Here is a 136531-nt window from a genome sequence, read left to right on the forward strand (position 1 = left end):
TCTAAAGATGACCATGATGACCTTTACGTTCCTTCTTACTAGAACTGTGAGGCACGCACATCTCCATGGAGACAGCACTGACACAGTGTAGAGATGCATTTTGTATTTTTTTTCTTCTTCAGGTAACTCAACTAAAAACAGGTAACTCATCTTGAGTTTTGTTTAGGGGTCACAGAGACCATGATTCACAAGAGAGAGAGAGAGCGAGAGAGAGAGAGAGAGAGAGAGAGAGAGAGAGAGAGAGGAAGAGAAGACAAATTACTAAGATAGAGGAAAGCAGAGAGGTAAGGCAAGGTCATGTTCTGTCACTGATTCTCCCCAACACATGACATACAGCCCACTCAGTGTGCAAAGAGCAGAACTGTAGGGCGGATGTAACAGTCACATGACTTCCTGACGACAAACCAACAGACAGGAAGTGGGTGAAAGGCCTCTTGCAAATCATAGCTTGTCTTTGGGTGACAATTGGGGTATAATTGCTTTTATTCTGAAGTTTGTAATGAAAAAACCTTTGGACGACAAGCACTGAGATCATAAAATACTTTCACTTCCTTAAAATGTGCAATAGAAAAGGCAGACAGACACTAAAGTAAAAACGGAACTGTGTCTATTGCATCCGAAGTTCCATTTATGGTTAAATCCTCAGTTCATTGAAGTGCTCACAATACCATAGTGATGAGGAGAGGATGGAAATCAGCCAGACAATATTCAGAGAGATGGGTCATATTGTAATCAAATGATAGGCACATACCGTTAACGACCCCAAAAAGTGACTGAATGGGTAAGCCTGCTTTGTCAGGTCTAGTCCTTATCACTCTGGATTAAAACGATCAAATGGACTCACAGGTTAGCCACACCTAATACACACACAAGGCTGGGAATGTAGCAAAGGGTTTTGTCTACAGTAAACTCTGTCTTCCTCCTCTGTTACTATTTGTGTTTTTACTCATAACACACAAAGAAGAAACATCAGAACGGGAAGGGGTGTCAGTGATCTCTCGACCCCATTACACAGTCTCCATCACACAATCTACTTCCATTCAGTTCACTCCCCAGCAGGTCTTAAGGTCTTATAAAAAGACGGTCTGGATGTTTCTGTAGCATTCTTGTCTAGTTTGCATTGCCGGAAGCTCTTGACCCAGTCAAGATAATCCCCTGTAAACAGTTGAGGTTGTTTTCAGGAGAGTGTCTAAATGAATTAATAAGTAAACTTTGCCTTTGTGAACATACTACAACAGTCTTACTGTTGTGTTCCCTTTACATAATGATTCTACCATCATACATTTCTTATTTGTTGGATGGTGTGATCTCATGTTCAACCACTCCCAGAGTAAAAAAAGGCACAGTCAGGTGGAGTTAGTTCTGGACGCACTACTATTGTCTCTCTCTACTGTCCCACCTAGTAACCAGTGCGCTATGCTATCATGTTTCCCCAACAGAAAGAAGATCCCTCATTGACCAACGAAATGGGCACGCTGGCAAAGTCTTGCCCCCCTTATACCCAGGATGCAACCCTTCCCTCTCTCCACTTGTAACAAGAGCCGTACAAACAAACTTGACTGTGAGACGTCAAATAGAGACTACTGGCCAGTGAGGTTAGGAAACATGAACAAGCCGTTCAAACAAACGTCCTGGTTGTTCACCGTCCCAAAATAAGATGCATAAACAAACGTGGTGAGGAGCCAATGTGAACACACAGGGGACCCAAAAAATACTGGGAAATAACCATGTCTCCGAATTGATTTTTCACAGGGATTTAATGGTGACTCAATTTATAAGATAAACCCCTCATTTGATGATGTTTGTTTCTGTGTTTTAAAATTCAAACCAATCAAGTTTATTATGTTTGGGAACAGAATCCATGCTTTTCCCCTCTGGGGGTGAAAGCTGTGTTTGGCCCGGCTCCACTGGGTTTAGCTCTGTGGAGAGCCGTGGCCTCTCTGATGTACATCATCCAGTTGGTGAGCATCACTAGGGGGCAGCAGCCGTAAGAGAACCGTTAGACTGAAGTGCAGTGCACGATACCTCACAGAGAAAGGATGCACTATAACTGAGGGATTAACTGAACCATGATTAGAAAAAAACAATACATTTTGTTTGATTAAAGTGGTGGCGTGTGTTTGCATATAGGGATTTTCTTTTTCCCCACTTGAATCTACATGACTGGTTTCGTAATATAAGCCACCTACTTTGAGAGAAACGCTCAGGACATTTAAACACCATACAGCTTTGTTTATGTTTTGCTTCCTGCTCCTAATCATAAAAAGACAAATAGTTTGATCTTTGTGTGCACAAAATTAATAATGGTACACATATTAAAGCATGTACAGTAGAATGTTTTACTTCGCTTTGGGGGGCCTTGGTTTAGTCCTCCCATGAAAATTACTATGTTTACAATTGCTGAGTGTTTATGCAACCCATGAAACATTATGTGACCCAATCTCGCCAAATATAAATCTTCACGTCAAGCGGGAACACGACGAAAGATCCGTTTCCTTTGATCGCTTGGCTGTGTCCCCAAACCTTTTAGTCTATTTCAAAGCCGAGGGAGTAAAGTTGGAGACACTTTAAGCACGGTCTGTGCCGCATTTACCGGCTGCACAGAGAACCTACTCAAGTGCACTAATTGCCAAGTAAAGCCAGTGCATGATTGAGAGATCAAAACCGGCGCACAGCCTCTGTCCATGCCAACTCGCTGTTATGTAAATGGGTCAGTATCAGTGATTGACCTGCTTCAGCCTCTCATTTTTCCAGTGAGTATGTACAGAACTTGGAGATAATTACAGAGAATGATCTCACGATCATCTCCAGCTTTATTACAAGAGAAAGACTCTCTTGTACTCCTGCACAGAGCGGACAGGTTGGCCAGGAATTACATGGATGATGTGGACAAAAGAAACATGACCGTACAACATGAGTTGGTTTACTGGTAAGTGGCCTCTCCTTGAAAGAAGGCAAGTAAAAGATTAGAGGTGGGATTCTTTCATTTGTGACCAGTCTGGATTAGTCTGCTTTTACCTGCTACCTGTGTGATACGACACTGTCAGGTGATTAGCCATGGAGCAGTTATAAAGCTTCAACAGTGGGACACTCCCACTTTCCAAAAAAAGGCAGAAAAACATGCAATCAATGCAGGCTGTTACATCAGAATGAACTTTCCAGATTAAGAGGTGGAAAACCCATTTTGATACAAATTCAAACAAGGCAAAGTCCATGGCAGAGCTAAATTCCCTTTGCAACTGTCCATATATCCCATAGGATCAAAATATTGTAAGACACTTGCATGGATGACCAACAGTCACATCTTAAACAGGGAAGACACTCCTCAACCTGTTTAGCATGTCAGTTTTCTGAGGAATCCGTTTTGAATAAGTCATATGTGTTTCGTGTAGATCAAATGAGATGTGTGCAGCCGGGCCTAATTCATTAAACATAATAAACAAGGATAGAGTTTCTGCATAAAGTGAGCTCGCAGACTAAACAAAACCGCCCACGTACACTCCTAAGAAGGGACTTAAGTGGCATGTGTTGTATCTGAATCATCCACAGTTATACAGGTCTATGCAAGTACAATACCTATAATAGAGTTGTTTTAACAAGCATCCCACACCCTAAACATAAAGAAGGATACATTGTGCTTTCATAAAAAAGTTAAACATTTACAGTTCAAATTCCTCAAGTTTATGAGGACAGAAATAATCTATATAATACATAATTGAACTCACACAAGACTTAACAACTAGCTAAATAGCTTTGTAACGCATTTCCTTATACTTGGAAATCTATCATAATATTTAGACAAATGACGAAGAGAACATGTCACATTGTTCCATTTAACAAGATGTTGCATAAGGTACAGTACATGAGGCGGTATGGGTGTGCCCAGCCAAAATTGGTGGGGATCTTAGAAAATCTGTATCTTTTCTTATCTCCTGGGCTCAGACACCCTCAAGTCACAGTGAACGATAAGAGACGGGTTGGAGAGTGGCTGGAAGACATGAAGTGCTTTTTGAAAAGCATTTTTGTTTGCACTCTAGTTAGAGGAGGGTTAGTGAGTTCAAAAACCACAGGAGCAACAACTGAATACATTTCAAAGATGTACTAGATCAGGGACAGGTATAGCTCAGTGGTGAAGTATTTGACTGCAGACAAGGGGTTGCAGGTTCAGATCCCCTGTTGCTCTGAAATGCATTATTAGAAGGAGTAACAATGAATAATTGTTATTGAGTAAGAACAACTATTTGAGTGAATGAATGAATGATGCAGGCAGAAGACTGGAAATGGCAGATGAATCCTGCAGACTACACTGAGCTTCCCTGAAGTTGGCAGACCCCTGGATAGAGTGAGGGGGTCGGGGTGGGGGTTGCACGAAAATAAATAAGTGAGTGATGAGCAGACCATGGATGTATTTCTGATCACCTGTTGGCTGGTCTCAAGTGTTTGTTGTGATTAGCTGATGAGCATAAAGTCATGTGATGTTTAATGGGAGCTGGTGTTGTCTTCTCCTCCTGAACCTCAATTACTATATATCCAAGTAGGCTACTACCCAGACGATTTGGGGTTGAGTTTAAAGTAAATAAGCTGATGCAAAGCAATCAGTCAATTATGTTTAGAACACTGTCACTTTAATCAATGCCAACAGTAACAGGCATTTTACTATTTTCCTGTGACAAACCTATTAACGCAGGATAGCTACCTGTATAGTCAGGGGTGTGTCATTGATGCTTCTGAAATTGCCCCGCCCACAAGATATTTAACGTACAAATGTCATCTCGCGCACAGCTTCAGAGTTCAGACTGAGAACTAGATCTTAACCAACACGTTTAGAGCCGTGGGAAAATATTCAAATAACATTCAGAAACTCGATTACAATTCTTCGTACAGGTAAGAATTAAGCTACCATATTGTAGGCAATGTACTTTGTATGATTTTGAGTTGTCTAAGGAGGAATGCCACTGTAATGATATGAATATTAATAATAGCCTATCATGTGTTAGCAAAAGTTGGAAATTAAAGTGGATTTTTAAGAGCAGTGTCTTTTCTGGGTGTTTTATTATCGTTATTATAAATAACACATCATTTAAACTTTAAATATAATTTACTCTAAAATGTGAAAGAGTGACTGAATGAGTGAAAAACTAATTAGACTCAGAACTTTTTGCAGAGGAACACGATTTTTTTTCTGAACTTTATTAATGACAACATTTTCTTTTGTCGCTTTCAGGTCTTGCAAATTTTTCTTGGACATAAGTGTCTGCGAAAAGTTCTGAAATATTCTTTCTCTTGGGATTTGAACTTCGTCCAGGTGGTTTGCTTGTCCCCTCCTTCCAAAGGGGTGTGAGAACTGGCCCCGCGATGCGGTCGCTTCTCCCGCTCACTGTGTATTGCATCAGCCTGCTCTCGTTCCAGCTCCTCGCTCTCCCTGTGGACCATCTACAGAGAAACAGGTAAGAGAAACAAATTGCATGTCTCATAATGTTTCAATAATGAATGATGCAGGCATTATTTGGATCTAGTTCACAAACAGAAATTGACAGGTTATAAATGGTCTACCAGAATGGTACATCCATGGTGCTATATATAGCCGATGTAGAATGATTGATTTTGCATATAACCATGCAGTCTGTCTGGCGACAAACTAGTTGAACTCATGATTATATCCGGTCGAGGATTGTGCGTAAACGTAGGTGTTTTCGTTCAGTCAGAGTGTTGTGTCGGGGAGATAGTCGGCGAGGTCAAAATCAAACAGACGTGACACAATGAACGTAAACTATTCTGACAGTGAACTTTATGCCAGTGTGAATTGCAAAAAGCAGGTGCGCATGGCGCAATCCCTGATCCAATAAAAAAAAAAAATGAATATATATGAATGCACAATGAGCGGTCTCCAAATTCCATTCTAAATAATAATCTGTTCTTGTTTCAAAACTGTTTCAATAACTGTTTTGGAGTTATGCCAGTTAGTGTGGTTTACCACGAATAACATTTCCACAAATTACTGCATTTGAGTGCAACACGCTTTCGCTTTCAATCTTATGAGTTTGATAAGAAGTAGAATTTAAACCCATGATATCAATGAATGAGACTAAAGAAAATTAATCGTGTAATCTTTTTGAATAAAATGGGCGATAGGGCATGTACTGTCTGAGGTTAGCTGAGGCCGCCCTGGCAGGTAAGCAAAACGCATTTGTTTAAGGTGTTTGTAAATCACCTCGTCAAATGTAATAAGGTGGCGTCATTGGATATTTCTCATACAGTTTGTTACAATAGATGATGTGAAAGCGCTTGCGTCCGAGTGCAATATCAAGGCTAACCAAGACAAGCCAAGAACACTCGCATTCATGGCTGAAATTGAACTAGACTTCAAATGGGGAAAAACATGTTATTATTGAAAACGTATACATTCCAGAATTAGCTTTTTTTGCTGTATTAAGTGTAAATTGTAATTTCCACCCTATTAATATCTATTAATGTTTACATCTTGGAATGATAGATAGACACACACACACACACACAAGCAAACATTTAACCATTTACCTTTGTGGCTCACATACCAGCACAGCTTGAATCAACAGTAAAGTGTTTTCCCCCTCAGCCCTAAGAGGTTAGCAGGGATGAGAGTGAAGGTGTGCTAGTGTGTGCATGCCCCCTTTTGGTGCTTGGCAGATTACAGCCTTTAGTCACGTACAGATGGACATCGAATCAATTTCCTCTGTTTACATGGAAGTTGGAATGGAAAAAAATTGTACAGACAGTTATGGTGAGAACCTAGTCCAGATTCATACAGGGGTATGCTTTATGTTGACACCCAAAGTGGTTTATATAGTTAATGAAAGAGGTGATTTAGTGAAAGAACGAAGTGGAGCCGTTGTCTGTGGTTTTCATTAGTGGTGTTGACAGGGTCAAGTTGTGCCAGCCAGCCATATCCATCTGAGGTGCCTCTGGTCTCAAAGAAGAGGTCGTTACAATAGCAATGGGGGCCCTCGCACAGCCACTGTCAAATGTGTCTGTGTGTGTGTCTGTGTGTGTGTGTGTCTGTGTGTGTGTGTGTGTGTGTGTGTGAAGGGGGGATGTCATTACATGTACTGTATGTGAGTTTGGAGGCTTGTTGTATGTCTGTATGCCTACTGTCCACTTGTGAATGTGTGTTCTTTCAGCTTTTGCTACTGAAAACAAGATAATCTGTGTCTGGCCTCTCAACACTGATATCTTATTTCTGCCTCCAAATTGCGGTCAACAAGTTTTTCTTCCTTATTTATCTCCTATTGAAAACAGCAAAGGGAGAATTCAGAGAACTACGTTTTATGGTCATGGTTTTGAAGGCAGAACTTTCTGTCTGTATGTTTAAGTCAATTCTGTGGTTATTAAGAGTCAGTCCCTAAAGATACAAACAGTTCCAAAAGAGGAAGACTAGTTGTCCTGTTCAGGCTGTGTGAAGGGTTATCACTCCTTGACATCTCGCCAAGATGTTCCCTCAGTGTTGAGCGGGGCATTCATAGCATCACTCCTTCAGCTCCATCCTCTTCTTCTGCTCTCCCTCACTCCACATTCCTCCTTTATCCTTGCCACTTCACCACAGCCTCTTTTTCCATTTTCTTTCTTTTCTCATTCCCTTCCTTTCTGGCTTTAAAATAATCTATTTTATCTTTCACGTTTGAACAATTCTTTATTCACTGCACCTTTGCTTTTCATCGGTACCGAACATCCTGTTCTTACCGTCCCACCGTGACAGCCTGATAAAAACACGGGTCACATCGCTACTCTTCAGACAGACGCTTACTGCAGGTTGCCCTCCCTCTTCTGATCTTTAGCCATGCTGTACCTCCACGTCCTGACACAGCCAAGGGAATATCCCAACACACGACCACAGAAGCTGGCTAGATCACTCGTAAAAAATGGAGACAAAATCCCAAGCAACACACACTTAAAAAGAGAACGTTTGGGGGGCAAAGCCAAACAAGTGAAACAAAGCTGTGTGGGATAGACTCCTGCAGTGAGAGGCAGGATGCTCTGTGCAAGGCATGCTAGCTGATTAGTGGCTAAAGAGGTTTCTGCTCTGACCCGTCCTCCTCACTGTTCGGACAGGGTTCAACGACACAGCATGACTGATGACACTGACACAATAGTCTGTATGCTCCGTTTGTGTGCATGTGTTTGTCTGTGAACATGTGTTGTGTACTAGGAGAGGGAATTTTCGGAGGATCTTACTAGAACAAAACAAATCCATGTTTTTACCATCCATCCCCCTAAATCGTTAACTCCCGCTGTCCGCATCATAGGGGGCAGTCCCATCAGCCATAGAGGTCAAACACAATATTTATTCTGGAGTACAAACTCATGCTGTCTGCTGAGAAACGTATCAGATGTTGTTGACATGTGATACAGCTAACACAGACTTCCTATCACAGCAGGCATCTCATTGCTTACACCCTAATGAAGAATATCACAAACATAACTTTCAGTCCATAAAATACCTTTCATAATGACCAAACTAACTATAGAAAATTGAAACAAGGTTTTTTTTTTTTTTTTACTTTGAGTCTGATACAACCCAGGTGTTCTCTGTAAATCACCTTCAGAGAGGCCATCTGTTTTGGGGTTAGCTGTCTAGAGGTGTTTGCCTTCTCTGGTGTGAGGCCAGCACCGTACAAACAGATCTGGGCTCTACTGGACTGGCCAGATATCCACGTACTACATAAACACTGCCATCACCCTTGCCGTGGTGGTGGTGACCAGACCTGTAGCAGGAGTTGGAGACCCAACTCCCCAGGAACAGAATTCCTCTGTGGATTAGAGGCTAAGACCTGAATTCCATCTTCCACATCCATAAAGAATATGTCTCCACACCGCACAGCAAACCTAGCCAAAGACAAGGCTGTGGAACATGTCTGAACCTACAGACTACAGTGGGAGCAGCGTATAGAGAAGGCACAGGAGCACAGGTTTTCAAAACACAGGAGGAGTGGTAAGGAAAATATAACGTTTTTAATGTTGTGCATCTGATTTAGTACTTTTGTAGGCAGAGTAAGTAATCTGCCCTGCTTGAGCTTGTATTGTCACAGGATGTTATTATGAGTGTACTCTTTCGCTCAGTCCTCGGAGGAAAGGGCCTAGTCGCACCACTTAATCTGCGCAAAAGTATTCCTTATTGTCAACAAACCAAAGGGGGCTGTGAAAACGCAACACCTTGAAAGCAGGTACCAAAAATGTTTCCTTCTGAAATAAACTGCCGACAATCTGACAACAATCTTCCCACTGTTAACTGATGAGGATTATAGACGAATGTGCCATGTTTTCTGCTGATTAGGGCAGTTTGTGGTAAGCTCCAGCGCTCTGTGTAATCATGTATCCAGGCTACTGCTGTGGATGCTTAACCCTCTCAGACGAAGCCTTCTTGGGGCAGAGATGGGCCTGGGGAGCACTCTGGTTCTCATGGAGAGTCTCATATCCGTAACCAAAACCAGAGATCTGTAATTACTGTCAATAACAGCAAACTGTTGCCCAAACGAGCTTACCCTGTTATCAACCTCTAAACCCCCCCACAACCTTTCCCAAGTCTAAGTGACTTATAGCCTAATACCCTCGGATGAAAATTAGACTCCCACTAAAGAAGTGGAGTGACTTAGTTATCAAGGAGAAAAAAATAGATAATCTTCCATGGATCAGGCAGGGCATTAAAAACAAACAGAGCTGAAGGGAGCAATTTAAGAAAAGAAGCCGTACCATCTTTGATCCTCTGCCAATCACAAAGCTCTCAATTACTGTCAATTCGGGGGAGGATTAGTTCCTGCATCGCCAAGTGAGTCTGTGGGACTGGACCAGACATACCTGGTGCCTGTCCTGGGCCCCTGGTGTTGCAGTGAGGCCAGTCATCTGGCTCTGAGCTCCAGGGTGGACCAGCAGACAGCTCTGGGCGGCTACAGGGGTGACTCACACTTCCACCTTCCACTTCAGAACTCGGCCTCTTTGCTGCAAATTAGCCCTGAGCAGTGGAAAATAAAACTGACCTGTTAATATTTGCCTGTAAAACCTCAACAAATAAGTTATATAAAGGTCCAAGGACATTTGGAGTGGAGGAATATGTAGGTCAGATATGTAGTGAAGTGGAAAGGGGGATAAAGGAGGTTTGAAGTGCACATTATGGGATAAAACACACAAAAAAAAGAATAAAAAACCTTTCCCCTCCACCTCCAGTCACTGATTCTCCAAGTATGCTCTTTTGTAATGTTGTCACAGGGTTTTTGTGGCAAGTCGCCAGCCCAGACGACCAGCGACCTGACTAGTGAAGCATCCAGCTAGCATCTGAGGTTCAGGAGAACGTACAGCTGAATACCCAAAGTCCAGACTAACTTCCGAGAGGTTGGGTTGGGTGAGGGTTGTAAGGTTCATGTTCACGTTAGCCACCCTCCAAATCCCCCCTCTGCACGCTCCAAACTCTCAATCCCATCACATGGGCATCGTGTGTCGTTTCCCAGACCATGTTGTCCCTGTTTTTGTCCTGAGAAAAAAGGAGCCCCAACTCAGCGAGCACTGTAGCTAATCAAACCTTTTTGTGTTCATTTAATTTACTTTATTCACTCTATTCACTCTTCTGCCAACTGATGGAATTTCCACATTCTTGTGTGAGAATCAGGTTTCTTTTCGGCTTTAATCACAGAGGAAAAGATGTAGTGCAGCAGATTACATTTCAGTCTATGTGACCAGGACAAACTAACGTGTAAACAGATGAACTGGGAAGCTTATTATTTTAAAATAAACAAGTTTACTGTTCATGCGCGAGCCACATTTTTTTGCCTTACACAAATTCAACCGAACTTTATCTTCTACAATCACAGTTAGCCAAGCCTTGAATTTATAAAATTTTCCACACAGTCAAACTAAGTCTCTGCCTGGCACAGCAGGCAGGCGCGACTTGGCTGTGCTACTGGTCAGAGACGTATGACTGGCATAATGAGGTGGTGCTGGAAATGGCTCTGCCTGTGCCCAAGCATTATCCTGCCTCCCCTGGTGGGCAAAACCAGGGTTCACCCAGTGCGTAACAAAAGGGTAGGGAGAGTGGCAAGGGGCATGAGAGTTAAGGCTGGGAAATCTTTGGTCCACATTGTGTTGGGAGCTTTGTTCGTTGAAATGGCAATTTCTCACCCTTACTGTAAGAGGATAGCTTTGTTTTCCTAGAGCCCTGTTGTTTCTCTCGTTCCATTCTCTGGGTTTCAGTACAAACTTGGGCGTTTGTGATGAAATGACAAGTCAGCGTTTCACAAGGGAAAAGCTTTTTGTAATTATGCTTAGCTATGATTACTACTTGTCCTCAAGAGCATACGGAAACCTGATGCTGTGGAAAAAGGGTTTTCTTAGAAAATAGCAATCTGTCAATCTTTTTTTCTTTCTCACTGTTCGTAGGCCTTCCTTATTTACAATGACCTTTTCGGGTCATTTTGTTTACAAGCCTAGAGTCTCCGCCATTTTATACGTTTGAATTCTACCTGCTTCAAATGGCAAATCGGGCGTGTGAGTCAGTCCCTTTATACATTAACCTTCAGAGAACCGACCCGAGTCAGAGCTCTCTCAGCAAACAAGCCTGTGACAGCTCAGAGATGAACACCATGGTCAGGTTTAAGATGTGGGTGCCGTGGTCAAACAGTGAACAGATGGCCAGGCCTTTTTCTCGTCGGCACTCAAGCCTCAGTCTATGTGAGCAGTGTTTGCTGAACGACCTGTCCCAGAAACATCTTCTTCTCTGGGGAAGGTGAACCCTAGGAGTCCATCTGGCCCTCTCTGGAGTGTGACATGGGACTCTCGACAGTGTTTGCTCAGGACCAAGTGGACATATAGAGTAGACAGATAAAGTGATGTTGAGGGAGAGGATTATAAAATGTAATAAATTGCTAGCCGCTAATATTTATACGAGGGCGGGTAAAGAACTATAAAAGCCCATTAACCTTTTCAGTGTATTAAGACCAAAACCCCAAATGTGGACATTGTTATCATGTTGGGTATGGCTTACTGTCGTCAATGCTGCTAATGACTTTCAGTCATGTACAATGAGACCAAGTTGAATCTAAGTTCACTGACTCAACTGCCAGTATTGAGTTGAGTTAACATAGCTACATGTGGCTTTTTACTAGATGTGACATGTATTTCTTTATGTTCTCCTCAGGTTGGACCTTCTCAAAAAGCTCCATGCCCTGAGAGAGGAGGACCAGATCTTCACCCCGGAGTTAGATACCGACCCGGCCAGCCCTTCAGACTCCAGCCCTCCACCAGCCATCCATGACTCCACAAGATGGCTGCCAGGTTTCCTCAGAGACACACCATCCTCCAGTGACATGAGAGAGGCCGTGCAAGTTCGGGCGTTGGCGTGGGCGCGTGGCGCCACAGGCTCGGAGACCCAGCGGAGGCCGTCAAGAGGTCGTCGTCACGCCCACCAGGGGTCAAAAGGGGGTCACCACCACCCCCACCACGCTCAGCTGATGCGGGTGGGGTGTGTCCTGGGAACCTGCCAGGTACAGAACCTTAGCCACCGGCTCTACCAGCTGATTGGCCAGAGCGGGCGAGAAGACTCCTCCCCCATTAACCCCCGGAGTCCGCATAGTTACGGATGAGTTGCAGACAAAGTCTCTCCAAACACCCCAGCAAGTTCATCTGTCTAGATATTTATCTATTCCTTTCAGTAGTATTTGCATCACAGTTTGTTGTAGTCCATACTTTGTCACCAACGAACTTGTTGCAGCTTCTTCTTTTTTTCAAACAACATTTTCCATGTCTTACTGCTCCTGTACTAAGACATCACTATGCCATCTAACAAGGAGGATTACAACTCATTGACAAGACTGAAACCCAACACAAACCGGACTCCTCTCACCAGCTTGGGAAACCATGCCAAGTCTCCAGAACCTTTGAAGGACACTATGGGCTCATAAAAGCCTGTCCCTCTCTCTCTCCCTCCTGACTCGTCAATAAGACTAATCCTGTTCATGGAAGGATAAAGACCTGTCCACTCAGGGCCGGCCTCTCGCTTCAACACCAGCAGACACTTGGCCCTGCACCTACCCAGCAGCAGTTAGCCTCCTGCCCATTGATCAAACACTTAAGCCCCTAATTTGGATTTGAACCTGTGTCGGGATCTGATCCTCGTCAGAAGACCCAAAGATCTGACGAAACAACCAAATGAACCCTTTTACCTCTTACCCTTCTGACACCCCCCCCCCCCCCCCCCCCGCCCCCCATATTAGGGACCTTGTTTGACACTGGCCTGGCCACTGATATCCAGACCACCAGCTACCATTATAGACCACACAGCTATAATCCTTCCCCTCACCCTCACCTGAACACACACGGTTCAAGGGGTCTTTGTGTGATTATGAATGAGTCATTATGGTGTCATTACAATGCTGCAATGCATAGGGGTGCTGGTCCAAACATCATGTAGCAGAGGTAGGTAGATTAGTACTGGTCCCCCCCAACCACACTCCAGCAGTCCCTAAAATATTATCCCCTTCACGTGATTCATAAGTTCTCCCTGTAAGCCATGACTTTAGTTAGAGGGCATTTGAATAAACAACACCCAGTCCCTTCTGTTGTACTGTCACACACCCTCACTCAGGGTCTTGTTTGATGTGATTTATAAACACACTCTGCCTTGACCACTCAATAGGGGACCAAAGGCCATCGTAAATCTGGCGGCCAACCCCAACCTAACCCTGCCACCGACAGCATTCTGACTTTGGTGTAAGATAATTCTGGAAAGATTGGATACTCCAAGTCCATTGAAAGACAACTGTCTTACCAACATTGTTAGTGTTGGTATGCCCATTGTTAGTGATGTTTAGCGAGGTTCATAATGAGAGACTATGGAGACCAAAATGTAGGGGCAGGAGTGCCAGATTTTAAATTTGTTCGCTAAATACCATACATGCCGTAAAATATGCCCCGAGAGAGCTGAAATGGTGGGTGGACACCATCTCTAAGAATAACAAAAACAAGCTACATTCAGTCAACGTCCCACAATTTGACCAGTCAAAAACACGTTATTTGACAGTCTCGAAATATAACTTGCAAAATGGCCATGGCTGGATCAACCCCCTTTATGATTTCAACGTTGTGTGGTCCAACAAAGACTCAAGTTGAAAGGATTTCAATAATCCTTTACACTTCAAGTTTTTATGAGCTTTCCAAACATATAATCCTGATTTACTGAATGTGATCTTTCATATTACAGTTAGAATACAGGTCAATACATAAAGTAACTTTTATATTCCTCATTGAATGATCACATGTATGCATTTCTTTAAATCGTTTTGACAACAACAATTTGACAACAATCCCACAATTAACTTAGTGTGGCATTGCACACATGCCAAGTGGTTTATACCAAAAACCTGACATTGCTTGCCAAAATCGAATTCAATTTGAGTGATAGACATCATGCTATCAGGTTTTTCCGACTTTTAGTTAGTCTTGTCTGGTTTTGTGTCTTTTGACTGAATTATTTTATTCAATACTGGTTAATTTTACGACCATTTCTTTATATATAGATTGATTTCAACATAGTCTCGTTTAATCTCTTTCTCTCCCTCTCTCTCTCTCTCTCTAATGATGATGACAGGAGGTCGCAGGTCATAATTCAGTTGTTTCTTGATCTGAAGGCTAATCTGTTCAAAGGCTTGCTGAGGCACACATGCCATTCTCTCTGCTGTAATAGAGCTAATCAATGTCTCGTGACGGATCATTAAAAGCTTTTCAAATGCTGAGAACTTTGGGTGAATCTCTCTACTTTCTACTCCAGTATTGTCACACACATCACGTGTGCGAGGCTGCGCACACGTGTGTTCCTGCTCAGCCCGACATCAACAGTGTCTATCAGGACCCGATCCCCTGGGTTTGACCTTTGTTGTAGACGTTTCAATGTGCTCAGAAACACTGTTTGCCTTTGTGTGCTTTTGTGACGTGGTTAGATGTAAAGTTGCGTCAACGGGCAGATCAGGAGCACTTTTATGCAGCTTAGCGCTGTGTTTGTCTGGGTAAACTACGTAGGATCTGCTGAGTGGTGGCACTCTGGCCACTTCTACCTCCCCATGTGTGTCCTGAAAACCCATTCACACAGAAGTGTGTTCACGTGTGTGTGCATGTGAGTGTGTTTGTTCGTAGGTATTTGTGAGGTAGTCGTCCTTTTCAGGATCATCCAGTTTGCTGTCACTCACTCTTCATTTGTGTCCCTATTAAACATTTTGATATATAGGTTAGGGTCACAGCAGAGCACTTTACATGTTGTCCTCGCGACTTGAATTTTCAATCTTTGTCATAAAATGTGTGCACGGAAGATAAGAATTGTGATGTATGTATTGCATTTGATAAGGATCTGTACAAATGTATTTGAAGATGTAGTGGCCCACTCCTTGGGGGTGAAAGCATGACAGTGACTATTATGAACACTTGTGTATGTATATATATATATATGTCTTAGTCATACTATTTAAGAAATGTTATGTATTTAAGTTATCTTTGTATGTTCATATCTGTGTGTCACCAAAGACTCTATTTATCTCATATTTTCCACACTTTTGCAAGGTGGCCTTAATGGTGGAAAAGGTTAGTTAAATGTTACTGTCAGATTATGTCCATCATTCTGTGAAAAATAAAGAATTCCACTGTAGTGAGATGATGCATAGTGTGGGATTCATATTTGTGTGCACATATCAGGGTGTGTACTTGTTTGTGTGTATGTGAGTATGCATGTGTGTTTTATATAATAGCTTTTTCAAATTGGCTACTTGAAAATATGATAGTTGCCAAACATCAAATACTATAGAACGCTACACAGCACATAACAATTCCGAGCAGATTCCACTATAAAAAATACCAGAACTATACACTCAAACTGTATTACCCACCGTTTACACTTACAAACCGAAAAATTCATGGCCAAGCTCGGCAGTGGTGCAATCACGGTGGAAATGCCCGCATTTCAATGGCCTTGACCAAAATGCACTGATCCAATACTCTTGGCTCTCTGCTGGTAAATCATTGAAAGTCTTACATCAATGATGTGTGAACTGAGTATAACGAAGAGAAGGTAGGGAAACTTTTGAATGGCACATGATCTGAACTCCACATCATGATGGAAAGTAGCACTCGGGTTAATGATTGGCTGGGGGGGGGGCACCTACCGAACCCTCCCCTACCACGCCAGTGAGAGCTGGTTGGTGGATAGAACAGGTGGAACAAGAGTGGAAGGGAAGAGGAGGAAGAGGAGGATGGTCTGGCGGAGAGGTGGAGGGAACGCCAGGACGTGATTGGGCAGATCGCATGACTGTGCTGCAGGTGTAGCACTAAAGCAAACATCCCTGGGTTTTATCATTCATCTGATCTGTCCTCGGTCGTCCTGAACCAGAGTGCCGACCCCCTGCAGTAGGGTGTGAGGTCAGCCGATTGTGTGTGTGTGACATCTGAGACATTTCCAAGAGCCCAGAGTGCCAGCTATGTCACCAGTTTACCAGACATAGATGACCTATGTCTACTTAAACTGAGCTGTGTATCAGGCATCACGGGAGCCTGAATGCATGGGAACACATTACAAGACTGGTGGAACCTTCCAGACTGGCTTAATTACTATTTGCAAATACAGCTGAATACTCGGGGTGTGCTTGAATTGGTTGAAGTTTTAAATAACTCTGTAACTGAGACAGATCAGGCATCTGATTTGAGGAGTGTGTGCGGGGTGCATGTTCTGCAACCATGTAGAAGGGTTACATCATTTTTAATTACACATTGACTGATATTGTATTACTCACCAGACGTTTGCAGAACTGGTAGATCCACCTCTGTGCAGTGACCTGAACCTAACCACTTCAAACCGAAAAACGGACCATTGATTAACAGGGACGTGGTGTCCGATTTGAGCTTCATCCTCTTGCAATGCCAGATAATCGTCTGAGAAATTGTCCAATGACAAAATGGCAATGGAACTTCAAACATTTGCAAAACTACCTGTACACTGCATTGACGATGCGGGAAATGTTGGTCAAATTCCTGGAGACAAACGTAGTTTTGAATACTGAACGGGATCTCACACTACTGAGGGACCAGATCTGATGAGCATCAGGGGCTGTAACCCCCATTAAAGGGATTCCTCTCCTGAACATGGGACAGTGTGTACTCTGTGCAGACCAGCTACACCTCAACCCCAACCAGAGACGGGGAGACGGACAATACGAGGGTCGAAAAGAAAAAGAGAGAGATAAATAAAAGAGAGAGAGACCTGGAGAAAGAGAAGTGGGGCAAGGGAAGTAACGTGAGCGAGATGGGAAGAGAGAGACGTTCATGGACAGACCAGGACCTGAGTGTGAGAGAGAAGAGTGGAGAGAGATTAACGATGGAGGAAGGAGAGACCGCCAGGAATGTGGAGGGCGGGTGGTAACGATTGAGATGAGATATGTTTGATCCATCGGGAAGGAGGTGAAAGTGTGTGTGTGTGTGACAGAAGACAGACACCTCACGTCACGTACCTGACCAGGCACTTCTGTCTCAACATTGACCCCCGCCCACTGTCATAACATTTACATTCCAACACACCATGCGTGCCATCCTTAGAGGCTAATGACATCTTCTTCTTTTCGTTTCACTGAAGTGTGATAGTTATACGGTGTGTTTAAATGGTAGGTTTTCAGTGGGGGGTATTCCCATGCCAGTGGGAGGCGGGTCATTCTCAAGCTTTGCCATCCAGAGTTGGATTCTAATGACATGAACAACACACACCAACACACTGACACACACAGACCCGGCACAGCACCGTCCATACACATCATGTCCAGCACACACACACACACACACACTATGCCACAGAGACACAACCGGATAACTTCTTTTCGATACCAAAACTGGGTGTGATGACCATATGAGCTGCAGCTGGAGCTCAATCCTGAAACCTTCCCCATGCTACCAAGGATTAATCACATGACTGTCACCAGGCCACTCAGTATCACTTTAGTCTCTTCCGTGAAATCACCCATTCAAAGTGACAAAGTGGCTTGTTTGGGGTCGAGGGGCTTCAGTCGTCGATGACGTCACTGTTGTTATTAATGACAATCTCTGTCTGTACTGGGTAACAGTGACTTGTAAGAGAGAGTACCACACATAGGCACCATTGTTATCAGTCATCATCCTAGAGGAGCCTGGTTTCCATACTCAGAGCTTGATTCAGAGCTTCTTCTGGGAAGAAGCTCTGAATGTGCATGACACGGCCGATAACCAGGGAACGAGAGATAGGTCTCAAGGGCACAGATAGGGGTTCGTTTCTCAGTGCAACACTGTAGTTCCTCTGAAGCTTTGTTAGTGTTTCTGCCCCGTGACTGGTGGTTGGTCTGGGGTCCAGAAGGATGGAGTACCTGTTTGGAATCACGTCCACCACTCTGGCGCACTCTCCCTGACTGGGTGGATCGGCAAGGCAACTTTGAGCTGGGAGAATCTGTGACTCACTTCGAGAGAACGTGTGAGAGTGAAAGAGAAAGGGAGTGAGAGAGAGCAAATGAAAACAAGTGATTTCCAAGCACAATATCATTTCACTCACACAGCTGTCCGGTGGTACTCAGTTTGTATACATTAGAGATATACACACAGGCTCTTTCAGTGGTTAAAGGAGAGGAGGAACAAGAAACACCACACACACCAAGATCCATGTTGTCACACAAATGTTGACAGAATAATAAAGAGATGCTGTGAAGCTATGACTGTTATAGTAAGCAATCACCGGTGGCAGATGGATTCCGCCCGCTGTAAGCCCTTAGTATAACATTACTTGGCTCCTGTAATCACACCTAAATCCTGGGATTTAAGAGTGGAAACAATTGTGAGAGACTAGAAGTCAGGGGGACTCTGGAAAATCAGATGACATTTTGTTTTAACTGGCAGTTTAGAGGATGCATTTGGGTGGTGGGAGTTTGAGTATGATAGTACAGACCAGGCCTGGGTCCTTCATACGTTGGTCTGCTGTTTCAAAGCCTTGCATGACCAAAAAAGGAGAAGGGTTGGGAAACAAGCTTTTGTGTAACCATGGAGTTTTCTGATCATGAGTCTTAATAGCCCAATCAATGACACTGAAGTCGTGTTACTGTAAAAGTAACCACTGGAATCAAATATTGTCAGTTGTCATCATCTCTGTGTAATGTATCATGGGTACATGGGGAGTTTTGAAGCGTGTCTTACTTCTACGTTCTCTGTAACACACATGTACACTCAGGATGGCCATACTCTGTTTAGCCTGAGGACAACTCTCTCTGTATCACCAGCTCCTGTAACAGATTCCACACCATGATTGACGGTAATCGCTTGGTGTCAATGGAAATGAATGGGGCAGCTCTGGAGTGTCGTATTTGAAACGTTGCAGGGCTAATATTACCTAACACATAATAGCAGTCGGGAAAGAAAGCAGGTGAAAACCCAAAGAGAGCGAGTCAGCTGCCTCAGGAGAAGAATTCTTGAACTTTTGGGGGGGGGGGGGGGGGGGGGGGGTTCCTTCAAAGACAGCAGTGACTGGCAGTTCAATTTGGGGTTTTAGATATCTTGAATGATAAATATACATATCTTATGGCTCATATTAACTTCAAATGGAACTAAAGTGTAATTCCCACCACAGTTCTATTTTGAAGTATGTGTGGACGAGAGTGTGTCCGTCATGATCTATTACCGTCTGCAGGATACATGTATTTTAGCCCGAGGAATGAAAAGGAAAAGGAAGAGGTATGGGGAAGCACTTAACTGGTCGGTAGAGACATCCTCACACTTGCTCAAAAGAGGCTCAGCAACCACAGCAGACTGGGACGTGACATCGCACACACACACACACACATTTTACACGTTGCAAAATGGATTCTGTATCTTTACCCAGGCGATACAGCCTGTTGCCATGTTTCATACTGTACACGTTGACACAACTTTACGACACGACACATTCTCTCTCTCTCGTCTGCCAAGTCCTCCCCCCCTAACCCTTCTCTCCAGAGCAGAGGTTAGTATACGTGCAGTCTCACACATAGACTCCCCCCCCCCCCTCCCCCAATATATTATCTCACTCTGAATGAAAATCCAGACGGATTGGCATGGTTATTTGGCAATTCAAGGCAAGATCTTAACACATCATCATCCTGATTAAACACTATGTATTTCACTGTGTATTTGAATTTATCATCACAATAGAGCATGCACAAATGACACAGTAGATCCGTATTCTGTCCCACTATACTGTTTGACATGAAGACAAGGAGAAACATCATTTTTGTCCATGCAGGATTTACAGTGCTGGGTTTACATGATGGCATATTTCTTTAAAAACAATTAAATCACAAATGGTTTACCCTAACCATGACACAATGAGTCAGCTTGATTGAAAAAAAAAACAATTTATCCAATAAAAGAAAGTGGTGCAAGAGCCATGCACAGTACACACACACAAACACACACACACACACACACAGCCAAGAACACATGACCTTAACTCGAGATTACCCCACATGGTGATCCAAACCGGCTAAAACAGAAACACACTTCACGTCACAGCAAATGGAACGTACAGTAGGCTGTTGCTCAAGAAACCCTTTCATTCAGATCCTCTGAGACTCTACCCACTTCACCTTGTCTCACAGGTGCTCAGGGTGCCCTCTTCTGGCCAACATAAAAACTACAAGAATCAAGTGATAATTCTAATTGTAGATTGTGATCCACTGAATTTCATAGAACAAGCTAGTCATTAATACATAAAAATATGAATTTAATAAGAATTGTTATGTATACACATCACTATGTCAATAAATATTCAACAACTAAACTTCCCTCCTAAAACTTTTGATCTGTTCTCTTCCGTGACCCGCAGAGGGGCAGGGCCAGAATCTGTCTTCTGAGCATTGGGGCATATCTGAGCCTCAATACTGGAGGACCAATCTGTGTGCTGAGAGCAGTCACCATCTGGTCCTCCAGTAGGTACCGCCCTGGCAGGTGGCACCAGCCTGCCCGCTGCGGAACCCTGGTTCTGTCAGCAGAACGTGAGCTCGAACTTGGCGCAGTTTTGGGCCTGGGTGTTAGGTTACTGATGTCACTCTTTGGGCCAAATACAGTGGTCTGAACAGCTGACCAGGGGGCCATCTGGCTCAACCCTGCTCTCTGATTGGGGTTCTTTACTGATTCTGGGTCTAGGTTTGATTGAGTGACACTCCAGCCTGACTGGGGCCTTGTCCTGGAGGGGGCAAGAGGGGTGTGTGATGGGCCCCTGTGGGACACTGTGCTGGCTGTGCAGGGTCGGCCTCCACTCAGCCTCCTGTGTGACGGAGGTCTGGACATGGGGTCACAGGACGCCACAGTCTGCCTGAACGCTCGGGTCAAAATCCTAGGAGGACGTTTGAGGCATGAACTGATGAAAGATTCACACAAACAATTCCGGAAAGCCTGGAAATGCCAAGACACAGTTAGGTGTGTTCTTGCTTACTGTTGTATGTCTTTGGTGAGCGTGTGTTCAGGGCCCAGAGAGCGGAGGCTCAGATCCAGGGCTGTCTGGAACAGCTCCTCGGCCTCCCTCCTCTCTGTCTTACTGGAGCTCTGCCCAAGCATCCTGCCTGTAACAGGACACACACACACACACGCCCATTAACACACACACACATCAGTAAACACGACTACCTTGAGTGGGAAAGTTTGAGGCGCCTGTAGCTTGAACGCGCCAGTTACCAAGTTTGATCAGGGTGAGGGCCAGACTGCGTCCCTTAGCCTGACCGAGGGGTGCGTCGAGGGGGCGAGGGGGCCTCATTTCCTGGCCTCTCACACGCACTGCGTGTCGATACAACTCCACCGCCTCGGCCCGCTTCAATCTAAATATTTCCACAGTGTTTGCACAGTTTGCAGAGGGGGTGGAGAGAATCAATTCACAGCAGGTAAACTAGTGAGCACGATCAACAGAGAGAAGCAATAGACAGTGCGAGACTGGTCTTCTGACCCTGTGTTGTAGCTTACTGCCCAGACGTCTGCCAGGCGTTCCTCCACCTCCGCCACTAGAGGGTGCTCTCCACCATACCAGCTCCTCCTGATCTCCAGGGCTGCTTGGAGAAGGCTCTCTGCCTCACATGCATTTCGATGATCCAGGCTTATCCTGTTGGGTGATTCGCCACCATTGCATGGCACGACCTTCATTTAGTACACCGAATAACATCAAACAAACATCCACACACATAAATCTCTCGAGTTCATCCGAACATTTCCAGTTCATGGTGGCGTCGTCAATGGTAGGTGGCTAATTAGTGCAGTCTACACACCTGTGCGACGCCTGGAGCATAGAAACCGTAGCCTCAGCGCACGGGTGAACCAGGCGATGACCTAGGCTGATGATGTCACTCAGAATCCGGGAGGCCTCATCCACACAACCCTCAGCAGACATCAGCTGGCAGAGCGTACAGAGCAGCTGACCTGTGGGGAGAGTCAATCAAACACATTCAGGCACGGTTTACACCCGTGTCCTGCAATGGATATCTGGTCAGTGTGATGCAGAAGTGAACTGGAGAGGAACAACTATCCCCAGAGCGTCGTGCTTGTATTTTGGGACGGACGCGAGCGTAGCTTGCCGTGTCCGGGTCTAGACAATGACCTATCCTGACGAGCTTGCCCTCGGGTTCCTGAGAGCAGGAGGTGGCGAGTGTCTGGACGGTCCTCAGAGCCGAGGTGAAGTGAGTCACGGCCTGTCCGGCCCGGCCCATGGCCACATACAGCTCAGCCAAGGTGTGCTGCACGCCCAACAGCAGCCCCGCTCTCTCTGTGTCCTCCTCTCCAGCCTGGGAGAGCACGGCAGAGGAAGAGCCCAGCGTGAAGGATCAAACTGGCTTCAGAAGAAAAGATGGCCGATCCCCCAAACGGTGCTCCACAATACTTTTACGTTTGAAAGCAATGGGATTACCCAACCAAAACACATGGGTTCATTTCATTCAACACGGTAGGGTATGTCAAGGGTCAAATCCGGTCCAATCCCATCGTGTTGGTTAGCAGCGAGATGGTCTGACCTGTGTGAGAGTGTCCAGGGCCTGCAGCAGGAGACGTTCTGCTTGCTGCTCCCTGCTCAGGCAGAGCAGCAGCTCAGACACAAACACCGCCGCTCTCGCCCTCACTGGTGACTCACACACCCAGACTGCGTCTGCTGGGAGAACACGGATTAAAGATCACCTGTCACTTCTTTGTAATGAGATTTCGTTTATCGATATTGACCTTTGTCTAGGTTTTGTGTCTCGGTGACAAAGGCATTGGTGCTCGCTGTTTCTCTCGGTACTGAATCGGCATCTACAGGGGACAAACAAAACTTCACATATCTTAGAAGTTAACAATAAAAGGAAGTGGAACTTCATACATTGTGGTGAAGCTACCTGTGCGCCTCCCAGGTGAGGGCCCCCATAGATCTATTAAACCAGAGGGAGGACCGTGGACTTCATTTCCCAACAGCCTCTGATATGAAGTGTAGGGGTCGTAACCTTTGAGGATCAAGATAGTCCAGGACCTGGCTATGTCTATCCTCAGCTGAGGACACTGGTTCCAGCTTGAGGACAGTTGTTCTACAGTCCTGGAGAAAGCAAATACATGCTGTTAGTACTGGACAGAGTCACCTACAGTTCTGTATCCGGATCAAGCGTGAGTCTAGGTTGCGTGTGTCTTGTGTGTTCTGTGTCTTTTAGTGTGTGTCCATGTTCCTACTCGGGGTCTGTGAGGAAGGCATGCAGCTGTCCCCAGGCCCCACGTTGCTCCAGGAGCCAGGGCACCTCTTCTAACACCTTTCCCCAGCTGCCCGGCTCCCTGCTCTGCCCCTGGAAGTACTGGGCCAGGGTGAGCTGGTAGGCCCTCCTGGGGCCTCTCCTGGGGGGGATCTCTGCATAACAAAACACAGAGATAAGCTGAAGGGGAACAAATCAAAAAGGTTAACTATTGAGGCAGACTATTTCAGCTTTAACTGAGGTAATGCCACCTAAATCGCCGAATCGTCCAAATATCAACCACAGGCTTCTAGCTGTTTACTCACTCATCAGCAGGAGGTCCATGGCCTGGGTCAGTGACTGGTGTGTGAAGCTCAGCGCCCCGCTGGGTTTTTCCTGAATCCACAGCATGGTAGCTGAACGAAAGCGGGCCCACTCCAGAGGCTGTGGCACCTTTTGACCCAGAACCTCCAGCAAGGCCCAGAGCTGCCCCTCTGTCAGGCCAGAGCGGGAGAGGTGGACCAGGCAGAGAGAGTCCCACACCCAGCCCCTCAGCTCTAGAAAGACGGATAAACTCATTGGTTAAAAAGTAGGCCTAATCATAAAGCTATCTGTCCTTGCTGGACTTGGGCACAAGAGGTCACATATTTTGATACCTGGACATATTTGTCCTTGCCATGTAACAACCTACAGAAGATGCTCCTACCTGTTTCAGAGACCAGAGCAAGAGGTTTAGTCTGTTCGGCCATGCTCGGTGTTCCCTCATACACCCCATCCCCGTAGTCACGTGACCAGCGCTGGACCACCCTCACCCACAGCTCGGCCACTGAGTCCACCTCCGTATAGCCCTCCATCAGCCCCTCCACCTCCCGAGCTCCCCTCAGAACACCACAGGTCTGCAGCTCTCCAGCCACCAGAGCCAGGTACAGGGGCAGGCAGCCTAGCCTCCCCCTCAGGAGGTCCTGCAGCAGGGGGGCAGGGGGCGCCAGGCTGGGCAGGGTGAGGTGGTGGAGCAGCAGGCGGCGGCGGGCCCCGGGGTCAGACAGGCCGGGGCAGGTCAGGGCGTGGACGTCGGGGCGCAGGGTCAGGCTCTTGTAGGTGAGGTCCGTGGAAGTGGTGGTGAGGATCAGCTTACACTGGGGGGGCAGAGGGCTTGGGAGCCAGCTCAACTCTTTCACCTGGAACAAATACAGACATTGAGATGAAGAAACAGTACTGAACCACAAATCACTGACATTTATATTTCCACAAAGACACAGCATCTTCAACATTATCTTCAACAAGAGCTAAAAAGGCAGATATGTGCTATCCATTCTATTTCTGTCATTAATAAACTGATGCACTGCAGTACCTCCTGCATTGACAAGCCCAGGGTTCCATTCAGACGGTCGAGTCCATCCAGAACCAGAATGCAGGGTCGCAGGGCAGCAGCAGCAAGGAAAGCCTGGACCACAACATGGAGCGGTCTGGGCCTGACCAGGTCTGACAGCCCTTCATTCCATTCAGGCTTGCTCCCTACACACAGCAAGAAAACACAAAGGTAGTTGTTAGAATGAGGTCAGACACTGCATTTGTATTTGTGCTGCATAAGGCAGAGCATTTTTCGTACAAGAATCAGGGTAGCCGACACTTTAACGTCGATTGTGGTTCGCTTGTGGGAGATAAACTCATCTAACCTGAGACAGAGGGAAAGGTTACACTTCTGTTTACCGTAACAGGCCTGGTGTAGAGCCACAGTGAACTGCCTCAGCACAGATCCAATATCCACACTGGAGTTGCTGATTCCACAAAAGTAAGGGATCACTAGGATCCCAGGGTGGGTCTTTCGGAGCTCCTGGATCCACCAGGCAACCAGCGAAGTCTTCCCACAACCCCTCTCACCACAGAGAAGGACCATGGATCTCTCTGAATCCCAGCTGTTAGGAAGACTGAGCCAGTGAAGAAGTCAAGAGGTCACGTTAGGAAAACCATCACAACCATAGCTTTTGACTCATTCAAAACCATTTTAAGATTGGCATTCTCACCTTGTTGTTCGGAGCGCTGACTTCCTTGGTAGAAATCTGTCACTCTGAGATGTGTTTTGGGTGAGACAGTGAGTGAATGTGTTGAGTGCCTCTAACACTGCTGTAGTCTGGCTGGAGGGAACAAACCAGTGGCACAGATAATGGATGAATCCTTCATGGTAATACCTCTCCAGGGAGTCCCGGTGGCCTAGAGCCGGAGACTGATCCAGCAGGGCCCCACAGAGCTGCTCGATCGGGCCCTTCCAGTCCCTCATCACCAGGACCCCCAGCTCCTCCAGGGTCTGGAAGAACCTCACCGGATGGAGGCTGGCCACGATGCGGTTCTTCAGGGCTCGGACCCTGCACCTCTCATGTTCTCTCTTCTCGGAGAACGCACTCAGCAAAGACCTCCTCCGTTCCTCATGCTCGTCCTTCCCCTCATACATCTCCCCCAGGACAGAGTAGTCCCTGAAGTAGAAGAAACATCGTCTTGGGTCTCCCATTAGGGCCGCCTGGGTGACTTGCAGCTCTGTCACCGAGCTGGTCGGGTTCTTTCCCGTGAGGATCCAGGGATAGCCTCCCTCCGCAGCCACACACAGGTTCCGATCCAGCCCAGAGAGGACCTCTCGTGCAGGGCCAGGGGCTGGAAGCGGGGGGGAGTCCTCTCGCCTGGACGGCCCATATTGATGACCCAGGAGACAGATGAAGGAGGAGGAGTGTGTGATGATGTCCAGGCTGACCTTCAGCTGCTGGGAGGAGAGGGGAGGCCTATGGATGGCAGGGTCGTAGGACCTGCGGTCGGCCTGATCATTATCCCATTGAACATCCACAGGAGTGAAGCAGGTGCCTCTGGCCTGGCAAAGGGCATTAAGCTGGGGGAACACCTTGTTTTTCAAGTAGAGCAACTCCTTCTGGAGGTCTTCTGGGACGGAGCACAGCACAGGCTTCAGAGGGGCTGTGCATGGTGGGGCTTTGGGGTAGGATCCTCCCCTGACACCTCCCTTCTGAGGGTTCATCTCAAGCCTCTGGAACTCTCACCAGCTGGGTCCTACAAAGCCCTTGGTAAAACTATGAATGATTGTTGAAGCCTCATTGAATAATTATTTACTGGATGTGTGTTAATGCATTTCCATTTCTCTTTCTATTGTTTCTGTTGGAGATATACACACACAGTCACACACATAGTCACACACAAAGAAACAAACAAACAAAAACAAAAGCAGATATACATACCTCTGACGGTGTGTCCTGTGTAGCCTAGTGAGAGGACTGCCTGTTTGGCATAACTCACAAATGTGAGGATGACGATCTGGTAAACAATCTGTCAACAATGTATGTTTAAATAAATCTGATGTTGTTTTTTAGACCAACCTACATTTCTCCTAGACTAGAACTGCAATTGACGCTGTATCACTGATGTTAAAAACTAGCTGACACCCAAACAATCTGTGCCTTGCATACCATAGTAACAGTGGTTGTTAAGGTCAACGCATGGCTCAACCTAAAGCGTTCCCAGGATGTTTGAATACAACAGCCATAATCTGAATGCTTTATTTATAAAGTAACTTTACACATGTTTCCATTCACCGTACACATAAGTCGGGCAATGCAAATTTAGTAACAATACGCTTCAATAATACGATGACAATTCATCACTGTTGTTCGTCGTATTCTTCGGCCAATGGTGACTAGACACGCTTTGGACGAGTAAAATTAGACATGTAATGTTGCGATTGGACGTTCGTGAATGCAAGAATATCTGCTATTGGTCTAGAGTTGTGCGTGGGGAACAGAGATAGGCTCCCAACAGGAATCCGCCTCCCACGTAAATGGGACGTGATAAAGACAGTCACCTTTTCCCGTCACCGAGCAGTTCAACTGCTTACCGGGTAGTTGGTGTGTTAAACGGGACAAAACCAAAACATCCTATAAATTACATTCTCTATAAAAATGAGACGAATTTGGATTATAGGCTTCATTTGTGCTCTGCTAACGTTCAGTAAGTAGTCCAGCTTCACGGCATGCCAAATTTCACAAATGCTTTGCTAAATTAGCTATAACTTTATTACATGCATATTGTGGTTTAAGCGAAATGTATTTCTATAGGCTATAGCTATGTACAGTATAACAATCTATGTCGGGGATTAAATACTCTGACTCTGAGCAAACATAGGTAATGATCAATAAGCAAAATGTAGTATGCTGTACTTGGAGCGACATGCATTATGAAGAAATTGTAACTGTCATCTGCCCGCTAATTTGCGAGCAGATTAGAGACATCATTGGATATGAAATACCAAAGTCTTAATTGAAACTGCCTTACTTGACACTTCTCAGCTGTGACATTGTATCTTAAACAACAACGTATTTCGTCCTTGGTAAAGTAAGTTACCGTAGGCCACTGCAAAGTGCGAAATAATCTTGACATTTTTCATTGTTTGGTTTATGCAGTACAATCTCTTTAGCCGGTACTATAAGATAAGAAGGTGAACATGGAATGTGCACATTATCAGCCATGAAGGTTAACTTTATCTGGTATCAATTTGCCACTGCATTATCTGATTAATTGTGAGAATGACTGCCTTGTACTAGAGAAGGTCTTCTGGGGTTAAACGATTTGTAGACTGACTAGTAGTTCTTTATGATCAAGTATATTCAGTCATGCAACACAAACGAAAGTGGCTTTTTAATTAGGTGGAGTAACTTGCAAGGTCAGGTTTAGCCCTGCAATTAACCAACAAACCAATAAAGTCGATTTACTTTGAAGTCATTCTGTAAAGATAGTTGTATAATTACAGCAAATAAAGTATTGTTGATTCCATAATGTATTGTTTTGCTCTACAGCATCAGTCAGTGCAGACGATGATGTTGACATTGATGGCACAGTGGAGAAAGACCTGGGCAAAAGCAGAGATGGATCACGGACAGATGACGAGGTTGTCCAGAGGTAAGTCAGTCTTGTTATACCTCTGATACTTGTGTAGTAAATCTGACACTACCCCCCTATCCCTTCCCCTTGGCTGTTTGACTTCGAATTCTCAAGTAGCCTACACCCAACTCTCAACAAAAGTTGAGTACAAAAAGATTTTCCCCTTTTGGTTTGACACTCTCAGCATTATGTTTCGTTAGTGCACTAGCTCCTCATCTGTTGCTTGGAGAAACAGCTACTAGTGCCGTCTTTGCTGGCACACACAGCCGGCTTCACAGTTTTCCCCAATGACTTCTTTCTAGACACAAGCCCTGTTACAAAACAGCATGTGAGCTTGCCGTATCAGGATGGTTGCTAATTGATCCTCCCTTTGGGGAAAACCAGAGTTGTTATTACTAATTCATGCCTGTTTGTGATTTCCCCTTTGTCTCCTTATCCAGGGAAGAGGAGGCCATCCAGCTTGATGGCTTGAACGCAGCTCAGATCAAGGAAATCCGTGAGAAATCGGAAAAGCATGTGTTCAAGGCTGAAGTGAACAGGATGATGAAGCTCATCATCAACTCCCTCTACAAGAACAAAGAGGTTTGTGTGTTTTCTCAATGTCTACCATCAAACAACACGGCAGTTATTCTCCTCCATCTGTCAGTCTGTCTATACTTTGTTTGTTTGTTTGTGTTATCGATTTGAGTAATGTATGGGACTATGTAATTCTGTGTAGAGCCGTGGTTTGATTTGGTCATTTTGTTGTTGCATGCATTTGAATATGACGTAACAAAATCAACTGAGAATGTTATGGCTGACGCTTCTTTCTTGTGTGTCTTTTTGCAGATCTTCCTTAGAGAACTGATCTCCAACGCTTCGGATGCCCTGGATAAGATCCGGTTGCTGTCCCTGACCAATGAGGATGCACTCAGCGGTAACGAAGAGCTGACGGTGAAAATCAAGGTGGGTAACTTATCCTCTGGGTTACACTGGGACCCACCCAAACAGGTTCTTACTCAACACTAAGCTGTCAGAAGTGATACTTAAGACCGTGTGGTTTACATGTCCGCCACATCTGTATTTACATGGGTTTGCATTGCAAATACACACCTCCAGTACATGACTTTAAACACCTGACTCGTTTGAGTAAACCCACAAAGGGAAATAGAAACATGTTTCTAATTGCCTATCTATTTCCCCCACAAATACAAATGACAATGTAGACTATAACATACAACATGTCACCCTTTCCTCCAAAACAGTCTGACAAGGAGAAGAACATGCTCCACATCACAGACACAGGCGTCGGCATGACCAAGGAGGATCTGGTGAAGAACTTGGGTACCATCGCCAAGTCTGGCACCAGTGAGTTCCTCAACAAGATGACGGAGATGCAGGTGGAGGGCCAGTCCACCTCTGAGCTGATTGGCCAGTTCGGTGTGGGCTTTTACTCGGCCTTCCTGGTGGCAGACAAGGTCATCGTAACAACCAAGCATAACAACGGCACCCAGCACATCTGGGAGTCGGACTCCAACGAGTTCTCCGTCATCGAGGACCCCCGTGGGGACACGCTGGGCAGGGGCACCACTATCACGTGAGTAGGCATGGCAACACTTGGCGACATCTCAAACCAATATAACAAAATATGATGTCTTTCATGGGAGCGTTGGCAGGTTTGATTTGGAAGTGTTGGTTTGGTTGGCCAGACCAGATATCTTTATGTTACACTATATTTATGACCACACTGGTCTGTCAGATTCAAGCCTGCCTTAAAGTTCAAACTGGAGTTTGAGAAGCCTTATGTATTTGTCTCCCTCATGTGATGCAAACAGGAGTGTGACAGTGGTTGAACAGACAGCTGTACAGCACAGCCAGCTTGATCCCTAACCTGAGATGCTCTTCTCTTTCCCAGCTTGGTGATGAAGGAGGAAGCATCAGACTACCTGGAGCTTCAGACCATCAAGAACCTTGTAACCAAATACTCCCAGTTCATCAACTTCCCTATCTACGTGTGGAGCAGCAAGGTCAGTCGCTGTGCCTGGTGTTCTCTAGGTCTCCCGTGAACAATACTTGATGGCTAGGGGAACATGAATGGCATTTGAATGCAGCTTGGGCAGAGTGAACCTCACGCCTCCCTCTGTTCCTGTCCAGACTGAGACTGTGGAGGAGCCTCTGGATGAGGACGAGGCTGACGCAGAGAAGAAGGATGAAGCTGAGGCTGAAGCTGAGGCTGAGGTGGAGGAGGAGGAAGAGGAGGAGGACAAGGACAAGCCAAAGACCAAGAAGGTAAACCATCGCGAGCATCTTTGAACTGCAAAAACCATACCCAGGCGAAAAGCCTGCCATGCAGCCTGGTGTTCATGTGGTGTTTCTCTCTTTTTCTCTCTAGGTGGAGAAGACGGTGTGGGATTGGGAGCTGATGAACAACATCAAGCCTATCTGGCAGAGGCCGGCTAAGGAGGTGGAGGAGGACGAGTACAAGGCCTTCTACAAGAGCTTCTCCAAGGTGAGACCCCCTGCTGGAACCAACCAGGTTCCTCTCCTCGGAACATCTAGACAGCTCGACTCCTGTGGGTGTTCCATCCATGTCCGCTCATCCAGGTCGTTCTGCGTCCTTACAGGAGACGGAAGATCCCATCGCCCACATCCACTTCACTGCCGAGGGCGAGGTCACCTTCAAGTCCATCCTCTTTGTGCCCTCCACAGCCCCTCGTGGTCTTTTCGACGAGTATGGGTCCAAGAAGAACGACTACATTAAGGTATGGTTGCTAGTGGCCTGTGGGGCACCGGGGTTTTTTTAGACTCGTCTTACACGCAGTACTGTACGAGTCCTGTTTGTATTCACATCCGATCGATCAGCATCTCTCTCTCACTCTTTTACAGCTGTTTGTGCGTAGGGTCTTCATCACCGATGATTTCCATGACATGATGCCCAAGTACTTGAACTTTGTGAAGGGCGTGGTGAGTATTATCAGACCGGATCCATACCTCCAACACGTTGCCCCCTTGAAGGTTGACGGTGTGCTGTTTGCGTCTCCTCAGGTTGACTCCGATGACCTGCCGCTGAACGTCTCCAGAGAGAATCTCCAGCAGCACAAACTGCTCAAGGTGAGACCTGCTACTGCCGCACTCCCTTCGCCAGATCCAAAAACTTGAACTCAACGTTTACCTGCGTAGCCCCCTTTTTCAAGCAGCGTCACAAAGGCATCACACAGGTGCCCAGTGGTCGAGAAACGGTTCGCGGTCCAATACTCCCTGTGTCAAACCAAGCAGACCGCTCACCGAACTCACGTCTCTCCAACCAGGTCATCCGTAAAAAGCTGGTGCGCAAGACCCTGGACATGATCAAGAAGATCGCCGAGGAGGAGTACAACGACAAGTTCTGGAAGGAGTTCGGCACCAACGTCAAGCTGGGTGTGATCGAGGACCACTCCAACAGGACCCGTCTGGCCAAGCTGCTGCGCTTTCAGACCTCCAACAGCGACACGGTGCTGGCCAGCCTTGAGCAGTACGTGGAGCGCATGAAGGAGAAGCAGGACAAGATCTACTTCATGGCTGGGACCAGCCGGAAGGAGGTGAGGGTTGAGGAACATCAGCGCTGTGGGCACTGTTCAAGGACGTTCTCAAAGAAGGACACCTGTTGATGAATACAAACCTTGACTAACATTCTTAGAATACCTTACATCTAAAATCTGGTTTAGCGTCCGAACCAGGTTTCCTACTTTTTTTGTGTGTGTATTGTAATCTGAGCCTAACTCTCCCTGCCATCCTCCCCTCTCCTCAGGCCGAAGCCTCTCCGTTTGTGGAGAATCTGCTGAAGAAGGGCTACGAGGTGATCTACCTGACCGAGCCCGTGGACGAGTACTGCGTCCAGGCCCTGCCCGAGTTCGACGGCAAGCGCTTCCAGAACGTGGCCAAGGAGGGCGTGACGTTCGACGAGGGCGACAAGGCCAAGGAGAAGAGGGAGGCCGTGGAGAAAGAGTACGAACCCCTCACCACCTGGATGAAGGACAAGGCCCTGAAAGACAGGGTCAGTCTAGCGAACATCAGGGTCCGATTTGAAAAAGCTCAAAACAGGACCAACACGACTTTTGGAGTCAAACTCTGAAGTGACTTATCTATTCTGTGTACAGTGTATCACAAGGTTATCCTGAACAATGACATTGTTACGACATGTTGCTTTACTTGTTATAGTTAGTCCCATTCAATATGCAAAAATCTTTGTTGTATTTACAAAAAGTTAACTTTTTTCTTTTTTGTGCATGTTTTTCCAAAGATTGAGAAGGCTGTGCTGTCCCAGAGACTGACCAAGTCCCCCTGTGCCCTGGTAGCCAGCCAGTACGGCTGGTCAGGAAACATGGAGAGGCTCATGAAGGCCCAGGCCTACCAGACAGGACAGGACATCTCCACAAAGTAAGAGCTGGTTGGAGAATAATGCCTTCAAATCTCAGAGGACATGGACATAACCCTGAATTAATACAGTTTCATTGTTGTTTTCCAGTTACTATGCCAGCCAAAAGAAAACACTAGAGATCAATCCCAAACACCCACTCATCAAGGAAATGCTGAAAAGAGTCAATGTAAGTGTAATGTAAAAGCCTTGAACAAGATGGCTGACTTGGTGACAGACATCCAGCGTTGTACACGCTGTGTTGTTTACCGACTCCTCTTCCGCCTGGCTACCACAGAGCGATGCGGAGGACCAGACGGCCTCAGACCTGGCCGTGGTGCTGTTTGAGACGGCCACCCTGCGCTCCGGCTACCAGCTAGCCGACACCAAGGCCTACGGAGACAGGATAGAGCGCATGCTCAGGCTCAGCATGAACGTCGACCTCAGCGAACAGGTATGTCTCCTGCCTCCTGTCTACTACACCGTAGTGGCATTACTAACTGTCTCTGGAGAAGGGCATGTCTCGCTGAGTTTTTTTCTGGTGTTCTCTGAGGCTGATTTGTTGTTGTCGTCCTGTGGGCCACTGTGAAGCCCTTCGTAAAAACGTTTGGAATTGGGAGACCCTGAAGTGTTTTGTTTTTGTCTCTCAGGTTGAGGAGGAACCTGAGGAGGAACCTGAGGAGCAGGTGGAGGAAGAGGAGGCTGAGGATGCAGAGGAACTTCAAGCAGAGGAAGAGGAGCAGGAGGAAGAGGAGGATACGGTGAGCTGGGAAAGGGAGTGTCTTAAGAACGAGGGATTGTGAAATGGAGGATGATGAACTCATGTCTTTCCCTCTCTTCCTGTCATTACAGGGTGCCAGAACTAAAATAGAGCTATGAGGCAGCAAGGGGAAGACGGGTGAAGGATGGGGGGCATATATTTAAGGAGATGTCGATCTCTCTGCTACAGATGCGGGTGATGGGGGCTAGGATGGACAGGTTTTTTAAGGGATTTCTTGTGTTTTCAGTTGGTGTTTCATGCCAAAACGCTATATGTCAGGAGGACATTTGGTCCACAGACTCATAGACTTTTAAGATCTTCCTAGTAAAGGAGAATATCTTTGTCATTGATAATTGTATGAGGTACATCATGTAAATTAAACATTTTCATTGAGTTTGTATTTTTGTCAAGCAGGATATAGCGTTTTGAATGAGACATTTTACTTGTTGCTCATGACTGTAAATTGTTAATATTTAACTGACCGGTTATGGAGTGTTGACTTCCTGTCACGAGAACAATTAAATGTTTCCGGAAAAGGAACCTTGGTCTGATTGGTCTTCTTTTAGGAGTTGAATTCCACTTTTTATTCAAAACAGATCCTTAAAAGGTAACACATTAAACACAATAATGGATTGTGTAACGAAAAACATCAATACACACATCAATGTCATCTTACTATTCATTTCAATTCGAGCCAAGAGTAGGCATTGCATTTTGTAGAGAATGATAATACTGTTTTGATCAACAACAACAACAAAAAGCAGAATACAACAACATTCTTATCAAACAATATTCAAACAGCAAACATTTGGTTTCAGGATGACGCCACATGACCAGCTACTGTCCTTACACAGCCTCATAACACCACTCAGCAGGTCCTGGAAAGCCAGACACGTCACAAACGCCTGGTCCTAATGTCTTCTACAGCCATGGTGTGTCACTTGGGCCGGATCAAAGAGAACCTGCCATTGGGGTCAGGGATGAACCACTTCTCCCACAGGTCCAGGTGGACGCAGGGATAGTCCCAAGGTTTGAAGCGGCCATTCCAATGCAGCAAGTGCGCCTCTTGGAGGAAGGTCTCCGAATATCTGGCATCAGGACTCCAGCCTGTATGAATGACAAACCCCAGAGTTTAGAGGAAGAGTTTTTTCGCCAAACCTGTCGTTCATTTGATTGGGGGTCTGGAGCCCTGTGTGAGATGGTGCAGATGTGACGGCAGCCTCACCCAGGTGTCTCACGTGCCACAGTGGGTCTATGATCGTGTACTTGTCATGGAACACAATCAACATGGGCGGAGTGGCCACGCCCCCTGCCATGGCACTGCTGTAGAGGTTCTCCCTAGAGGACGAAGGGAACCAAAAGAAAAGAGGGTGGTATCATTTCAATTTTAAGAATAGCGTTGAATGGAACACACAACTCACTTGAAGTTCTCCAGCATCCATTTCTCCAGCTGTTTGGTGATTTTCTGCTTCTTCCATTCCCCCATGTCAGCAACAAACACTCCGGGGTTGAAGGAGCAGTCACTTGGATTGATTCCCAGATCTCTCACCACCTGTTTTCTATAGTCCAGAAATCCCATGTATGTTGTCTGGGAGACAGGCTCAAATGAGAAAGGATTGCGTTTAAATTATTTCACTTTAAGATGCATGCAGCAAAGCAAAGACTCTTGATAAGCAACTGTCAGATGGCTTCCTGTAGTTCAAACAGACAGCAGCTGATCAAAGTCCTACTCAGGTCACCCTGAGTAAATACTGCCCTCTAGCAGCCAGTGTCTTCACTCACCTGCATGCCCACACTGCGCACAATCTCGTGTGTGGAGGGCAGGTCACAGTCTGTGGCGAAGGCTGCAGCATGGCCTGGCGCCAACTTGGTTCGGTACAGCTCCTGGATGTCACCTGGACCCGGTTGGAGAAGCGAGGTAATAGTCATTAGATAGAAAATGTAATAAAAAGCTCGGAATCAACAAGGTTTATTACTTCGCTCTTTTCTTTCCCCCTCCATTTCTACTTCACACATGAAGGATTCACACCTTGTACAATTACGTCATCATCCAGGTAGATGATTCTTTTATGGTTGATATCAAGCATGGGTAGGTAAAAGCGCACAAAGTTAAGCTGCAAATAAATTGACAGAGAGGTTACTTCAATCCAGGATGTCCACATAGCAGTTAGGTGTGTACACATGCTTGGTGTGTGCGTGTGTGTGTGTGTGTGTAGTACAACACATACTCACTGGATGCAACAAGTCAGGCCGGGAGGAGTCTGGTTTCACCTTTCCTTTCAGTACCATAGGGTTGAACTCCAGAATTTTATACTTGATTCCCTTCAGCTTGGTCTTCTCTATGTACTGTCTATGGGACACACACAAAGACGACCAAAGGCTAGGATGTTCACCACACCATCAAATGTGTGAAGTGTATAATTTTGACTTTAACTCAGAACTTGGATTGCTGCAAAAGGAGGGAAGAATTTTGCGGACGCAACAAACCGTGTTAGCTTCACAGCCTCACGAAGAGTGACAATATAGAATAACACGCTGGCGTCTGTGTTGCTATGGATACTGTTGATGGTAGCCATGGTTCCCCCTATGCGCTCCTCAGATGCACAGATGACCACTGGTATGATGTTTGAGGGCTTCTCCAGTGCAATATCATGTTCAGGTCCAGGATCCCTTTTAATTTCTGTATAGGATCCTAGATGCACATAGGACTGGTTTGGTCATGAACAACCACTTCAAATGTATTATCAAACTGAAAATATAACAGTATAAATATAACAGAAATGTAACAGTATTAAAGGCAATGCCTTTAGTCACGGATAGCTTAAACTTCAAGGTCTAATTCAGATAGTCTTGGTTTGCACTGGCGCCCTCGGGTGAGCGTCTTGTTGCAGTGAGGCCTGTTCTCACCTGTTCTCACAGGAGGGGCATTGACATACCTATGTGTTTAGGCCGATGTGACGCTCTGAACAGTTTACTGTGGAGGATGAGACACACCATCAGAACCAGCAGCGTCAGGAGGATGCGGTTGACTGGAACAAAGCAGAAAGACAAGGGCAACATTCAGAAAGGTATACTTCTCTAACGCTAACGTGAATATCTTGCACAGTTTGTGATACTTTGCAGAGTGCTTGCCCTATAACAAAAGTACATGTTTAGCAACACAGCTAACACTGTCATATCTTTCAAGGAGAAAATGAGTCACACATTGTCACAGGGGCCTGGGTTTCAATTCAACCCGTGTCATTTCCTGCATGTCCTCCCCTCTCTCTCTCTCTCTCTCTCTCTCTCTCTCTCTCTCTCACTCTCTCTCTGTCTGTCTGTCTGTCTGTCTGTCTGTCTCTGTCTCTCTCTCTCTCTATTATGTTTCCTGTCGCTCTTCTTTTAAATACAATTGCAATGACTTCAAAACTTGAATTAGTTTAAACACATTCTTGGAGAGGCAAATTAATCAGTTCTTCCCTCCTCTTCTTATACCTGCTTTGCCCCATAATGCTGTCACATCCTTATCAATCAACTGGTGATTACCTTGCGGAAGGGATGAAAGAAAGCCTTGTCATCTGCACTCAATAAAAGTTCTCTCATCTTTTATGACCCCTCCTCCAGGTACCATGACCAATCCAAACTAATAGCCCAGTCAGCCCCTCCCATCCCTGGCATTCTGCTCATCAGCACACAGACCCTAACCATGTGTCGGCAGCAGCAGTTAAGCTCTGCGAGTCATCAATCATCAGACTGGCACATACCCCCAAAATGATGTGACCTCTCTAAAGAAGTTCCTATAACAACCCGCAGATTACCAATGTTAGGTTTTCACCTACTTGAAATCAGCTTTTTTTTGTGGTCTCAAACAGCTTCATATCCAAACGTTGATAAATGTTTTTACAATAGTTGAAAGTGAAGAGTAGAGTGTGGGAGAGTGAAATTGGATTCCTGGCCCTACACCCTGCTTACCTCATCAGCGCTGAGGAAAGTCAGGATTGGTAGACACACACACATACCCAAACGTGCACATTCACATGCGTAAAGTCACATCATTCATGGTGTTGGATGCGATCCAGCTCTGCTGGGGAACCCTCTGGAGGGACAGAGGGCTGGAGGGCTCGTGCCATACAAAGACTGCATTGAGCTCCAAACACAATGTTAAAGTTAGGCAAACTCAATTATTTACAAAACACAGTTTTTTTGTGTGAGTGTTAAAAAACTGGCATGCAGTGAGACTTGTTCGACAAGTAAGAATTGCTCAATCCAGAGAGAATGTTAAGATTTCTTTAAAAAATCGTAGTGTCTGGACCAGCTAGGAGTAATCATAACGCCACTCACTTTTCCTCAAAAGAGCCATTTCTCATTCTTCGTCAAGCAGCATCTGCAAACAGAGAATGAGAATTCGATTTGACAGGCAACATGTACAGAAAAACCATCAGACAAAGAAGCAGATGACCGAAAGAGAGGCCCAGCCCAAATGGACTGAGACACAAAACAGCAGTCAGATAAACAACCAGGAGAAGTGAAGATACTGCATGGTTTGGCATTGGCACTGAGGCCCAGTTGAGGATCCAACCAAAGGGAATATACAACTATAAATCTCTCCCTGAGCAGGATCCAGATGTGCTCCAGGGATCTGACTGTCCTCTCAGAGAAAGACACAAAGTCCCCGTCACATCTGCTGAAGTCAGGAAGTCTAACATACCTACCATGGCATTGGTGGATTTTTGGTATTCGCATTTCATAGCTTATTGGTTTGTGCATCCCAGAGCACGCTAAAACCTGATATTGGGTGCAACCTTTTTGTGTATTTGTAACTGGTCATTCTGATTAGGATCATTGAGAGGCATATGGTTGTAGTTTCACAAACCCCTGTGGCACTTCCTTCCTGGTGGCATTTTTCAATAAACTGTCTGACAGTGATTCAATTTAAGACGTTAACACAAAAAGGAACATCATCCAGTATTTAATGTAACATTAATGTATCCCTATTAACTTCATAGCTTTATGATAGAAGATCACACAGTCATAACAGTAAATAATTAAGATGTTTGGTTATTGTTCTTGCATATAATGATGTTCTCTTGCTCTAGATATTTTGAAAAACAGTATCCTCCAGCAATTCTAACGTGTCATCAACCCTGGACAAACTGATAGAGCAATGTTGCAATGTTCTTGAAAAATCACAGCCTTTTGGAGATGCATTTAACTCCCATGTTGTTTCCTCTAATACTGAGTTTGGAAATGTGCACCATTTGTATACAATGGCTGTGAGATTTATCACAAAACTCACGAACTGTTAAAAATCATTAACTGACTTACGTATTCTTATTCAGATTCTAAAAGCCTGCAGTAATAGAAAAGGTGTACAATAGCCCGATGACGAGACAGGCGAGTTTATGGGGGACCACAGGGGTTTCAACACTGGAACATATAGTTCTTCTACACTTATGTAACTATAATAGAGTTTGAAGACCACAACTGTGTCAATCGATTAGTCAACTTTTTATCGTTGAAGATAATTATAATTTTTTATGGAAAACGATTAATACAATGAATTAAAAAGGGGTGTGTCTCTTGTTTTGTATGGGCTTCATGCACGGGCTATAAAGAAAGGCAACTCTCCTAAGTATTATAAAGTAAAAGTAGGCTACTGCTTACCAGAAGAAGTGTCAGTAATTATCCACACCGCATAACGACCACCATTCCCCGTGCATGTTCTTTAATAAACGCTGCGGAGTGAGTCTCTCACACCCTCACCAACCGCAAACCTTTTTCTTTTCTCCCTTTTCAGGAAGTTCCTTCCAGATGTAACTCTAGACCTTGTTCACCCATGGAAGCACACAAGGCTTTGGCTTTGCATTGAAGATAGATTGAAGAGAAATCCTTCGGATACATCCTTAATGACATTAATTAGACTACGGGGATGAGTATGCCTTTTATCCCAGAGAAATATTCTAAAAGCCAAAAATACCTGAATAGTCTACAACCATACCGTTTGCAGTAGGCGCCAACATGCTTTAATAAAACTAAGAATTATATTGCAGCTGTCTGGTAAAAATTACAGACAGTCCTTTTTATCTGTGGCCAAAGTTTAAAAAAACATGTTTTGCTGGAGGCCAAGGTGGAATATGGTTGGCATAGCCTAACCATTACACAATCATATAAAATAAATTGATTAGATTAGATCTGAAGTCGTCAATGTGCAGTAGCCTTACCAGGAAATTTAAATACCAGGAAAATAAAGATTTACTGTAGAAGGTAGACTGGGGGCCATACTCTCATACAGCTAGTATTCTTTAGTGGCTTTTATTAACTCTGTAACAGACATTTTCTACCTAGTCAAGACACAGATTCAAACTAGGTTTCACAAGAACAAGCAATTGACAGTTGAAAGCAATCAACTTTTATTATAATCTCCAAGGGATTTCAGACAACTGTTTACCAATAAGGAGCATCTGCGTGGGACAATCAAAATCGATCACTGCGTTTCATATGCCTTGAGAGGTTGCATCAATAAAGAATATACATTATCATTATAAAGCTATTTTGGGATACTAGGTGTGAATATCTGTGGAGAAATATTTTTTTGCGACTGGGACAAGTCATGTCAAGCAGGCTTCTTTAATGTGTAGGTCATTGTTTGGCCATCATTATACTTGACCAAACCTGCATTTGGCAGTGCCGATTTTAGGTCTATGATTGCAGCTCGGTGACCGTCTTGCTATATACATAGACTTCGCAAAGATTTGACTTTCTTTTATTGAACTTGTGCAATGGACGAGGAGCACGCTTTAAAACATTTAATAAAACTTACGCAGGATGGTAAATTGTGCGCTCTCGAAAAAGAACTTGGCGTCAACAGCAAAATTGCACGTACTGTCAACAAGAAACATTTTGGGAGATCGGGTGATACGTTGTTGCATTATGCTGCCCGCCACGGCCACTTGGCCGTTTTAAAGTTTTTAATAAAGGACATAGGGTTGGATATTGAACTGTATAATAACGACTACAAGAGAGGTCTGCATGAAGCTGCTTCAATGGGACATGAGGAATGTGTCCGTTTTTTGATCAAGGAGGGTGCAAAAGTAGACTGTTTAAAAAAGGCTGATTGGTAAGTCTTAGAGATTTACAAATATTACAATATCAGACGTATTAAACCTAAATAATTTATACAGTAAAATAATTGAAGTACCAATATTTTTCCCCTGGTTGGTATCTCCCTTCGATAGCTCAGTTGGTAGAGCGGAGGACTGTAGAGGCACTACGCTGATATCCTTAGGTCGCTGGTTCAAATCCGGCTCGAAGGAGTGATTTTTATTTTATTTTCGTGTAACGTCATACCTTTTCACGTTATGATATATTCATGAAATACAATATTCTCAAATTATAGTTACGTGGAAAATTACAGAATATAACTCCGCTGTACCATAATATGGCAGGACTCCTCTAATGATGGCCTGCACACACCAGAACCTGGGAATCATTCAGGAGTTGCTCTCCCGTGGAGCAAACCCCACACTTAAAAACAAGGACGGGTGGAACTCCTTCCATATAGCCTGCAGGGAGGGAGATCCCATAGTCATACAACATCTCCTTCTAGTCAGCCCTGAAGTCTGGAGGACAGAGAGCAAGATCCTAAGGACTCCGTTGCACACTGCAGGTGATGTATAAAGCTTAATGTATTGTCGGGAAGGCCTATTTGCTACCTGACTACGGTCTGGATCGGAATACATGGGAACCCATCACAGTTCTTAAGTTCTTTTGGTTGCTTTTTGTGTAGCCATGCACGGCTGTGAAGAGGTGGTCGGCATCTTGTTACAGAGGTATGTATGCTTGTGTTGGTTCTAGATATTAAAAAAACAAGTTTTATATATATTGGCTTTACCAATGAGTCTACATACTAGATAGAGCTACAGTGCTGTCACTTTCCTTCTGCTGGCAGGTGTGGGTATGACCCAGACACTCGGGACAGCTGTGGAGTCACCCCCTTCATGGATGCAGTGAGGAATGGACACATATCTGTAGCCAAACTACTGCTGAAAGAGCACAAGGTGCACTGCTGAAGACTTAATGAAGAACTATAATAAAGCTATAAAAAGTCATCTAACATTGCTGTGTGTGTGTGTAGTCCTCCCCCATGGCCACAGATATCCTTGGGGCTCAGTCAGTGCACCAAGTTGCTGTCACTGCCCAGGAGGAGGCGCTGGTGTTCCTAGTGAAGGACCTCGGCGTGGACGTGAACCAGACTGCCACTGACATGCAACTCACTGCTCTGCATTATGCGGCCAAGGTGAGCTGCTCCACACAGTTCAAGCCTAGTTCATAATCTGAATAACACCAAATCAGAATTAGATAGACGTTGTACCCAAACCTTTTTCTTTTTCTTTGGCAGGAAGGTCACACAAGCACTGTAAAAACCCTTCTAACATTAGGTGCAGACCTTCATGTGAGGGACAAGAAGGGAAGAACTGGTAAGGAGCAGGTGACATACCCCACTTTGCTGACAGGAAAGAAACCTTGAAAGATGTGTTGTTGGTAATGGCTGTCCGTCTCCTAGCTCTTCACATGGCGTGTATTGGACAGCATGCAGACACAGTCAGGACTCTACTCCAGCTTGGACTTGCAGACACAGAGGATATATCAGGCACCATGGCTAAAGAGCATGCCAAGAAGATAGAAGTGCTCAATGTTTTTGAGTGTAAATGAAGCAAACAAATCAGAATGAAGACATTGACATAGAAATACATTTGATAGTTATGAATAAATGTTATAATTAATAAACAAATATTTATTGAACAAACATATTACATTGACATTATTGTGTGATTTAGATTCATATGATGTTTTTTTTTTTTATAAAGGCCTGGTAAAATATAAATGTTCACTGTGACACGTGGACCTTACAGTTCTCATCTGTAAACTTGCTTTACCCTTTGCTGTTTGTAAATGATATTTTAAGGCTGTCATTCAGGCAAGATTTAGGGTAGCTATGGTAACTTTGGACAAGTGCGTATGAAAATGCGACACTATAAGAGCAGTACACAGTTCTGTATTCTAAAGACAACTGTGGTAATAATAATTATGTTAGTAATAACAAGTCACTAAATAAACATTCAGTACTTCCCCATTACTTCCAGAACGTAACTCCTCCCATGTCGCGGGAGGAGGAACCGCTTGACGTTCAACCACAGCCCCTTTCATTTCTAGCTTTGCTGATCTCCATTTTCTTCAGCCCGATATTCAGGAAAAGAGGAGCTAAGACTTTGAAAAATGAATGAAGAATACGACGTTATCGTTCTGGGGACTGGACTGACGGTGAGGACGAAGAAATGCTACCATTTACCTTCCTTTATGAGATTAAGAACCTATTTCAATGCTAGTTGGGTGCAGCTCACTTGACTTGTCTTGAGCTGGACAGTTGCAAGCTAGCTATGCTAGCAAGCTACTTGCTATGCTAGACTCTAAAAGGCTTTTTGGCAACATTCAGGCGGGGCCTAGAACACACTGCTACCTGTGAACTTGATTATCATACAACGTAGCTAGCGAGATATTTAAGACAACGGTCAATCGAATGAGCTTTGCTTATAATATACTTGAGGTACAAACATTGTTGACAAACAGGTTGTATCACGAATAAAAAACGAAAGCAGTTAGCTTGCTTGTATTAATATTGCAAGCTAGGTCTACTTGTCACTAGCTCGGGGCCAGTGCTACAAGCTTTGTTCATTGGAGAAAGAATGCTAACGTGTCATTTGGCCAGTTACACGTTCCTAATGTTGGAGAGGTAGATTACCATCTGTACACCTGTTGTCAATGGATTTTGGTAGCTAGCACTAAGTAGTTGACACTTTATGATAGCATTTTACACCATTACGAATTTGTATCTGTTCTTTTCTTTAGCCTAGCTACAGTAGCAAGCGAACGTTGATAAACAGCCTCAGCCCACACACAGGCATGGGGTGTGGAGATTCTTATTCACCCGAGCCAATCAAGTTTGCAAACTGGAAGTACTGAAAGAAATGGCAGCTTGGCTTGCTTGCTGACTTTAGTTTGCTGCCTACTTACAATCTTGTTTACATTTAGCTTATTGATCTCGTAGATGATTGCATCTCCGTGTTTCGTAAATAAATCTGCCGTAGCCAAGTTGCAAGGAAGAGATTCGCAATATCCGCGTAGATAGCATCTCACTGCGCACGTTCAACTGAGTGTGAATTTCAAGTACTATCACATGCATTGGCAGATTGAAGGAGGCTATTTCATGGTGACTTTTTACTATCTTTTATATTTAACTCCATGTGAATTTCTATTTTTAAGTGACTTATTGGTGGTGCAACAGCTTAACTCGTAAAACAGTTGCACTCAGTGAAGGCATGTCAGGAACAACTCGTGACGGAATTAGGTGGCTAGCCCTAGCTACTGAACATAGTTCATTAATTCTACATTGTTTAGATCACACTTTTGTGTGAAGGCATCAAATCTAAAAATGACTTGAGCTAAAAAAATAAGGCCAGTTTAAAAAGTTCAAGTTTTTTTTATGTTGTAAAAGCGACACATAAAATAAACTGCAACTAGCCTAGTAGGCCTCAATCACTGGTGCTCGAACGTGAACGATTTGTCACATTAACGGATACTGAGCTAGGTAGTTCCACATTTCTGCCAGTAAAAGTAGAAAATCAGTCTTTTGTGGCCATAATGTTTTGTGCTGTCCACTTCCAGCAGGATATGACGGTCAGGAAGGTTTGAGTTGTTTAGCTCGAGTCGGGGTTGGCAGCTAACCAGAAAGGGGATGGGTTAAGGGCTGGTAACTCCTGCGTTGTGTTAGCCTGCAGATGGGTGTGGTGAAGGCATTGGCTACTTTCTGTTCCTCTATGTCAATATGGTAGTTCAGTCAAATTCAGACAAATGGCACATGTGTTAAATACAACAAGTTATAATAATAGACAGGCCTGGTTAATCAGAATTTGGGGCTGGACATGAGTAATAGAGCAAGTGGCTGGGGGGAAAGTATTGCACATCTGGCCTAGACTAAGATTATGGGGAAAAAAGCATTCATGTTGCTTCAGTCAACTGTTCACACACAAATTTAAATAGTGTTATCCAAGTAGGCCTCCTCACTGTCAGGCAGATGGTGATTCAACATCCTCTCTCCCAATGCAGAGGCCCTGTCAGACAGTGTGGTACCAACCAGAGCTTTGAAAATCACAGCCTAACTCATGAGAGTTTTTGGAAAATGCCAAGATGGCACACTCAGTCTTTCCATACGTACGTGAGGGCTTTCATGTGACACAGCCTTTTGAACTTCAGTCGCCCAACACAACCAAGTAGGCAGCAAACACACACACACCAGTTAGTCACCCATCATAAACCTACCTGCTTTTATATAACCCTGGTTTTAAAGGTTGAACTATGAAAAAGCCTCATTTAGCCTCATTTAGGCTTGTCTTGAGTATTTTATCGACTGGAGTGTCTGACTTCTGAATTGGTACATTGTCCTCCCTGAGGACACAGGCTGCATGACTGACAGTGTGATGACTGGGCTGTGCCTGCCTCACTATTTACCATATGTAAGCACCAGCAAAGCAGCTTCGGTCCCATGCCACTCAAATGGACAAATGATGACAAATCACGATTAGGTCTTCCCGACAGTTATGCACACCCATAATTGAACTCCAATGTTTATTTAATGGTCCCTCAAACCATATCGAGCCACTGGCACTTACCCTGCACTGATGAGAGCACAATATTTGTTGTGTGAACGTTATTGCATGGAAATACAGTAGGGTGGCCTATAGAATCACAGAGTATTGTTAAAAGCACTATTAACCTTACAAGCTCTGTCCACTGTCAACTAGGTATTTTCAGAGTTTTTATTTTTTTTATTTTTTGTAACTCCAAATTATGCGAAACCTGTATAGTGCCACAGTCTTTGGGCTATATGACATCATCCTTAGTTGGGCCTTTGGCCTTGTTTGTCCCCATTTGCACAAACTACTTTCCTTCCAACCCTTTCCTTGTATGACATAATATTATTCAGATGTCATTACTGCATTTAGCTTTGCAAGTTCATAGAACGAGGGACACATCCATTTTGGAGTCAGGGCTGCTTTGAAATTGGTGATGTCATGGTCATATTACGACTCTAGCTCAATCTTTCTGGCACTGTCCACTAAAGGTTTCTGAATAAAGTCCACAGAATCACATGATGTAGCCAGCGGTGTTTGTTTTGCGTGTTTTTTTTTGCTGCTCAGCTCCCTACAAACCGAATGGCGTAATCGTATTAGGGCCTTTGGTCAGTTGAAATTCCAGAGTCACTTAGCCTACGTGCACGTTTTCCTCTTCAAGCACCAGGTCGTACTCTTCACTGAAACCTGCTGCCATGACAGAAGAACTCTAACCCTATCTCAGCACTACTGGGGGACATGACAGCAATGTGATGATGGGGCAGACTTTCTCATCTAAATTCCCTCCTTCAAATGGAGCATGATTTCAACTGGATGCTTGTCGCTCTATCTCTCTCCCTCTCTCTCTCCCGCGCCCTGTAGTTTGTGGTTGCACTTACTGTAAAAAAGCTGTTTCTCCCGTAGTAGACAGACAGAATGCCAAATGGTGTTCTCTGTACTACTTTTTGGAGTTCTTCCCTTGTGGAAATATTAACCAGCCCGGAAGTCTTGTAATAATGAATTGTACCTCCCACCCGTGCACCTATCCTGGGTCACTGGGTGCAACCGCATAAGTCCGGTGAATCTCAAAAACCTTCATGTCTTGTTTTCCTCTATCCTCAAAATGTTTTTTCTACACTTTGTTTGCTGTAATTCTAGAGCCCTGGCCAAGTTTTAACAGTGGTGGTTGCACAGTCAGTTATCAGATCAAAATATGAAAAGGCAGAGCCTACCCAGACCACATTCATGACTCCGACCACAAGAGCGACAAATCCTTCATGGTTTGCACTGTGATTTTAAACTGGCCTGTGTCAAATGGCATTTAGTGCAGTTTGTAACTAGCACAAGACCTCCATTGGCCAAGTCCCTTTGTCCTTTGATACAACTACAGCTTTGATAACACGATTGTTTTGACGTTGTCTTTAGTTTGTGCCGCTCAAAATGTCTGTCGTCCAATAGGAATGCATCCTGTCGGGGATCATGTCAGTGAAGGGGAAGAAGGTTCTGCACATGGACCGTAACTCCTACTATGGGGCCGAGAGCGCCTCCATCACGCCCCTGGAAGACGTAAGTCGACATCTGACCTGCCCTGCCTCAGCCAAGAATTGCTACACTTAACTGGCAGTTGGCACATCCTGTTAGATCTGCTACATTCCTCCAATGTCCTTTTCTAGAAATGTCTAACACACAGAGGCTATCATCAGGGCCAACTCAGCCCTAATATCCTGCCCAGTTGACCAGAGCACATGATCAATTAATTTCCTGTGTGACTTCCATTATGTGCGCTGCTTGGCAAGTAGTTGTGTATGAACAACAATGTCGATGGTTTTGCTCGTAGCTCTACAAGCGCTTCAGCATTCCAGGGAGCCCGCCAGACTCCATGGGGAAAGGCCGTGACTGGAATGTTGACCTCATCCCCAAGTTCCTCATGGCCAACGGTAAAAACATGCTAACACAAATCACTCCCACCTCCCCCTACTCTTATTGTGACTTTATCACTTATGTTGACTCTTAGAGGATGTATATTCAGTGCCTGGTGGGGTCAGAGGGTAATTTCTTACTGTGCTTTTAGCTGTGATTGCCATACAAACAAGAAGCCCAATGTTCAACCAAATGTATTTAATGTTTTCAGGAGAGGACAAATGATTGGAATTGAAACAGAAGGTGTTGAAACAGTGAGTGTTTGTTAACGCCCCCTGTCTTTAACCTGTGCAGGCCAGCTGGTCCGCATGCTGCTGATCACACAGGTCACACGCTACCTGGACTTCAAGGTGATTGAGGGCAGCTTTGTCTACAAGAAGGGAAGCATCTACAAAGTCCCCTCCACCGAGACTGAGGCTCTGGCATCCAGTGAGTCCAGGGGGCACTGTGGGAAGGAGGGGGGGGGGGGGGAGGCTGGGTTTTGTAGTTTTTCTTCTCCACTTCTCCACAACAACATTTGCTGTTGCCAAAAATAATACTTGATTTGTAAACGCAGTCGACAACTAGTTGTTGACTACGTTTTTGATGACTGTTCTCTCTCAAAGGTCTGATGGGGTTGTTTGAGAAACGACGCTTCCGGAAGTTCCTGGTGTTCGTCGCCAACTTTGATGAGAATGACCCCAAGACCATGGAGGGCGTGGACCCCAAAAAGACCACGATGAGAGACGTATTCAAGAAGTTCGACCTGGGCCAGGACGTCATCGACTTCACCGGCCACTCTCTCGCCCTCTACCGCACAGACGAGTGAGTACCCAGGAGCACCAGAGCATCACGGAAAGATGGTTTAACCCCAAACCGGAATATCTCTAAATATCACTGACAGCCTTGTTGGACACTGTCTGGGATCATGAGTAATATTGCTTTCTCTGCCTTACCCACTCAGATACCTGGACCTGCCCTGCATGGACGCGATAAACCGGATCAAGCTATACAGCGAGTCCCTGGCCAGATATGGCAAGAGCCCCTACCTTTACCCCCTCTACGGCCTGGGAGAACTGCCCCAAGGGTTTGCCAGGTAACACCTCCTCCTCTCAACCTGTTGGTGTCATTACCAACAGAGCTCACAGATGGTTGTGCATGTCCACTCGCTATGGGAGTGTTGAGCTTTTGAGTTTGCAACTTCAATCCCCCTGTTTCCTCTCAGATTAAGTGCCATCTACGGAGGGACCTACATGCTGAACAAGCCCATCGAGGAGATCGTCATGGAGGACGGGAAGGTGGTGGGAGTCAAGTCTGAGGGAGAGGTAAGGGCCAACTCGCACATCTGACGACTGGATGGAAGGCGGCCCCTTGTCTAGCAACATTCTCCGGTGGAGACTAAGCTCTGACGTGTCAAATCTGTCTCCCAGATCGCACGCTGCAAGCAGCTGATCTGTGACCCCAGCTACATCATGGACCGCGCCACCAAGGTGGGTCAGGTGATGCGGGTCATCTGCATCATGAGCCACCCCATCAAGAACACCAGCGATGCCAACTCCTGTCAGATCATCATCCCCCAGAACCAGGTCAACAGGAAGCACGGTGAGTCAGCAGACAGTGATGTCATCGAGGCACGATGGCCCACATACAGAGCGCTGATGGAAAGCGGATCAGAGTATTCGCCCCTAAGTCGTCGACTCAAATGGGGTTGTTTCTCTCTCACCGCAGACATCTACGTGTGCATGGTCTCCTTCGCACACAACGTTGCCGCCCAGGGCAAGTACGTGGCCATCGTGAGCACCACGGTGGAGACCAACGACCCCGAGAAGGAGATCAAACCGGCCCTGGACCTGCTGGAGCCTGTCGAGCAGAAGTACGTACCGTATGAGTCCCATGTGGGGGCTTTGTGCTCATGATTGTCAGCTGTCCAGAGATGCACATCTTTGACGGTGTGTTTAACCCTGCGTTTAATATCCATGCAGGTTTGTGAGTATCAGCGATCAGTACGCACCAACTGATCCTGGGGCTGACAGCCAGGTAGGGGTCCATAACATTTTGGAGGTTTTGTGTACAAGGTTCTTCAACCGTAGCAAAACATCCCTCTTGCATCCCTCACTCCCCCCCCCCCCCCCCAATTCAGTTTGCACCCATTTTAAACAAGTGTATTTTTTTATATCACAGATTTTCATCTCCCGTACCTATGATGCAACAACTCACTTTGAGACCACCTGCGACGACATCAAGGACATCTACAAGCGGATGACGGGGACAGACTTTGACTTTGCCGAGATGGAGCGCAAGAAGAACGACATCTTCGGCGACGCTGCTGACCAGTAGAGATCAAAGAGTCTGCCACACTCCTGAATATCCATTAATGTCGCTGACAACGAAAATCTTAAAGAAAAAAAAAAGAGAAAAAAAAAAAGTCAAAGATGGCTTGTCGGATGATACAAGTATATGTTTTGCTCATCAAGGAAGTTCATGATATAGAGTTATATTATAGCATTGCTGGAAAGGGGACAGGGTGGAAGTTATGCTTTTTATAACCAAGTTCAGACAAATATTGCACTGAATACTGGTTAATACCCTTCATTTTTACTCATCATGTAACCACAGTCCGCCTCGGGTAGGCGAGGGATACATAGTCCAAAGATGCAAAATCAATTGATCAGTAACATACAAAACATCACCACAGATTTGTAATTTTAGTTGTGGGTGAAAAATCAATGTGTTCATGTGCTGAAAGAGTTACCATGTAAAAGCATAAGTGTTTGGGAGCTGTGGAATATATGAACAGTTGTGTCTTATCGTCTAAACGAGTGTGGTTGTCTTTTTGGGAGGAAGTAGTGGAGTGGCTTGGCTTCTTCCATTTGTACTCCAGCAGTCATTCCTACCAAGCTAGCATAGCACACTTGCTCCACAAACACCAACAAACTGTGTGAGGAGGTAATACTTCAGTAACCAGCTTAAATGAATAACAGTATCTGGGATGCCTGGTGGTCATGGGGGACTATTTTGTTGTATTTTTGTATTGTCTCTCATCTCCAATCTTAGCCCAGTCCTGGGCAAGGCATTATGCTATTCTTAAGCCAAGCCACTAGGTGAGTGTAGTCCAGCAAAAAAAGCAAACTTCCTGTTCCAGTTTGCAGCAGCTTGAGTAACTGCAATGTATCAGAGGAGACTTATTTCCTTTTACTTAAAGATGAAAAGATCCAAGCTGTGCAAAGCAGGTTGGGGAATATGTGATAAAGTTGACTGTAATTGCTTTAGAAGGACCAAATGTCTACTATGGCAGTATTGATATGACAAGGGCCGTGTAATAATGTCACCATTGTTTTAAAAGATTATGAAACATATTGGGCCCAAATGATTTCTGTACTGCTAAGTAAATAAAGTTGTGAAAAAATACATAATTGTTTGGCTGGGCTCTTGCAGTTCTGTTGGATTTACCTTAATGCAGTCATTTGAAAATAATACTGTTGTGGTTATGCTTTGTTCGTTGTTCAAACTTCATTGTCCGTTTTATTATGTTGATATTGCAATAACCTACCAGTCACAACGACCTTTGCACAATGCATGAGTTACTCATTGACAATCGTTCGTATCCATTACCCTTATTCGCAGCAGCTGCATCATGTTGAACTACAACCCCCACAATTCCCTCACTTGCTCCCAGACTTCCCGTATCATAACAGTTCTCACATGGACCCGTGTTTCTATAAATACAGCCAGGTAGCACACTTACTGTATTCTGCTGCGTGTCGTTTATTAGTCGAGTTACCCAAGGTTCTTCTTCTAAAATGACGGATTTAACAGCGGCTCGTCGAACATTTTTTGGCGATATTGGTAAGTGAGATGTGAAATGTAGGCTTCTTCTGATTTGTAAATGAGATGTCAGATAGCCGATACATTCGTATGGTTTTCGTTTAAAACAATGACAATGCACAATACACACACGTTTGTGCTAAAAAAATAAATGTTAACTTTAGGGTTTTGGGCTGACCGAACAGCGTTGCATGAGGCCGCGTCACTCGGCAGGGCCCTGCAACTGAAGCAGCTAATAGAGAGTGGAGAGTTTGTAAACACGGTGACAGTGGACAACATCACTCCACTCCACGATGCCTGCATTCAAGGACAGCCAAACTGTGCTCGTCTACTGCTTAACGCAGGTGCTCAGGTGAGAGAACTGAAAACAGCCAATTAAAACCCATCCATCTCTTTCTGACCAACACTTTTCAGCCCTATCATCTACCCCAGGTGGACGTGAGGACCATCCATGGAAGCACACCTCTCTGTAATGCCTGCGCTGCAGGAAATCTGGAGTGTGTCAAGATGCTGCTTGACCATGGAGCCAAAGTCAACCCTTCCCTCACAGCTCTAACCGCCTCCCCTCTACACGAAGCTTGCATCCGTGGTAATCTAGCACAGTGCAAAAAACAGAACCCACAGTTAATAGTAAGAATACGAATGTACTGTAAAGAAAGAAGAAAAAAAAGTATATCTTTTTTTATGTTCAGGTAATGCGGACTTGGTGAGACTACTCATAACCCATGGAGCCTTGCTGGAAGCTTATGATATCCACTTTGGGAACCCTCTTCACACTGCATGTGCCAAGGGACACGTGGACTGTGTCCAGGTCCTGCTCAATGCAGGTAAGGGTGACAGTGAGTAACCGTAAGAGGACAAAATACGACTGCCTCAAGCACTTTTTTTGTCTTACCAAGGCGCCAAGGTGAACGCAACCAAGTTCCATGAGACGGCACTCCACCACGCAGCCCGAGTGGAGATGGTGGACATGATCGAGCTGCTGGTGCAGTTTGGGGGCAAAGTGTACGCCAGAGATAACCAAGAACAAAAACCTATAGACTACACCGAGCCTGGGTCTCCCTCTGAAGTCTGCTTCAAGTTTTATGAAAGTACGTCCATTTAAACAATTCAACAAGCACCACTTAGAATAAATACCACATAGCAAGTCATGGTAATACTAGGCATTGATGCCCTGGTTTTGGTTGCTATGAGCCAGTGGCATGTGTGTCCTCTGTATGCAGGTACGCCCCTGAGTCTACAGCAGCTTTCCAGAATCGTGTTACGGTCCAAGATGGGCACCAGGGCTCAGAAGGTCATAGGTCAACTGGACATATGTCACCTCATCAGAAGCTACCTCCTCTATGAGTTATAATGTTAGACTCCAGTCATGCACCTCTATGGACAATCCTCAAGGAGAAACATGTCTATGTCTTAAAATAAAAGGAAGTCTGTGTGTGTGTGTGATGAGATGTGTGCAAAGCTAGTCCTGAATTGCTAATCAGCCCTAACACTGGCTCAAGTGTTTTCAAAGTTGACAGTGTAAACACAAGGTGGGAGTTTGGAAAATACCAACTGTATTGTTTGGATATGTAGGATGTTTAATGTAGGAAAGGACTAAGTAAATACATTTTTGTTAACCAAAATGCATGTTGTCAAACAGTAATAATTTTTTTATCACTGTACCTCTTCTGGCATACTAAGCTAAATTACCCTTTAACCATTACATTATTTAAGGCCAACTTAAATAGGTATTCTATTACAACAGTCTTGCAATTCATAGTCTACACAGTATTGTACATTACAATATATGCAATACATAGCCTATAGGGATTATGGTTCAGCAAACTACATTATAGATAATGCTTAAACCATGTTTTTTAACCCAATATATATATATTTTTTTACTGTTAGCTTGCAGCATTGGTAATTTAAAATGTACATGTATCCATGAGTGTTACATTTGGCATGAATACAAAAGGCATATAAGTTTTTGGTTAAATTAAAGGCAAACGTTTTTTTTTTTCTTCATATTTCCCCCCTCAAAAAGTCTTTAAAAATCATACTAGAAGGCCAGTCACATGATATTCAAACATGTTCCTTCTGAATAAATAAAAATCAGTCAAATGTGCCCTCAGAGGGAGGATCTTGGAACAGCCTCTTCCCCTTAGGTGTGTGGAGGGTGAGCTCCTGCAGGCTGGAACAGCCAAGTGGCGACTCCATCGGCTCTGCCTAAAATGGTGACAAAGCAACAGGACCGGTCATCAACAAATTCGACAACACTCAACCCAAAGAGTTGGAACTGGGTCATTCCTTCTGGTAACTTCTGCCAGTGTATCAGTGTGTTACTAAACTCACCTTGAGTTGTTTCCTAGGGGTGCAGCTGTCTAGAGGGCTGAGAATCCTCTTGCTGCCAGGCGAACCTCGAGTTAGAGCAGTGCCAACATGGCCATCCTTTCTTGCACAGTTAGCCTCTGATGTCATGTAATCAGGGTGTAGCTCACCAGAGTGGTCGTCAGAGCTGTTCATAGATGACCAGGAGTATGTCTCGTTAAAAATCACGTCATCTCGAAGAGACATATCTGAAGCTTCCTCTTTCTTAACTGCGACCACTTCACCATCCCGCAAAAGGCTTTTGGATGTGACAGGTGTAGACTGGCCGAAAAGTGCTCTGGAGGAAATGGGCTTTTGTGAGGACCGAGGGGTGGACTGTGTAGGCCCAAAACCAGGGGCCGGCCTGCCTGGTGTGCCTGCAAGGGGATGGCTGGACCCGGGTTGACTGGGAACGATCTGTCCCGCCAGTAGCTCCTTGACCAGCCCCTTAAGCCTTGTGTTGCGTTGGATGACCGGGGCTTGGATGGCAAACTTTATGCCTCCCTTGTGAGCCACAACATACACCCGCTTCTGTCCTCTGGTCACCGCTGTGTACATGTGCTTCCAGGTTTGAGCTTTGCCGTTTCCTAGCACATACACAACGGTCTCTGTTTCCGAGCCCTAAGATGAGGAAGAGGGAAGGGGTAAAAAAAAAAAAAACACGATACATTTTCGACATCAAGTGATTCAGCTGGTGTATGGACTGCTTTGCCACAAGAAAGCGATCGTCTAGGATCTGTGTGTGTGTGTGTTTTATGTCGGAGAGAAGGGGGGGGAACCTGGAAGGTGTGTATGGTTCGAGCCCAGGCGTGCTGCAGCCTGCACTCTTTCTGCAGCTCTCTGTAGGACGCGGTCACAACCCGGTCGTCACAATCCCTCAAGGTCAGGTAGCGCGTCTTCCTGCGGCGCCTGCCGACCTCCTCCTTAGTGACGTCCTGCCAGTCACAGTGAAGGAACAAGGGGAACAATCATTGCCCTGGGGCCAGCTCCAGCACCGTCCGTAATCAGTCGAGTTCAAGTGGGTGACGGGAGAAGCCTGACGCGTGTTTGTGCGGGTGCACGCTTCCCTCCTCCCCCCCCCCCCCCACCTGCTCGATGAAGAATATCTCTCCGTTGCAGAGGCGCAGCTTGTTCTTGTCCGCCTGTTTCTGCTCCTCGTCCCTTCCGTCCGCGTTCATCGCAGTGCTGCTGGGCCAGCTGTCTCTCTCTGCTCCATCTGGGGCCTTTTCATCCTCGTTGGTGACGTAGCCGTTCTTGGTGCAGCAGACTTTATCCCCGGGTTGAAACACCACTCTGCTCCTGTGGTCTCTGTTGAAGGGGAATGGCTCTGGTCTTGTGTTGCTAATGCCATCATGGTACAGTAGCAGAACGGTAACACGGTACAGTAGTAGTTTCCTTACTTGGTGAGGTGGTCGCAGTAGTGCTTACAGCAAAGATCATTGATCATGGCGCACTCCTTCCTACAACAGGAGGTCATGGTGCACATGAGGAGCAGAAATTTAAAAAACAAGAGGCAGTGCATTGTCCCTTGTCTTTCTGTAGTTCAATGCAACCCCTAATAATCTGCAAGGTTCTGGTACCTTCTAAAAGCGATGAACTGAGACGTCTTGTGATCCTGCAGCCCGGGAGCTTCTGCCAACAGCCGTTTGATAGCATTGGGCAGCTCTGAAAAAGCATTCTGAATCAAGTCTTGATACAAAACGTATATTTGCCTGCATGTGACATCCTAAAGATGAATTGACACCATACGTTTATGAGGTACTACGTTTCCCCCAAGTCCCTGCTCACCAGACAGACTCACCATCAGGATCATTGGGTAGAAGAACGAGGATGAAACTCTTGTCCGCCGAGGGCATGGTGCAGGACTCGTTCGGGTCCACAGTGGCATCAAAGTCCAAAGGACGAAAGAAACCTCTCATGCCCATGTCTGAGATTCTGCAACGCAGAAGAAGCCTAGTTCAAACAGGTCCTGCTCAGGTACAGCTTTGAAAATGTCGTGGTTTATTGATTATAGGGTTGATTATTGATAACAGGTAGGCAGGCATGTGGGGTATTCAGTGGTGAGGCAGAAGGCCTAGGTTTGGGCTGTGTTATCTGCCCAGCAGAAACATGTCCCAAACTAGTCCAGAGCAAGGAATGTGAGAGTAGAAGTCAGTGTAAAGAGAATGTTCTAGAAGGAGAAAGGGGGGCCAGGGTGAGTCAGCATTATAGGAGACTGTTGTGTGTGCTCGTATCCCAGACAGGGATTGTTATGATTCCAAGAAACATAACGCATGGCTCCCTAGGACAGGGAAGAGGGAAGTTGCCAAGGGAACACTCCTACTTAAAGGCCTTTTGTTTGGGTTACTACTGATCCTGGGATTTGTGTTCACTCATGGGAAGAAGTAAGGGCTAAGAGTGTCAGGTCAAGCTGAGGGGCAAGGAGGGGCACACATGTCGGTCTCATTGAGGGGGATGCACATTGGCTGAGTAGAAGGGGGTGAACTTGGGGTTGGGGAGAAAAGGGAACATAGATAGAGGTATCGAGCGGACATTAGAGATAGTGAGTGCGCACGCATGTTGGCTTTATCAAAGACAGGTTGGCCTTGGTCAACGTGGGAAGAAACATCTAGAAACACTGGGAAACAACATGGTTCAGGGTGGGAGATTTTCCTCATATCAGGCTATATAATGGGTTGTATCTTGTGTGCAAATGCTTTTTGTGTCTTACTGTACCACGTGCTGCATCGCTGAATAAACCATCAAGCCACCTTGACTGAAAGATATTCTGTCGCTGACTGAATTTTTTTATAAAATCCTTTGAAAGAAAAACCCTACATAAACACTACTGACGGCTTTCACAAGTGAGAACATCAGATTTCGCTTTTCATGAAATCATGTGGATTATATTAGTATATCAACAATGAAATCACGCAAACTGGTGAATAGTAAAACAATGCTTACTGTCCAGAGTTGTTGACGATGAGCTCAGACTCAGCCCGGTGATTGGTCCTCATCTCGATGGCATACTTGGCCAGCGTCAGACTGTGGAACAGGTCGTGGAGAGTGTTCCCCGGCATGATGCTGGGCAGCTGCCTCACATCCCCTGCACACCATGAGTTGAGTGAGACCAACAAAAAGAGAGGGAGAGAGAGTTGACGGAAAATGAAGATAAACCTGATCCTGAGAAAGAGAGATATATGATGTTTGAGCTCACCCAGGAGGATGAACTTCCTGAGCCTGGCGTGATTGGTCAGCATGGTGAGAATGGAGTGGAGCAGCATCACACACACCAGGCTGCCCTCGTCCACCACCAGGACACGCACCGACGCAAACTTCCAGTTTTCGGGCTGCCCGCTCCCATCCTTCTTTGCCTTCATGAAACTCCACATTACCTGTGAAGAAACGGATCTCTTAACAGTCATAACGGGGCCCATGGAGCAAGTAAATACAGTCCCTTAACAGCGAACACACCCTCTAAACAGACAAATACAAGACATGTTCTTTAAAGTGCTGCAATTGCTTGTTCCTGTGCCTGAGTCAACTGTATGTGTTGACTGCCCCGGCTCGACACCTCCGCCCTCCTCACCTGATGCAGGGTGAAGGCGGTGAAGCAGGTTTTCTTGGTCAACATGGCGGCAGCTCTGCCAGTGGGAGCGGTGAGCAGGACCTCGTTTTTAGCCTGTATGGACGATCCGTCGGCGGCCTCCTCCTTCACCTGACCCTCCGTGTGGGCCAGGAGGCCGGGCCCCAGGAGGCCGGGCCCCAGATCCTGCCAGTTCTCCGAGCCTTGATCGTCGTTCTTGTAGTCCGCGCATGCCCTTTCCACCTCCTCCCTGTCGTGGCTCTGCTGCTGCATGGCAGCCTTGAACACCAGGCTGACCAGCGTGGTCTTGCCGCAACCGCCCTTACCGCTGATGATCGTCACGGGGTTGGCACAGATCATCTCGGCCGCCCGCACCTGGTCTGGGTCAAGCTCCACGGCGGCCTGGCTCTGGTCGCTGTCAGGGTCCTGTTTGATGTGGGCCATGGGTAAAAAGTCGGTTTCTGTACCTGCAGAACATTCAACTTTGGCAGTGGAGTGTGCACAGGCAGTAGCAACATCCACTCTGTCCATTTCAGTCAAGTTCCGTTTTTCTGTCGCAGCTGGCTTTGTGCCCGAGTCCTCTCCACCGCCAGAGCCCACCGCATCCCCCGCACCTCCCTTCTTCTTCCTCTCCTCTTCAGCGGCGCGCAGCACCTTCCTAACGTCCAACGGGATGCGCCAGGGCTCGCCCTCCACCAGGGCGCCGAGGCAGTCGTTGATGCCCTTCTCGTAGGAGAACAGGTTCCTGATTGCCACCTTCTGGCGGTCAGACTTGAGCACCCCCTGCTCCTTCAGGAAGTGTACGGCGTTCCACACCCCTTCTTCATCAGCCAGGCCGACCTTTTGACGCAGGTCCTCGCACAGGGGCTTGATATCCATGTAGGTGCTTCCTGTTCTGTAGCAGTAACTCTTCAGATAGTCGTAGACACGAAGGGCGTTGCGCTGCAGGTCGGGAATCCGCCAGAGCAGCCGGCATTCATCGAAGGCCCTGAGCTGAGCCTCACAGCGGACAAGCTTCAACTCTTTAGACATGAGCTGCGTAGGAAAGGTAGGTGAGGATTAAAAACTGTGAAACTTTTAGGTTTAACACTATCCGTTTGTTGATTTCCCAGCATGCCTTAGTTTGAATACAGATGAACTGTGAGAAACCGACATGCATTAAGTTAACACATTGCAATCTTACATAGTTGAAACCCAACTTCCAAACATCAGTTTTTATCATCTCTTCCAGTTTGGCCAGTAAACTGAGGTCCACTTCCTCCTCCCCTTCCTCCTCCTCTTCCTCCTCCTCCTCTTCTGCTACCTGTGGGGCTTGTGTCATCTGGGTGGTAGGTTGCTTTTCATTCCCCTTGCCCTTGCGTAGCAGGTCAGTGAAATGTCCTGGGAGCAGTGAGGGTAGGTACTGCATGACTAGAGGATACAGGGCTGCCGCCTGAACCCGCTTCCCTGCAACTGAGAACACAAGCTGAGCATCACTGTTTGAGCCCTCAATATCATTAAACACCTGAGTTCTGGATGTTATCCTGGTTTTGTGGAGACCGAAGGAAGAGTAAGGTAATGGTAACAGAATGGTACTCTAAAAAGAGGTATAGTTCATGTTAGGTCAACAACCAAGGTTATGTGTAGGTGGACACAAAATAGAATGGGTGCATGGCTCCTATACACACACCTGAGTTGACGACCAAGTTTTTGATCTGCTGCGCCACTGCTCTGTTTATTTCTTCATTCTCAAACTCAGTCAGGACGTCCAGCAGGTTAGAGAAACCGATGTTTTTTCCACTGGCATCGAGCCACTGAAAGAACTGGTTAACAAACTCTGCCGTTATGTCACAGGCAGTCATGAAAAGAGACATTATGGATTTTCCTTCTTCTCTATTTAGATCAGTGCGCAACTTGTAGCTGGGGTTACCCTTCAAGACCATCTTTTTTCTGCGTTGTTGTGCCGTGCATGTGACCTCCCACCAAGGGTCCCTCAGGGCGAAACATCCGTCTACTCTTAATTTCTTTCCTGACTGTAGGTCCTGGAATTCAACTGGAGCAAAGGTGTGAACAAAACTGGGATCAGTGTTCGCACTACGGATGTAGCTAATCAAACCGTTTTTATTTGAAGAGGCAGCCTAAGGCTAAGGGTAACTGGGGAAATTAGTTACAATACTAACCTTCCTTCTTTGCAGGTATAGATGAATTGAACATGTGTCCTCCAGAACTAACGCTGAGCATTTCTTTCATATCCAGGAATTCTGGCTGCTTTTCTTCCTCATCTTCACCAGAGTCAGAATCTGCATCTTCTGCCCTTACAACTTTCTTTTCGGGTAAAATGTAACCTTTCAAGTTGACAACTCCCAAAGGAATTCCTAAACTACACATGTTATCTGTATTGTATTGTACCTACAACAGCAAACTGCGCGGTCTGTAATTGACGCAAAACATAAAAATAAACACGAAAATAAAAAGGAAGTGTTTCTTCTTCTTTCCACACAAAGCGAACAGATACAACACTGTCGCCCCCTGCAAACCAGCCATGTCTTCGTCTGTTTTTTCTTATTCGGGTTCGGTTCCAGGCATAGCCAGAGCCCATCTACGGGTTAGGGTTATTATGTCCCTTATTAGACATTCTCTGGCATAGCCATATTATTAGAGATTGCATCTCACTGGGAGACGCCTGCACCGCCATCTACTGTGCTGGAAGCACTTACGGCCTGACCTATCTCCTCCAAAACAGACCACTTCCTTAAGAAAGCCAATACCCTACACACCCTTCCCTCCTCTCACCAGACCACTAAGTTTCCATCCCCATCCAACCTCTCTGACCTCTCATACAACCTTCCTTGTCTATATCATATCACAATACATCAACACATGCTCCAAGGTCTACTCCACCACTTAGCCTCACACAATCCTGTACCATGGGTTCCCATAACCCAAATGTTGCATTCAGCCCTGAACAACCTATATCAGCCCTATTCCACACCTCAACCCCACAATCAAAGGCATCAGGTTGGCAGAATACACACTGATTGATCAAATCAAATGTATTTGTATAGCACTTTTTACACGCAAGCATGTCACAGAGGGCTTCACATACACCCATAGAACTGCCCCTCAACCAACCTAAACCCTCAAGGGGGATTGATGCATCATTAGACAAGCCAGGCATGGTTCACAGCCACAGTAATATGAAAAGGTTGATTTAATACAGTATATATTATTCAGACAGAAACAGACTTACATTTTTTCACAGGGACCGATTTATCTAAATATAAATAGGGCCTATCACATAAATGTTATACATTTCAGCTTTGTTCATGCTACAATCTAAAAAAACACAACACTCTAAATCACAATCATAAACATCATAAAAAAGTGATTAAGTAACAAATAAAGAACAAACATTTGCATGTTAATGCAGCTTAATTTCAAAGTCACCTGTGATTTCTACCATGGGTGGGCAGATTGGTATTTTTGATAATACCAACACTAAGTCTGTTTTTGAGTATCAGTTCATTGGGTCAACGGGATTGATTCCTAAAATCCAGATCTCTATTCTTCTTTGTACCCATTTCAAAGCTGTCTGCAATTTTATTTGCTGTAACACCCACCCTTAGTTACTATGTGACATTCAGTGGTCGCAATAAAATACAAATTCAAAAATGAGATCATGCTTCCTGTTTTGCTCATGAATCACCATGGTGACAGAGGGGAATTTCTTGGTTTAGAGCCGGCCTCTGTTGTGCACGTAAATCCTGGTCCTCAGTTCCTCTGTGATGAAAATGTTCTACAACTCTCTGAGTAGCTCGTGCCACTTAAAACAGAGGCACTCCAAACTGATAATCGTGGTTACATGATATAACAACTTTGTATTTGTTTAGTGAAGAAAAATAAAAGTTAAAACGCCCTTCAGAATTCATCAAATGTGCCACACTCTTGACATTGTGACATTTGCTATCATTGGCGCTAAAACATTTTTTATTTTTTATCATACGTTCAAAAACAAAACCAGGGGGTTTCAAATCAATATTTAATTCTTGCCGTGAAGTATGTCTCAGTGACAGGAAGTGAACCCGTTGGCCCTGCAGTCTTCGCAGCTCAACCCGTCTACCTCAGAGGAGCAGCAGCACTGCACGGGCCAGCTACCGTACAGGTCCACTGGCTCTGGCCCTCTCTGCAGGCTCTGTATCGGAGGAATCACTTCTTCCTCTTGTGACTGATGGCTTGAAGAGATACTGCCAGATTGCTCGCCGCTGTTGATATAGGTCACCTCTGATTGGCTGCACTCACAAGGCCGGGACTTGGGACTGGGGTCCGGATCAGGCTGTGGGATGGCTGCAGTGTAGCTGTGCTGCTCGTCATCTTCCACGGGCACACTGGGACAAGAGTCATGATCCGGCGGCCCAGGCGCACTCCCGTCTAGGGTGTGTGGCTGGTCTTCAGGGGGGCATGGGAGGGGAAGCAGCTGGCTCAACACCTCTAAAACCTGGGGACAAATGCAAGGCAAAATCAATCCCTGCTTACTTGGTGTGAGCTTTAAGAGAGCATGTTTGCTGAGTAGTCGGTTCCCCTATTCCCAGACCAACACACCGCCGTCATGTTGGGTCTGCTGCGGGGTCGGCTGCAGGTGCACTCCAGGGCTAGGCGCATCAGACAGAGGGAGACTGCGTGGGGCCAGGGGGCAGCCCTCTGGTCCAGGTACTGCAGACACGAATCCACACTCCCACTGTCCTCCATCTCCCCACTCAGGACATCTCTCTGAAGCAGAGATTGAGAAAGCATTGACAACAGCCCAGGTATTACACTGAATTCTTTCGTAGTTGAATATATCACACTGCTGAGTTAGTGACAACAAAAACATGTAATGCGTTACGTCTCTTACCAGCAGGGTCTGTTTAGGAGAGCCCTGTATGGCCTTGAGTCCTGTAATTGTTTCCATGACGACCTAAGGGACAAATAATATTCATAAGACTTTATTTTACCCAAAACTGTTGAATCAGACAATGAATGCAGTCGTTAAATGACTCCGACTCACTATTCCAAAGCTGTAAACGTCCAGACTGACGGACAGCTTGCCGTCACGTATGTACTCCTCAGGCAGGTATCCTAAGTTGCTGTGGGAACTCATCTTCATGGTGATGGTGCAGCCCTGATTGACAGTGTTTGGTCGGAGGCGAGCAGTTGTAAAATCGGACAGCTTGGGTCGCAGACCTTCATCCAGCAGGATGTTTGCGCTGTGGGGAGAGACAAAACTCTTAAGAACTAGATCTGCAAAACATAATAGGACTTTCTGTTAGTCCTATTCAGAGCAAATATAAAATGTCAGTGCTATAACAGTGACAGGTTGACAATTAGGTTGACCCTTTATGACAACAATCATCTTCCATTCACCCAAGGGGGGAGATACTGAGGAGCTGAGCCTACCTCGTGATATTCCCACAGATGACAGTGCAAGGCTGTGCTGTGTGCAGATAGTTCACAGCCTTCGCCGTGCCTTTGATGATGTCCAGACGTTCCGGCCAAAACAGAGGAGGCTCAATGCTCTGTGGGGACACAACAAAGGGGGACACCACACATCATGAAACACAGATGCACATTAAAACAACGTTCCCTTTACACTGTAGCCCGTTTGGCCGTGTGTTTTTCTTTCATGAATGACTGCTATGTGATGCTGATGTTGAACTCACCAGATCATGTAGTCTCATAGACAGTGATCTGTTTGGGAGGTAGGGGTAGACCAGACAGTACTTGTCCCCTTCAGAGAAGCAAGCCAACAACTCTAAGATGTTGGGATGCTGGTAGCTTAAAGGAAGACATTCAGTCTATGAAACTCATAACTGTGTGGATTGCAGATAAGAAAAACATACGCGTAGATCTGTTTACAAGGAAATATATTTTTGCAACATACAGGTGGTGGACCTCCATCTCTTTTCTGAACGAGTCCCACAGCTCCCTCCATGATGCCTTCTGTGTCTGGGTTAAGATTTGATAAAAAAGGAACAAAAATTTGAGTCAATTTAAACCGCTCCTTAGTAAACAAGCTTGGTTTCATACTTCTGCATTTGAGGGGATGTTTTTTTTACCTGTTTAAAGAGCTTGACTGCAAAGGTTTCATTTCCCTTTACGGCTCTGTATATTTCTGAAAAGTTGCCCTCTGCTATCTTCATGTCGTGGTGAAAGTGTCTGGTCCCCTCTACCACATCTGAGTAAGTGATCACATGCCTACGTTCTGTAGCTTAGGAGTCAAAGACAAAACACATTCAACAAACACAGTGAAGTTATGTATGATTTGTACTTAATTCATATAAAGTCCCACATCCTCAGAGTCCCTACAAACCACTTAAGAGAAAGCTGAGTGAATTCAAGTGATTAAAATGATCCCCACACTTTCTGATACAAAACCTAGTGAGTAAAAGTGATTGTGGATAATTCCTCAGATATAGCCCAAGTTAACTGCAGGATGTAGCAGTATGAGGTGTGAAGAGTCAGACTGAAACTAACTCATGGTGTAAAAAGCTGGTCTAAATCAATAAACACATTATATTATACTATATTAACAAAAATAAAAACACAACTTGAACATACCTCCATTTGAGACATGAGTACCAAGTTTGGTTGATAGTGGCTGGACGAAATAAGCAAAACATATTTCAATTTGAATTAATGAACAGAAATAGGATCATTACAATCCACATGTCTGTCATTAGCCGGGATCCATTTCAAGACTACAGTAATGTGGTGTTAGCTTAATTTGTTACCATAGGCATCTCAGATGGTAATTGTGGGTCTGTTGTGTTTGGTCCATCACTGTAAGATGAGTACTTTGAGTCTGAAAGTATATTTAAATCAGTCACCGTTTAGTAAAAAGCAAAAACGAACTAACCCTATGGCAGCAACAATTTTAACCACAGCAACTGTTTGTTGACACTGGTTCACGCACAAAAAGAGGAACTTTATGAAGTGGAACATCGTACATGCGTCCTGGACTAACTGAACTAGACACTTCCAAACAGAATGGCCTAATTCAATAAGAAACTGAATGCTAATGGTAAAGTAACAGTATATTCTCACCAAGCTGAAAAAGCTGCAGAGCTCTTAGGTGTCCCATTTCCAACAGCACACGCTGAAGATCCGCCACTGTGGTATTCTGTTGAGCCCAAGCCCAGATAAGTTCACGCGTAGGGCTCTTTCCCGTAGCCTCTATCCTTTCTGCGCGACGAACATCTAGCCAACTTGGTACAATATGCGCAGCTGAATTGTAGATATAAAGTTAGTAGATTTCTTATATCTACAGAAATGTGTATTAAAGTGGGACGGAGGGCTTACAAAAACGTTCATTGATTGTAATCGCATGCTTTGGGTAACCCCAAATAATGTTTTTTTGTGTGTTTCTTACCTAAACCACGCCATCCAAGACTGTCATCTCCACTGTCGATAATCTTACAAAATGTTTCCATAAGAGCCGGGGGAACGTCGTACAAAAAGGTAGCGTTATCCATTCTCTTTGAACATGCATGTAAAGTTTGTCTACATTATGAAATGTAGACAACTTATTGTCCTGTGGTAGCCTACAACCTATTGCTGCATACTGGAAATACCCGTGGTCCTCCTCCGCCACTCTATGCGTAATAAGTAGGCTGGCGATGTTTGCGAATAGCATAGTTACGTTGCATCGTATTGAAAACCACAATAGTACCTTTTTAGGATTGGTGAGATAAGGGTAGATTAACCTAACCTCAACCTTTCCAAAAAGTTAATCTTTACTAATTGTCAGTTTCATCCATTTATGTTTGGCAGCTTTGTAGCGTCTTTATTTAAAATGGGCCTTACTGTACAAAAACACTGCAATCGATGCACGGAGAAAGTTAGGTCTTTTGACAGGGGGCAGCAATGAGAATCAGAGTCAGACAATGAATAAATAAAAAATATTACCTGGTAATTTCGAAAAATCATTTAAAAATGCTTTTTCATAAGTATTTGGACTTTGGACAAAAAAACAAGCATGATTAACCGATTCACATAAATAGAACATAACCGATTAACAATATATTGCCTTTTATTCATTTGATTAGGCCTATAATAAAATCGAACATCAGATATAGGCTACATGTAGTGAGACTGATGTCAAGTTATCTTGAGACAAAATTGTTCCGGCTTTCCAATTGATTCCCGTGATGTTAATTCGAGTATTCTCTGGAATAATCATAACATGCAAATACGATAGGTATCTAAAACGACAGGTTCTCCGTGGCCCTTTTCGCCTGCCATACATATGTGACGTATTATTTTGAGTTCAGAGCGCACCCTCTTGAAAATCCATGTACAGCTGGTTTAGTTTTCTCTCCTGCCAGAATGTTCCACTCTTCCGATCAGACTTAGCCTAAATTAACGCATTGAGTTTCGATTCAAGTTTTGGATTAACTCGTCTAAACTGAAATTATATTTGGACCCGTATATAGTACTGCTTGACTTATTGTGGAGTTGATCGTTTATTTTGGAAAGTTATGGACATCACTAAAAAGGTAAGCTAAGCGCAAGTGACGTTAGAGTACTGTAGCAACGCTGGACTGGCTACTGTACTGTACTAGTAGGCTGCCTAAACTGACCTTTACAATCTGTCTGTGTAACAAAATTCTTCAGAAATCTCTTCCCCTTTGCACAAATCGATTTAGCGAGCATTAGCTACTTACCTATGTAACCTTCTACTGTATGTTTCAGGGCGGTTGTTTAAATTGCTTGCCAGATTTTGTGATTACCAGCGAGCCAGGCCACATTAAGCAGTAGGTCGGCGGAATACGTAATCAAATTAATTTGAACGCTGCCGCGGTGTGAAAGCAGAGAGAGTGGAGACTGTACTAATGCACCCCACTTATAAGAAAAAAATAGGCTGCTTTGCCTGTCTATTAGCACACGGCAGTACTTTTAAGAGTACGGCGTAGGCATACTAATCTTTTTGGGTTGGCCTCGAAAATATGGATGGGCGTTTTTTTTTACTTATTTCCTTTGCGATGTGATCCCAGTGCATAATGTTTCGGAGATATTTTCCTTTTTGGGTAGGCATTACATAAAACTGGGTAGGCCTGTGCCTGTGTCATGACTGGGTCTTAGTGTAAGTGGTCTTGACTACAACATGTACATGAACCAGACATGTACTACATGTAACAGACATGTAACAGACATGTCACAGACATGTAACAGACATGTACTACATGTAACAGACATGTCACAGACATGTAACAGACATTACAAACTTACAAATTCATGTCTGAATGTCCAAAATCAAGGCCATATTTCAGGCCCATTTTGAATGTTATTTTAATTGTTTTGCCATATTTTGTTGTGTTTACTTAGATGGCTGTAGAGAACACAGGGGAAGTGCCAACTTGCCAGGTTAGTAATGAACACATACAGTCTTCACACATTAAATGTATGACAATTAATGGCTATAACAACAACAACCACCTTTTGTCTCTACAGTTCCACCGGTTTCGTTTTCGATTCAATGCTCCAGGGGAAAGTGAAGTTGAAGTTTCCTGCACAAGCTGTGGCACAAGCTGTGGCACTGTCTTACAGGCACTAGAAACAAGCTGTGAATTCAAGGACAGAAATTTGAGAGAAGGAACATTTCTAATTGAAATAAAGAAGAAAGGGTACATAGTACCACATTTCCCATGCAAGTTAATCGGAGAAAACGAATTGCTCGTCATCTCAGTTGAGAAGACCAGTGGAGAAGCCTCTAAGGAAACCCAAATACCCAAACCTAAGGACGAAAGTGAAAAACTTCAGTACGAAAGTGACAAGTTAATCACATTTTACATGAAAGAACGAGGTGGAAAGAACATGATAAAAAAGCCATTCCTAAAAAACAGCAAACTTAAGTCTAATGGCCACCCTCTCTACATATTTGCAATCAATGGGGAAACATTGCAAGACGCACTTCAGAGGGATGGACGGTTGTCAAACTTTGTTTTTGGAAAGAAATATTATTTTACGGACGTTGACTCGGATGCAAGTCTCACAGTGGAATTCAGTTTAAAGGCTGATTCCCTGAATGGACGTAGGTTTGAGATATGCATGAAAACCGAGGAGAGAGGCGGGAAAAAACTTTCATCTGATTTAACACCCGTGGTTGGTCCACCACAGCCTTCTACGAGCATAAAACCTGAAGGCACAACCAATTCCAAATCTCCAAAGACATGCAAAGAAGAAGGGACCGCAAGAAAGTTGTCTTTTAGTAAAAGGCAGGAATGTGTTATGCCAGATTATGATGAACTTTTGAACATTCTACGAAACCAATTTGGGCCGTTGGTAGAACAGATGATGAAAAACCACAATAAGAAAACGTACTCCAGTCTGCTAAGTCAAATACGTGGGACATTTGGAAAAAGAAGCAGTGGCTTTTCAACATGCCATAGTGTCAGTAAACTGTTGATGTTGGCTCGCTCTGTATGTAAGATCTATGCTGCCAAACAAGGCACTGGGTTTCTGTTGTTTGATCGCTATATTCTGACAAATGCCCACCTGTTTGAAAACAATGGGGAGCGGTTCATTGATGATCAACAAAAACTACTCTGTGAAGTGATGGTCACATTTGAAATTGAGAATCTAGACTCAGACGATGTAAATGTAGAGAGGATCCCAGTGAAGCGAGATCTTCTTGACTTTCAGTTGGGCTTAAATTACTTTCAACAATATGTTGACTATGCTGTCCTTGAACTTGAGGATCACGTTTCTTTCAATGGACTTCTCTGCCAATATGGCCATGAGCCCAAAAGTGGTGATGTTTGTATCTTCGGACACCCAGATGGACACAAGAAGAAAATGGATTTTACCATAGTCATTGAGGGTGAGAAAAGAATAGAGACATTGAAAACAAGAATGGGGGAAGGAATCAATTCTTATTATCTGAGGGATGATTTGAACAGGGTCACGTCTCAAAAGACCAATATTGTGACCTATGACACCAGTTTATTTCATGGAGCCTCTGGTGGTCCAGTCTTTGATGACTCTCTTCAGGTCATTGGCATGCATACTGGTGGGTTGCCATATGAAAAGGATTCAACAAAGAGTTTTATTGAGTATGCCATCCCTATCAGAACCATACTGCAAAACTTCCTGATAAACATGACGATAGGAAACAAAGAAAAGATTTTGGTCAAATTCACAAAACAAGCCACGACATTCCCTTTTCTTTTACAAGTCATTACTACCCTTATCAACTACATTATACAAAACTGCGACCCCTCTGACATCACTGCCTTAAAACTCTGGAAAACAGTGATGGAAAGTGAAGAATGCAATCCAAAAGTTTTCACTGACCTAAAGAATGAGATTGACAGACAAATATGTAATGTGCAGGTGTCTGATACACCCAGCCAGGGCCGTAACTACCATTGAGGACACCGAGGTTGTGTCCTCGGTATTTTTTTTCGTATTTCTGTTTTTTTTTTTTGCTTAAATCGTGGTATATAAACTCAAAATAAAGTACACGTGAAACTGACTGCAGGACGATGATCTTGGTCTCCCACAAACCGTAACGTGATTTTATACTTGAAGAGCCGAGTAGCTCAAGAGTTTGGACATATGTGCTGCGCGTCATCAACAAAACGTACTGTCGTTATGGTAACCACCAAACACAAGTCGGACGCTGATGTTACCGCCATAGACATACCGCTACTGTTAGTGAATAGCCTATGTTAGTTACAGTCACTGGAAGAGGAGCGCAGCAAACTAAACATGTAGGTTAAGAGAAGTTTAAGTGGCAGATGACTGTGAGAAGAAAGATTAATTTTCATGTGGAAATATTGTATTGCAGCAGCGTACTACTCAGATAAGGAAACATCAAATCAAAGTTTGGTTAACTCCGTCAGTACCGGTTGTCAATCAATTTCCACCGGTTGAATCAACATTCATTTTGCGATTGATATGATATGTCATTGATGTGATTGATTGAAAATGAAATTCAGTGGCAATTGGGAAATATCAAACTGACTCGCTATCGCTCGGTCGATACGTTACAGCCTCAGTTTGATATTTCCCGGCATGACCGAACGGTCGAGGTTAGTAAGTAGTTTATTATATGGCAATTTTAGATTATTTTCATTTTGTAAACGAAAATAAATGGTACCTTTAGGCTAATTGTAGCTAGCTCTTAAGTCTTCTCACGGTGTGTTTCATGTGTTGCCAAGCAACTCATTACTTTTGATAGAAAGCGGACAACATGGTTCTGCTAAAATGGCTTTAATTTCATCACAAAATAACGACACAAGTGATTCAAAGAGTCTGGTCTTCATCCTCACTTTCGATGACAAAGCTTTTCAGCATCATCTGGATAGTAAAACTCAGCAGCTGACTCGTCGATATCGCTCATTTTGAAGCTGACGTCAGAGGGCAATACGGATCCGTATTGACCGGCGAGGAGCGCAACACGCTGGGGTGACTACCCGTTATTCAATCAAAACGCTCGTACCGTCGTTGCCATATAACAATAATTTAAAAAAAATTGTGGTAACTTGCCCTTACTTCATGAGTCCCATAAAGGTCCTTCAAAAAGCCTCAGAATGCCCCATGTTTACCTCAAAATTTCAAAAGCTCCACACCGCCCCATACTCAAATGTCATAATGATGATGTTTTTGCTCCTTAAGACTCAATAAGAGAAAATGGCCATATTTAAATAATGTAATTTAAAAAAATTCCGGAGGAGCATGCCCCCGAACCCGCCTAGAAGTTCTGACTCATGACCTCAGTATTTTTTGGGGCCTGCGTACGGCCCTGCACCCAGCATCTCTGAAAACTGGCAAATGTATACAGAAAATCAAGGGAGTTGAATAGTACCACAATATGGGAGGACATGTGACGATTAACGTAGTCTTCGCAAGCACAGAAAAAAGAACACTACAAGCTAGGTTGTTTTTTTTGGTCTAGAAATGGGGCTCCTAAAAATGGCCTTGACGTTCTTCCTATTTTCCTCCTTCAAAGTTGCATGGCATTATACACTTTGGTAATATTGTGACCTCTGACCGACACTCGCAGGCATTTCCTAGTCGCACCTTACAAAGAACTAACTTATGGCCATGCAGGCATAAGAAAACAGCATAATGACAGTTTATTAATGATGCAAGCAACATAATTTATAGATAGGCATATTCCTCTCCTGGACATGACCAAGGGTTATGTTCTCATGAGCTTAATATAGCCGGGTATAGATCAAACATTGTTTATTATATTCAGAGCATTCCACACAGTATATAAGTAATATATCATTAGTTGTAATCTTTAATTATTGTTAACTGATCAGTGGTTAAAGACATACCTCTTCACATGGCAGAAAAACATTGTGGAGAACCATTAGGTTACTTTTATTTTACAGGAGTTTGCATAGCCACATGTATATCAAATGTCTCTAATCAAACTGTTACATAATTGTGGAACTGCCCAACAGTTGGCATGTACTTTGGATCTATTATATAGATTCAAGTATACAGTATTCAATATTATACAACTTAATTGTTTGAGAATAAAGATCACACATGTACAATCTTGTTTTATTTTTTCCCCATCCACTTAAGGACGTAACATGTGTTTAAATATACATTATACATTGAATATAAATTAATTTAACATTAACTTAGTTAAATTACCGTTATTTATTTATAGCCATAGAAAATGACATTAGTGCAGAAGATGACAGAGCACAGGTTGTGAAAAAGCAGAGGCATTCCCCCTGTGAAAACAAGCTTGGACTCCATTGTGCCCCCCCCCCCCCTCCCCCAATGTAGAGTCTGACTCATGATAATCATATATTTTGTTTGTTAATGCCTGCAATGCAGTGAAGAAGACTACATGACAACAATAATGTTTAATGTACCTGGCCCCTCTAGCAGTACAACTGTTCCTATCTTGGCCCCTCCAGTTGAAATTGTAGAACCCACCTGGCAAGATGGATCCTTAGATGAACAAAGACAAAAAGATAATCAATTCACCTCCTGCATAATCTGTGGTTAAGTATGACATTATACAGAAATAACTATTTGACATGCAGCTGAAATGTTTCAATAATTAAAGTAATGATTAAATACACACCTGGAATTATGAAGACCACACACCTACATATCTGGGTCTGTGTAGAAGAAGACATCTCAATGAATACAAATGTATCAGATTTCCATGTAGTCACTCATAAGCACATCCAGAGAGAGCTTGCCCCAGGTGTACGTCTTGGACTTCATCATGTGGGTGACCTTGCAGATGTACTCCTCAACACTCTGGGGTGTGAACGCCACACTTGGTCAGGAGGAACTTCCAGCCCTGCTCTAAAGCCAGATCTGTGACGGGCGTCAGGCATCACCACCCCGTTCTTTAGTAGATCGATGCTGATGTCTGAAGGGTGGAAGCCACTCACATGACCGATCAGAGCGTTCGGCTCCCCATACTTGCCAGGGTTGCGACCATACACCTTAACCAATGGGGAAGCTAAGAATAGGAAAAGACACCCAAATATATTAGGGAGGGAAAAAACGATGACAAAATACTAACTTTCGATTTAATGTCATAATAACATTTGATAAATCGACAGACTTTTGTTTGCATTAAAAGCTTACATTCAGTGGCGATTTTAGACCCTTTTTAGGGGGTGCTCAAGCACCCCTAAATTTCATCTCAGCACCCCTAAAAATAATAATTAAAAAATAAAAATTATTATAGTTTATTATCATTTGATGCTGGTAGTTGAAAGGCTCATACTTAGTTTTTTCATTCAATAGTTTGCATAAGAATACATAAATGTATTAATTGTTATCCAGTGAAATTAGGGATTTACATTAGCAAGGGGTTTTAGCACTTTTGCAAGGCACTGTATTTATGTCACATTCTCATTGGGGGCTGAGCACCCCTAAAGGTCTGATCCTAAAATCGCCCCTGCTTACATTCCTTGGCGAAGCCGGCTCCCACGACGCACAAGAAAACACAGAGCATAACAATTCTTCATCGTTCTAGAAGTCCAAAAGTTTTCAAAAAGTGTGGATAAACAATGTTTTGACGACAAACAAATAACAAACCGACGTCGCAAAATATGAGTTGGTTGAAATCGAAAGAACAGATGTACAACACCTCCCCATAAAAATGATAGCCAATGAAAATTGCTGGCTATGCAGGACTGTGCTTAACATGTTTCTACGCAGGATTCCTTTCTGGCACAGAGACACCTACGGACACCTACGTCCTTTACATTCCACATTTGTTTTCAAAAGCAAAAACGTTTGATTAACGAATATTGATTAATACAGCCTATGTAAAGTATGTATAAAAATCAAATCAAAGTTAATCTGGTCCGATTAGGCTAAATTTGAATTCTCCTCGTCCATTTTGTTCTTAGAGGATCTGCAAGGAATGGAGAAAATGCTCAAATCCAGGTTTGCACAGCTGATTGTGGCATATCTAGAAGAACTCAGAATATGTAATTGCTGCTAAAGTACCTCTTGGCAGTACTTCACATAATAAAGACACTTGAAACAGATATTTGCTAATATTTATAAAAACATGTTTTCATAATGGAAGGGGTGTAGAATGATGGCAGTTATTAGCATTTTAAAAAGTGGATATGTGGAAAGGGGATGGTGTTTGAAAATCTTCAGAATGCCTACACACACACACAAATACGATATAAATTGAAGTTGGAACATAACTGAGTAACTCATTACAACATCAGCTCCTACCGTTATTTGATTATACACGATATATACTTTAGTTCAGAAAATAAGGTTCCTCTACAAAATTATGTGAATCATAACACCACCATTGTTTGAGAGGTTTATTCAGTAGAAAACACAAAGTATGTCATGTCTTAAGACAACAGCTATAAATGGGATCCTACAGTGATCAAATACACCTGGTCATTACTCTACTATGACAAAATTAATCTCTTCAGGTTACAAAAACACGAAAAGAAAATATTTATATATACAGATTTTTAATTGCTCTCAGTGATCTGTTTAATGTGATATCTGGTAATTTACATTGAGTGTTTGCAGATATTACTTAATGATAAAATGGAAATTATACTAGAACACCCCAAAACATACAAGAAATCCCCCTTTAAACCCTTCATAGAACTCTCATTTTATTGGAAGTACTGAATATCCTTGAAAAACAGAGACAGAAAACTAGAATGAAAGCTCATGTTGAATAGTGGACTAAAGTCATTTCAGTTCCGGTTTAAGTAATGTGGATTATGTTGCCCCCAATTGTGCTGAAAAATAACCCTGAGGGAAAAAAGATACATACGGTATTTTATGTATATTCATGCACCAAATTAAATGTTATATTTTATACAAAGTGTACAAACAACAAAGTGGAAAACATACCTGGAAGTCCCGCCAGTTGGCTCCACCCAGTTACATATCTGGCTCTGAAAAACAAGAATATGCACTTTTATTTTTGAAAATATAGGCTACGCAAGGTCAGTAACATGCTCATGCATGTAATATAATTGTAAAAATCCAAGTAACACAAGTATACCAAAAAATATAACTATTTTCAGTAATAATTACATATTTCCATATAAACACGGCTAAGGTAAATTAGTGATTTTAACGTCATACTACGTCATACTATGAGATTACTGTTTTAACGTCAGACTATGAGATTACTGTCATCTAAAATTACTTACCCCACATATAGTCTTGTTCCTTGGTCAGGTGGCGCACTTTGCAGATGAACTTGTCCTCCTCTTGAGGTGTGAAGTCCACACTCTTGGTCAGGTGGAACTTCCATCCCTTCTCGAAGGCCAGGTCAGTCTGCTTGGCATTAGGGATCTCCACCCCATTCCTCATGAGCTGGATGCTGATGTCAGGAGGGTGGAAGCCACTCACGTGACAGATCAGAGTGTTTGGTGTCCCATATTTGCCAGGGTTGTGGCCATACACCTGAACCTTTGGTGGAGCTGAGGAAAGAGGAAAGAGAGAAAGATTATTATTTGACGGATGTTACTTTTCTTCGCAGTAACACAGAGCGAGACACCATTTTAAGATGGCGCGCCGCGCGATCATTGCAACGACCAATTCTATGAAATCGAAAGTTAAACTGAAAGGGGAATTCCAAGCAGCCAATGCAAAAAGAAAGACATTGCATGATGTTAATAAACATAAAAAAACATATAATGAGTTTTGAGTGGCTAAAGTAAAACAACATTTTGTCTGGGCTATATAGAAGTGGCCATATGCACTCAATTCGATAGGCTATTAGATCAACATAGTTTATATTGTTAGTGATTTCTAACAATATAAATGTATTTATATTGCTCAACAAACGTTAATACTTTTTTATATAAACTATTAATATAATCATGACTATAGTTATAGCTACTTGTCGACATTAAAATCATTTCCGTGATAGTTGGTTTAGTCGTATGCATCGTTGTAATATTCATTATCATTATCAAATGTACGCTGCTGTAAAGCACTTCATTATATTTTAAAATATACAATACCATAGTTAATTGCAATTTAAACTAGGCTAAACAAGGCTAAGTTTACCAAAAAGCCTACATTGAAGTCTAACACAAATTACTTACATTCTTTGGACTCCACGGTGGAGAAAATGAGAAAGATGACCGCGAAAGAAAAAGCCGCCTTCATTTTTGGTCGAATGTGTTCAATTGTTTGATCAGCTTATTAAGACAACTGTCAGTATGTATGTTCCAACAATAAATAAAGTGAAACCAACGGAGGACCGAATAAAGTACACAATGTAACTCCGCCCCTTCACCTTTTTAGTAGCCAATCAAAAACTGTTGTTAAGTAGAAAGCATTTGTACAGGTTGATGATACAGGAGGATAAATATGCTTTGGAAAATCCCTAGACTTCCTCAGGTGATGAACAGACACAAACTGTGCATGGCAATAATCAAAAATTTAGGTTAGGCTACAGTTTCACTTTTTTAAATTGCAGAACATTTCATAATACAAATTACTAGGATTAGGCCAGAACAGGGTCAATGTGACGCAACATAGGCCTATTGAATTTCTACAAGAAAGTGAACTAATTTTAATAGCTTTATTGTTACCATTTGAATATAGCCATTCAATTGACAGGCAAGAGATGACATGCCACTAGCATAATATTAAGTGGAATTTTTATTTTCAGTTGACAAAGGGAATTGTGTGTAGCCTGTAACTGAATAAACGCCTGAAAATCCATGGATGAGGAATATGACATAATTTGGAAACATAAATAGCCGACGAGTTTATAATAGCCTATAGCCTCATGCTTGAGACAGCGCTATCTAGCAAGACCAATATTCCAAATGTATTTGATGTGACTCGTCCACTTTATATGTATGCTATTGTAGAAGAATGAATAACATTAAATACAAATCCTTCATAACATATACAGACATGCTAAATGAAAGACACTGTTGATCACGCTTTCGTTGACGTTGGCGCTCCTGAACACCCCCCTAAACGAATCACTAACGCAGCGACGGAAAAGCCTACTCGCTTTACAGACGTTTGCGGAAACAGACTTGCAAGGCCCAAAACAGATATCATTAAACTAAAGTCTCCATCATCTAGATTATATTCCTTATTGTTGCGAGTACAAGATGACGACTGAAAAATACCCCAGATCTTCAATTGAAGACGATTTCAACTATGGCACAAACGTTGCAACCGCAAGTGTGCAAATCCGAATGGGTAAACAGGAGTATTTTTTATTTTGGCTAACACGTTAGCACTAGCTAGCTACCTAGATAGCTGGGTACGTAGTTGCTAGCCTAGCATTATGTAGCAATGTTAACACAATCTGGATTGTAGAATGAATAGAAACACAAGTCATATCATTTCTTTCCTGTGTTTTGGAAACATACTTACCAAATAATGTTGGTTAAGTCAGTACCTCTATCTGTCATGGCATACAGACGTTTGCTGTGACAGTGATGGCCTAGATCTGCCTACACCATATTAGCCTCCTAAACTCATAATTGTTTATTTGAATTTGTACAGATTTTTTGCGCAAGGTGTACAGCATCCTGTCTCTGCAGATCATTCTGACCACTGCAACATCTGCCCTCTTTATGTTCTGTGACACCATCAAGGATTTTGTCCATGCAAGGTAAGCTTTTACTAGACACAGAATCATACAGAAACTGAATAGGAAACGGTTGGCAAACATGTACGGTTTAGAGTTGTTGCCTATTTGTGTAATTCATTTACATGGACTTTGCCCTCTCAGTCCCGCGGTGGTGTTGGTATCAGCAATCGGCTCTCTAGTTCTGCTCGTGGCCTTGGCGGTGTACCGACACAAGCACCCAGTCAACCTTTACCTGTTATTCACATTTGTAAGTGTATTTTCAAGATTAAATCCAATGCCGTATTAGCCACACATTACTCCATCTTATTCTTAAAGTGATAACGTGCATGCTATACTGAAAGCAAAAGTTTAAACAAGGTTTCTTTTTTAGACCCTGTTGGAAGCAATCTCTGTTGCAACGGCTGGTGAGTTCTTTTTGAATCTGTAAACAGAACACATTGCCACCACATTCCTAAATCTGTCTGCCAATTAAGTCATATGACTGGAGTCAGAACTTGATGCCCCTCTTGATTGAATCCTCTCTTTGTGAACACTGGTAACCTAATGAATTGCTGATGGAATATGTACTTTTCCCCTACAGTGACCTTCTATGAGTATGCCATAGTGCTTCAGGCCTTCTTCCTCACCACGGCTGTATTCCTGGGACTGACTGCATACACCTTCCAGTCTAAGAGGGACTTCAGCAAACTGGGAGCTGGGTATGGTTCCTCTCTAACTAGATAGACCTGTTAAGAAGTTGCAACTAACCATATTAACATCCTATGGGAAAACCATGACCTGGTAACATATATGTAGACCGTTACTTTCTTTCTGAGATTTTCTAAGGGTGAACCAAACATTTTGTTTCAGATTGTTTGCCTGCCTGTGGATTCTGATCATTGCGAGTTTTATGAGGGTGAGTTCATCCCCCTTTACCATGTCTTTGAAACTTTTTGAACATTGTCCTTACTCCGGGTCAAGGTCAAGGTAATGGCCTGTTGTGAACCAGCCTGATTGATCATGAGTTAACGTAGGACTTGTCTTCTCTCTAACCGTCACTGGATCTGACCCACTCCTCTCCCTCCGTCGTCAGCTCTTCTTCAACAACGACACCACGGAGCTGGTGTTTGCCGGTGCCGGGGCTCTGCTGTTCTGCGGCTTCATCATCTATGACACCCATCTCCTGATGCACCAGCTGTCCCCCGAGGAGCACATCCTAGCCTCCATCAACCTCTACTTGGACATCGTCAACCTCTTCCTGCACATCCTGCGGATCCTGGACTCCATGAAGAAGAACTGAGGCTGCACAGCGCCCTCTGCTGGTGTGAGGGAGTTATTACAAGGGAATCTGTCAGATATGCCCTTGATGAATGCTGTAGAACAGGTGATTGTCAGTCATTTTGATCCATGTTTAACCCTATAATACATTAACACCAGGCTGTTTTCAATCATGGGATTGTGGAAATGAAATAGTACTTACTTTTTTTCCCTGTTTTATTATTTTGAATGTGATATATTGTTTAATGTTGGTAACTGGAGATGAACTATATTAATCTAATCACATCACAGTTCTTCAACCTTAGCTTGACTCTTGTCATGCTGGTATTTTTCTGAATGATTTTAAACACAAAAGTCTGTCAGGCACAATATGTTTAGGAGATGTTGACGAGTAATGAGTATTCCAGGTCATAAATAGTACCAGTCCACAGGGAAAACGTGTGAGGTACTATTACAATTATTTTGAATATAACAACAGAGCATCATTTGGGACCAAATAATGTTATAAGAAGATTGTTGTAAAGATATTTAAGTGTTTACTGTGTATAGTAACAAGAGTTTATAGCCGGAAGGAATCTCAAGGATTAAATGAGAGTTGTTTATGTTGAGATACAGCTTCATGTAAATAATTTACAAAGGGATTTTTCTTGTTTCTGTTTCATGTCTCTGATTAATTTATTAACAAGACCGCAAGTGCAATACAGTTGTAATGTGAATCAATCATTCAATGTCAATCATTAACATGTTTGCTGTTGATTAAATTAAAGTTAAATGTAATGAGTTGCATTATTATGTATGTATCCTTTATATAAAAGTAGGATACCCACTTTTTAATGGCCAAACTTAGTTATGATGTACAGGTAGTGATTGCATATGAACCACTGACCAACTAGCTCATGATCCATGTATATGTTCATCTTTCTGATGTTCTGGTGGAATGAAGCAGTCTGAGATCATTGACTATATCTGGATGTCTTTGGAGCTCCTGTTTCAATGCTGCAGGAATGTCCAGTCGATGGTAGTGTTCAAATCTCACCAGGCTTCTGATCAACATCAAGCAGGAATCTAGAAGAGAGTAAACTAGGACAGAACAAACGAAACAATACATTTAGAATTCCTGGATGTCACGTGAGCAGGTTTTTGAAAATGAAAGTATGGGATGACAAATATGAGGCTGTGTGTGTGTTTTATCAAGACTAGGGGGTTTCCACAGCATTACATACTTCATTTGCTAGGATGGAATAACAATTATGTCTGGTAAGTGGAAAATTGTTCATCCATCCTCGATGACCTTATCTGTGGAAATATATTAGCAACTATACCCATGTTGTGAGGTTGATGATCTCACCTGGGTTGTTTATGATCACGCTTAGATAAGCAGGGTCGCCATCTTCATCATATTCTGTGGGAATTGGCATGTGAACCTCTTTTAAATTCGTCAAAAGTTTTGCACCATTGCGAGTGTCCCTGAAAACCCAAGGATGTGCTGTCGATGACAAACGAAACAACTCTTAAAGGCTAACATACCTGACGATTTATAGGCTAATAAACTATAAGCTTTGTGATAGAAAGACGTGTTAAAAAGTTTGAACTCAAGAACAATCCAATTCAAACACAGATTTTTATAAGTGAACACAGACTAGGCTACTCACTGAGAAAAGTGTCCATCCTTAATAACGCACCCGGTCGTATGTCTCCATACGACACTGGAACCCCATCAAAGTCCAGCCACCAGGCTCTGGCATCATTGCGTGATTTATTGATGAATCCAACAAAGGTTGGAATATCAGAATTCAGAGATTTTAACTCGAATTCATTTTGGTTAACTTCCTGCTCTGCCATGATGACGCGAGTGACACGAACTCACGAAGATGCTATTCAAAAAGGTTTCACACGAGGGCGGTGTTGTTTAATGTTGTTGAAGCAACTTTAACCTGTAATTTTCTGGCGGCCAGATGTGCGGTACATGTTGCTCACATATCACATCACTGTCATTGACAAAAGGGTAAAATAATAATTTTCGAAAATATTGGAGGCATGACCATTTTCATGAAGGTTAAAGAGAGGTCGGCCTATGTTAGCCTATTATAAAACAGTCTTGCATGAGATTCTGCTTAAATATGCTGTGAGCTTTTGAATTGAGGGAAATATCCTCCAAAATAAATTATCTCTCCATTTCCTTACTAGAGTAGGGTATTCCTTGAAAATGCAATATATTGTCAATGATGATTGAAAAGACGTCCCTCAAATTAATAAATGTAAATGGAGCAAGTGATAGATCCGATATGCGTGAAAGTACATATTCTAAGAGCTTAGTTTTCTTAGAGAATATGGTATCCTAGAAAGTGCTATCATAAGAGATAAAAGTAGGTAGCCTGGTGGTCTTAAGTCCTGTGAGTTGGAGCATCTTTAATTCACGTGTCAGGGTTTAGGCCCGCTGGGGAGGGTGGGGGGAGGGTGGCTTCACAATGCCAGCATGCTTGCCTATAGGCTCTCTACATGTGCATAGACCTACCCTACCCAAGACAGAACAGACGTTTGGTATCCCACAACTTCCCCCACCATGGACAGACAAAAAATGGTGAAATCCACTTAAAATTCCAGTGTGGTTGGTATTCTTGTGGAGGACACTGGGAGATTCTTGGGTGGTGACAGCAAGCCTTTGAAGTCTGTGCTTTTTGTTTCTTGAGAAACTGCAGCCCCTGTGTGGTTGAGAGAGCAATCCGAAGCAGTTGCTGTACAAAACAATTTTACATTTCAAGTAATGGAAATGATCATAAAAAATCATTTCAAATCAAGCCTCATTTTGTTATTTTGATTTTACTAGTTCTATCCTAAAAAAAAGTAATGAAAGGCTTTCATTTATTTATTGAGTGTCTTTTAGAAGGTTGTTTCACTCAAAGCAATACGCACTAATCTATGAATCCATCACTTATCTATCAAGATCCAAAAACACTGTTTATTTAATAAACATTGAAATTATGAGGCAAAATTCTCATATTTTATTAATATATTATTTTATTGTAGATGAGGCCCATTTCACTGGATTGAGACTTGACCCTACTCAAGCCCAACCCCAGCCTTGGGTTCGGGAGGCCAAGAGACTTGAATCATATCAGGCCCTCTCCAATGTCTACTCAGTTAACTGGCTGGGCCCACTGAAACATAAGAACACTTTCATGTTGTTCTTTTCATAAGTCGTTTATCCCTCCCCTTCGCCTTTTTATTCCCTTTTTAATTTGCAGAGCCTTTATCTTCGACATATTTTCCGTTGTGTGTGATGGCCCAGCGGGGATCCTCTCTGATGTCGGTAGGCAGCTTTTCGGGGCGTACCGTGGGAGGTTTGGGGTTCTCTGATGTTGGTTTGGCACCTACTACACCAGGTTTCTTCTGAGGGATGAGAGGTGTGTGTGTGTGTTTGTGTGTGTTTGGAGTGAGGAGTGGGTGTTCACTAATCCACAGACATTGTAGATGTAAACACACACACCCACACACATACACGCACACACACAAACTGCCACCACCATCACTACCACTACCAAACTGAAGCTATAATGCTAAGCACTTCTACAAGGTGCTATGTTTCTTGCAGACTATGAGCTTATCGCTTAACCACTGCAAAGATCATTAGCGGCGATAAAAGCCCAGCCACACGCACATGCTCATAAACACACCCACCGTTTGTTCACATTATTAACTAAAGGAAACCAGGAGGTAGATTCATTTTCTTCAAAACGTTTAATATGATTCTATTGTGGATTGGGCATGTCATATTGTTCCAAGCACAGCATGGGGAAGTTGTGTTTTGCTACCTAAGCCCTTAGAGAAGGGTTAGACCACGTCTTCCACTCCTTGCAGAGCATAGAGCCTCTGTCGTCAGCAAAATGAAAGGCTCCATATTCTTGCTTCCAGTGCAGAGTAGCCAACAACTGCCGCTTGTCTCACCTCCACCCATGCGCACAGCTCAGCCCATCGCCATCACTCCACATCCATCACAAGTCCCACTATATTTTTCCCCAACATGCCCACGTATAGGTCGGGACATGTAGCGTTCCAACCCGTTCCAGCTTTGATGTTGTGTTTGGGTGCCGGCTGGCTCACCCCTCCTCACGGCCCTGTTGTGATGTAACCGGGCCGGCGGTATGGCTACAATGGGCATGGCGAGCCCAAAGGCTTTTGTTGGTGGGGTGGGTGGGGATTAACCAAGCTGGTACAGGGGCTGGGCTTCCATCTCTGAGGCTGACTCCTGGAGCCCTCTCTGCAGCTTTGGCTGGACCCTCCTCACCCTTTGATTACAGGAGCAGAAAGTTGTTGTTCCAACAATGGATTACTCCTCCCCTGCGGCCCCCGCGAGAGCCACGAGGCCGAATACCAACGCACCCCGCCTGCCGCCGAGCATCGCACAGATGCCAAGACAAAAACAAGCCAGGGTGTCTGGCACCAGGATTGGCTAATGGCTTTTTAAATGGTGGCCTTGTTGGCTTATTCATAAGCAATTCAACAACCACAAGACCACAAAATGATAGTCCCTATTTGCTGTCTCTTTGATAAGTAGGTAATGTATGGCCATCAGGAGAGGGAACCAACATTCCATGCTTCTTTATATTGTGTTGTTTTCCTGTCTGCATTTATGTAGCTACCCTTTAAGGTAAACATGTAACCACAACCTCTTACTAATCACTTGGAAGATTTCTTTAGTCTCAGTTGACTGATTCAGACTCAGAGGAGCCATCAGTGATAACACGGAAATGTCTAGCAGATCACAAGCTGAAGAAAACGAAACGTTGTGCCAGTTTGGAAGTGCATTAGAACAGAATGGAATCAAATAAGTGCCCCAAAGTCCTAAGAAGTCTTGTGTTGCATTTAGCCTTTTCAGCAGTACCATAAGGATCTAGGACAGCCAGTCTTCAGTTGCAGATATCTGGCAGAAAACATACACACTCCGGTATACACAGATATTGGGCTGGACTGCTAATCTACAGCTACAGAGTTCATAAGCTACTGGTCCACAGAGGTTGTGAGCTGTTACCCCACAGCTGTAGAGCTACTGACCTACAGCTCTGTGGGACTTGGACAGCCTCAAACACAGGTTGCCTTTTTCTCTCCCTGGAGCTCTCCTCAGCCCAGAGACCAGATGGGGGGTTATGAAAACATCGTCCCAGGAATGACAAGGGGAAAAAACACCGGACAGAGGGCTGCAGGCCGTTTCCTTGGTCACCGCCGCCATCCCATTTTTGCCAGCACATATTTGAGATTCCTGGGCCTGTTTTGTTATTGTTTTATTCCTCCGTGAAGAGTGACCCAAGGAGGCCGAGGGATGCCGCCGCACACGGGGAAGAAGGGAAGGAGGTGGTCTCGTTTACGTGCTGCGCAGCAGTAAAAATAAGCACCCTGCATGGCTGTTTATTTTCGCCTGTCTTCCCTGCCCACCGTATGTGTGTGTATGAATGTATGTGTGTGTGTGTGTGTGTGTGCCTGGGTGCGTGTATGTGTGTGTTTGGATATGTGTGTGTCCTGTGGAAACATGGCTGATTGGGCAGCCCTGGAGTCAAGCTGAGGTTAATTGCTATAATGGGAGCAATCAGATCGGTGTCTGGCTCTGTGTTGCTACCCCCCGGCTTTGCCTCATGTACAGACACACCTCGACGTTAGGTCGTTCTGCCCTCCATCAAAGACTAGATCTAGACACCTAGAGCATGCAACATCTGTGTGTTTTCAACACTTGGGGAGGTGTTCCAAATGAAAGATACACTGATGGTGCTGCAGCATTCAAACCGTGGAAGTTAGAGTTTGCGGGGTGGGAGCAAAATATAGATCAAACCCTCCGTCTCATTCACAACCCTTCACTTATGACAGTGGTCCACTCTGCCCCCCAACTGTCCATTGCAAGTTCACAGTTCAGCCAGTCAACAGGAGCCATGTGAACCTGTCGCTATGCAGCGGTCTTGGGGAGGGGCTTTCATCCAGCCTGGACCCACTATTGGAAGACAGGGAAGAGACAGGCTCAGTATTGGCCAGCCAGCACCAGTCAGGCTCTGGAAGCAGAGGGCTATCCAGCCTGCCAGGAGTACAGAGAATAAGCTCATTAGTAACAGCAGGTGGGTTCAACCGTTAACTTTATAGAGTTGTTAGCTCAACTCCAAAATTCCTCTTCGATGACTTCCCAAAGACCCTTCGTTAAAAGGCTGTTCTACAGTACCGTGCAATTCAAGTAAAGTATAGACAATTATTAATCATGCTCTATTTTGCATTACACTTTTTGAGTTTTCTTTTATGAGTGGGAACAAGCACCAAAAAAGCGAATCATTTTGTGGGTGGACAGGTATGTGATATTTTGAGCGCACTTTTGCTGTTCTTGAATAACTTCTCTCCAGGATCCCAAATCTCAGTGTGCATCATGTTGTTCAAATAATCAAGTCAGGCTGACAAAAATAATCTGACATCTGATTCTGAGACCCCAGTTTCCTCGACTGGCCTCTAGGAATCCTGAAACAACATCCCAGAAGGTTTTTGTGGAACTCAACAGCCAAATTAAAACAGGGCCTCCTTGCCACCACGGTGAAGGCCTTTGTTTGCATTATTTCCCAGTTCTTAGCGCTGGCAATTAAGATCACATGTCAGGAAGTGGACACGCACACCCACTGATTCCTGTGCGTGTGTGTTTCAGGGTGCCGTGGACGTGCCAGCTTGGCGTGTTGACATCTGAGAGTCTGGGCTCTGGTGAGAGAGCAGGACGATTCCAGGACCTGCTGCAGTCACACCCCCCCCCCCCCCCCCCCCCTCCCCTTCACCAGGAGCACCGGGGTCGTAAAACACGAGCCCCCCCTTTTCAACGCTGCTTACCACCTCCTCGTCCCCAGGAGGAAATGATGAAGCCAGCGTTGAGGGGGGTAGAGGACATGAACGTGCTGTGGGTTTTAATGTGGGATTGGCACGGTGGAGACAATACCAAGGGCATGTAACCTGGGAATATGAAAATGGCTTGAAGCCCTTTTTGTTTGGTTTTACCGTGAACTCATGTGTACTACACACAGCAAATGCATGTCGTCTTTGTTCATGGCCAGTTTACGAGACACAGATGTAGGCCTGGGCTACTTGGCACCCAGTTTGGACATAAACGTTATTTAGTCAAGGACTTAATCTATATCCTGGAAACTGGCCTCAGGGTTTTTCAACGAGGTTCACAATCTCTGATAAAAAAGAAGCTCTGATTGTTGACAGTGTTAATATTCTTGATGTTCATCTTTTTAAATCCTACTGTGTGATGTCATTGCCCAATTATGACCCACGTCAGGACGAGGAAACATGTCATGTCATGAGGAGAGTGAAAGGATCAAGTCTTTCCGCTGTGCCATAATCCCTCGCCTTGAACCAATATCCGACTAGCATCGCCCATTCTCCTCAAGATAGGCATCCCCTCCCTGGAAATGTGGTTTGGGTTAATAGGACTGAGACTGAGCCTAAAACCACATGTAGACTTTAAGGAATGGGGATTTACCCCTGCACACTCAGCTTGGAGTTTCTGTAATGATGGTTGGTTTGTCGTCTACACACAGGAATAATATTCCATACATGGTGAACTACATTTACATGTTTGTTAATCTGTCTGAAGATTACCATTTGAAACAGACTTTTACAGTGACAATTATGGATCAATTGCTATGGGCTCTGATTCTATGGTCTTTGCTCATGTGTCCATTCTTTCTAAGATTGTCATTGCAATCTGCACTAAATGTGTGAAACAATTTTATATTTGATTATTCATGGACGATCAAAACAAATCTGGCATTTACAGTCATTTATTTTAATAATACATTACATACATAGAAATTGTCGATTACTTTCAGTTGACGATATATTAGGCAGTTCATGTGCTGTGTTATAATGTTACAAACAATATCAAAAACGCTACGAGATTGTTTAAGAGAGACAAAATATTTGTTGTCGATCCCAAGTTTATCATATTATTTATACCAAACTACAAGATAAATATTCAAACACAAAAAGTGGTTCACAGAAAATGGGGTGAAGCTAGTGTAAAAATCAGCTGGTACATTATGCTTTTGAGATACATTTTCATCGAGGAATGAAAAACCTGAACGGGGTCAACATAGCTATCAAGTGGAATGGTGAAGGACCTAGAAGATCGATGCCTGACCGTGAGACACAGTATTTCTTTCCTCTGTCCATCGGATTTGAACAGCAAAGCATCAGTCACGTAAGGAAATCAGTGATGGACTTACACCCAGGACGTGTCCTTATTTTCATCTCGTCTCCATGTCTGTGTCCTCAATGGCTATTCTGCAACTATCTATTTAGGGTGTGATTTATTTGGCAGGATATTTTCATATGGATAGAATGACTTTCTTTGGCTTTCTTCCCCACTTCTCTCACTTATCCCAGCTGACTGATGTGACAGAACAAAAATCAAAGAATCCCCCTAAGAGCGTCTCTCAACCGACCTATCGTTTTAAAATCTAAGGATAAACTCTACCATCTACGATCATGGACAGCGAATACACACAAACAGAAAGACAAACTGCTTTCCAAGATGGTGGAATGTGCCGTGTGCCCTTCCCTGACAGGCACACCCGCCTCCGTTCAGGGCACGGAGGGCTTGAGGGCAACGCGCAGATCAGACACCACGGATCATCCGCCATCACAGAACAATAACTCGAGTGTGAGTCACCCCTCTCAGGTATTCAGGACTGCGCCTCCTCAAGGTGAATAGACACTGTATTGACACGGACTGACAACACCCACACAGACTTCCTCCACAGACAATGAGGCATCTGAAAGGAACTCTTTTGAAGGATGGCCAGGTGAAATAAAAAGCGGAAATAAAAACAAACAGAAAAGCCCCAACCAAAGAATTCCCAGAAGACGGAGAATGGAGCAGGAGAGTGTTGTGTGATGGAGCGAGGCTGGGAGCAGCTGGCCGAATGTGTTCTGGCCCAGGAGAGGGTAGTTTGGGGGGGGGGGGGGGTGGTAGACTGGGTAAGTAGCCAGATAGTAGTGGTGGTGGGGTCTAAACCCCAAATTTTAGTTATGCTACCGCAGAGGGGTGTGGGTGGGTGAGTGGGGGCGGGGAAGGGCAGGGGGGGGGGCCCACTCACACCACATAGTTGGTCTCGGCTGGGCGGCTGGACTCTACCACGTCCTTCGCCTCCTTGGCAGACGACCCCTGCTGCTTGTGTTTAGGGCCTGAAAGTTGATGGCCGTTTGCGGCAGCCCCTCGGGACCCTGAAATAGAGAGAGACAGACAGACAGACAGAGAGAGAGACAGAGAGACACACAAAGAGAGAGAGAGAGGCAGAGGGAGAGAGAGAGAGGGAGATAGACAGAAAAAGACAGAAAGAAGAGAAGGAAGCCGAGGGAAAAGAGACATTCAAATTATTATTTTTTCTAAAGTTGTCCTACACTGAGAGGACTGAGGCAAAGACTCAATCCCAGTCCTGTTTTCCCTGCCCTTGTTTACAATACCCTGTTGTGCTTTGAACCCAAATGAAACACTAATGACCGCTAATGACATGAAAACCAAACAAACAGTGAATAAGTGGGCTATTCGTTTCCCTCAAATACATCCCACTCTAGCCCAGTCAGTCATTTCCTAATTGTGCGGTTTGATGTTTTCCACAGAATAAGGCCCGAAGCGCAGAGCAGGGAGGATGTGAAGCTAACCATGCTGGCATCTATTCATTTGTGTCTCCATGAGCCAGAACCAGCTTTCTGGGGTGTTGTGTTACAGTGGCTTACATGTGCTCATCAACTTACAGGTGGCAGCTAACAGGCCAGGCTTGGAAAAAAGGTTTTGGTGGTTTAGTGCGGGTGGGGCTTGGTGTGTGTGTGTGTGTGTGTGTGTAGAGGAGCTGAGGGGCGAGGGGGTGGAGGGTATTGGAAAGGGGCTTTGTGGAGCGATCATGTTTCACACTCACTCTTGTTGCAGTGGCGTCCATGCCAGCCATCCTTGCACTGACACTTGTTGGGCTCCACACAGGTCCCGTGTGTACCGCAGCTGGGCTCGCACACAGCTGCACCAACACACACACGCAAATCCATATAAACACACACACAGAGTAGCACATGCATGCCACACAAACACTCACAATGAAGTGAGTATTCTCCAATTGCCTAACTTGAGTGCACTTCCAACATCCCTCCATGTCATACGACTACTGGAAATGTCCTACATAAGAGCCCTACTGACGTAGTGATAACCAAAAGGCAGTGGCAGTCTTACCCTTGGAGCACAGATCGCCATGGAAACCCTTGCTGCATTTGCATTTGTTTCTCCCGGTGCACTTCCCTCCGTTTCTGCAGGACTGGCGACATTTACCTGGAGAAATGGCGACAGGACACCAGGACATACCAGGATACTACATTTACATTACATTTAGTCATTTAACAGACGCTATTATCCAGAGCGACTTACAGTAGGTACAGGGACATTCCCCCGAGGCAAGTAGGGCCCAAGGACACTTTATTTTGCACGGCCGGGAATCGTACCGGCAACCTTATGATTACTATCCCGATTCCCTAACCGCTCAGCCACCTGACTCCCCCACACACCTTACTAACTAACTAGCAAACCTGCTCACTTCCAGGTCACAGGGCCTGACTGACCCTTCTGCACCAACACCGTCCTTAAAAACCACTCCCACTGTTCCCCTTCCAAGATACCAAGAGAGGGATCCCATTTCAATACAACACCAATCCCAACGTTACGCTGTGACTGTCAAGTAGCAGAAATCCATTATCTTGGGTGTGGAAGGCATGGGATGATGAAATGACTAAAAGGGTGTCTTTTGGAGCACTTTGTGGGTTGTTGCGTCAAACGAGCAATAACATCACTGTAGACTCCAGGGTCTCCAGGGGCCCCCAGACAACGGAGGTAACAAACGGACGAAGAAAATGACAGCGGAGGTGTAAAAAGGAAATTCAACACCTTTCAAAAGCAGAGTCCTGGCGTGAGTGGATTGATCTAAGAGATTGTGTTCTACCTGCATATTTGATCAACACCTACTGGATTTCAACAGGGCCTTTGTTCTCAAACGTATCAATGAAATTCATATCCGTGGAAAGGGACAATAGAGGAAAGCTACTTCACAAAAAGAGCAACTTCACAAAGCCCATAACTGCTCCTCTTTTTTTTCCTTTTCAAAGCACGTTTCAACTTCACAGAGGCGTCATGCGATATCACTTACGTCCGGGCTTTATTTTTGAAAAGCGCTTTTTTGATATGGCTGTATGATCAAATATCAGATGTGGAGCTTTACATTGTGGGGTGCAACTTTGAACCAGCGATGCATCACAAGAGAGCGAGAGAGAGAAGGAGAGAGCGAGAGAGCGAGAGAGCGATAGAGCAAGAGAGCAAGAGAGAGAGAGAGAGAGAGAGAGAGAGAGAGAGAGAGAGAGAGAGAGAGAGAGAGAGAGAGAGAGAGAGAGAGAAAGATGCAGTTTAGATCCCCTTTGAGCTGTGGCACTTTATGACACACCAGGATACAAGCTGGAAGGAACCTAATGAATAGACTTGGTTGGTTACTGACTCACTTGAGGACACGTACAAGGTCATAACTTACATCCCCGAAATGTGACATCATAACCACGTAACCAGAATGTTCTAAAAACGAAAGCCATTAACGTCAAGCACGACCCCAAAACAGAACACGTGGAGCCCCGTCAGTGACATTGGCATGGGAGTGTGTTGTTAACCGTTACTTTGCGTAAACAGCAGTTGGTGCTGGGAGAGGCAGCTGCTTCCTCTGCCCACAGCGGCGTTAGAATCTCATGACATCACTTGTTTACCCTGCACAGGGCTCCGCCACAGTTGCCATCAGAGTGACAGCACACTTAAGGCTTCATTTGGGATGTGTGTGGGTTTTTTTTTTTTTGGGGGGGGGGGGGGGGGGGGGGGGGGGAGGAGGAGGTGATGTCACCATCACATCGAGGTGACAATATGAGAGGAGTGCTTCTCTCAGACTGTACAGAAGAGGGGACACCAAGAGGGAACGATGGAGGGATGGATGGAGACATGGAGGGATGGAGGGATGGAGGGATGGGGCGACAAGGCGAAGGAGGCACTCACTGAGCTCACAGCGCGTCCCCTCGTAGCCGGCAGGACAGATGCATTTCCCTGGGTGGAAACAGGTCCCTCCGTTTAAACACGTGGTGCTGCAGTTGGCTGTGAAGGGGGTTACAAACTGTTTTATCTGCATGAAGTACCTTTATCGTACCTTTATGTATGTTGCAGAGAGAGAGAGAGAGAGAATTCGATTGGTCTGATCAACAGGAATGAGGATTGTCTGCTTTTAGGTGAGACTGTACCTTTGTCACAGCTGTCTCCGTAGTAACCAGGGGGGCAGATACACACCCCCGGACTCATACACAGGCCACCGTTCAGACACCTTGGGGAGCACAGAGCTGGGGGGGAGAGAGAGAGAGAGAGATGGAAGGCAAGAAAGGAAAAGGAAATGCAAAGCATTAAGGAGACAAGTCATCGAAGGTTTAACACAAGCATTTTCCCCATTAAACTGTGTAAACAACTAAGGCTTTGTTTTGATGTTGTCCATTTGAACTGTGCTTGTGAGAATGAGCACGTGCAACTGTAGGTGCTGAACTTCATGGCGTTGTGATCACACCCGAGTGACTGTGCGCCAACCCTTTGCTGCCATGCAGAGCTCGTCACACGCACAATGTCACACGCAACTACAAAGAAAAGGGAACCCAACCAGTGGCATTCTGATCTAGGTGTCTCGCATACTGCAGTACAGAGGTATAAGACAGCCAAAAGTGTTTTTCCAGCTCGGCCTGGATAGCTGTCGAAACCCATTCTTTAACGCTGCAAATAGATTAAAAACATATGCTTGTGCCACCCAACCTGGTCGGTCATTATTCTTTTTTCAGTCTGGAAAAAAGAAAACCTCTAAAATACATTTGCCCTTTATTGAAGTAGTCTGCATGTACCAGACGCACAGTGCTATGTAATTTTCATCCGTTTTTTTTTAACCTTAAGCCAAAGTGAAACCATAACAGCATAACCTTTGCACATCCACTAATACTTTCAAGTGCATTGTGGGTATTGCATTGTTTAGGGTCTCGTGTCATACTATACACCGCTTTCAAAAGATACTTTTCTTTTTGTTGAAACAATCAATGTACGCTCAATGTGGGGGTGCTCTTTAAAGATGAAGTGAGAACAGACTTTTGGGTGTTCACACAGCGTGGCTTTAGTAACCTGGTGGTCTGGTATGATTTTAGTATGACAGTACCTTTCTCACAGTGTGGGCCATAGAAACCATCCTGGCACTCACACACTTGCCTCTCGTTGCAGAAGCCTCCATTGCGACAGCCCCCGGGACACTTGGCTTTGGAGAGAGAAAGAGGGAGAAAGATGAGGCATGTATAAAGTCTTCCTTGCCCCCTCCCTCTTTACACCATCCATAGCCTGCTGTTTCCAATGACCACTTCATGTGCACACAGACATTCCAATCAAATGGCACTGAGAAGCCATAACAGGGTAGGTTCAAGGCAGTGAATACCAGCTTTTCACAAAACAATTTTGAGGGAAGTCTTTGAGGTGGGAACGTCATGTCAACAGCCCTGTCAAACACTTTGCAGCCTTTCCTGGATCGGAGAGCCATCGCCGTGTGAGGAATCCTTTCTTCTAAATACTGTCTCCAAAGGCCATGTGGCTTATAGTCACAATAAAAGCCTGACTCCTGGTAGGAGACAACGTCGAAGACGGCTGCAGACTTTGTTTTTCCGGCAATTTCCTCTGCGTCAACCAACAAGAGTGCTGTCCAGTGGATTTGCAACAGATGACCAGTTGCCTTTGGCGTTTCCATAAAGGAAATAAAATGTGTTATCAGGCAAAGCGCCTGTCTCGTTTGCTTATGAGACAACCAATGTCTGGAGAGGGGTTCTGGTTTGAGTTTGCTAAGGATTACATTGGAAATCGTGATACCATTACCTCTAAGCAGGCAAGCTTGACAAATGTTCAACTAACTTTTAAAAATGATCAAATCATGATCCTGTCTTATGGTCCATTCCCTCATTACCATACGGAGCACGGAAGACAAAGAATGCATTGCGGCCTTTGTTTTGGTATATTGGTATACAATCGCTAAACGTTCAGGTTTCGTAAGCGACACCACATTCTATGGAGAAGATCATGTGGCTTAACTGCCACTCTTGGAAGTCTGGTCGTTACTGTGCTTCCTGTAACCGATATCAAGTGCCCTTAGCTAGTATTATTCCCTGCTACTGTTGCTGCCCTCAAGTCAGAGTTTGTGAGGCGTTGGACAGCTGTCACTGAGATATGCTGTGCCTGAGAACCCGCTTCCTGTGTTGAAAGCATTGGGGGCCGGAAGGATCAGTGGGTCTCTGATGTACACATGCCAGGGTCAGGCTTTGTGTGTGAGAGAGAGAGAGAGAGAGAGAGAGAGAGAGAGAGAGAGAGAGAGAGAGAGAGAGAGAGAGAGAGAGAGAGAGAGAGAGAGAGAGAGAGAGGAGGTGGAAAAGGGTGGGTGTGCACTATACACAGTGCATGTGTTTCTCTCTCTGTAGAGTTCCAGCTATCTATTTACATACAGTAAATAGTTGTGGTAAATGTGTGTGAGTGTGTGTGTGTGTGAGCCCATGTGATACCAGGCAAGGTTCATGCAGAGTCCATTTCTTCCCATGGCTGCAGCTGGTTGCATTTGCATGACATCACAACCCAGCAATGGCCTTTGTGCCGGCCACTGATTGGCAGGTCGCATCACTCTCTCCCCTCGGTCACAAAGCAGCCCCAGTGCCCCCCGACTTTAATGGAGATTAGCCCCGCCCCCCATCTTCAATGGAGATTAGCCCCGCCCCCGGCTTCAATGGCGATTAGCCCCGCCCCCGGCTTCAATGGAGATTAGCCCCGCCCCCCGGCTTCAGTGGAGATTAGCCCCGCTTTGACCAGGAGCAGAGCCTGCGGGGCCTGCTCTGCTGGTACATTCCATCACCAGCAACAGCGGCGGCAGCAGCAGCAGCGAGGCACAGATGGACCTCCGGATCAGATCCAATTACTCTTCCCTCCAGTGATGGGGGCCTGACCTCGTAGTCTGGGCACATGTGCTCTCCCATCCATGTATCTGTGACATACATCCTGCTCCTCTGCTCCCGCCACCACGGCTAAGTGGACGCAGGCCAAGACTGGTTTTCATTGAATGCTGCATTCTGGGATTCCTTCTCCTAGCAGGTATCGTCAAAGTGAGCTTTTTAGCCAGAGGAGATCGTATGAACACATGGGTGCATGTGCTGGTGATAGGTCGTCTCGGTGTGTGCTCATCTGTCTTTCCATTTTCTTTCCCGTCTCTTACCTCTCTGGCAGGTTTTGAAGAATATGGCGTTGTGCGGTGTTCTCAGGATGGTGTTCCCGCCCGCGTCCATGACCAGGATGGTCACCTCGAAGGCTGCTACACCGTCCTGGTCGCCAAGGCAGGGGAAACCAACCTGCACCACTGGAAGACACACACGCACACACCAAATGCAGTGTCACCTCATATTCTACTCTGTCGTTAATCCGTGCAGGGAAAGCCACTGGACCTAAAGTAAGGATCCCCGCTGTGTCTGAACAGACACTGTCCACTGCTCACCTGAGGGCTTCCGCGGCACCGAGCCCAGCAGAGGAACGTTGACGGTGGGGTTGTCCATGATGTCTTTGTCCATGGAGCGCAGGGTCTGGAACTCGTAGAAGTACTCGGCCTGCAACGCACCCCGGTAGTGGAGATGTCACAGGAGTCAGAACAGAACCTTCCAAGAACCGATCTAAAAGAATGGCCGTTGAGACGCTTTTCATGTCAGTGTTGAGGAACAAAACGTCTGTGGCCCCGATCCAGTGAACCAAGCACTACTGGGCATCACAACCCAACCCTGGAAAAAACCCCAGCCGTAAAACACTGCGTAAAATCTACTGATCTTCCTGAAGCTGTGGTTGTGGGCCAAACTTCCACTGTGGGCCTTTATCATGGGCCAAAAACACTGGAGGTAAGGCTGTAAATTTGGTCATGCTACTTAAATCACAACAACAACCCAGCCCAAGTGAATGGACCGGAGGGCTAGTGTTGGTGCGAGGTGTTTGTGAGTGTGGGTATGTGTGTGTCGGTAGGCCCAGCGGTGTGACAGAACAAGTGTATTCCCCTTCACAACCATGTGGCTCCTCACCTTAAATAATGTCTTTCCCCTTTGAAAATAACACACTTTTCAGATGATAGAGGCAGCATGGCACAACACAAACAAAAAGGCCTGAGAAAGAGATGAAAGCTCCCCAAAAAAGAGGGAGAGGCAGCGATTTTCCTCTCTGCGCATTATTTCCCAACGTAAGAGCATGGCCGTTTGATGAAGGGAAAAGTACACAAGCCGTGTGGAGAACCCGCCTAATCCTGCAGCTGAATGGTAATAACCAACACAGATAACTCTCGCGGCCAGCCTTTTATGCCACCGGCCTTTGTTCTTAAGCCTTGGCGGCTGCCTTTGAAGTGTGGGGGTAACAGAGCCCAGGAAGGAGAAGGGCCCTCTCTCTCTCTCCCTCTCTCTCTCTCATTTGCCGCCCGACATGCCATTTGCGGATTCTGATCTCAGTATGTGTGTGTGTGTGTGTGGACACAGCATTAGTTAGTCCCAGCTTCAACGCATCAGGAAATGGGATACAAATATGTTGCCTCATCTGTAATTTGTCAAATGCAATCTCATCTGTAATTTGTGGCAGTGACACCCTGAGATGATCTCATGGGAAACAACTCATTAAAGTGCCTTGAAATAAAGTTAAGCACCTCAATGAATGCCTACTTTCTTTAAGTCTCCGCAAAAGGGCTTTCCTTGTCCTTTTAACGTCATGCTAGATTACTCTACTTCTTACAGGACCTCAATTTACCTCCACCATATCCTCATCACCATCAAATATCACTGTTCCTCGCATGCCGATACATGGTATGTGTGTGTGTGTGTGTGTGTGTGTGTGTGTGTGTGTGTGTGTGTGTGTGTGTGTTTGTCAAGCTGTTGAGAAGAAGCCATTTTGATAATGAGTGAAAGGGGCTGCATGACCTCCCAGTGAGATGTGAGGTCATGCATCTCTGACCTGTTTACAATGTTGCACGTGGCCCCTGGGATTCCATAAAGAGCCCCCTCATGTGGCAGAGGAGCATGGAGGAAGGGATACATGTCCCCTGTGTACCATTTCCAAATACTATCCTTAAATGCATCTCTAAAAGTGCAAGGTTAAGCTAATGATTTGTATATCTCAAAATATTCTTCTATAATATGTGCTGTACTGAATTTATACAAACCTTTTATCAAGTCTTGACATTTTAGCAGGTTGTAATTTTTAGTTTGGCGGGTGATAAGGGTTGCGTCAATGAGTTAGGGTAGGCCTACTTTGCAGTTATTCAGCATGAGATCTGGAAATTAATATACTGCATGGTGTGAGTTTCAGATATTTTTGCTACTGTTAATGTCAGACCTGTTACTCATAACCAAGATTTTGAACAAGCAATAACACCATACAGACAGCTATCGCAAATGGAGCATTCCCCCTCCAATAAAGCGCGGGTTCTGGCACGCGTCTGAGAATTTGACCAATGTTTTCAATGCGCAGATGGGCCAGATGTTTGGCACATGCCTGAAGAGGCGGCCTTGCTGCAGCTTTGCACTTTGATCCGTGGCGGCAGGTCTACGACACCAAGATGTAAAATACCGCAAGAGATGGGAATTTGAATATTAAGAAGGATACTTCTGGTCGTCTAAAAAAAAAGTCTGTTCTACTACTGTTCGCGTATCAAGACCAAAACAATAACTTGATTATGATCACTTTCAAGCAAAAGCGAGCAATTTTTTATTAATAAATGTTCCACATTCTGGGTGAAGTAATATGGAACCCTAAATAGGCTACTATGCGAAATATATTTATTAGCTCATGCAGTATAGCCTACAGACTCATTTAGACATTTTATTCAATATTTCAATTAATATTGTTATAAGTAGGTTAATTAACATGATATACATAATAAACAACAAATTCGTCGTTTTTGTAAGAACATTGCCCCGATTTGCTATGGACGATATAGGCTACCACCTGAGTTGCTATTTTACGTTACAAAATAGTCTAGCACACATATCGAAATATTACAAGCTACTAGACTATCCTACCTGCTCCGTAGCTTGCCAGGTGAAGTTCACGTGGTGGATATTGACAGGTATTGCGGGCATTCTTTGCTGTGCCTTTCTGAAGTCGTGTGTGAATGGGGCCATTTTCCCCTCCGACACGATCAAAATATCTTCTTCAAACCCTGTGAAAAAATGTGTTTCTAAACGATCTTACATGAAAATGCTTGTATTGCACAATGCTTCAAACTTACTAAAATCTAAAGTTATCGTCCAACTTTTATGAATGCGCAAATGAAAAGTAACCTATATGCATTTTCTTGCACTGACATTCTCTTATATTTGTTAATTGCAAAAGTACACTATTTACCAATTAGGATCCTGGCTTGGTTGGCATCAATCCACATGTACAAACTTCCTTGATCTTGTGCAGCTTTGGCAATCAAACCACCCAAAAGTAAAACAAAACAGGTTTTGATGGGGGAGAGAAAAGCAGGTGTCACAGTCACCATTCTGAGCAGCTTCACAACCAATATCGAAAAGAAAAATGGCTCTCGCTCCTTCGTAGCCTATGAAGTTCTGTGGTGTGCACTGTACTCAGCAGCCTTCTTAATTGATAGACTGAAGAGCCTGTGCCTCGTCACAAGGTACTTGTACACACCGGCAGTGCAGGGAGGGGTTATGACCACTGGGTGGCAGAGTGAGAAGGAAACACGATCTTGACAAGTCTACATCACTCATTGTTATGGTAAAAAAAGTTTGATTTATCAAACCAGCAAAAGTTTATATTAACTAGTTAGTAGTCTACTGTGCACTAAAACTGGGACACAGTCACTTTGCACTGGTGAAATGTTACCCTTATGGAAATCAGGTAAATATCACTTCAGGCTTTATCAAAGAGGAAAACGTGATGAAAAACACGTCCTAATTAGCCTACATAGCATAGTGACTATCAGACAAATTTGAAGCCTCCCTATCAAAACAATAGAGACCATCTAATGCAATTGTTCAATTCAAAACGGTAGAATGTGAAGGGGAGAGGAGACGGGATGAGTGGAGAGGGGGATGGGGTCGGCTGGGGCCTGGGGCCTGGGGGAAGGAAAGACGAATCATCCTCCTGTGTGGTCTGCTGTCAATGGGTCTGTCTCATAAGGTTCATAGGCTTTCAAAGATAAACTTTGCTGGAAGTCACATGTGTGGTTGAAAGGTGTATTACTATTATGTGGCAGACCACTTGAAAACGATGGCTGTAGAGTCCACTGGTGGCCTATGGGGAAACTAGAGAATATGCATTTATTTTCATATAATTTTTCAGAGATGATTAAATTGATTAAGAATTAAGTTTGGAATAAGAATGCAATATACAGATACAGGTCTACAATACAAACAAAAAGCTTAATACATGATAAAACGAAAATGAAGTTAATAGAATACAAATGTTTAATACCATACAATTGTTTAAACGTGGGCCCAGATGTTAGATTTAGATATTTGAGACTTTCTTGAATGAGAGTTTGCTCCACAATTACCTCGATTTACTTGGAAAATATTTGATTCGGTAAACAAAATACAAGAATATAATGACTTCATTCTCCAAACCATGAATTCAAAAGTAAACATTCCAAAACATTTATGAATGGCAACAGTAATTTCACACTATAAACATATTCGTTTATTAAGTGGACACTGCTTTTGGATGTAGATTGATAACCATTGAAGGCAGGTAAATAGGCGTACAGTCTGCCCCCTACAGACTGTTTGCTTCATCAGCAGACAATCTTTTCTTTTTTTTGACTAGTTTGCAGTCTGTCTGCTACTTTTACATCACTTCCGTCACAGCTTTCTGTGAGAGTTTCGAGCAAAGATGGCGGCAGCACAGCTAACAGATGAGGAGCTTTTCTCTGAGTTAAAGCGCTTTGGATTCACTCCAGGCCCGGTTACCGAAAACACACGCCCCGTATATTTAAAGAAATTGAAGAAACTCCGCGAAGAGCAACAACAGCGAGGATCTCGATCGGGAAAAACGCGCAACAGCGGTAGCATCAACAACAACAGTAGTGGCGGTGGCAACAGCAGTAACACAGCGGCGGGAGCTTCGGGATTCGGAGCCAGGCCAGCCAGCAATGACGTCACGCACCTGAGCCCCAGCAAGAGCCCCGGCGGTCGTCCGGCCCTGAACGAGAAGCGTGCCGGTGGAACAGGGAAGTTCGTTCTGGGCTTTAGCTCGGACGAATCGGATGCTGAGCTACCACCGAAAAAAAGAGGCCTGAACCACAGCGGCAGGAGAGACCGTGGCTCCGGGTATCAACAACAACCGCAGATCAGGCCTACAGGAACACCCATCACCGCTCAAAAGAGTCAAGGAGTGTACGTGAGTAATAGCAACCATTCTTTTCCTGGACCACCGGAGAGTAGAAGGAGCGGGTCTGGGACTGTTGGGTGGGTAGAAAGAGGAAAATCGAGCCTCGAGGTTTCGCATTCAGCAAAGGCGGAGGGGAGTGGTTACGAGGAGCCGGAGGAGGAGGACGATTATGAGGGGAAGAATGAGAGGGACTCTCGGTCTCTCAATGGTAGCAGGGCGTCCTACTTGAATACTAGTAAGCTAGTCGGGGATTACTCTGATTCGGACGAGGAGGAGGAAGAAGAGGGCATTTCTGGGTTTGACCGTCAACGCGAACGCCGTCTGAACTCCAGACGGAGTCTCTCAAAATCGGCCTCGTCTCCCTTTAGAAGTGCCAGGGGGTCGGAGAGCGGCCAGGAAAAGACGGGAGGCGCAATCAGAGTAAATGACACGCCTGGCGCTAGGAGTCTAGACATGGTAGGAGACCGGGGGGAGGAGGAAGGAGAAGACGGAAAGAAGAGAGGCCCCGGCGAATCGTCTCTCAGTGGCGGCCTGCTGAGTCGCAGTTACCCCAGGAGGTCCATCTACGTGTCGGCTGTCATGGGAGAAAGCGGCAACAACAGCCCCTCGGCGTACAACAAAAACCACGTCGACAGCGGGGACGGCGCCACAAGTAGCGGCCGATTCAGCATTGGACTGAGACCAAGGTTTCCAAGTAACACCCTGTCTGCGACCTACCGGCCCAACCATTCGAACCACACAGGAACCAACCATGGCTACAGCCATGCCACGCTTAAGCAGAAGCTTACGGTTCCAGAAGACGAGCTTCTACAGCAGTTTAAAAGGGAAGAGGTGTCCTCCACCGGAGGGTTCAGCGCACACTACCTGTCCATGTTCCTGTTGACGGCAGCCTGCCTGTTCTTCTTACTGCTGGGCCTCATGTACTTGAGAATGCGCGGCTCTGGAGCATCCGACGTCGATGTTGTTAGTAAGTACATTAGGTATTCTCTATGTTAGTCTTTTTGTCAAAACCACATTTATCTATAATGACCAGTGTTGGGATATGGGGATTAGTGTTTGGGGTTGCATCCGTTTATGAGAAGGGGTACAATGGAGTTTGATTTTGGAACTTGGATTTTCATGATCAAATGTTTTGAAACTAGGCCAGTCTGTCTGTTACTAAGAGAGTGGGTCCTCTATTGCTTCCATCTGGCTACATTTAAGTCTATGCTATTTGTGGAGATATCAGGAGGGTTACAGAAAACAATGGTTTGTGGACCTACGTCCCATTCCAGTTTATAGCCTATCATCCCTACTATGCCGGTCGAACATTATTATTTTTTGATACAGCCTAAGCTTACCCTGGCCTAGTGTGGTGCCATTCTCATAGTTCACACCCTTCAAGGCTGTCCAGGAAGTGGCTCTTCACTTGAACCAATGTGACACTTGGTAGCAAGAAGCATAGTTGTATTTGCATGGCAAACTAAGGAGTACCCCCCCCTGCCATTGGCTTGGACGCTAGCCTCATCAACACCTCTGGGCCCACTTCCTATGGTGTGATTCTCTCATCACCCCAGGCTCCAAGTACTACATCATTAAGCCAGGCCTTACTAATGAGATTTGCGCTCTTTGTAAGCGTGAAAACAAGCGTGTCAGACAAATGAGCAGGTATTAAAGGTGAAGCTGAGTTCTCATAAGACACTCGACGTATGGCCTACCAACCTCGGATCAGTTGAAGCCCAGTTAAAGGTCCTTTAACTGGGCCATGTGCAGGTGGCACCTTGTTAATGGTTTCTATTAGCCCCCCCCACCCCCACCACCACAAGCGTTGTCAAACCCCCATGATTTCACCAGTGCAGTGGAATTCTCATGAAACATGTAATATTTAAGAATCCTATTTTTTGTACACTTTGTTACAAAGGAGAGTTAGAGTGGATGTTGAGTCTGTGAGCTAGGTTGGCATGGGGTCCAGATGTAGGGAACACACTAACGCTGCAAGTAGGGAAGAAATATATACCCAATGTTCAGGGGGTGGGGATTCAGAATCATGAAATGGCTATCAGCGGCGTGCCTGACATTCCCAGGAAAAGAGCTTTGACTAAAGAGCGCGTGGCAAACATCTAGGTCACAGACAAGCTAAACCGTCCTAATTGTTTGGTGTTCTGGGGACACGCGGAGCCGCCAGGCCAGAGCCTGGACTGACCAGCCAGCCATACCCCTGGCTGTCTGCATGACTGGCAACACACACACACACACACACACACACACACACACACACACACACACACACACACACACACACACACACACACACACACTGACTAGAGTCTGAGCGTTGCCAGCAGACACTGGGTCAGAGCATCTTATGCCTATCCCAAAGGCAAATAAATAGCAGCTCTTCACTTATGCTGGCTGGTGATAGTCTGCTGATTAGTGTATTTTAAGCAATGCAAATCATCATCAAAAGCCACTGCTGTGCAAATTGATGCAAGACAATGCAAATGGTATTGCCACACATTGAACCTTTGGCGTATAGAGCCCAATTAGAAATACATAGCTCTGGGCCCAGTGTGCGAGAAGTTATGATACATTTCGCTTTCTTCCCATGCATGAAACAAATGTCCCATTCTGTTGTTTGTTACATGAATGCATCCAGCCACCTCCATAATGTGGTTGTAATGGGTCACGCTCCCCACCACAGCTCAGGCTAATCCTGGGCAGCCTTCCAGATGTGGAGAGTGCTGCTCCATGTTCAGACAGTGACTCAAGTGTGAGGCGATACTCTGCGCTGTAGTCTGCCCCTTCCTCCCCTTTCGCACGCACGCACGCACACACCCACACACGCACACACCCACCCGCACACACACACACACACACCTTCAGACTAGACAGTGTTGTGAAAGCCCTCCATTTGACTACATGTTTTTGACCATTTAAATGTGCCATTGTCTCTAATTGCTATATTTGGTGTATTCCTTTGCAGTTAAGAACCACCCATTTGGCAGTGTCTTTGACAGTTCTTATGTAAGTATACTATGCTTTTCTATAGCCTTTTTCTAGCTTTTTTTGTGGCTAGATGACCCTGTTATAGTAGCCTGTTTGCTAAAGGCTACTATCAACTGGAAAATAACTTTCTAGCGCAACGCTATTGCGATGTATGGCAAGTTCACCTGCTGTGTAAAAGAACCCATACACTACTCTGCCACAGCATCGTTGCAGACATTTTGTATCACATATTGATGGTTGTCATTGTGCTAACTTCAACAACTGGTTTCTCCTAACAGACCGAGACCGAGAAGGACCTCATTCTAGAGCTCCTGCTCACCCTTCACGATCACCTGGCCCACATCGCAGGTACGAGTGCTAACTAGAGGCCATTTTCCTCCGATATTTTCCTCCGTCGTGATAGAGTATAGGGAAACGATGCACGTGTTTTTAACCATCACATTTCAGGAGGTCTTTTCCAGGGAAGTAATTCCCTGAGCATTCGGTGATATAGGATTGAACATTTTGTTCGGTTGTGAATTTTTCACTGGGCACATTTGAGATTTTTCTTTGAATTTGATTTGACATGATGGTCTGATTCCTACAGGTGAACATGACTGTAGAGACCAGGAAGACCAAACCAACCGGACCCTGACGATGGACGAGGCATCCAAATATCTTTGGGTGCGTTTATTTGTTTGTTTGAACTTCAAACTAAATCGGTGCTTCCCTCACACAACCCTTGTTCTGGTGCTGTCGACCAAAACTACAGCTTAAAAAATTGAAACGCACCACAGAAGCTTTCTCATGTGAACGAAGCATTGGGTAATGTCTCAGCCCTCCTTGTTGGAACTAAAAGTTTTCATTTCAGTACGGGTGTTCATCTTTCCTTCCGATTTCAGGCTCAAAATGAGGACTACAAAAACATGGTCCTCACTTCGCTCGAATGGATTATGCGAACACAGGAGGATGTCGGGATACGGTATTGAGGATTTTCTGACTGCATTTCGACTACATTTACCTCCAAGCCAAAGCCATGCCTTATGTCTTCTACAAACCCACGTGACGCACCTTTCTATGTTTTGTGTCCTAACACCAGGCTGATTGGGGCGAGTTCAGAGGAGGCTGTGACTGACGTGTCTGAGATCTCCAGTCTGGAGTCCACCCACCCCAAGATGTCCTTCCTCTGCCGTTTCCGACGGGCGTTCTTCACCGTCATCTACCGGGTCCTCTTTGTCCTAGCAGGTCAGAGGCCTTGTCCCCCCCCCCCCCTTCCCTCTCTCGCTCCTGTAAAAGAAGCACGTCGTCATCGGTGTCAAACGAGTTTTGAAAGTCTTATGGAACCGGAGAAGACATGTTTTGAGTGCTTGTGCCGTAGCTGGTGAAACACGACTGAAAGCAAATAGCTTGTCTACCTAGTTAACCCTCCCCCCCCCCCCCCCCCCTCCCTATCTTCTTCTCTGCTTCTGGTGTTCCTTGCCTCTCTGTCGCTGTCTAGTCATTGGGCTCGTGTCGGGTCTGGTGTACTACATGAAATACCGCTGGAGGCGAGAGGAGGAGGAGACCAGGCAGATGCACGGCCTCGTGGACAGAATCATCGGTACAGAGCCCCCCCCGGCTACCACTTCACTTTTTCTCTCAGAATATCTACAGGAAGGAGCAGACACAACTTGTGCCCGGGCCCGTTATCTCATTGTTGCGTTTCTGCTTGTCTGCATGCGTAGATGTGTTGAGTAGCCACAACGAGGCGTGCCAGGAGAACAAAGACCTTCAGCCCTACCTTCCCATCCCTCACGTCCGAGACTCCCTGGTCCCACCCCCAGAGAGGTCAGTAGGTGGATCTGTGCAGTAACACTGCAACGTCCCTTTTTCGCGACGGAAACTACAGACATGACAAAAGTACGCGTCGTTTTTTGTGACGTCACAGGATGAAAATGAAGAGGGTTTGGGACAAGGCCGTGAAGTTTATTTCCGCCAACGAATCGCGGATCCGGACGGAGTCCCAGAGGATCGGGGGAGCGGACTTCCTGGTGTGGCGGTGGATCCAGCCCTCGAGCTTGGACAAGTCTCTCGTGCACCACAAAGTGTGGCAAGGCAAAGGTACCCTTTCACGCTGTCTGAACACGCCAACACATAAAGTACCCCAATTTTCTTCGAAGCTTCGATGCCTCGAAGCTTTGATTTGTGGAAGTGGATTATTGAAGTGGAGGATTCATTTTATACTTTAGGAACAAGAAACGACTTTGTGCCAGTATCTATCATTCCTAATCGATCCCTTTCCACCCCTTCAGCTTTTCCGCTTGACAAAGGGAACTCTCCACCCAACAGCTTAACACCGTGTCTGAAGATCAGAAACATGTTCGATCCAGTCATGTGAGTATTGCTCCTGAGCGGGGGGGGGGGGGGGGGGGGGGGGTTGTTCTGTTTCGTGATGAAGAACATTCTCTATAAGTCGATCACAAAGACCCAAAACATGACATGTGTGTGTCTAGGGAGGTTGGAGAAAACTGGCATTTGGCCATCCACGAAGCCATCCTGGAGAAGTGCAGCGACAACGATGGCATCGTCCACATCGCCGTGGACAAAAACTCGCGTGAGGTGGGTGTTACATTTAACAAGTCTCTCGGTTTCTCTCACCCCATACGAACCTACCATTTTTGACTTCTGTAAAGCCGGTGATTTTCTTTTCAACTGGTTTTTCTTTTATGATGGTTGATTTACAATCAAAAACTTGCATCAAGGGCGTCTCGCGCAACTAGGATTGGTACCACTTTTGGAAGTCAAGTGTTAGCAGGTTCTCAAAGCCTTTCAATGTGTCTCTGCCAACAACACTTCCACCACACGTCTCTGATGTGGCTTGCACATCCCACCAAGAGATTCACCCCCGGCGGTAAGGCATCAAGGTTGCATCAAGGCTCCATTCTAACCTGTCCTCTGCTCCTCACAGGGCTGCGTTTACGTCAAGTGTCTCTCGGCAGAGCACTCAGGGAAGGCCTTCAAGGCGCTGCACGGCTCGTGGTTTGACGGTAAATTAGACTTCAATTAGACTTTCAATCACACGGCGGTGCCGTGCACCATCTGACCAAGGCAGCTGTTGTTTTTGTCCTTACACTATCGTTTAAGTATTGACTTTAATTTCAGCGAGAAATAAAACATCGCCTTTCCACCAAGAAAATATATATTTGTAAAAGAATTGATTTAAGTTGATGCTATCTGTTTGGGATTTTGGTATTTGTTCATAGCTATTATCTCCATGTCTCTCTCTCTCAGGTAAACTGGTGACGGTGAAGTACCTCCGCCTGGACCGCTACCACCAGCGTTTCCCCCAGGCCCAGGGCTGCAACACGCCTCTGAAGCCCTCCAGCACACACATGAACACCATGTCCCGCCTGCGCCACCGCACCGGCTCAGCCCTGGGCTTCTCCTGAGAGCGACCCGCCCCGCACCTGTCCCGTCCTGCACCACCTCCAAGCCCCTAACCTCTGCTCCCTGCCCTCACACCCCCTCCCTTCCCTTCCATCGTGACACTAGGAACCTCGCGGTGCAGGACTCTTGACCAAACTGCTAAGCTGGAGATGACTGGGGGTGAAAGGTCCCATACAAGGCGACTGACTGACTTTGAGCCTTTCACTCCCATGTGCGTCCACAAGGAGGGGGGGGGGGGGGGGGGGTGGTATTGGAGTTTTTTTTGTACAGAGGGGTTTGAAAATGGTGAACTTGGAAAAAACGGAGCTAGAAGGAGCTTTTGCATGAGAAAGACAGCTTTTTTCCGCGGGTGCTGCAGTGGACACTTATTATTTCTTTCTATTTTTGTATTACAAGTGTTAAGGATTCAACAAGGAAACAAAACAATTCCTGATGGCATATTTAAAAAGATGTACATGAAAGAGACCCTTTTTTTTCTCTCTCTCTCCTTCCCATACTCTTTTTATAAAACTGGCCCCATGTGAGGAGTTTAGTTGGGGTAGACATGGAATAAATGCATGTGCTGTTTCAACAGCCTCTATTCAAGCTTTGAATTCTAACATATAACGTGGATGTTTATTTCCTGAAGATGTTTGAGGCGATCCCAATTTTTTTTTGTAGTAGTATATATATTTTTGGTCAAGCAAGGAAGGAAGGCACAAGGATGGGTTGCTGTAAATATTACGTGAATGGTGGCGGTGGCTTCATTGAATTATCTGTATTAAAAGCAAACCATAAGCTCTTGTTTTCCTGCCAATACTCAGAACTTAGGTTAAAAACAACTGTAAAATATAGATGACGTCTTTGGATACGCAGCGGTAGTTTGACACCCTTGACTTTTTGGCATTGTCAGGCTTCCCAGGGCTGTGTTTCAAAGTGAACGCTTCACATAGTAGGGGTCAATATCGTAGGTGTGCAGTCAGACGTATTATCCTTGGCTAGCTTATTCATTTTATTCCACCTAATATACCTTCCCCTCCCAACTCAACAATCATTTGAATCTATCCCTTCGAATGATATTCCAAATGTATCGCCATGTATTTTTGTTACCGTTTCCAACAACGTTTTGGATTAAAGGCTGATCATTATACCGGTTCATTCTTTTCCAGCTACACAGACCTTTTGTTGGGACTTTCTGACACACTTCAACTAATACAGAAAATTCCAGAAGGTTTATTGGATCACAGTGGCTCATGGGCCTTGCAGATACATGGGAGAGGGTGAGGGACTTTGTCTCAATGCATTACCCTACAGTTGTCTTTGTCAGTAGAGCACATGATCAGAAGTTCCATAGGATCCCATAGAGTTCTGCTTTTCTTTTGTCCTGCTCAAATTCCATGATTATTTCACTTGTGAGACAGACATTTTCCTGCCATGCTTCAAAATCGAATTTGCTAATACCGGTTCTTGATTGTGTATTAAGCCATGTTTATCATTCTAGGCCTATTGTAATGTTATTCTTTTCCCCAGATTGATTGATTGATAGACAGAATGCAGCCAATTGTTTTAGAAATAACGGGGAATGGTGTTAGAATGAATAATCTGATTTGCATATTTTTATTGTTTAACTCCGAGTATTCCAACCCCCTGTGTGATTGCTTGTGAGTTAGCTGTTTGTGGTAGGCTGTATGTATTCATGAAATGTTAAAGATCAAAGGATTGCCACCATTTAGTTATATATTTTTCCTTTTTTTAATGCAGTGTAGTGGATTGTGGGTCGCAGTATTTGCAGCAAGAGGTTGTACAATTGATGCACATTTAAAACGTTATTAACCTAGTGCATACTCTGCAGCGGATAACCTTATTGTGCCTTAACTTTGTGCTTTTTAATGACTGGCACTGCATTACTGAAGAATGTAAGGGGTTTATAAAAGTGTTTGAACAGGTACAATCGTTTAAAGGTCTAGGAAGGCCTGTCCAAGAAATTGTTCCAGACATGAATTTTGTCTTTGTCCTCTCAAATGTTCCTCCCTAACGTTTTACGATAATTGTTGTTGGAATTGGTTATTATCGTTTATAGATATTCTATGTGTTTACATTAAAGACAAGTGTTTTCCTCCCTATCCATGAGCGACCTCATTTTCACTTTAAACGATTGTACCCACTGCACAGAGCTGATATGGAAAAAATATATATAAATAAAAAGACAAACATAAAGAGAACACTTTGCGAATTAAGCCAGTTGTTTTTGCTGTAACTTGAGTGCATCATGGTAATCTTTCTATTTTTGTATGTTTACAGCCTGATGTTGGTGCACCTGCAGGTTTTTCTTTCTTATGATGACTGTAAATAGGGTGAATGTAAATGTTAGTTTGGTGTGGTGGCACTTCTCCAAGGTGGCGCTTGAACTTCAGCTGCATCCTTGATGTTTTCTTTTTTCTGGTGTATTTTATGTAAACACTGTACATTTATATAACTGTAACATGTACTATTATATGCAGCTTAATTTCCATTGCATTGTATTGTTTCGATTGACCAATATCCCTTACCTGCAAGCCAGAGAGGAAGGTGTACAATAATCCAGACATTTAAAAAGTCCAGATGTTTTAATGTAATTTGTCACATTGTCTTGTAAGAACGGCTCTAATTAAAGGTTTATTAGGGGTTTTTAATCGTGTCTTGTCCATTTATGCCGTACATGCGTCGACAATAAGGAATATCCCCAGCATTATATGTAATAAGTCGGTTAACAAAAAAATTACGACATGACAGGAAATGATTTACATATGTCCGTTTGTCCATGAGTGGGCTACACTTTGGACTCGTTCCAAGTGACGCACGATTAAATACACTGCCAGGCTCAGTCGCATGACAGACAAGTCTACATTAGCGATCATTTTCACATTTGCACCATTATAAAATGCATATCCCCGTGTAAATAGTGGGCAGCTTTAAAGATTAGTTGGCGGCATGGTCCAACAGAATGAGACAGAAACCCAACTCGCATCTTGCTCATATTTGGAGATTGCTTGGGCAGGGGAATCTCCCATAATGCACTCGTCATTACCTAAGAAGTACACACACTGTTCAGTGCTGGGCTCGCTTGTGTTGTCAGTAAATGCGCCGACACGGGACTGACTGCCTGTCCGTTTGTAATTTCTTTATTTACGTTACCATACCACTGCTGCTTTTTACAGGTAGGCCAATAGAGCGCAATCAATACAATTGTTAGCTATAAGGATATCTGTTTAGGATAGAAAATGGTGAACGATGATGTTGCCAGAGCTTTCCGTAGCTGTACGAGGGTGTTCAACAACCACCATCAATGGCAAACAAACATGTCATTGTCATGTGCGATAAATGGTTCCAGTCAATGGTATTCAATGACATGCGTTCCTTATAGCCAATTCAATTTGTTACTACTGACTGTCTTTGACATCGCTAGGTGGGTTATTGTCGAATATTGTCACTGGAAGCGGTATCCTGTCATTTGATACACTGTTGCAACTTACACGTCTGTGTCACCAGAGACGACCATAAAGCCAGTACCATCACGGCCTATAGTGAAGTGCTGTGCTACATAGCTCGGACGGTATTTTTTTGTCTCAAATTTGGTAATATCATTATCATAAATACAATCAGGAATACAATATACATGTCAATGCATCAGACCATGACCAAGCTTTTTATACGCTACCTTGAAAAAAACGATAGGGCCAATAGTGTACATAACTTTAAAATGTGCAACATTTAATACAAATATGATTAGCTACATACCACAACCCAAGAGAGAAAATGTAACTTGGGCAACCTCTCCTTTCATCTGTCCACTTTTAACCCCATATCCACTAACCACTCTAAACCATCAACTCTTAACTTTACTAATGAAGTGTTCTTGGATTATAAAATATTATTATATTGCACACATGACATTTAGTTGCACACACACACACACACACACACACACACACACACACACACACACACACACACACACACACACACACACACTGAAGTGTGGCAGGCTATGGTGGTTATTAGTCTCAGCCATTGAGTGACAGCTCATCCTATAGTGACCCATAAGAGGCTTCTGGTCAGCCACTCTTAGAGCAGTTATTGTTCATTGTGTCTTTGACAAAGGCAACTTTGCACAATAGGCACTGCCTGCTGTGCCAAGCTCAAATGCTGCCACTGCATCAAAATACTCAAGTCCTTTGCCATGCTAAATAGCTTGTGGCATGCTTAACTACAGCTCATCCATATAAATTGGAGTTTGATCTCTTTTTGGAAAGGTTTGCTATCAATCAACTCATTCTAGAATTTCTATTACCAGAACCCTAACATCAGTATCTGGTAGTATAGTAGAATTCTAGTATGTTTTGGATCAGAAAAATTTGAGGTCTTGCTTGGGGATAAGGGATCTCTCTATAGAGTAATGTTTTTTTTTCTTCAGTTTATTCTTAGTCAGAGCCACTTTAGAGCAGTCAGGATAATGGCTATATAAGGTCTGAAGCAATCAGCATGCTAAACGTGTTGATCACACACTCACTTACATAGGCAAAGCATACTTTTCCTAGCCGGCTAAAAAAAGAGTTCACTCATTTCATCAATAAGTATAGTTTGAATTCTAGTGAGAAGTATAGGACTATATGCAACCTCATACACAGTTGTGTGGCTCTAAAAACTACAACTCCCAATATACCTAACAGGGTTGATAGTGCATTCATCCGTTTTACCCTGAAAGACCAACATTGCTCGCCCTCTCTTGCGATTATGTGCTATGTATTATGTTCCCTGTGTGAGCTGATAAATTGTGTGTCCTCAGTCCCAGAAGAGTAAATATTGGCTGAGCCTTATCTGCTGCATACAAATTAATATTACCCCCATAGGTCAATGAGCAAAGAATGTGACCCAACTAGCTGGATCATCTGCATAGATTGATAGGGCTGGTCTGAAAGCCTGAAGGCTACAGTATTACTTAGTAGAAGCTGTTCTGGTCTGGTCTGGTTGGTCTAATCCAACCAAACCAACTAGGAGCAGCATCAACTTTGAGATACATACTGTATATAGCAGAGGTCTTCAACCCTGGTCCTCAGGGACCCCCTTTCCTGCAAGTTTTACATGTTTCCCTGCTCCAACACACCTGATTCAAATGAATGGCTCGTTATCTAGTTATGCAGAAGCCTGTTAACGACCATTCATTTGAATCAGGTTTGTTATTTTTTTAATAGTCAGAACCCTTTTTGGTTATTTTGACACTATTCGCTCATTTTCTTTTTTGACCCAGTGGCCCTTAACATGGATTCTTCTCCTTGCTGGTTGGAGTCTGAAATTAGATCCCTTTGGTGTGCCACCCTGTGTTTGGTTTTGGAACTGCAATCTGCTTAACGTTCATACAGTTGAATTGGCTAATTCAGAAGAGCAATGTGAGGTTAGCTACACTAATGGATCATTTAGATAATATATTTGGATTATATTATATATATGAGGGCAGCAAGAACAGCATGGTGCATAATCACAATTTCGAGTTCTATCGCAAAATAATTATACAACAGGCTTTAATCAATTCTTTTATCGAAAATATTTCATGGCTACTTGTACTAACCTCTCTGCAGTTCTATTCCTCCCTCCCTTTCTTTCTCTTTGTTTCTTTTGTTTCTTTCTGTTTTCACTGTCTCTTTCTGTCTTAGTCTCTCTCTCTCTCTTTCTGTCTTAGTCTCTCTCTCTCTCTTTCTGTCTTAGTCTCTCTCTTTCTGTCTTAGTCTCTCTCTCTCTCTTTCTGTCTTAGTCTCTCTCTCTCTCTTTCTGTCTTAGTCTCTCTCTCTCTCTCTTTCTGTCTTAGTCTCTCTCTCTCTCTTTCTGTCTTAGTCTCTCTCTCTCTCTTTCTCTCGCTCTCTCTCTCTCTTTCTCTCTCTCTCGCTCTCTCTCTCTCGCTCTCTCTCTCTCTCTCGCTCTCTCTCTCTCGCTCTCTCTTTTTCACAGCCCTGAAACACCACTTGCTAATATCACCAGATTCCCCTCTAGATGGGGCTCACGCCATACTCTCAACTCCCTTCTGTCAGCACAGACCGCTCTGTAGCCGTCCAAAATCCACAGTGACTTAAAATCCACACCAAAACACTCACACTTTCTCACACACACTCGCTCCGTTTCTCACCAGTTGTCTCACACGTGCAGCATTCACTAGCATTCACTAGCATTCACTAGCATTCACTAGCATTCACACACACACATGCAGGGGCCACAAACTGATTCTTCCTTCCTCCACTCTCTGGCTGTCCTAGCCCAATCCTTCCCACTCTCTCTCTGTCTCTCTCTCTCTCTGTCTCTCTCTCTGCGAGTGAGTGTGTGCCATGGCTGTCCTGCTCAGACGTGCGGGCTGCGCGGCCCTTCGCCTGGCCCTCAGGCAGGGCAGGATCCCCCCCATGGCTGCGGCCCCGCGCCTCACTCTGCCCGCCACGCTGCTAGGTAGAGTAACCACCACCTCCCACTGCCAGACCCACCCAGCAGGACTAGTGGTAGGAGGGAGGAGGGGGGAGGGTGGGCATCATTTTAGTATAGAGATGCTTTCAGTAGCCTCTGAGACGCAGTTCCAGGAACAGCTCCAGACTAAGGAGGTCTGTTGATGTTTGGATGTATTGATTTATATCAGACTGACATAACCTAATAACGTTGAGAAGATTCTGGGAGCCAATGTGTAAGTGAATCACTTTTAAGCTAAGCTAACCCTCCCTCGGACCTCCCTAGACTCATGGGTTTCATCCGGGGCGAGGGAGGGAGGGCAGGGCAGGGGTGGGCGGGGGGTAGTTGAGGTAGTGTAGCTTTTATCACACCAAGGTATCTGTGCTACAGCCAATGTTGTGAAAAGGGGCAGCCACCAGTATAGTGTCGGTCTTACGCCAAAGCCTTTCAGCTTGTGTCAAGTCATGACCACGGCTGGCTGGACCATGTCTGGATGTTTCAATCGCGGTATCATTCACTCACCTCAGGTCGGCTGTGATTGGCTGCGACGTGCACACGGTACAAAGACAGCCACGCACGACACACTGCACGTCTTGGAGTATTTGTCTCCGAAATCCAAACGCAGGGTTAGCCTTTCACTCATCACTTTTCGGTATCTCTCCTGATCATTGTCTGAAAAAAAGATACGGCTTTCCTTCACATTCTGGAACAAAGTTACAAGTCAAGTGTCCTCTCCTGTCATTCGTGACTACGCTTTTTTTGCCCGACGCTTTTTCGTCCTCTTGTAAGATAACCATCGTCAACACTGTCCCTGCATGAAAGAGCGGTTTCAGACCCCGGGCCAAAGGTGGCCCCTGTACTGTCTGTGTCTTCTAACCTTTGTAACATGTTTCATCCATGTTGTTGTTGTTTATCTTCCTCGACCTGCCCCCCCCCCCCCCCACCACCTTTTTCAGTCTGAGCCAGCGTAGCCCCTCCCCGGAAGTGTTGTAGCGTGGGCCGTCACGGGGCGCTCGGCTCTCCCTCTGTCCCCCCTCTCTCTCCCTCTCCAGCGTCGTCATCATCGTCCTCATCGTCCTCACCGGCGACAGCGTCAGCAGCCATGTCTGGGTTTAACCTGCTGCACCTGATATCCAAGAGCCAGCCTGTGGCTCTGCGGCCATGCGGCCTCCCCTCAGGTGGACTGGGTGCTGTGTGTGCCTGCTGTGCCCCTCGCTCTGAGCTCTTCTTCTGCCTCTTCGGCGCCCTAACACACTGCTGCCCCCCCCCCCCCCCCCCCACGTGTGTGCCTGTGTGTGGGTTCACGAAGGGGGTCCATGCGTGGGATGTTGTCTATGGCAGAAAAACACACTCACAACTAAGTGGTCCGAGGTGACAACCCAACGAAAACGACGACAAAAACTTGAACGATGAGAAATGTGTTTGGGTGTAAAGTGTGTTTTTCTGTGGAGGGTTAGCCGTCTCACCTACTCTACCGCGCTTTCTCTCTGTCTCCAGCCTGGACTGCTCTTTCAGTTGCTCATGAAATTAACCAGTAGCTCACTGCCTGCCTCTCTTCAAGCTTGCATGCACCGTGTGTGTTCCTTAACACTGATTTAATCGAAACTGTTCACTCTTAACGAGAAGAGTTTGGATCCAGAGACATAGATGTCCAGAAAGCATCACATCCCTATTCACCGCTTCACTGCTGCTAACGGTCATGTGTAGGGTTTATGGCCCTCTAGCACAGAAACAGAGAACTTTCCGAGGTTCATTTGGATGAACCTGTTCCCTGCCATTTTCATTCGGTTCTTTTAATAAGCTTGATGTGCTTTAACGCTTTATGTTATGTTCACAGTCATCGATGAAATGCCTCGACTCGGTATGTCTCTGAAGAATAGCTGATTGGGGCGGCAGAACGGCTTTAAAACAAGGGGGAGGAGAAAACCAGGGTCAAGGAAGGAAATCTATACGTTTGACAAGTTCAAATAAGCAAAAGGGGGTAGCGAAGAACAAACCTTGCTTACAATTAGGAAACAATATTTACACTTGAGGTTGAAAATCCAGGATGTCGGAAAAAAATGGAGCTAATTTGGAGGGTGACCCCTGAGTGCACCAAAGCCACATCATTTGCAGAGTATGGCACAGGGCACATTCCAGAAGCATCTCTGCGAAACATTGCTTCAGGAGTTCTCCAAAGACAAAGGGAAGTTTATTTCGGTGCTCTCTTCTGAAATGTAAGAGAATTAAGAGAATCTGAGAGTGTATCAGGCCAGTTGAACATGAAGCTAGGTCTGTAACCCAGCTTCATTCCATTGACCCCCCCCCCAACACACACACACACACACAAGTCTTGAACAAGTCAACTCCCCTACCCCTCCTATTCCAGACCCTCGTGTGTCAAAAGTAACGTTCTACCCAGGGGACGGAGCTAGGGCATCAATGGAGTCCATTCACCGGTGAGCCCTTTAAAGTTCCCATTATTTACTCCATTCACATGGTTTCAATCTTTTTCGGGAGGGAGGGGGGTAGAATTCTCCACATAGTCGACATGAGAAGAGAGAGCCCCCACCCCCGTCTTACCCTAAACCCAGCCAACGACCTCAACGGCAGAGTCCGCGCTGGAGAAAGTCCCGTCCTGTGGAAAAAAAAAACCCATTATGGCCGCAGAGTCAGTACAGAAATGTTGTCTCATCCGTGATTTCCTTGATGAAGAAAGCCGGAGCGATCAATGGAGGACAGCAGAGAGGGAAAGTGACGGCGAAAGCGCACAATGCTAGGAAATTGCAATCCAATTCCCTGTAATTTAAGACTGCAGTCGTATCCCCTTAGGTAAATGGCATACAGATGGCATTGGCCCAATCCAGCCCCCCCCCCCACCCCCCCCATGCTGCCTTCACAATTGGCTGCCGTACTATGTCTGTACATTCTATATTAAGAACAAAAATACTTCCACCTGGCGTGTAGATATCCTTTAATAGGCCTACGTTTCCATAAGGAGCTAGGTTAGTCATTTTAATGAAGACCTTACTGTCTATGACATTGATGTGTATCCTTTATTAGGTCTGGTCGAAGAGAAAATCAATCAAACTATGGAACTGTGGAAAGCCACGTGCAGGACAACATTTTAAACATCGAACACTGACATTTACAAATATTTGTTCTGTTACTTATTTAGTATTTGCCATAACCATCCCTGTACATAACCATCCCACAATAACTCCTTTTAAGCAGGCTACCTGGTTAGAAAAGGGGTTCAAAATACCGTGGACAGTATGTCGTGACACAAAAAGCCCATAGGAACTTGAATCGTGGTTGGTATGTTATTACACAGAAATCCTATAGGAAGGTGATTTGTAGTCTGCCCAGTGACATGCTTTGGCTGTAGCACAAATCGACCCTCCCTGCATACACAGAGACACCAGATGTAGTCAAGCCCATCCACATGTACTAGCCGAGTGCTTGTTGCTGATGAGCCTGAGTGGGTGACTGGCTTTTGCTGTGTGGGGTAAACTCCCCGTTACCGGGGTGGGTGTTGGTGGGACAGGAGGGGGAAACGATGCACCTCTCCTCTCTACCCCCCCCCCCCCCCCAACCCCTCCTGCTCCCAGTCAGAGCAGCGGGACTGAAACACTGAATTGCCCTCCTCCCTCCCTCCCTCTCCCTCTCCTGCAGGAACATGCCGTACCAAGAAGACCTGGCCAGTGTCGTTCTCTCAGGAGGACCTGAGGAAACGCCTGACGCCCATGCAGTTCCACGTCACTCAGGAGAAAGGCACTGAGAGGTAGAGGCAGCAGGACACACACACACACACACACACACACACACACACGAGTGTCCCATGAAGATTAAAAACACGTCAAAAAAGGTTTTTCACACATGGCAACTGGCATAAAATAAAAACGTGCAAACAGCCCATGACATCATGTGTGTGTAGGTGAATAGCGGTGACTTTTGGAGGATTTCTCAATGGGACATTATTTGGAAGTTGAGCCATTCTTCCTTGTTTCTCCCCAGTGCACCGTGCTAGTTGGCCTCGGAGTCTGCTCCATGTGCGGGGCTAAATTCTTTTTTCTTGACGCACACACATTCCACTGTCAGACTGATCATAAAGCCAGGATGACCTATTCTTGAGGCCTGGCCACGGCCGTGAGGCAGCCAGTGTCCGCACAATCACCCCCCCTCTCCCCTCCCCCCCTCCCCCCCCACAAAAAAAAAGAATTTGCTGAAAATAGGAAGGAACTCTGTGACTTTGTCGATCCCTTCTTCTCCGTCTCCTCCTCGGTGGTACACACGTGGGGAAAGTATTTAACGTCTCATTTGCGGGAGGAATGTCCAAAATGCTCCGCAAAACCATCCCTGTGTCGCGGTTCAGGCTCAGACACAAGGGCCTCAGAGAGGGAGTGAAGCTGAGGAGCCCAAGGTGTTCCCTTCTCTGGCCAGCACAAGGCACTGTGGCTCCAGCCTCAGGCTCAGCCTCGGCCTCAGCCTCAACCCTGCCTGTGTTGCCCAGAGGCCCATATTCATCCCCGACGGCCAAACTGTACTTTTAGACACACGACCTTTGCAAAGCTCCAGGTGTACCTGTCTGTAACTGATGCACTCCCCTACTTCTTCTTGTCACTGGGACCCAACTGTGAACAGCTGTTTCATGAACAAATGCGTCGTGAATCCCGAGGTGTTTGTGACCTGTGGTTCGGAAGCGAGAGGTTAACTGTCCTCTCTCCTCTGACCTCTCTCTCCAGTGCCTTCAGAGGAGAGCTGACCGACAACAAGGAGGAGGGCACCTACGCCTGCGTCGTGTGCGGCTCACCTCTGTTCACGTGAGTTTCCGGTCCGCCATGCGCGTGCGGCTGTGCTTCGGGGCGACGTCATCACAAATCACATACGCAACCAAGTAGCCCTCCACTCTGACCCACACCCCACCTGCCCCATCTCACTCCTACCTTTGTATGTGAGTGTGTGTGTGTGTGTGTGCGTGCAGACATGCACATGGCTACCAGAGTAGCCCCAGCCTGTTCAGTCCGAGCCACTGTCCCCCTCCCCAGTCTCTCTCTCTCTCTCTAATTGGTTCAAGAGAGGTCTCCACGCGGCGCAGCCCGGCCCGACCATGGCCCGCCTGACAGACACCCGCTAAGGTTAATGCTACCTGACAGCACGTCAGACTCGTCTTGGCAGCGATTACCAGGTCGCCATTTTCCCACAGCTCGATGGAGAGCTTCAAAGGAGGCTGAATTTACAGCCGAGAGTTAGTCGGTATCTCAGGCACAATGTTCCCACAAGCGAGGGGGGGCGGGAAGCCCCCCTTATTACACTCTCAGAGGACACAGAGTGCCTGCTTATTGTGTACTGGTAGAGAAAGCGTGGGGGGAGGGGGAGGGGGAGGGGGGGGGGCTCTTGCTGTAAAGCGGGTGTTTAAAGACTTGTGAGAGGAGACTTTTGTAACACTCACTGGCACAGCCTGCTTTTCACAAACCTCTCAAATAAAAAAAATAAAAAACGTATGAGCACGATGACATTTTTCAACAAATCATCAATTTTCTTTTCTTTTGCAGGTCAGACAAGAAATTTGACTCCGGGTCAGGTATGTTTAAAAAAGATTTTTACACAGTGAGATCATCTCGCACACATTGAGAACCCCGGAACGTCCAACGTCAAGGCAACGCCGCGCTTTGAGTCTGACCGTTCAACATACGCACATAACGCTCCTATAAAGGCAATACTGCCTGTTCCGCACAACGTCACACGGTGCAGTGCCAAGCTTCCAAGCAAGGTCAGACGTCAACATGAGCTGAAAATTAGAGTGCAGAGTTCTCGCGAGCTTCTTTATCTGTTCTCTCTCACACCCAAAAGGAATCCAGAGCTTGACCTACACCTCCACGAGTGTGCTCACCATCATCTGTCTAATAGCTTCTAAGAAACAAGTCCAGAGAGGGGCTTTGGGGCCATTCATCTTAGTAAATTACACCCCCCCAATGTAAAATAACTGGACGACTTAAGGAGATTAAAATATTTCCCCAAAGTCGTTTTAATGAACGCTATCTGGGATTCTGTGATGAATTTATTGCCAGTAAACATGTGGGTTCTGTCACGTCTAATCCTTAGGAATTCCGTTTCTTTTTAATTGCCGGGGGTTTGGACACTACTTGTCTTTTGGGGCAATTAGGGCATACTTTAATGTAACGTCGGACTATGATGTCACTGGAGAAATATGATGAATGTAAACTTTTATGGTCAGGGTGGTTCCATAAAAAAGCGAGCATACTGTATTCAAGGTAAAACGGATCTGGTCTCAGTGATCCTCCTCAGCTCTCTACACTTGTCTTTCACTGTCCAGCATGACATGGGAGCGTGCACAGTGAGGAAGGTCATAAGGAAGACTACAGGGGGCGACAGAGAGGCACTCTGACTCAACCCTGACTCTACGGCCCCAAAAAAATATTTTTTTGTGAGACACATTTCTTTTCATCGTCATTTTATTTTTAGAGATGTGTTCATCTCCCATCGATAAAAATAGACATCAAGAAACAGAAAAGTCTTTGCAGCCTCTAATCTTTTTTATTTCTTTTTACAAACCCAATCAGAACATCTGGACCTTGATCTGACAGCACTTGTCAGACAGCACTTTTGTCCCCACCCTCCAACCCCAGTCAGGTCCAGGCAGCAGATGGAGGCTGGGAAATCCAGCCCAGTTTGCTGCCTGCTGCCTGCTGCCTGCTGCCTCACGCCACAACCAGGGCTCATATATACTCAACTTCCTGTTTTGTTACATCTCCCCCAACACTGCCGTGCTCACAGGGGCACTGGCCTGGCGATAAAGCACCATCAGATCACTGTGCTAACCATCCACTGGGATTCTCCTGGTCTGAGTCATAGGATTCTTCTATTCCCCCGAGAGAGTTTCCTGTGTTTCAGTGGATTCTCAGGACTTTGTAGTTGAAGCCAACCGTCCCCGTCCCCCCCAAACTGGGATGGAGGGCCAGAGAGGGAGCAATCAGAGGGTTTTTTTTTTGGTGGGGGGGGGGGGGAGGGGAGGGAGGGGGAGGGAGGGGGGAGGGGGAGGGAGGGAGGGAGGGGGAGGGGGAGGGAGGGAGGGAGGGAGGGAAGGGGGAGGTTGAGGTAGGGAGGGAGGGAGGGAGGGAAGGGGGAGGTTGAGGTAGGGAGGGGGGGAGGGAGCAGTGTTATTCTTGGTCTACCACAGGGGACTGGAGGTCCAGCCCCCAGAGCTTCTGTTTGACCACAGATAGGATCTCCCCACAGTGGGCCTTCCCTCAGCCCAGACCTGCTATATCACTTCCCTTCTCCCCTGATCTGGTCCTCATCCACCATCTGAAGATGCTATCTTTCATATGCAGCCTTTGTGCCATGGTGTGCATTTTCAGACTGCTACACGACTGTGGCAGCTGAGGTCCGAATCCCGCCCGCATGTCCTGACTCCTCTCAACCCTCAAACCTCCAATCTCCTCCAATCTCCCCCACCCCGCCTTGTTCTCTCTATCTCTCTCCTCCCATCCCTCCCTCTCTGAGAGCTTGTGTCAAGCCTGAGTTGGTATTCTACACATGGTCCATCCGAGTCTCATGTCTGTGTTGTGGAGAGGAAAAGGAGTTGCCAGTATGGTGTGAGTTAGCAATGAACCGGTAACGTGCTGCTGGTTATTGAACTCTGGGTTAACGTATAGGATGAAAGAGGGGGGTGTAAACTGTCTGTGTTTTTGTTTATCCCCTCCTCCTCCCCCCTCTGATTTACAAATCATTGGACGTATCGCTTGGCTTTTCGGTGTTGTGTTGCGCTCAGTTGAACCTCTCTGTCTCTGGTTAGGATGAGCGTAAGGTTCTGAGCCTTTTGCGACGGCTGAGAATCAAACGGGCGTTACATTTCTGGCCTTGTGCCTCGCGCTCGTGTTGTCTATCCATGTGCCACGGGACGGAGTGGTGAGCCTTTCGCACTGTGGACTTTTTCTGTCTTCAATAACTCAATAATGGAGGGGGGCGGGGGGGGGGGGGGGGAGAGGGTGGGGGGGGCTGGGGGCTGGGGGGCTGGCTGCACGTGATGGCTCCTTTTAAAGGCCGTCTGCACTGGAAAGGAGAGCGGGGGCCTCGGGCCGTGGTTGGCTGCGGGCAGAGTGATACCTCTTTTCCTGTGACAGAGCGAGACAGGCCCCCGAGCCACCTAGGGAGCCCTTCACAGGACCACCCTTGGAGGGACAGCAGGGCCTCAGCGCTTTTATGGGACAGAAAGCCTCCACATGAACAGCTCATGGAAAAGCAGATAGAGGGAGAGAGAGAGAGAGAAAGAGAGAGGGGGGGGAGAGAGAAAGGGAGAGGGAGAGAAAGAGAGAGAGAGAGAGAGAGAGAGAGAGAGAGGGGGGAGAGAAAGAAAGGGGGGAGAGGGAGAGGGAGAGGGGGGGAGAGGTAGAGGTAGAGAGAGAGAGAGAGAGAGAGAGAGAGAGAGAGAGAGAGAGAGAGAGAGAGAGAGAGAGAGAGAGAGAGATACAGACCGAGACAGCGAGTGATAGAAATATAGCCAATCCAGTAGATTACATTTGACATTTCCAAGTTTTATTTTGGTCTGCTTTGCTGTTTGCAAACGACATCCTGTACCATTCCGTCTCGACAGGATACATTCTCTTTTTCTTAGTCTTTCTGAAATAACATTCACAATGTTGCTATTTCGCTTTGTTGCAATGTTGCTATGCGTCACAATACATAAGGGCAATTGTCAATATAATATAATAGTATGTTCATTTATCACTTTTATCCAAAGCGATATACAAGGGGATTCAGCAGTCAAATGCTTTACCACTGAACTATAACCATGTCAATTCATATACCTTTTAAGACTCAGTATGAAAGGCCATCGATATTCTAATTCAAAAGGGGGCACTCTCCTCTCGACCCGACAAACACAGCTTACTAAACATCCTCAGATTCCCAGCTCATTGAACTGTGTTTTCAGTTTAATAGTCTGCCTGTTCTACACCACTCCTCAATTATGAGGTAGGCTGGGGTCTCCTTAAGAAATGAAAGGGAAGTCTGAGGGGGGGAAAACTGAGCGTCTAGCTGGAAGGAACTATAAAAATAAACGCTCAGGCCAGGCTTGGCAGCCTGAGATAAAGAGAAACTTGTCCCGCAGACTGGCGGCTGCTGAGGAATTGGGGATGAAGCCAAGGAATGGTGGGGGAATCCTCTCTTTCTCTCTGGCCTCTCTCTCTTCTCTCTCTCTCTCTCTCTCTCTCTCTCTCCTCTCTCTCTCTCTCTCTCTCTCTCTCTCTCTCTCTCTCTCTCTCTCTCTCTCTCTCTCTCTCTCTCTCTCTCTCCTTCTCACTCATGCACGCGCGCGCGCACCCACCCAATCTCATACAGACAAAGACTTTCAGCATTCCAACTGAAACGCGTACAAGTCGAGCGCCATCCGATCGTGCAATACAAAGATATAATCAGTCACAGCAGACGCTCTAAAAATAGAGCAAACACACATTTCCTCAGAGCAGCACAGGCGTCCAGCTGGATAGGCCGAGCATCCCAAGTTGGAGACGTGCAGCACAGCAGACTACATTTACGCAGTCCACCTCTTTCAACACAAGCTCCTCCCCCTCCACGTAGCCCCACCCCTTTTTACCTGTTTGGACACGAGGGCTAACCCGTATTCAAGTGCTAAAGGTATTGAAAACACCGGTATTTTATCCAGTATCTTCTCAACGTTCCAGGTTGGCCCTCCTTCTTCGACCTGATCAAAGAGGAGTCCGTCGCCGTGACGGATGACTTCTCCTATGGGATGCACAGGGTGGAGACCACCTGCGGCCAGGTGAGCTGTCTTCCTCCCTTCTCACTCCTCTCACCCACTGAAGCCCCAAAGCCAATGCTGAACGGGTGTAAGGCTTGGACCTGGGTTGCCAGTTTGGGTTAACCCTCCTTCTGTGTCACAGTGCGGCGCGCACCTGGGACACCTGTTTGACGACGGCCCCCGCCCGACGGGGAAACGCTACTGCATCAACTCTGCCTCGCTGGCCTTCCAGTCCAAGAGGGACGCCCTCAGCGCCTCCAGCCCCCCCACTGACGGGGAGGGGGCCGGGGCCTCTGGGGGCCCTCCCACGGGGGGGAAACCAGAGCTTTGAGACCGGCGGGAACTTGGACAGACACCAGGAACCCAAACACGGCCACTCCATATCCAAACTCAGGACTTCAAATTGAGAATTTCTGTGATTTGCCAGAAAGAGTAATAGTTTAAACCAAGGAATGCGCTACTGTCTTTTCGCCTATCAAATGATGTCAGATCTGTGTTCAACTCGAGAATGGGAGGGGCCCCTTTAAAGAAGTGAAAGGAGCAGGACCCTAGACTCTACTCCACCCCAGACACAGACCAAATACTTCCCAACCATAATATATCAGCCAGAGAACTCCACAATCTGAAATAACACAGGCCCAAATCGTCAGCTCAAGGACCCATTGTGTTACCATAGCCAAAAGCTGCCCAGGCACCAAGAAACAACCGCCTGCCTTAATTCCCCAGGTCTGCACAATAGAACTCTAGTCTGAGGTCTCAAACTTGGCCTCACATTGCTCATATTGTCCTAGAAACGTAGAAGAAAGGTTTTGATAATACACGTCCATGTGCTGTCTTATTTTTCGCCTCTCAATGTACCGAAAGCCCTTTACTTGGAAGTGAATTATACATGTGTACTTTCTGTGAGCAATGTGTTATTTTTTGAAGTGATATTTGATCCGGAGAGGTGGAGGGTTTAAGGCAAAGCGCTATGCAAGTGCTCCTGTGAGTTGTAAAATAAGCATCAAGCCGAGAACAAAGCATTCTTTCACATAAAACGGAACAGATGACAAATGTTTAGTCTGAACACAAAATATACCCTGGCTTTTTTAAGGGTGCGTTTCCCACTCCCTGTACCTTTGGGGGCTCACTGCGTTGAGTTGAGTATTTTCTCTGGGTTTTCATTCACCGAATGCGTTGACAAGGGATATCGGAGATTTGTTGAATAAAAACGTGAAAACACCTTTTTGTCATTTGGGGTTTTCTTTTCGATGCGTGATTGTGATTTAAAACGACATGCACCCTGTTCTCGTCCGATTTCTAGTCAGAAATCGTTTGGGGCTGGTTTGTTCCCGCACACTGTGTTTTTTTTGGGGGGGTCAATTAACCAGTTGGACCACACACTGTCCATCTCCGGTACCCCCTACACTGCTGTTTGTTTGTTTGTTTATTCGCATTCATACAATGATTAAAACAATATACAACACAATAAATATACAATAAACAATGTGCTGCACTGCTCTAAAGATCCAGCTTCTCTGCTGAGAACCACATCACACCGAGGTCAGCTGACAAGCTCATGGAGATGGCTGTGACGCGTACCCAGCACAGGACACAGTGTTCCTCCACAACCTACCCCCCCCCCCCCCGCCCCCCCCCCCCTGGCTTGAGGATGACCTCGCCACACACTCGCACTGACTGGGCGAAGCCTTGGCATGCCAAAAGGAACGGTGGCACGGTGTCAGAGCCCTGCTCGAGGGGGAGAAAATACACATGCGAACCCCGCGCAGATTCAAAAGCAGAACAAAGCGATTTGTCCTCTGAAATGCCTGAGAGCCAGCCTTAAGTCGAGATGGGGCTAGATTGCGAGAGTAACTGCCGGTGGCGGTATAGGGGTGCCTTGTCTGTGAGTTGAGAAATGGGAGGCAGTGATTAAATGGAGGAGATGAATTGTTTCAGGCAGTGATTTGAGCACCTGGGAGCCGTGTTGATGATAGTTTGTTTTAACTGCAGGCATTTAACGCCCTGTCGTGTCTGTCCTCCCGTCCCTGTTGTGAAGCCAGGCGTAGCAGAGCACACACAACACACACACACACAAACCCTGGGAAAGCTCCTCCCTTCTCCATGGCCACGACCTGAGGACACTGTGTGCGTAGGGACGAGTAACTCTCACCTCAAATTGTGTTTATTTGTTTAGGTTTTTACACAGCAGGCGAATGTGGAGCATGCGCCTGGACTGGGCCGCTTGCTTTTGGAAAGGAATGTGGCCTGCTATCTTCCGACCCAGGAGGCGCTGCAACGAGAACTTGGGATCTGGCTGTGGAGCCAGTGGTTGTGGTTGTGGGGTGGGGGTGGGGGGGTAGGGGGGTTGCGTTGAACAGGGTCCCCAGGGAAACAGTCTCGGAATGCTGCTTTGTTCCCAACTAAGTCTGGTTTGATAGATCCCCTTCACACAATTTTGGAGGCAAAACAAACGGCAGCGATTTATACGCGACGTAACCAACCAGCGTTGGTTGATGTTGAACTGCATCGACAGCTAGTTACGACTTTATATTATGTCTGTCCGTTGCGGAAGACACGGTTTGTGGTCTTTCAATCGCTTCTGCCAGACTACAACACAGTCTGTCAAACTCCCTCAACCTCGGTCCGCAGTGGAGAAACTGTGACAAGATATGTGAGCCTTGGTGAAAAGTTCCAGAACGGTCTCTCCTCCTGAAATATTTATTTTCGATAGATCATATTTCTTGTACTCTTTTTGTCGTCAGTGTCAGGAAAGTGTGTTCGGCATGCTCTCACGCCAGCTCGGCTGTGCGAGGTGCCCCTGAAGTGGAATGTGGTCTCATTTGATTGTTGATTGACCGAGGCCTGAATGTGGCTTTCGTCCAAGTGCAGCCAAGCAGAGCACTGAGACAATATTTATCTGTTGACCCACTTTCCCCTTTGAAGTGAGTGAAGGGTTTCCATTTCATGAATGAAAAGTCAATGTTTGTTTTGGGGTCACTTGAAATGTGTCAGGCAAATGTTATCAAATGCTGGAAGAAGATAACAGGTTATCTGAGGTCAGAAGGACAGCTGCTCCTTGAGGACACTCTCTCAAACAAAGAAACCTAAGCACCAAAAGGACGTAGGATATAATAACCTACTGCTCTGAGGTCCCAACAGTCAGAGACCACTGACCTAACAACAGCACAAGACTGAAAACAAACAACTTTGCAACTTGAACCTCATCTCTGAATTTGACACAATATACAGTTCATTGTTCTCAAACAGCCTAATGGGACAACCACAGGTGGTCCTTGGTTATCAAACTAACCAGGGCTGCATGAGCTCTTTACAAGCTAATGCACATCCCCCTCCCAGCACATCTCCCCGTGCGCTGGCCCTCTCCCTTCCACTAGCCATCTGGGTCCTCTGAACCCACAAGCTCCTAAGGGGCATTTACAGTTAGTGGAGGGAGTGTTTTGTCTGGCCAAGCAACACAGGTCTACGATTGGATCCATGATGTCATGATACCCCCGATTTAGACCAGGGACCATGGTGTCGAGGATGGGGCTTCTGGTGTGTGGGTGGCGGTGGGCCCTTTGAGTCCTGTGTAAGACCCCCACCCCTCCCCCAAGGTGACGTCAGTCAGATGCCTGTGTCTCGCAGGACCCCCGGCTTGTTTAGAGTCGCAGGGCTGGAGCCTGGGGCCTGGAGCCTGGAGCCTGGAGGGGCCTGGGGCCTGGGGCCTGGGGCCTGGGGTCTGGGGCAGAGTGTGGGAAAAGTGGTCCCGCACTGGGAGCGTTTACGTTACGGATGCAATAAAGAATATTTACAAGTCAGGTGTGTTTAGACTGTGGGACAGTCTTAGAGAGCAGGCGAAGGAGGGAGAGAGGGAGGGAGGATAGAAGGGTGAGGGGGAAAGAGGAGGATGGAGGGATGGAGGGAGAGGCGGAGGGAGAGGGGCGGAGGGCAGCTGGAGTTTCTCAACCCCAAACTTAGAACAGTATGTAACCCCCCCCCCCCGCCCCCCAAACCCCCCCACCCCCACGCCTGGGTCAAACAAACCCCCGTTGCATGGCATCAGTCAAAGGAAACGATGCATTCATTCCAAAAAGGAGTTCAGTCCGTCCTGTTTCGCTCCACCGTGTTCTCGGTGACACAAACACTGGGGCTATTATTAGAACTAAAAGTGCTCGCGCGCGGGGAACCGTGGACTCTTAACTTGAAAAACACGGTGCCGTGCTTTAGGCCACATTGGTCCACTCGGCCGACGGGTTCAGAGCTCATACCCTGCCACTCCGAGAAGCCCACCTCGTTCCTCTCTCCGGGGACCTGGGAGGTGGTGGGGGTGGGGGGGGGGAGATTGGCTCTGCTGTGCTGTCTCCCGCTCACATGTTAAGACAGCCGGCTCCATTAGTCCCTGCGCAGAGGAAGCGCAAAGGCAAACAAAGCCGCAGGAGCAGAACCAGCAGCAGGAGCAGAACCAGCCGCAGGAGCAGAACCAGCAGCAGGAGCAGAACCAGCAGCAGGAGCAGCGTAACCATCCAGAGCCCCCAGCTCAGGGACGTTCCCTCTGCTCCGCCCAGGCCTGCTGCCCCCCACACATAAACACCTTCCCAACAGCCCGGGGCCCCTCGTAGCGCTGCACTCTCTTTCACCCATCCTCACGTGCAACTGCGTGCGCGCCAGAGAGGGACCTTGCGTGAGTGGGATTGTTTGCGAGTGTGTTTGCAGGTTCCTGTATGTGTGCATGGGGTGTGTCTGGGTGTGTGTGTGTGTGTGGCATATGTGTGTGTGTGTCTTGTGCGTTCAGGTCTGCCAGCACCTCCTCTTTGTGGTTTAACATTAACTACAGAGAGTGTCTCTAATGAGTCGGAATGGTTGCACAGTGCCTTAAGCTAGTTAATGAGTGCATGGATTTAGTGACAAGAAAACCTTCGACTCAGACAATGGGGCTCTCCAGTCTTGGCTTGCTAGCTGTGACAGGCTAGGAGGTCTACCCTCTTCCGTACTAAGAGTCACACAGTACAGTAAACGACTTCTGGCTGGGGTGTTGGGGCGGACAAACATACTGTAACAACAGTCGACAGTGGTGGTGTCACAGAGGACGGTTTGTTTTGCGTCGGAGGGGCAGGCTGCGGGGCACAGCTTCCATCACCGTGCTCGTCCCAGCCCATGAACAAGGCGAGTCTGCGCCCATCGCACGCTGGCGGTGTTTGATTGGTCACTGAAAACACCGCCGTCCAACTGCATAGGCCAACATATCTCCTCCTCTTCCTTCTCAGAGTTCTTCTCTTATTTGTTTAAGGAGTTGTTTTCATTGCTGTCGTTGTTTCTCTCCTACTTCATGTTTCGCGTCATTTTCAAAAAAACATCCATCTTTTGTTCAAGCTTTAAAGAGCTATCCACATCGAGATGCCCTGGCTATTCTTGTTAGGATACCCCAGATTCTTTGCAGCCTGGGAGGCTCCCAGACCCGGCCAGCCCGGTGCTGCGTCCTGGCCTCGGATGACGGATGCCATTGGACTCCTTTGCTGGAAGGGAAGGCGGTGATCTCATTTCGGTCTGTAAACTTTTGCCAAGTATTTTCTTTTTTTTGGCGAGCGGAGAGAGAGTGAAAAGGGAGGTGGGGAAGGAGAGGGGTGGGGAGGTGGACAAAGCTCGCCTTTGGCCCCACTCCAAATGATGCAATTTGACAGAAACCACATGAAGGGGGCTGAGCGGAGCTGTGTATCACGGCGAGAGGCCTGCAGCGCTGGGGAGCATGGGACAGGGGGCCGGCACAGCACACAGGCAGCTCCAGCCTCGACCCCAGCCTCGACCCCAGCCTCAACCCTGGCCCCGGCCCGGGCCCTGGCCCTGGCCACAGTCCCAATTGCCTCCAGTCCCAGTCCTATGTACCAGGTCTAGTCCTCATTCTAAATCCCCCCCCCCCCCCACACACACACCCCGGACCAAGGCTCTCTCCTCCCACTCCTGCCTGATTACTTCCAAATGGGAACCGTCTGAGAGACGGCGGCATTCACAGCAAACCCTGTCTTTAATCTGTCAGACAGACAGAGCCCTGCCTCCCGGCAATCACTGTTCTCTCCTCTAGCAAGGAGAGATATTCACGTCCGCGTAGCCGACGCGGCGGCCATTTTGTGAGCGCAGCCCCTGCAGTGGGAGGAGCGGGACAGTGGGTGACTTCCAGTAGGTAAACACAAGCATGTGTAAGACGGACACGAGGGGCCGAGGACGTGTGTTACATTACACAGCCCGCACCCCTTGCTACGGTCCTCTCCAGTTCCCTAGGATTTTTAATCAAGTCAGTTGCTAGTCCTGGCTTCCCTCCCCCCCTCCCCCCCCCCAAGCTTCCACTGTAAGGTACAATTTGTCTAAGCTGCTCACTTTCTAAGCAAACTGTCTCACATTACTCCAATGTTGTGTTTTTTAATTGGAAGTTGGTGAATTACCCAAAGGGCTTTGCCAGTGATACATGGCAGCTCTGGACAACTGGCAGGTAATAGGCGCCTGGCCGACGGCATGCAGAAGTCAAATAAACCCCACAGGTTACAGCTGGGCCTGTTTTTCTACACATTATTATCAGGAAGTGGAGAGAAGGCGATCCATGCCTCACACTGGTTGCTTGTTGACTCAACAAGGCATTCTTTCCCAGAGCCATGACATTTGAAAAAAAAACGAGAAAAAAACGATTCCTTGTTTTGAGGTAATGCAAGCGATGAAGGTTGGATCAACTTTCCACTGTGTGTGTGTGTGAATGTGCACTTGTGTGTGTTTAGATGCGCGTTTACTTGTGCGCGTGCGTGTGTGCGCGTGAATCGAACGAGCTTGTTCGTCTTTCGCACCTCTCTCTCTCCAGCGCAGGAGAAAGTCCTCTCCCGCCTGTTTGTTTGGGCGCTCGACAGTTGTTTTGACTGTCGGTGCTTCCAGAGAGCGGCGCGAAAAAAGGAAAGAAAGAAAGAGAAAAAAGAGTTCCAATGAGCCTGGTGACTGTGACCCGCGCCTGACCCTGACAGACCCGAGTAAAGGAGGATGGGAGGGGATGGGGGGGAGGAGGGAGAGAGAGTGGGGCGGGGGGGGCTTTAATGGGCAACAAACGCTGGTCACACGGAAGCACTGTGTTTTATGGACAGCCATGTGCAAGTTGCAAAAAGGGGCTGTGGTGTGCTGAGGAGCACCTGCAGAGGAGAAGTCATTATAAAACAGAGGGGGATTCTGGGAGGGGGACTGGACGGGGGTGAACACCAGTCAGGGTCCCCTCCTCCAGTCAGGGTCCCCTCCTCCAGTCAGGGTCCTCTCCTCCAGTCAGGGTCCTCTCCTCAGCAGCCCGGGACTGGGAACAGTGGACACACCGGGTGGGGGGCGGGGCGGGGGGGCTGAGTGGAAACACATTGGGGGAAGAAAAGTGAGAGGCACTTTTTTTTTTTTCTCCCTAAAAGCGGAGGATGTATGGAACGTGTTACCTAGCCATGTTACCCCTGATTAATTGAGTGGCTTCGGGTGGGGTGGGGGGCTAAAGATGCTCTGGGATCAATTATGTCTCGGGATAGAGAGACAGAGAGAGGGAGAGACCGAGAAAGAGAAGGAGGGAGACGGAGAGAGAGAGAGAAAGGGGGAGAGAGAGGGAGGACGAGAGAGAAAGGGGGACAGAGAGAGAGAGAGGGAGGACAAGAGAGAAAGGGGGAGAGAGAGAATGGGAGGATGAGAGAGAAAGGGAGCAAGAGAAACAGAGAGGGAGGACGAGAGAGAAAGGAAGAGAGAGAGAGAAGAGAGAGGGAGGACAAGAGAGAAAGGGGGAGAGAGAGAGAGGGAGGACGAGAGAGAAAGGGAGCAAGAGAAACAGAGGGGGAGGACGAGAGAGAAAGGGAGAGAGGGAGCACTCCCAGCCGAATCATGTTTGCACCCCGACGCCGCGTTCTGAGAACAGGCCGATGGAACGACAATTGGTTTTAATAAGGACACGTCCGCAAAGCGATGCTGTAGAAAAGAGAACGAAAAAAACGTAACACACAAAGACAGACCCAGTCTATGCCTTTGTAGTCTGGCCTCCAGGACTCACATCTGGAGGAAAAGACTAGATCAAGGTTATGAGTGGGCCCCTTCCCTTTCCAGGCCCTCGGAGGAAAGGGAGCTATCAGCGAGTTATTTATAGAACCATCGGCGAAAGCAGTGGCCTGGCCGTTTGCATAACAGCCCACCAAGAAGCCGAGGTTTCTGTTCTGACTGAGTGGGAACCGGGGGGGACGACAGACACGCGGTTCAAAGGTGCAAGGGAGACTCCCCACGAGGGAGCTGGTATCTCCTGGAAATAACGCGTGGTCTCTCGGAATGATCGAGTCTGGAAGTGCTTAGATACAATCACATTTAGGCTGTGCTGTAAACACGTCTAAGGCACGTTGGTCAAGGGCTTTGTCGGTCTGGTCATGTGTGTGGAAAAGTACATTGAAATGGCTGCGAAGCACTGGCTGTTAGGTGTCTGGAGAGGTATAGCTAGTGAGTTGAGGACTTTCCGCGAGGAGGGAAAGTTTTTTTTTCCAAAGAACACGCTCAGTGAAGCAGGAATGAAGGCCACGTGCGCCCTCAAACAGACGATCACTCGCTTGCCGTGAATACCCCAGAAGGGATGTGTTCATACGCGTCACGATCATGTCTAACCGTACCGGAGCATGAACAAACACATTGGTGTTTTTTGCGTCTCATCGTCAGCCCCTACTTCACCACGAGGATGTTGTTATGAAGAGGATCCACAGGAGCCACACCTGGCCGTTTCGGAGGCGCCGTTTCGGAGGCGCCGTTTCGGAGGCGCGGTTTCCAGGCGCGACGTGTGTGATCTGGCGCTGGGCCCCCAACACGCACGCCCAGCCAGCAACAGCCCCGGGGCCGCGCGCCAGGGCTGATTCATTACGCTTACGTAAGAATCCAACAACGCTACGAGGAACAGAACACAAAGGGATCTAACGGACACAGAGGGGAGGAGGAGGAGGAGGGGGGGGGGGTGGTGGAGCGAGAGGGGGGGGGGGGGGGAGGAGGGAGAGGGGGGGAGGGGGGGTGGAGGGCCAGACACGAAAACACAAGTTACGGGCTGGAAAATGGCTCCTAGCCGCGGTCGGTTGTGTCGGGGACACGAGAGGGGGAGAGCGCGGGAGGGCAGTTGTGTAACAGAGTTGCCATGGAGAGCTTGGGTAAACAGTGATCTACTTCCTTTCTCTGCTTCCATCCTTCACACTCCCCCCCCCCACAACCCCCCTCTCTCCCCTATTATCCCCCCCCCCCCCCCCCGCACACCCACCACCACACCCTCGCCCCTCTGTTGCAACCGGGCTCCATGGGTGGTGGTACTGGGGCTGGGTCGAGGGGAGTGCCAAGTCTTTAGGATGTCGCTGCTACTCTCCTGCTTCCACTTTAGTCCTCCAGACTCTCCCCCCCCCCCCCCCCCCCCCCCCCCCCCCCCCCCCCCCCCCCCCCCCCCCCCCCCGGCTTCCCCTCAAAACAAATCCAGGAGTGGCCACAGAAAGCGCATTCTTCCAGGGGTCCCTGAGAGCCGCGCTGTAACAAACCGCTCGCTGGCAGGGGTTGCCGACGCCGGGCACACTGAAGCAGCATTCATCCAGTCGACGCGCGGCAGAGACTCCAAATCTGAAAAAGGGTTGGAGTCCACGTGCGAGGAGAAGACCGGAGACCCTTTTTTTGGGGGGGGGGGGGGTTGGAGGGGTGGGAGGGGGGGGTGGGAGGGGGGAGAGAGTGAGAGAAGGGGAAAACCCAAACCCAGCTCAATCCTATTCCCCATTGACCTTTGTTGAATTCATGTGTGGGTTTTTGGTGCGTGAGTCTTGCGCGAACGCAAGACACGAATCAGACGTTAAAGCGGCTGAAGTCAGAGACAGTTACGAACGCCGCGCTCACGCGGCTTATGGAACAGTGACCGCCGACAAATAATTACTGCTGCGGTGTGGGTTTAAAGTCCTAGTCCCCATGTTCCTGTGTTTGTTCACCTGCTCAAGCATTCCCATCCTAAGGGTTTCCCCTGGTGCTAAACCTCTCATATCCTCCAGCCAGCTTCTCCAATCAGCCCAGAGGATCAAGAGAGGGCTGACAGAATGCTATCCCCACTACCCCCCTTCCACCTTCGCTCCACACAAATTCAGGGAAGGGGGGGTCCCTATGAGTTAAGATAACGCAACTATCACACACACACCCATTTCTTTCTCCCCCCCCCCCCCCCCATGCCCGTCTGCAGGTGCTGATGGCAGCATTGTTTTACCACCTCTGTTTGCACGCGGGCCCGGGTGGCGAACGGACAACTGGCGAACGCCCACGATTGGCCATTTGGGCTGGAAGATTAGGCAGCTGTTTTCTATTTGATCCCCCACAGATACAGAACCAGCCCCGCTCCCCCCGTTCCTTCCCCCTCCGCCTCCCTTCCCAGCGAGGAACTGGATATGCAAATAGATTGGTTGTCCAACATGCCCAAATGTTGCGCGGCGTGGGCAGTTGCTTAGAGACAGCCAATGATGGCCGTCATGCTGTGTGCGGAGGGTTTCTGAACAGAGGGTGGTGTGTCGATGTACTGGTGTCCAGGTGTATCAGGTCTACTGGTGAGTTAAGTAATTGTGAAGTCGTAAGATGAGATAAATATTAGGTTCCTAGGTATTTAGGCCTTTATAAGATGCTAGTTAATGTTAGTTAGTGTGTGTTGGTAAGACTTACAAATGTACTAAGGCCTTATAACCTATCAACCTATAAGTATTAACCCATTAAGTTATTAATAATTACAGGCACCCTGGATGTAAAGTGTTACCATGCGAGGGTACCTCAAACACAGGCCATGTAAGTGCTGAGATATGGGTTTCAGCGTCAGCAAAGGGTTAAGCACGGAAATTGTCATTCATGGACTAAACAACCATCACTGACCAATCACCTGTCACAACGTCGCTCCCTGTCTATCTTTCCTGAAGACGGAACACAACAGAACAGACGTGAAGCCAATCATTTTTGAAGTTGTGTCTCCCCTGAACACAGGGTCTATCCTTCATTGTCTTCGGTGCTGAGAGATAGCTTCAAGCGGGGGGAGGGTGGGAGGGGGGTTGAGGGAGAAGGGGGGTGAGGTTTACAAGGAGAGGAGGTCATGGATCGTCTGGGCTCTGGGGTTGGGAGTGAGTGATGATGCAGGACAGCTAGTGACCCCGTTGACACAAACGAGACCCTCCTCTAGTCTTCCATGTGCCCCCCCCTCCTACATTCCACACATTCCCCTCCCCCCCTGTCAACCCCCTTACCTACACCCCCTGCCCCCCCCCCCCCCCCACACACACACACACGCACATTGCATAATGACTCACCTCCTCCCAACCCCATCCTCACCTTTTACCAAACAGAGGCCCACAGCGGTAGGGCCTTCCACAACTTAATATACAGTGAAAGCATTCCCCCATCAGTCTCCATCATGAGTAAATATCTTAATTTGATTGTGACTTTTGTTTATTTACTGCTTATTTAACCATTTCATGTCTATGTGCAAGGGACAACCTGGCCAGAGGTGATGTCACAGAGTGCAGCCCAAATCAAATCAAATCCTCTTTGAGAAACGGAAACACCATGTGCTTCATCCCCCTCAAAAGTGTGTGTTCGGGGTCAGCCCCTTGACCCCAGCGCTCAGGTTAATCCCCTGTCAAACCGGCCCAACTCCTCGGATGGCCCGGGAACCTTGGCAACAACAGGCGCCCCCACCGCACACAGTCCCGCCCCCCGTGGCGCCGGTCCGCGGCTGAAGGACAACCAGGAAGTGTTATCAGCTCCACACACAGCTGAGCGCACCTCTCTCCATTAGGCTGTCAGGCTGGACAAACAGCAGCATCAAAGCTTATTGATTTCTTAGTTAGCGAGCCAATCGGGGGGTGTTGTCCCGGGGTAAACAGGCGACGCTCGGGCCAGGCGCTGATAGAGACGGGGAGAGGCGAGAGGCTCGGTGAGGGAACAGGTGGCTCGTCTTTCCATACTGCCTCTGGCAGAGGGCATCTCCGATGAACAATCCTGACCTCCTCCTGACTAATGATTAAGAGTTCACCGGATACAGTGGAGTTCATCCCAGTAAGCTATCTGTCTACTGATGATTTAACGTCTGGGTTCAAAGCTATTAGAACACACTAGATGTTACATTACTATTTAATAGAGATGCTTTCTTTTTTATGTTTGATTCATAAGAGTGTTTGTTGATGTTGAACTTAATGTGATATACTGGATAGCCACTGAAAACCCTCAATGGTTTTTATGCTACAAAACTACAATGAAAAGGTTTTGTTTTTTTCGAGCCAACGTCTGAGACCCAACACTGTAAATAATGTGTTTAACAAATTGACACCTCCAGCAAAATAGGAAATTCATCATTTAGGCTAGCATAAATAAACAGACTGTTTTGAGAAGGGGGAATGTTTGGCTGGGAGGAGGTGCACTTCTCTCTGTCAGCGAGCCAGGTCTGGGTGGACTCTGTTGGAGCACAGATCAGCCTCTCACAGCCAGCAGCACGCTGGATGTTTTTAGGGTGGTCAGGAATGTGCAGTGAGTCGTTCAGTCTCTTTTGAAGACTTCCTGTCTGAGAGGCAGAGGTTCCATAAGTTTGTCAATGAGCGAGAGTTAATTGAAGAACAGAGCGGACCTCTCTGTGGGGAAACTGAGGCTGTGTGTGTGAGGGAGAGAGACAGAGAGAGAGCTGTAGGCATGTGTGTCTGTGCCTGTTTATGTGTATGTGCCAGAGAGAGAGAGAGAGAGAGAGAGAGAGAGAGGAGAGAGAGAGAGAGAGAGAGAGAGAGAGAGAGGAGAGAGAGAGAGAGAGGAGAGAGAGAGAGAGAGAGAGAGCATGCATGTACAGACAAACTACGTGAGACATGTGGGAGTACACACGTGTGTTAGAGTGTGTATGTGTGAGTGTGTGCGTGTGCGAGAAATAGTGAGTGCTTGTGTGCATCTCAACGTCTCAGCCCGGGAAAGGTTTCATCTCTTGGAAAAACATTTGCCTTCGAGGAAAAACTCACAAACGTGCGGTTTATTGCACCCTGCCACTCTGGACCCAGCCAAAACAAGACCAGCCATTTTGTACTCTCCATAACTCAGTCTATTCACTAACTTTATGTGTTTCTGTGGCATTGAGTGTCGGAAAACGGAAGACCACTTTAAATCTATAGATGGCAGCAGAAATAAACAGACTATCTTGACAATTATCCTTTTTCAACATGATTGATTCATTGAAACCTTCCAAAAATGATTGTCACACAGACACACCATTAAGAAACACTTTACTTTGCCGTGAATTGCCACTGTTGAATTTCACAAACAAAACAGAGCCACTCGACTGCTACTGCTTGATGGTTGCGCTGCATGGCCAACATGGAAGCTTGTAGGGTGCAGTCCAAAAAGAAAAAAAAGGAAAACGGCTACGAGAGTGATACCACTGACCCGGGCGCTCTTAATGCGGATTAGCGCAAATTTAAACATCCGCTCGTGGAGACAGGCCTGGGCCATGTGAGAGAAAGACACCTAGGCTGTCGGCTTTGAAGTCATACGCCGCACAAGCCGGCTTGACAGCAGCTGCTGCCTGTCACGAGGTCCCCTCTCGGCTCTCCCCCTCAGAGTAAGCAGAACCTCCGGATGGTGTCCAAGACCCCCTTTTTCCGCCTGAGAGAAAAAAAAGGAGACAGGAGAAGCAGGGAGGTGCTCCTTAAAAGTTTCCTCGAGAGGTTTCTAGGATGTAGACTTTGAACAAAACAAACCGGGTGGGGGGAGGAAGAAAAAAGAAAAAAAATCCAAAAACACCAGCTGTTCCTGGTTTGCATGGTGGTAAATTCTATTCCCTGGGAGAAAAGGGGAAGAAAAAAACTTGTCCAGAAGAGCGGAATGTGACAGCAAAGTATCAGACAAGAGATCTGTATGCCTCTCCAAAATACAGCACTGCTTTAAATAGACTTGTTTATCCTGGACAGTTTAACTCTTCACCCTGTACAAGCCACCCAACACCTTTCCAAAATACCACCGATAATAAGCTGCATAAATGGCTTCTCGCACATATCAAGTCCTATACACCCAGGCCCTAAAGCCTTCATGGAAGAGGGGGTCCTTGTTGACCCAAGGGTTCCATCTCTGAAGCTCCATCCCTGGTGTGCTGTGAGGAGCTCTGGGCAGGGGGCTGAGGGGGGGTGGGGTGGGGGGTGGGTGAGGAGGACAGCAGGGCCAGACACTTCAGAGCACCAGCAGGTGGAGCCTTCTCCCTGCCAGCAGCCTGGCTGCGTTCGGCCCTCATGATCAGGGGTGGCATTCAGAAAGAAAAAAGACCTGAACTTTCACACGTCTCGTACAGCTTTTCGTGTTCAGGCTTTGAGTTCGGTTTTCCCTGTTTCGGTTTTGAATGTCGTGTAGAAGCATCTCAAAATGGCTTCCGTGCGGAATACGACACCGCGACACGAAATAAAAGTTCCCGATATTTTGATATTTCTCCAAAACTCCAACACCATCTCAAGGATTTCTGTAACAATACACGTGCATGCTGTTTAACCAGAGATTAAAGAGAGAGTCACTATGGGGTGCAGAAACTTTGAATGACAATTTGGGGAGTAGCGCGGACCTGGTGTGAGAGGCTTCCATGTTGTTCTACGACCCCTTGACCCTGCAGGGTGTGGCGACCGAATTCCGCCGCGGCCCCATCGGGGCTCGGCAACTGCGGGAGTTCAAAGGTCAGTGGGTTTTTTCTGCTAGTGGTTTCCTGAATACCTCACTCACAGGAAGTAAACACACTGAGATATGACAGCCATAGCCCTGCTCGTGCACGCTCCCAACACCGGCTGGAGGAGCGAACCACCAGGCTGTTCTTCACATTTTCGGGGGCTTTAAGAAAAGAAATGTTACGACCACAAAACAATTTGAAGCATGTTTCCATCCCAGACACGAGAGCGACATGCAATGAACGTGGCCAAATGTGTTCAAATCCAACTGTTTGTCTTGTACACCAGACAGATAAGCAAATGACCCTCTGTTCCTTTACGTAACATGACTTATGAGTCCTCTGGAGCTCTTTACAAAACAAAGCTTCACAAATGACCTTTCCTTTAGGGGGTCAGAGGTTAGAGATCTATTAGCCAGGGTCAGGTCACCGCCATCAGACAACAGACTGTTTTTATGTAGCCAAATTAGACTAACATGGGAGCAATGAAGGGGACTAGGGCAGAAGGTAAATTAATTCTAATGGGAGACCACATGGAAATAGAATTGCAGAAAGATGTTCCTTCAGAGGAGTTATTCAACGTGTAAGTGAGGCCTCAGTGCTCTATTTGGAGGAATGATGATAGGACCAGTGTAACAAACCATAAACCAACAGCGCGGGACGGCGGATAGAAGCCTCTGAACACACACAAACACACACACATTCACACACAAACAGGGCGACCACAGAAGAACACACACACACACACAAACAGATGGGGAACAAAGGACAGGCTAGATTGATGGTTGCTTCTTGGCAGTGATAGCAGATTACCTTTACCTGCCAGGAGGTAGGTGAGCTTACACAAGGCTGCCCAGGCTGGCTAGACCACACAGTTGGCCCAGACGGCACTTTGGGGGCCTGTGTTTGTGGACAAACAGAGCCCAGAGAAGAGTCAAGCTGGCCAGGGCCAGGTCATCAGGGTCCTGGGAATAGGAGCTGCTTTCACCTGTTTGGGTGAGGAGGCCTGTATGTGTGTGTGGAGGGGGTGGGGGGGGTTGACTGAGAAATACATCTTCTACATTAGCACAGCCCCCCCCCCTCCCCTTGGGGAGACGGGGAAAGAGGGTTTGCTCATGATTGAGTTATCTCCGGAGCTTATCCCTGTCAATTGCTCGCAGTTTTATGGCTATTAGATATGCTGGCTCATGAATGTTGAAGGAGGGGGGGGGGGGGGGGGGGGGGTTCAGATAACACATGTCACTTCCACAAACTCCTTTGAGTCCTGCTGCTCCACTGAGGTATCAGCAGGACTGGACGGGGGCCTGGCCAGATTCTTCCCGGCTGACCTCATGAGTAGGTGAGTTGGACAACCTGATCTCCCCGAGAAACACCTTGGAATGACTCCA

At 45.9% G+C, this 136531-nt stretch overlaps 17 protein-coding genes and 1 non-coding gene across 28 annotated transcripts; 10 read left to right on the forward strand and 8 right to left on the reverse strand.

Annotated features, from left to right (window-relative positions):
* The first annotated feature begins 4793 nt into the window (after positions 1–4793).
* adm2a (adrenomedullin 2a) lies at positions 4794–15661 on the forward strand. Of its 2 annotated transcripts, none has more exons than XM_047023023.1 (3): positions 4794–4884; positions 5225–5447; positions 12158–15661. In XM_047023023.1, the coding sequence occupies exons 2-3, from the start codon at positions 5356–5358 to the stop codon at positions 12600–12602; spliced, it is 537 nt and encodes a 178-aa protein (XP_046878979.1). In that variant the 5' UTR covers positions 4794–4884; positions 5225–5355; the 3' UTR covers positions 12603–15661. The 2 variants fall into 2 exon arrangements, with proteins under 2 accessions (XP_046878979.1, XP_046878980.1); XM_047023024.1 differs by having other exon boundaries at positions 5306–5447.
* A 4622-nt stretch (positions 15662–20283) lies between these two features.
* Positions 20284–26846, reverse strand: ttc41 (tetratricopeptide repeat domain 41). The gene is made up of 15 exons (XM_047022938.1): positions 25733–26846; positions 25419–25636; positions 25060–25223; positions 24415–24886; positions 24035–24265; positions 23713–23884; positions 23388–23581; positions 23233–23304; positions 23031–23161; positions 22622–22805; positions 22293–22443; positions 21977–22129; positions 21712–21851; positions 21473–21599; positions 20284–21373 (listed from the first exon to the last, which is right to left on the reverse strand). Exons 1-15 carry the CDS (start codon positions 26725–26727, stop codon positions 20827–20829), a joined length of 3951 nt encoding a protein of 1316 aa, XP_046878894.1. The 5' UTR covers positions 26728–26846; the 3' UTR covers positions 20284–20826.
* Positions 26847–27559: 713 nt separating this feature from the next.
* hsp90b1 (heat shock protein 90, beta (grp94), member 1) lies at positions 27560–34312 on the forward strand. Its single transcript, XM_047022834.1, has 18 exons — positions 27560–27710; positions 28556–28658; positions 29081–29222; positions 29469–29585; positions 29885–30216; positions 30535–30646; positions 30774–30908; positions 31012–31128; positions 31244–31381; positions 31506–31583; positions 31665–31730; positions 31928–32197; positions 32407–32652; positions 32899–33035; positions 33124–33202; positions 33311–33466; positions 33663–33773; positions 33865–34312. The coding sequence occupies exons 1-18, from the start codon at positions 27662–27664 to the stop codon at positions 33889–33891; spliced, it is 2415 nt and encodes an 804-aa protein (XP_046878790.1). The 5' UTR covers positions 27560–27661; the 3' UTR covers positions 33892–34312.
* Positions 34013–39596, reverse strand: glt8d2 (glycosyltransferase 8 domain containing 2). Of its 6 annotated transcripts, XM_047022839.1 has the most exons (11): positions 39416–39596; positions 38093–38135; positions 37771–37898; positions 36709–36801; positions 36260–36464; positions 36005–36122; positions 35802–35886; positions 35555–35667; positions 35194–35372; positions 34998–35110; positions 34013–34879 (listed from the first exon to the last, which is right to left on the reverse strand). In XM_047022839.1, exons 4-11 carry the CDS (start codon positions 36767–36769, stop codon positions 34710–34712), a joined length of 1044 nt encoding a protein of 347 aa, XP_046878795.1. In that variant the 5' UTR covers positions 36770–36801; positions 37771–37898; positions 38093–38135; positions 39416–39596; the 3' UTR covers positions 34013–34709. The 6 variants fall into 6 exon arrangements, with proteins under 6 accessions (XP_046878795.1, XP_046878793.1, XP_046878794.1 ...); XM_047022837.1 differs by lacking the exon at positions 37771–37898; XM_047022838.1 differs by lacking the exon at positions 37771–37898 and having other exon boundaries at positions 35194–35360; positions 39416–39593.
* Positions 39597–40415: 819 nt separating this feature from the next.
* Positions 40416–42595, forward strand: ankrd16 (ankyrin repeat domain 16). The gene is made up of 7 exons (XM_047022899.1): positions 40416–40868; positions 41197–41417; positions 41538–41580; positions 41700–41808; positions 41886–42047; positions 42150–42228; positions 42315–42595. Exons 1-7 carry the CDS (start codon positions 40531–40533, stop codon positions 42461–42463), a joined length of 1101 nt encoding a protein of 366 aa, XP_046878855.1. The 5' UTR covers positions 40416–40530; the 3' UTR covers positions 42464–42595.
* On the forward strand, positions 40977–41064 carry trnay-gua. Its single transcript is given in 2 exon segments — positions 40977–41013; positions 41029–41064. It is a non-coding gene; the product is annotated as a tRNA-Tyr (tRNA).
* Positions 42596–42939: 344 nt separating the features above from the next.
* Positions 42940–50724, forward strand: LOC124469622 (rab GDP dissociation inhibitor beta-like). The gene is made up of 11 exons (XM_047023025.1): positions 42940–43072; positions 46876–46983; positions 47255–47354; positions 47632–47766; positions 47943–48141; positions 48281–48412; positions 48542–48641; positions 48747–48918; positions 49045–49189; positions 49299–49353; positions 49498–50724. Exons 1-11 carry the CDS (start codon positions 43028–43030, stop codon positions 49651–49653), a joined length of 1347 nt encoding a protein of 448 aa, XP_046878981.1. The 5' UTR covers positions 42940–43027; the 3' UTR covers positions 49654–50724.
* A 269-nt stretch (positions 50725–50993) lies between these two features.
* asb13a.1 (ankyrin repeat and SOCS box containing 13a, tandem duplicate 1) lies at positions 50994–52892 on the forward strand. Its single transcript, XM_047022979.1, has 6 exons — positions 50994–51162; positions 51306–51493; positions 51574–51730; positions 51834–51968; positions 52041–52232; positions 52365–52892. Exons 1-6 carry the CDS (start codon positions 51117–51119, stop codon positions 52493–52495), a joined length of 849 nt encoding a protein of 282 aa, XP_046878935.1. The 5' UTR covers positions 50994–51116; the 3' UTR covers positions 52496–52892.
* helb (helicase (DNA) B) lies at positions 52713–59795 on the reverse strand. 2 transcript variants are annotated; one of them, XM_047022978.1, is made up of 13 exons: positions 59218–59795; positions 58728–59090; positions 58362–58510; positions 57062–58093; positions 56690–56867; positions 56437–56578; positions 55295–55428; positions 55074–55158; positions 54894–54953; positions 54582–54801; positions 54273–54428; positions 53479–54114; positions 52713–53352 (listed from the first exon to the last, which is right to left on the reverse strand). In XM_047022978.1, exons 1-13 carry the CDS (start codon positions 59423–59425, stop codon positions 53239–53241), a joined length of 3477 nt encoding a protein of 1158 aa, XP_046878934.1. In that variant the 5' UTR covers positions 59426–59795; the 3' UTR covers positions 52713–53238. The 2 variants fall into 2 exon arrangements, with proteins under 2 accessions (XP_046878934.1, XP_046878933.1); XM_047022977.1 differs by having other exon boundaries at positions 58242–58510.
* A 435-nt stretch (positions 59796–60230) lies between these two features.
* On the reverse strand, positions 60231–64658 carry irak3 (interleukin-1 receptor-associated kinase 3). 2 transcript variants are annotated; one of them, XM_047022770.1, is made up of 12 exons: positions 64443–64658; positions 64118–64297; positions 63805–63875; positions 63632–63671; positions 63130–63281; positions 62955–63019; positions 62734–62848; positions 62471–62589; positions 62082–62280; positions 61929–61991; positions 61637–61804; positions 60231–61532 (listed from the first exon to the last, which is right to left on the reverse strand). In XM_047022770.1, exons 1-12 carry the CDS (start codon positions 64543–64545, stop codon positions 61101–61103), a joined length of 1707 nt encoding a protein of 568 aa, XP_046878726.1. In that variant the 5' UTR covers positions 64546–64658; the 3' UTR covers positions 60231–61100. The 2 variants fall into 2 exon arrangements, with proteins under 2 accessions (XP_046878726.1, XP_046878727.1); XM_047022771.1 differs by having other exon boundaries at positions 64118–64193; positions 64443–64534.
* A 306-nt stretch (positions 64659–64964) lies between these two features.
* Positions 64965–70990, forward strand: LOC124469455 (serine protease FAM111A-like). Its single transcript, XM_047022769.1, has 4 exons — positions 64965–65568; positions 66398–66436; positions 66524–68417; positions 69825–70990. Exons 1-4 carry the CDS (start codon positions 65551–65553, stop codon positions 69872–69874), a joined length of 2001 nt encoding a protein of 666 aa, XP_046878725.1. The 5' UTR covers positions 64965–65550; the 3' UTR covers positions 69875–70990.
* Positions 70991–71218: 228 nt separating this feature from the next.
* On the reverse strand, positions 71219–72180 carry LOC124469457 (beta-2-microglobulin-like). Its single transcript, XM_047022772.1, is given in 3 exon segments — positions 71219–71385; positions 71387–71519; positions 71972–72180. Coding segments are annotated over 3 exon segments (264 nt in total). The 5' UTR covers positions 72021–72180; the 3' UTR covers positions 71219–71303.
* A 661-nt stretch (positions 72181–72841) lies between these two features.
* On the reverse strand, positions 72842–74773 carry LOC124469309 (beta-2-microglobulin-like). Its single transcript, XM_047022491.1, has 4 exons — positions 74617–74773; positions 73714–73986; positions 73409–73452; positions 72842–73306 (listed from the first exon to the last, which is right to left on the reverse strand). The coding sequence occupies exons 1-3, from the start codon at positions 74678–74680 to the stop codon at positions 73439–73441; spliced, it is 351 nt and encodes a 116-aa protein (XP_046878447.1). The 5' UTR covers positions 74681–74773; the 3' UTR covers positions 72842–73306; positions 73409–73438.
* A 750-nt stretch (positions 74774–75523) lies between these two features.
* On the forward strand, positions 75524–77857 carry tmbim4 (transmembrane BAX inhibitor motif containing 4). Its single transcript, XM_047022490.1, has 7 exons — positions 75524–75736; positions 76046–76154; positions 76275–76380; positions 76504–76537; positions 76714–76831; positions 76983–77028; positions 77206–77857. The coding sequence occupies exons 1-7, from the start codon at positions 75646–75648 to the stop codon at positions 77410–77412; spliced, it is 711 nt and encodes a 236-aa protein (XP_046878446.1). The 5' UTR covers positions 75524–75645; the 3' UTR covers positions 77413–77857.
* A 127-nt stretch (positions 77858–77984) lies between these two features.
* vhll (von Hippel-Lindau tumor suppressor like) lies at positions 77985–79272 on the reverse strand. Its single transcript, XM_047023266.1, has 3 exons — positions 79043–79272; positions 78739–78876; positions 77985–78470 (listed from the first exon to the last, which is right to left on the reverse strand). The coding sequence occupies exons 1-3, from the start codon at positions 79230–79232 to the stop codon at positions 78304–78306; spliced, it is 495 nt and encodes a 164-aa protein (XP_046879222.1). The 5' UTR covers positions 79233–79272; the 3' UTR covers positions 77985–78303.
* A 5901-nt stretch (positions 79273–85173) lies between these two features.
* On the reverse strand, positions 85174–96133 carry wif1 (wnt inhibitory factor 1). Its single transcript, XM_047022489.1, has 10 exons — positions 95887–96133; positions 95562–95701; positions 93014–93122; positions 92738–92878; positions 90659–90754; positions 89715–89810; positions 89476–89571; positions 87631–87726; positions 87326–87421; positions 85174–86633 (listed from the first exon to the last, which is right to left on the reverse strand). The coding sequence occupies exons 1-10, from the start codon at positions 96026–96028 to the stop codon at positions 86503–86505; spliced, it is 1143 nt and encodes a 380-aa protein (XP_046878445.1). The 5' UTR covers positions 96029–96133; the 3' UTR covers positions 85174–86502.
* Positions 96134–97325: 1192 nt separating this feature from the next.
* On the forward strand, positions 97326–106914 carry lemd3 (LEM domain containing 3). The gene is made up of 13 exons (XM_047022829.1): positions 97326–98845; positions 100841–100881; positions 101142–101211; positions 101450–101526; positions 101745–101824; positions 101942–102087; positions 102341–102442; positions 102567–102669; positions 102770–102942; positions 103134–103215; positions 103335–103440; positions 103790–103868; positions 104113–106914. Exons 1-13 carry the CDS (start codon positions 97381–97383, stop codon positions 104268–104270), a joined length of 2682 nt encoding a protein of 893 aa, XP_046878785.1. The 5' UTR covers positions 97326–97380; the 3' UTR covers positions 104271–106914.
* Positions 106915–107324: 410 nt separating this feature from the next.
* Positions 107325–121693, forward strand: msrb3 (methionine sulfoxide reductase B3). 3 transcript variants are annotated; one of them, XM_047022930.1, is made up of 7 exons: positions 107348–107444; positions 111666–111887; positions 114364–114472; positions 115434–115511; positions 116244–116272; positions 120396–120493; positions 120615–121693. In XM_047022930.1, exons 2-7 carry the CDS (start codon positions 111812–111814, stop codon positions 120801–120803), a joined length of 579 nt encoding a protein of 192 aa, XP_046878886.1. In that variant the 5' UTR covers positions 107348–107444; positions 111666–111811; the 3' UTR covers positions 120804–121693. The 3 variants fall into 3 exon arrangements, with proteins under 3 accessions (XP_046878885.1, XP_046878886.1, XP_046878883.1); XM_047022927.1 differs by lacking the exon at positions 111666–111887 and adding an exon at positions 110532–110715 and having other exon boundaries at positions 107356–107444; XM_047022929.1 differs by lacking the exon at positions 111666–111887 and having other exon boundaries at positions 107325–107444.
* The last annotated feature ends 14838 nt before the right edge of the window (positions 121694–136531 follow it).

The sequence above is a fragment of the Hypomesus transpacificus genome, chromosome 7 (genome assembly GCF_021917145.1).
Source record: "Hypomesus transpacificus isolate Combined female chromosome 7, fHypTra1, whole genome shotgun sequence".
Taxonomy (NCBI): domain Eukaryota; kingdom Metazoa; phylum Chordata; class Actinopteri; order Osmeriformes; family Osmeridae; genus Hypomesus; species Hypomesus transpacificus.

Bases quoted from the DNA above. Each gene is read 5' to 3' on its own strand.
- asb13a.1 (XM_047022979.1), top strand. From the start codon at position 51,117: ATGACGGATTTAACAGCGGCTCGTCGAACATTTTTTGGCGATATTG. The intron at 51,163-51,305 runs GTAAGTGAGATG...TGTTAACTTTAG, and splicing joins AACATTTTTTGGCGATATTG to GGTTTTGGGCTGACCGAACA. The intron at 51,731-51,833 runs GTAATCTAGCAC...TTTTATGTTCAG, and splicing joins ACACGAAGCTTGCATCCGTG to GTAATGCGGACTTGGTGAGA.
- LOC124469455 (XM_047022769.1), top strand. The intron at 66,437-66,523 runs GTTAGTAATGAA...TTGTCTCTACAG, and splicing joins GGGAAGTGCCAACTTGCCAG to TTCCACCGGTTTCGTTTTCG. The intron at 68,418-69,824 runs CCAGCCAGGGCC...ACGGCCCTGCAC, and splicing joins TGTGCAGGTGTCTGATACAC to CCAGCATCTCTGAAAACTGG.
- hsp90b1 (XM_047022834.1), top strand. From the start codon at position 27,662: ATGAGACGAATTTGGATTATAGGCTTCATTTGTGCTCTGCTAACGTTC. The intron at 27,711-28,555 runs GTAAGTAGTCCA...TTTGCTCTACAG, and splicing joins TTGTGCTCTGCTAACGTTCA to CATCAGTCAGTGCAGACGAT. The intron at 30,647-30,773 runs GTCAGTCGCTGT...GTTCCTGTCCAG, and splicing joins TCTACGTGTGGAGCAGCAAG to ACTGAGACTGTGGAGGAGCC.
- adm2a (XM_047023023.1), top strand. From the start codon at position 5,356: ATGCGGTCGCTTCTCCCGCTCACTGTGTATTGCATCAGCCTGCTCTCG. The intron at 5,448-12,157 runs GTAAGAGAAACA...TGTTCTCCTCAG, and splicing joins GACCATCTACAGAGAAACAG to GTTGGACCTTCTCAAAAAGC.
- glt8d2 (XM_047022835.1), bottom strand. From the start codon at position 36,832: ATGTTGCCCTTGTCTTTCTGCTTTGTTCCAGTCAACCGCATCCTCCTG. The intron at 35,111-35,193 runs GTGAGTTGTGTG...TTCGTCCTCTAG, and splicing joins TGGATGCTGGAGAACTTCAA to GGAGAACCTCTACAGCAGTG. The intron at 34,880-34,997 runs GTGAGGCTGCCG...TCATTCATACAG, and splicing joins GTGGCACGTGAGACACCTGG to GCTGGAGTCCTGATGCCAGA.
- tmbim4 (XM_047022490.1), top strand. From the start codon at position 75,646: ATGACGACTGAAAAATACCCCAGATCTTCAATTGAAGACGATTTCAAC. The intron at 75,737-76,045 runs GTAAACAGGAGT...GAATTTGTACAG, and splicing joins AAGTGTGCAAATCCGAATGG to ATTTTTTGCGCAAGGTGTAC. The intron at 76,538-76,713 runs GTGAGTTCTTTT...TTTCCCCTACAG, and splicing joins AATCTCTGTTGCAACGGCTG to TGACCTTCTATGAGTATGCC.
- msrb3 (XM_047022927.1), top strand. From the start codon at position 110,601: ATGGCTGTCCTGCTCAGACGTGCGGGCTGCGCGGCCCTTCGCCTGGCC. The intron at 115,512-116,243 runs GTGAGTTTCCGG...TTTCTTTTGCAG, and splicing joins TGCGGCTCACCTCTGTTCAC to GTCAGACAAGAAATTTGACT. The intron at 116,273-120,395 runs GTATGTTTAAAA...TCAACGTTCCAG, and splicing joins GAAATTTGACTCCGGGTCAG to GTTGGCCCTCCTTCTTCGAC.
- wif1 (XM_047022489.1), bottom strand. From the start codon at position 96,028: ATGGTGACTGTGACACCTGCTTTTCTCTCCCCCATCAAAACCTGTTTT. The intron at 93,123-95,561 runs GTAGGATAGTCT...GGTGCGTTGCAG, and splicing joins CCTGGCAAGCTACGGAGCAG to GCCGAGTACTTCTACGAGTT. The intron at 89,572-89,714 runs GTACAGTCTCAC...CCCCCTTCACAG, and splicing joins CGGAGACAGCTGTGACAAAG to CCAACTGCAGCACCACGTGT.
- ttc41 (XM_047022938.1), bottom strand. From the start codon at position 26,727: ATGAACCCTCAGAAGGGAGGTGTCAGGGGAGGATCCTACCCCAAAGCC. The intron at 22,806-23,030 runs GTCAGACCATCT...GTGCTCTCCCAG, and splicing joins CCCTGGACACTCTCACACAG to GCTGGAGAGGAGGACACAGA. The intron at 21,374-21,472 runs GTAAGCAAGAAC...ACGTCCTCCTAG, and splicing joins CTCACCAAAGACATACAACA to GATTTTGACCCGAGCGTTCA.
- LOC124469622 (XM_047023025.1), top strand. From the start codon at position 43,028: ATGAATGAAGAATACGACGTTATCGTTCTGGGGACTGGACTGACG. The intron at 43,073-46,875 runs GTGAGGACGAAG...GTCGTCCAATAG, and splicing joins TTCTGGGGACTGGACTGACG to GAATGCATCCTGTCGGGGAT. The intron at 48,413-48,541 runs GTAACACCTCCT...GTTTCCTCTCAG, and splicing joins CTGCCCCAAGGGTTTGCCAG to ATTAAGTGCCATCTACGGAG.
- ankrd16 (XM_047022899.1), top strand. From the start codon at position 40,531: ATGGACGAGGAGCACGCTTTAAAACATTTAATAAAACTTACGCAGGAT. The intron at 41,418-41,537 runs GTGATGTATAAA...CTTTTTGTGTAG, and splicing joins GACTCCGTTGCACACTGCAG to CCATGCACGGCTGTGAAGAG. The intron at 42,229-42,314 runs GTAAGGAGCAGG...TCCGTCTCCTAG, and splicing joins GGACAAGAAGGGAAGAACTG to CTCTTCACATGGCGTGTATT.
- LOC124469309 (XM_047022491.1), bottom strand. From the start codon at position 74,680: ATGAAGGCGGCTTTTTCTTTCGCGGTCATCTTTCTCATTTTCTCCACC. The intron at 73,987-74,616 runs GTAAGTAATTTG...CTCTTTCCTCAG, and splicing joins CACCGTGGAGTCCAAAGAAT to CTCCACCAAAGGTTCAGGTG.
- irak3 (XM_047022770.1), bottom strand. From the start codon at position 64,545: ATGGATAACGCTACCTTTTTGTACGACGTTCCCCCGGCTCTTATGGAA. The intron at 63,672-63,804 runs GTAACAAATTAA...TATTTCGTCCAG, and splicing joins TACCATCTGAGATGCCTATG to CCACTATCAACCAAACTTGG. The intron at 61,805-61,928 runs GTAAGAGACGTA...TCTCTGCTTCAG, and splicing joins CTCCTAAACAGACCCTGCTG to AGAGATGTCCTGAGTGGGGA.
- lemd3 (XM_047022829.1), top strand. From the start codon at position 97,381: ATGGCGGCAGCACAGCTAACAGATGAGGAGCTTTTCTCTGAGTTAAAG. The intron at 100,882-101,141 runs GTAAGTATACTA...TTCTCCTAACAG, and splicing joins GTGTCTTTGACAGTTCTTAT to ACCGAGACCGAGAAGGACCT. The intron at 103,441-103,789 runs GTGGGTGTTACA...TGCTCCTCACAG, and splicing joins TGGACAAAAACTCGCGTGAG to GGCTGCGTTTACGTCAAGTG.
- vhll (XM_047023266.1), bottom strand. From the start codon at position 79,232: ATGGCAGAGCAGGAAGTTAACCAAAATGAATTCGAGTTAAAATCTCTG. The intron at 78,877-79,042 runs GTGAGTAGCCTA...TGTCATCGACAG, and splicing joins AAGGATGGACACTTTTCTCA to CACATCCTTGGGTTTTCAGG. The intron at 78,471-78,738 runs GTGAGATCATCA...GTTCTGTCCTAG, and splicing joins CGTGATCATAAACAACCCAG to TTTACTCTCTTCTAGATTCC.
- helb (XM_047022977.1), bottom strand. From the start codon at position 59,425: ATGTGTAGTTTAGGAATTCCTTTGGGAGTTGTCAACTTGAAAGGTTAC. The intron at 59,091-59,217 runs GTTAGTATTGTA...CCTTTGCTCCAG, and splicing joins TATACCTGCAAAGAAGGAAG to TTGAATTCCAGGACCTACAG. The intron at 55,159-55,294 runs GTGAGTCTGTCT...ATGCTTTTTCAG, and splicing joins TCTACCCAATGATCCTGATG to AGCTGCCCAATGCTATCAAA.